Genomic DNA, 144,179 nt, shown 5'->3' with positions numbered 1-144,179 from the left:
TGCAGGCTAGGCCACGCCCCAAAATACCCTGTTTCGAGAGGACGCACCTCACGCTAGACGCCTGCTAGATGACCCTCCCTGCCTCACACAAGGCCAGAGGCAGATGAAATAGTGTTGCCTGTCTTCTTCTGAGCTCCCATGCAGGCTGCCTGCCTAGGGGCTCATGCCCACGGGCATATGCATGAAACGCTGTGGGTCTCCCATGGCATTTTACACATACACAGGCCATACGCTCTGCTGGCAGAGAACCAGCAGAGGTCATGTATGGGCTCAGTATGGCATTGTGGAATCATGGACATGCACAGTGTAAATTTTTTGTTGTAATTTACCACTCTGTTCAGTGCAGGAATGCGTATATAAATGTATCGTATGCAATGTATTGTATGGAGCATTCTCTTCCATATGGATAGGCTGTGTCCACATGCTGGTGTGCATGGAAGAATGAAAATCAATTGAGTTTCATGGCCTCCATTCACCACACATCACCCAGTGAAAAAAATGTACTTTTATCTGAGGACATTTTCTGCTACTTTTCTGTTTATGTGAACTTTACCAGGCAGTGTCCCAGACTGCACCGCATAGCTAGAATCTAGGCTGCCAGGCACTTATGGCTATTGTAGTGCTTCTGTGGGGTACAGCACCACCCCAGAGCATAAGGGCTCAAGCTCAACCCCCCATCCCCAACTGTATCAGTACTTGTACCCATATCTAAACGGCACTGCACACAGCTACAAAATAAATGTACATACAGGATATAGCCCCTTGACATAAGGTTTCCAAACGTGGCTCATTTCCTGGACTACATGACAATTTGTTTGTAGCCCCTTAAGCTGTGTTCATGGCTTTATGTTTGAACCACATTTAAAAATACATATTAAAAACTGCATGGGGCATTCAAAAACTACATACATTCTTAAAGGGGTTCACAGCCTGACCAATCAGAGGCAGCTCTCACTCACACCCATTCATGAATTCATGAATGGCTGTGAGTGAGAGCTGCCCCTGATTGGTCCCTGCGCTGAGCCAATGAGAGGCAGCAGTCACTCACCCATTCATGAATTCATGAATTGGTGTGTGAGTGAGATCTGCCTCAGATTGGTCAGGCTGTGACCAATTAGAGGCAGCTCATTCAGCAGGCGGGGATTTTAAATCCCCGCCTGCTGAATACTACTCACAGCTGTTCAGAGCAGTTCAGGAGGACTGCCGCCGGCCGCGCTGAACTCCGTCTGCCGGGACCAGGTGAGTATATATATTTTTTTTATTTTTACACATTTCTGGATGAATTGCAGGGAAGGGCTTATATATTTAACCCCTTCCCGACAATTCATCCCGCGATCGCCGGCAGCCCATTGCTTTTAATGGAGCCGGCTGTATTGCCGGCTCCATTGAATTCAATGGGCTAACATCGATCTTCTCTGCCACAGCTGTTACAGCTGTGGCAGAGGAGAACGATCTTTATGCTGACAGTGCGGGGGGGGAGGGTCTCACTCTTGCCACTATTGTGGCTTAATAGTGGGACCTGGGAACTTGAGATGCAGCCCAACATGTAGCCCCTCACCTTCCCTATCCGTTTCTGTGTCATTCCCATCACTTTCTTGAATTTCCCAGGTTTTCACAAATGAAAACCTTAGCGAGCATCGGCGATATACAAAAATGCTCGAGTCGCCCATTGAGTTCAATGGGGTTCGTTACTCGAAACGAACTCTCGAGCATCACTGAAAGTTCGACTCGAGTAACGAGCACTCGAGCATTTTGGTGTTCGCTCATCTCTAATCAGTAGATAATACATTACAGATCAATTAATTCTATAAACAACAAAGAAAACACTGACAGCTCTGTTGAAAATACCCCGGGAACAACAAAAAGGAAAAAAAGATACCATGCATACAACACTTATGTATTGTGACCAGATAATAGAGGGCAAGCAATCCAATGACGAGGGGGGTCAACTTGTTTATGGTAGGGGGGCAGGAACTCCATGTAGGAAAGTAAACTAGGGTCCCAGAGATTTGTGAATTTCTCTAGGTCCCCTTCTCATCTGACCTTGACCTTCCCAAAGGAACCTATGATGTTCACTTCCTTATACCACTCTATTGTGGAGGGAATTGTGGTGTCTCTCCAGTATCTGAGAATGAAGATTTTAGCTGCATTTGGGAAAAATGGGACAATAGCTTTATATTTAATAGCGATAAGTGAGCATGCTCATCCGAACTTGATGCTCATTTGAGCATTAGCATACTCGAAAGTACTCATTACTCGAGCGAGCACCACGCAGTGTCCAAGAAAATGGCACCCTCTTTTCGCCACATATTTAGCCGATGAACATGCAGCGAAGGCTTTGGCACCTCCTGCTATGACGTGCCAACCCTGTGCATGTCTATAGCAGTGATTGGCTGGCCAGATCAGGTGACCTAGGATCATAAAAACTCAGGTCACTTGATGCTCGCCTCACACAGAGCCTGGATTATCTGAGAGACAGAGCTGCTGTGAATGAGGGAGAGCGGTAGTGTAGGTTAGAAGGAGCATTTAGGCAGGGATCCATCTTAAATATTCAACAGTCCTTTTTAGGACTACAAGTCCACTTTTGTGCATCATCAGTTTGGCTGCCTGGGACCAGTAGTGCGCACAAAGCATTCATAAGCATCCCGGCTGTATACTGCATACTGTTACCGGTTCTATACAGTATACTGCTACTGGTGTAAGCAGACTATATAGAAACTAACAAAACTTCTCTCATTCTTCCTTTTTTTATTTGTTTTTGGCAGAAAAAAAGCATTTGCATAATAGGCCCAAGTGTGTGTCCTATCGATCCACAATATATAACAAGACTGTACAAATTTTACACTGTCTATTTTTGGCTTAAAGCATAAGCAAAATACTCTTAGTCTGTGTCCTCTCGATCCGTACTATATAACAAGCCTGCACACATTTTGCACTGTCTATTTTTGGCTTAAGGCGTACGCAAAATACCCTTAGTGTGTGTCCTGTCGATCCACACAATAAAACAAGACTGTACGCATTTTACACTGTCTATTTTTGGCTTAAAGCGTACGTAAAAACCCCTTAGTCTGTGTCCTCTCGATCTGTACTATATAACAAGACTGTACAAATTTTACACTGTATATTTTTGGTCTTAAAGCGTAGAGCCATTGTTGAATACCAGCTGCAATATGCCCATAGGAGTGGTAGTCAGCCTCCTCACTTCTTCACAGAGGAGTGGGCATGTGTTGCAGCCGTTCTGAGGCCTGCACCTTGCTTGCAGGCCAGACCAGGTTTTGGCTGTGCCCTTGCTTCTCCTGGAGCTGAGGGGTGTGGTAGCTGCAGGAGTAATGTCAGTCAGCACCTGGTGCTGAGTAGCTTGGCTCCTACTTAAACAGTGCCAGCATTACCTCCTGTGCTGGTCAATACTTCAGTTGCCTTTGGACAGCGACGGAGGAACACATCTTGACTGAAGCTCTCCATGCAAGCTAAGTTCTTTTCTGTTTTGTTTGGTTTGCTGTTTCGCCATTCTTTTGTGCTAGGGCTCCCTGATAGGGACTTGTCAGTGGCCCAGGCACGCGTGCGGGCTCGCACTTGTCAGAGCGATCGGTCCGCCTAGTAGGCAGGGGCCCCCTCTCGGGTTAGGGGACTATGGAGAGAGAATTCCCCATAGTTTTATGTTTTTCTTTGCACAGTTGTGCCTTTTGTTTGTGTTTTTGTGGTTGCACGTCCAGAGGACGCAACAGCATGGATGTCTGACATCTGTCAGGTGTTAGGAAACTTTGAAGAGTGAACACAAATGGAGAGCAGTGATGCCGCCATTATCAGCATAGTCATCCCGCTGCTTTGCCTGCTGAGAAAGTCGCTGCTAAGCATAAAGACCGACGCTTTGCAGATAGAACTTGAGATGGGGGATGAAAATATGTCGCTTGATACCCAAACCACCATCAGGTCTGTTTCTCAGCGCGTATTGAAGGAGGAGGAGGAGGGGGAAGAGACTGCTGCCCACACTACAGAGGGTACCCATGCTACTTCCTTCTCATCTGTTCAGCGCGTATGGCTGAAGAGGAGGAGGAGGAGACCTAGGAGTCATCCTCCTAGTGAGGACAGTGATGTTTTGCGTACTGGGACTCTGGTACACATGGCTGACTTCATGTTCGGCTGCCTTTCCTGTGACCCATGCGTTAGACGCATTCTGGCCAACATGGATTACTGGGTGTTCACCCTTCTCGACCCACATTAAAAGGATAACCTTTCCACTCTTGTTCCCGAAGAGGAAAGGAGTAAAAGAGGGATGCAATACCACAAGGCCCTTGTGGAAAAGCTGATACTAAACTTTCCATCGGACAATGCTAGTGGTAGAGGACGTAGTTCAGTGGGCCAACTAGCAGGGGAGACAAGGGGAAGAGGCAGCATGTCCAGCACAGGCAGGGGAACACTTTCCAAGGCCTTTGCCAGTTTTATGGCACCCCAGCCAGACTGTGTCACCACTCCCCAGTCTAGGCTGAGTAGGAGGGAACAGTGTAATAAGATTGTGAGGGAGTACATAGCCAACCATACCAACATTCTCCTCGATCCCTCTTCTCCATACCACTATTGGGTGTCAAAGCTGGAGATGTGGCATGAACTTGTGCTGTACGCCTTGGAAGTGCTGGCCTGCCCTGCCGCTAGCGTGTTATCAGAGAGGGTGTTTACTGCTGGGGGGATTATCACGGATAAGCGTACCCACCTGTAAACTAACAGCACCAACAGGCTTACCCTCATAAAGATGAACAAAGCCTGGATTTGCCCAGACTTCTTTTCTCCACCGGTGGAAAGCAGCCTAACATAAAGTGTTTTTAAGCTGGAGCTGGAGAACCATACACCCTCTATAACCCAAAAAAAGGGTAGAAGTAGCTTGGTCTACTCTTTTCTGATCCTCCTCCACCTCCTCCTCCTCCTAAACCAGCATGTCAGCACGCTAAACAGCCAATTCTTCAGAGGGCCAAAAGGTTAAAATTTTGACTGCCTTCAGGCTCTGTCAAATCAATTTTTTCTGAGGGCCGCCTCCAGGTTCTTGCCCCCAATTTTGAAGAGTTTCACCACTAGAGTTCAGCAAAAGTGCTGGTTCCAGTTTCATAAGCCCACAGAGTCCACAAATGTATCCCAGCGCAGTGTCCAGCTATCTGACACAGACAGAATAAATTATCCTGCTTTAGCCACTTTAATTTCTTCATAGTGCATGCTGTCTTTCCCTGAGGCACTGGTTAAAAAGGCCCTCGGGGAGAGGCAGGGGCTGGGACAGGCGGTAGCTTGCCTGTCGGTGGACCGCCACCTGGATTAAGCAAGTACGAGCTCTATGTTAAAAAAAATATTTCAGGGGTTCACCTGCACTCTGGGTAAACAAATCTTTCAGGGGTACACCTATACTCTTGGTACACAAATCTTTCAGGGGTTCGCCTATAGTCTTGGTAAACAAATGTTTCAGGGCTTCGCCTATACTCTTGGCAAAAAACAATCTTTCAGGTTCTAACCTGCAATTTTGGTAACAAAAAATGTCTTCTTTTTAAAATGGGTTGTTTTCTTCATTAAAATTGTAGAAGTACTGGCCTCTGAGTCCCCCCTATGCTAGTGTTTGTGGCTAATGAAATGCTGCGACGGTGGTGGCATGGGATGGCACTTACAATCATAGATTATTTTGTCTGCGGTTTGTCAACTATGAAGCACAATTTTAAAAGAGTCACACGGCTTACAGAAACGTATCCCAGTAAGGTGTCCATCTTTGGCCACTAATTTCATTACAGTTCATGCTGTCTTTCCCTGGGGCACTGGTTAACAAGCCCCTCAGGGAGAGGCAGGGGCTGGGACAGGCGGTTGGTAGCTGTCGGTGGACCGCCACCTGAGTCCCATTAAGCAAGTACGAGCTGTCGCTCAAAAAATCTTTCAGGTTTTTACCTGCACTCTTGCTAAACAAATCTTTCAAGGGTGCACCTATACTCTTGGTAAACAAATCGGTACACTGTGGACGCAAGCTCATGCCTGCGTCCTGAAGGGATTGGACAGTAATGCCAGCATGTAACACAGGAGAAGAGACAGTGGTGTCACCCGCAGGCAGTGATTGGCCTTCATTCCACCTAGTGTGGTGCTTAGCTAAGATGTGCCAGCACGTGTGCCTTGCCGATTATGGTCTGGCCCAACTAAATTGTTGTGGGAGTGACCAATTTGGCTTAATAGTGTGATCTGGGAGCCCCAGATGCATCCATGCATGCTGCCCCTGCTGTTCCCTATCTATTCTGTGGTGTTTCCATCACTTTCTGATGTTTTAAGGTGAATTATACACCCTCCCCTATGCAGAGCATGGATCACCTTGAAAAATGTTTGACTTGAGAAGGTACAGGTCCATAAAATGGAAGAATCTGTCTCAAAATGGCCGCTAGATACAAAATGGAGCATTATAAGATGTAAATAAGCTTGTGTGTAGTGAAACAATAATTAAAGCAGAAATAACTTTACAGCAGGGTATTCGTTGCAATGTCTAATGATTTGTTTGTTTTCTCTCCTTTCTATTCATCCGAGAACATTTGCCTGGTACAGTCGCTATCAAAAGAGACTCCCCCAATGTCCTGAGCTTTGGGAAAGGAGCAAATCGTGCTGATAAGACGCTGCGATCATCCAAGCACCACAAGGGAGGATGGGATAACATCCGGGAGGAGTAATCATTTGAAGGACATTTCACATATTTATTCTCACTGCGCTGATTGTTCAACAAAGCACAATTCTAATGTTTTTTCTAACCCAATGAGATTAACCCCCCGTGACTAATGATGTATTCATTTTCTGTATTAGAACTATACTCAGTCAATAAATGCTCAGAGTACGTACGCCTTAAGCAGAGCGAGCTATATACTTGCCGTGGCTCTCTCTCCGTATCTGAGGAGAACTGGAAACCGACTCTTGTGTGGTTCTTGGCCTCCGTGCTGCAGCGGATACGAATTGATTTGGAACCCAAGACTTGAAAGGTTAATGTGACCTAGCGGTCCTTAACAACTGGCGTAGTCGGCAGGATTATTGATTGACGCTGATGATAACCATTGGACTGCGACACAGACCTGGATTGATGATATCAGCCGTGCCAAAGTCAGGGGACTGATCAACCCCATACAGCGCGGTAAGTCACATATATACATATATATGATGTCTACCGTGGTCTGTTTTGGCACGTTTGATTGTAGTCTGTCCTGCGGTCAGTCGTTATTTCAATGTACAATTGTTAAGCTGTCATCAATAAATGTTGTTACCTCAGGTCTTGGGTACTCTTAAGTGACACCGAGGGACAGAATCTGTAATTTGACTATATGCATATATATGTGTTTTCATTGTGGGTCCAGTAGGACTGGCTGTTTAAATGTACAGGGCGTTTTGGCTGTTTAACTGTACATGGCATTTTGTGGGTCCATTAGGACTGGCTGTTTAACGGTGCAGGGCGTTTTGGCTGTTTAACTGTACCGGGCATTTTGGCTGTTTAACGATGCAGGGCGTTTTGGCTGTTTAACTGTATCGGGCATTTTGGCTGTTTAACTGTATCGAACGTAGAAGTCTGTGAACACTACGTCATCGAGGACAGGGCATTTGGCGTGGAAGTCTTTGAACACTACGTCTTGTTGTATTGTACGTAATAACATGTTGAAGTTCTTTAAGAAGACTACTGATCAGGGTCTCCTGGATTCTGTCCACTTGGTGTCATGTAGAGGAGAGGAGTATGTGAAGAAGGTTAAGAAGTTATGTGAGATAGTGGGTATGCCGTCTGGTGGCAGGCTACAACCTGGATTGTGGTCAGAAATGTTGATTAAGTGTAGAGGGTCACTGAATGATGCTGGTTTATTGAAAGACGCTGAAATGTGGCATAAGGTTTCTGTACAGTTGAAAGCTGAAGGTTATGAGGAAGTTGAATGGATTGAAGAACATGTAAAGTCTTACAAGTACCGTAAGCCTGTCAGACCGCCTCCATACGAGGGCTCTGATAAGACTGATGATGTTCCACATTGGATGTGCACAAGGTGTGGAATTCAAAACCCAGCATATGTGTTTATCTATGAGTCTAAATGCAGGGAATAGTTCATATTCACAGAGAGCGGACAGCCGTTTTACAAAGGTGGGGGCTGTCGGAGAAGGCTTGGAAAGTGTGTTAGCTGATAATGAAGGGATTGTAGTTAATAGACGATTGCTCAAGTTTGCAGAGAAAGATGTTTCAGTAAGTAACGTAAAGTTGAAGTAAGAAAGTTGCAGATTCAAGATGGCGATTATTCATATGCTTTGAGTTGAAGACAAAGAAAGGCAGTCCTTCTTTAACATCTGAGGGCACCGCCCCGGCCGTGTCATGGACAATGTTTTTCTCCCTTTTGTCCTGCCCCTAGATGGCCGTGTTGTTATTGGGGCCAATACCAGTCGATATATCTTGATACGTGTCTAGTATGTAGTATTCCTGGACCCTCCCGTCACCATCGCCCAGTCAGGCCACGCCTTCGGTGGCCATTTTAGTGCCAGCCATAGCCCTGCGGCCATTTTAGCTTCTGTTGTAACAATACCTTCAGCTGCCGCTCAGACGTCCTCTTAGCTCCGCAGCAGAAATGAGCTGGCCTCTGATCTCCCATCTATGTATGTTTTTACCCAGCATACCAATTCTTTGAACTGCAATGACAAGTGCCTTTTCTGAATTTTGCATAGAAACATTCAAGTCCCCTCATCGCGCCTGCAAACAGCCTCCTCCTGATTATCTGTTCTGCAGTCTGTGTTTAACACCCCCATCCCAAGTAGGTCTGTGCTTAAAATTTCCCATGAATGGAGGAGAAAGGGAATCCTCTAGTCTGTGTCCCCCTATGACATGAAGCAAGTTCATGCAGAGTCTGCAGACAATTATGTGACAATTTGTATGTCTTAAGGTCCCAACATTGTGTCATTGCTGTACGTGTTGTCCATTCCTCATAAGTCAGATACTGCTGAGAAGAAAGGTCACTATAGGTGCTAGGATCGCAGACGGCAGTAGGAAAGCTTACAGAACGAAGGAGAGGGTCAATATGTGATAATATATATAGATATATAAATATATAGGAGTACATAGAGGGTTAATGCTTGATCTATTAGAAGCCGCAGCTAGTCCGGAGCAGGTCCTCCCCCCTTCCCTTTGTTTTTCTCTTCGCTCTAATCTTTGGCCTTGAGAGTTAGAGCGGAGAACACTGGACAATTAATTAAGTTTGCTTGACTAGAATAGAACCCGTAATGAATCTTACTGTTTTTGCTGTTCTTTGTGTAAATGTCAGTTCTGTGATTGGTTGGGCGTGTGCATAATTGCCAGATGTGTGTTCCTTTTATGGGAAATATTAGTGATGAAGAGGTTGTTGTGGAATCTGTTGTACATCTCTAGTATTACAGACAGTTAAAGTTTGACTGTTTCCAGGGAGAGGTGGTAGTGATTGAATGCATTTGTTTGCAAGATGAGGACAGTTGCATCATACGCGTTACGTCCTGTGTGAACTCTTACTAACATTTGAATGAGAGAGACAGACTTGACCGCATGGATGGATGAGAGTTAATGACCCGTGTTCAGACTATGATAAATGTAAGATGTGTGATGCAGATATTGACTGGGGATACAAGTTTTTCTCCCCCCCTTCTGCATATGCAGACTGTAAATTTTCAATGTGGATAGATGTTTGTAGAATATTCATGTCTCTATTATTGGCACTGATATCTTACAGGCCTTATCTGCATCCATCAATTTCTCACCGGATGGATCGGTATGGGTTGAGACTTCAGGTGCCGGTTCAGAAGAGTTTTGTAAACTAACTGCTCCAACAAACACCCCTCTTTTTCCAGTCCAGAAAAGACGCTGAAGGGTCAGCCAGGCACCTACCGCATGTAGGCGCTGTGTGCTGTCGGCGCTGTGTGATGTAGGTGCTGTGTGCTGATGATCTGGAAGCCTGCCAACAGGCCACAATTTCACTGTTAATTTTTCTTGCAGAAATGACAAACTCCAGTCCTGCAAAATAAAGGTTGTTCTCCTGGGTCATTGTTTAGGCCAAGGAACTGGACATCTGACAGAGGAACAAAAGGCTGCTGTCCAGGCCATACCTGTACCTACATCTGTTGCCAAACCCCGCACCTTTCTGGGCCTTGTTTCATACTGCTGCCCATGAATCCCCTCAGTTTCCTCTCTCATGCAACCACTCTATGATTGTCTTTCAATTATTCTTTTCTCTCTCACCTCTGAAGCAGCTCTCTAGTCTTGGGTATTCCCAACTACTCTTTACCCTTTACTCTTTTCTGTACTGAACTTTCTAGCCATGTGACGGCAGTGTTGACACAAAAGCACGGAGGACAACCACGGCCACTTGGATACTACTCAATGAGGGTGGATCCAGTGGCTCGAGGAGCTCCCTCATGTGTTTGTGCGGTGGCAGCAGTACAGGCAATGGTTAACAAATCTTCGGAGTTGGTATTGAACTAACCCCCCCCCCTCCCCCCCATGACATCCGGAGCGTATACACGCAAGTGCAACCCAAGCACTTATTTCTGGCCCGTCAAATCCAGCTACAATGTGCTCTTGTCATTCTTCTCATTGTTGCTACTACCTTGAACTCGGTTACTCTCCCAATTAAGTACCCTAGTTCAAAGGGGGGGGGGGGGAGAAGATATAGGTGATCTAGGTATTGCAGGTCAGCTATTTTTAAATTTTTAATTTTTTCTTTTTCCTTTTTACAATAAGGTTATAATCTATTCGAAATAGAATACCAGCCTGATTGTCTAGCGGTAATCGGTGCAAGGGGTTTCAGAAGTGCCAATTCAGCTGGCAGAAACTGAACCGCTTGAGGTAATGTTTTAAGGGTCGCGATGCCTCACGCGCTTCCTTATGCTGGAAGGTCCTGAAAGCATATTGAGAATTGCGTGATGGGACCCTTGGGATGTTGTATCAAACTTCACCCGTCCGGTGAGGCTCGTATACACCCCGGGTCTGAAAGTCACCCGACCTTATGTCGGATGGCAGCAGACCAAGCGACACCTCTCCCCGTCCTCACTCTTACGTACGCAGAGGAACAAGCTCTTAGCCCCCTTGGTCCGTCAGTAGCCCCTGACACATGTTCAGGAAGATGCAATTGCAGACACTGTCTCTTCTTTATGTTAACTGAAAGCCCTTGTTAATAATGCATATTCTGAGTTGTTTTTGCAGATGGTACCAGGGTCATTGACGACTCCACGCTGGATATGCAGTGGTCACGCAACAAGATGTCCTAAAAGCAGAATGCCTCCGCATGTCCCAGGACAAGAAGCGGTACTGAAGGCCCTCACTGAGGCGTGTGGAGTGGTAGAAGGTAAGACGGCAAACATTTACACTGACTCCCGGTATGCATTTGGCATAGCTCATGACTACGGCCTAACATGGAAGGCCAGACAGCTTGTTAAGAATGGTGCAGTGGTGACAAAGTGGAAAGCTCACACCAACTCCTACACCGGAGAAACAAGAGGCAACGCCATCACAGACCACACAGCAAAGGCAGCGGCCCTCAAGCCGTGGAAGAAAAGAAGAAAAGAAGAATTTGACAATAACTTTGGACTTTGATATAAACCTTGGACTTTGACTACTTTGATATGAACTTGGACTTTGATACAAACTTGGACTTTGATATGCTAAAGACTTTACAGTTACAAGCCAGCAATGAAGAAAAAGACAAATGGACTAAATAGGGGAGCAGCAGAAATGGGACGGTGAATGGCGAACAGTCAACAGAACTTGCCCACCACGGTCCCTGTGCCCCATGATGGCCCAGCGAATGCACGGAAAGACACACCTACCGGGGGTCTAGATGTCCGCCTTGAGGTCGTGTCCTCTGGCCTGCTCCGTCGCCTCCGGTGCCGTCCGACATGGCGTGCCCACAAAGGTCTTTCTGACTTTATTCCTGGTGATGTCGCCTCCTGTGGCTAGAAACGCGCTGACGCCAAAATCTGCGATCTGCACTGAGCCGTCTTCACCCAGGGGGATGTTTCCAGCCTTAACATCCCTGTGGATCTGGCCGTTCTTATGCAGGTACTCCAGGCCTTCCAGCACCTCCTTCAGCATGGTGGCGATGCTCGCCTCATCCAACACCCCGTTCAAAGCAGCAATGATGTCAACGCTTGAGCAAGGATGGGTGGCTCCTGGGTTTTCTGTAGCTGCTGTATCATTTGTCCAATTTTGCATGATCTTTGCCGTAAGCAACAGGGCAGAAGTAAATTTGCCACATAACGCTTGCCTAGACCACTCTACCCATTTCAGGGATTGCAAATTGGCTACACTCAGCTCCCACTTGTTGGGAAGCATGAATATGTGCTTGTTGTTGATTTCTTTTCAGGTTGGAGACCTACTCTGTTACCAAAGTAAATAAGCAGGTAACCGTACAGAAGCTCATGAATGAGGTAATCCGCAGATATGGGGTACCGGAAGTGATTGAGTCTAACAAAGGTACAAATGTCACAGGTGAAATAATGCAATACATCATGTCTGCTTTGGGTATATTCCAGGCTTTTCACACGCCCTACCGTCCACGGAGTAGTGGGAAAGTAGATCCATGGGCAATGAAGGAAACGGGTAAATCTTGAATTGAGTGTCTTCCATTAGTTTTTCTTTTTCTCCGGAGGATACATGCCACAGTAGCCAAGTTTGGGAAATGATTCTCTTGTTAATTTTGTCATAGGTCTCTCCAAGGAATTGTCAATAACGCATTCTGTGGTCTCTGCTTCTCTCTCAGGTCCTACAGACGAGCGTCACAATCTGAAACCAGGTGGCAGGTTTGATCCACATGTGTATATATATATAGATGCAATCGGAGTGCCAAGGGGGGTGCCGGATGGGTTTGAGGCCAGGGATCAAGTTAAGGCCGGATTTGAGTCCCTGTTTGGAATAGTAACCATCAATAAGAATGTTTGTATATATATTACAACCAGCAGGGGTTCGTGAGCTATACAAGAGATGCACTTTAGGGGCTTGCTGATCAGTTGGGCCCCACGGCCACCATGGCTTTCCGGAACCGAGTGGCTCTGGATATGATGCTAGCCGAGAAAGGTGGTGTTTGTAAAATGATTGTTGAAAACTTGCTGTACATATATTCCAGATAATACAGGCCCCACAGGTAAAGTGACTATCGCAATAAAGAAATTGGCCACATTGTCAGAAGAGCTGAAGCGTAATTCTGGGATAACTAACCCCTGGGATGAGTGGTTTGTATGGACCGGACAATGGAAACAATTCTTGGTGCAGATAGGTATAGGGATTCTGGTTACTCTTATCATACTCCTGCTACTTTCTGTCTGTATTGTGCCCTGCATAAAACGCTCCTGTGCTAAGCTTACAGATCAGATGGTACCTGTCGCCCCCGTATACGTAGATATAGAGACCCCAGGCGATGGCTATATGCCTATAATACAACAGAGCGATTTGTCCCCTTATGGATCTGTCTCAGCAGAAGCAGGGGTGACCACTCTAGTCTCCCAGCCATTAGACTAGAGTAGCATGTGTGTTGTAGATCCCTTCTGTGTCTACTAGGTCTTCGTGTTTAGTTAGTTAGGATTAGTTGTCGGGGAAGGGATTAGCCCTTGGACAGCTGACCAACAATGATAGGTAGGGCATAGATCATAAACTAGAGATAGGGAAAGCAAACCTTACCCCGCCCAGTAGAAGTTATAAGGTATTGTTTATTTTGAGACAGTTTCTAGGGGGATTTGAGAAAGTACAGATTCATAAAAAATAAAGAATCTGTCTCAAAATGGCCGCTAGATACAAAATGGAGCATTATAAGACGTAAATAAGCTTGTGTGTAGTGAAACAATAATTCAAGCAGAAATAGCTTTAGAGCAGGAGATTCGTTGCAATGCGTAATGATGTGTCTCTCTGTTCTTTTTCATGAGAACCAAGTCTGGACACAGCTGTTATCAGGAAAAGTCCTACCACACCTGCGGAGAAACTTGGACAAGGGAATTGACTGTACTACAGCGAGCTGAATAACAAAGTGAATACAAGGGAGGACCAGGGAGGACCAGGGAGGACGAGATAACGCTGAAAAGAAACAGACGCTTGAGAATATAACAGATATATTCTCACTAAACAATGAATGATTCTAATGTTTTTTCTAACCCAATGAGATTAACCCCCGTGACTAATGACGTATTCATTTTCTGTATTAGAACGATATCAAAGTGAATAAACTTTCAGTGTGTACGCGCCTTAAGCAGAGTGGGCTGTATATACTTGCCGCGGCACATCTCTACATATCTGTGAGAGCTAATTACTATAAATCATAGTTTTTGGCCTCTCTGATGCATCCAGGTATGAACTAATTTGGAACCCAAGACTTGAAAGGTTAATGTGACCGGTCATGTGTAACGGTCCTTAACACTACGCGATGACGTCATCGCGCAGCGCGTCTTCCTATTGGATGGAGACCCGGAGTTAGAGGTACCCTCATGCACGGTAGTGTGATGACGTCATCATGCGTGGCGTCACCCCGGAGGGAGGACCTCCCTGTCTGTGTTGTCAGTACCATCGAGCCACTCATGCGCTCCAGAGCGGACCGCATAGCGTCACCGCGCAGCGCGCCTCCCTATTGGACGGGATACAGATGGTGAGCTGACACCTCGAATTGGAGGTGTCCCGTCATCACTCGAAGCGTACCCCAGGGGGCGACACTAGAGACTTAGTGGTAGGAGGGGGCGTGGTCGAACGTCACTCAGCGACCGAGAAGCCACACCCCCCATCGGGCTCAGTGCGAGATCATAATACTGTTTTCATCAGGTAAGTGAAGAAAAGAGGATCGAGAGATTGTGCAGTATTTATATTCTTTTTAGTTTTAGAGAATATATTATGTAGCGGCCGCTATAAATTCAATGTTATCAGTGTCAGAAAGGGTCAGATGTAAAGAAAAACTGACCCAAAGATGGTTCTGTCACTGTGCCTTAATTATTGCCCTTCTATACTCAGGTCAGACAAAGTTAACCCCTAATGGTTCTGTCATATCATTTTCACTCCATTCAAGGACATAGTGTCACATGTAAGTCCAGTAATATCAATAATGTTTAGATCATGAATGGAAGATGTGTCAGATAACGATTTTTAGGTGCCAAGTGGTTTCATTATGAATAGATAATACTATAGGATAATACCTCAAGTGGTCTGGTAAGTATATGAACCTTCAAGGGTCATAAAGTGTTCAAGAGGTGGATATCAGATAGAGAATTCTCAGAGTCTATAGAAAACAATTGAAATTTAGTGTTGCATTAAGGCCCTCTGGTTTCACTGTGTTCAGTCTAAAGATCCAGGTAGCCTCCTTTTGTAGAAGCTTTTTATCAATGTTTCCACGTCTTGCGTTAGTCCGTAATATTTCGATTCCTTGGAATTTCAAATCCTTTAGTTCACCATGATGAACGTTTCGGAAGTGATCAGCTAATGGGGTAGATTCCCCACGTCGGATATTGCCAACATGCCCCAGGATACGATGCCGGAATTCTTGAGTAGTCTTTCCGACGTAGTTCCTGGGGCAAGGACAGGAGGCCATGTACACAATGTTGCGTGCTTTGCAGTTGATGAAGCCACGATTGGAATAGGTTTTGTTTGTACTTGCACTAGTGAATGTATTGCTTTTTAGAATGAATGTGTATGCTGCACAGTCGTGGCAAGGAAAAGTCCCAGATGGTTTACGGCTATTCAACCAGTTCTCACTTGTGTCCGATGTTAGGTGACTTTTCATTTAGGTGACCAAATGGTCTCTGATGTTGTGTCCTCTACGAAACATTATCATAGGGGTAGGTGGTAGGATTTCCGTAAGGTCCGGGTCATTCGCGATTATGGTCCAGTAATGCTTGAGGATGTTCCTCACTTGGCGTGTACCCGTGTCAAAGGTCCCGATGATTCTTGAGATTTGGGTATTATCCCTTTGTCGGGGAATTAGGAGATCACGTCTCGGTTGTTGCTCAGCATATTTGTATGCGTTCTCGATGATATCACAAGGATAGTCTCTTTCCAGGAATCTTTGTTTCAGACCCACACTCTTTTGTTTGAAGTCATGATCATCAGAACAATTTCGCCTAACCATGAGGAATTGCCCTGTAGGGATACCTCGTTTTAGGGCAACGGGATGGTAGCTGTCCCATTTTAAAAGGCTGTTAGTGGCTGTCGTTTTTCGATGAAGTGTGGAGGATATTGTTCCATCATCTTTTTTAGATATCAATAGGTCAAGGAAAGCTACCGAGTTCTTATTGATTTCCGCTGTCAGTTTCAGGTTGAGATCGTTTGTATTCAGTGTATTAACAAAACTCTTAAAGCTCTTAAAGGATGATTCGGTACCTCTCCAAAGAATCAGAATATCATTGATAAAACGCAGCCATAATGTTATCTTGTCTGACCATTCAGAGTTTGTGTATATGTACTTTTCCTCCCACCAGCCCAGGTAGAGATTGGCATATGATGGGGCACAAGATGTCCCCATCGCCGTCCCCCTGAGCTGGTGGAGGTACTGAGTATCGAACAAAAAGTAGTTATGGGTCAAAATAAATGATAAGAATTCGAGGACGCAGTGATTATGTTGAGCGAAGTGTGATCCCCTTTGTTCCAAGAAAAAGCGGGTAGCTCTGACACCTCCCTCGTGTGGGATGGAGCTGTATAGAGACTCGACATTGAGAGTAGCGAGGAGGGTCTCCGAGTCAACCGTAATTCCTTCGATCATTTTGAGGACATCCATGGTATCTTGGACATGTGATCTTAGTGATGTCACGAAGGGTCTTAGAACTTTATCTGTATATATGCTCAGATTCTGTGTAAGGTTGTTGATGCCCGATACTATTGGCCTCCCACGGAGGGGATTGGTCCCCTTATGTACCTTTGGGAGGGCGTAGAATGTGGCCACAGCCGGATGTTTGGGGTTAATGAACTCCCATTCTTTTTGATCAATGCATTTTGTTTCAAGAGCAATTTGTAAGAGTTTATTTAGTGCTATCTGAAATTGTACCGTGGGGTCAGAGGTTAGTATTTTATATGTGGCACTGCCTCTTAATAGCTGGTGGCACATGGATACATAGTTGTCTCAATTCACGATAACGACGTTTCCCCCCTTGTCAGCAGGTTTTATTACTAGCTGATTATTGGTTTTCAGTTTCTGTAATGCAGAACTCTCTGCTTGGGATAAATTGGGGTGTCTTTTCCGAGGTTTAATTGTTTTTAGATCTTCTGTCACTAACCGCTCGAAGATGTCCAATTCGGGGCAAGGACATTTTCATATTCAAGCTGTTGTAACATATCTAGTCCTGGAAGGTCAGCGACCTCCAGTCCTAGTTCCTTTGCGCGTTCGCAGTTTTTAGTCATGAAGAATTTGCGCCACCTTAATTTACGAGTGAAGAGGGAGATGTCCTTTGCCCACACGAACGGATCAAATTTGGTCGTGGGGACGAAGGACAGCACCCTCTCCAAAACTCCTTTCTCTTCACCAGATAGATGGTAATCAGATAGATTAATGACTTGAAGTTTGTCTGTGGATGCTTCCACATTAGTAGTTGTAGAATATAGATCAGATCCTAATTGTGAGTTAAGTTCTTGTTGGGGGCCCATATTGGGGCTTAGTACTCCCTCCTCCCTCGCAGGAAGTATTGCGAGATGGGCTGCTCTAAAAACCCCGCGACCTCTTGGTTGTTAAATCCCCGGCTGCTGAATACTACAGAGAGTAGTTCAGAGAACTGCCGCCGGCCGCCGCTGAACTCCGTCTGCCGGGACCGGGTGAGTATATATATATTTTTTTATTTTTACACATTTCTGGATGAATTGCAGGGAAGGGCTTATATATTTAAGCCCTTCCCGAAAATTCATCCCGCGATCGCCCGCAGCGCATTGCTTTCAATGGAGCCGGCTGTATTGCCGGCTCCATTGAATTCAATGGGCTAACATCGTTCTTCTCTGCCACAGCTGTAACAGCTGTGGCAGAGGAGAACGATCTTTATGCTGACACTGTGCGGCGGGGGGGGGGGGTGTCTCACTCTTGCCACTATTGTGGCCTAATAGTGGGACCTGGGAACTTGAGATGCAGCCCAACATGTAGCCCCTCGCCTGCCCTATCCGTTTCTGTGTGGTTCCCATCACTTTTGTTAATTTCCCAGATTTTCACAAATGAAAACCTTAGCGAGCATCGGCGATATACAAAAATGCTCGAGTCGCCCATTGACTTTAATGGGGTTCGTTACTCAAAACGAACCCTCGAGCATCACGGGAAGTTCGACTCGAGTAACGAGCACTCGAGCATTTTGGTGCTCGCTCATCTCTAGTCTTGATGTTATGCAGTCTAATCTTTGTTGCATGTCCTTCATACAAGTGTAAAAAAAAGTTATATGCCACTCGCATCCTGTGGGGGCTTTTTAAGAATATGAGGGTTAAGGAATGCAGAAAAATGTTGCGCTGCCAGAAGCACCTGGCATATGTTTATTAACTGCAGAGAATAGTTAAACTATAGTAATTCAATTGTAATCACAACTGTGACCGTAAATTTACAACATAGTAGATATATATATATTAGATGTTAGAATCTCCCTGAATGTCAGTCAAAAGAAGAGAAGGGGGGCTGAAATGGCATCGGTACCCACGTATGCCAAAGACACCAGCGTTTAATCTAACAGTTTATTTGTATAACAGTTTCAGTAAAGAAGGAGATAGAATAATATCTCAGTCACTCAGCAAACTTTTTCACACAATGTCAAAAATAGCACTCTTCCATATTAGTTGGCACCTCAATATTATCTCAATAGAATCATGTATTTTATATTATAACACCCACCTCAATGTCTCTTAATTGATGTATGTCTGTTTATAATACAGTTACAGACATATATGTATATCCGCAGGGGGGATGGGGCAGACTGGACCCGTGTTCAGGCTGCGATGAATGTAAAATGTAAAATTTTTCCCCTCCCCTCTGCATAAGACTTTACTTGTTTGTGATGTGTACCCGAGGACTGCACACTTTGAATGAACATATAAGGAAGTAGGTATACAGCCACACTCAGAGGGGTGGAGCTAGATGATGCAAAAGTACGTAATGGGTCATCCCTCATCCCCTCCCTCTCTGTCCACAAAGGAGGGGATGAGAATCATAGACAGCCAGGAAAAGTTTTGTTTTTTGTTTTCCGGTCTCAAATTTGATGAGACATTGTAGGTAGGATTAGATTAATAATGAATTTGCTTAAAGAATATCACGTTTCAAATATGGATAGATGTTTGTGGATTATTCTGCCCTGATGTAACTAATGTCTCTGTTATTGGAGCTAACATTTTACAAGCCTTATCTGCTTCTATCAAATTCTCACCAGATGGATCGGTACAGGTGGAAACCTCAGGTGCCAGTTCAGAAATATTTTGTAAACTAACTGTTCTCTTGGTGGACCCGGCTCATGTGTTGGCCCTGACAAATTGTTGGCCACCCCCAAGACAGACATAGGGAAATTGAATGTACCCCCTATGATGATGTGTTTGAAACCAGGGTACACACCCCTGGGTTGAACAGTATCCCTTTAGTTTTCCACAAGAAATGTTGGGGACAAGTGGGAGACTTGACTCCAATGGGGGTTTTGCTATGAAATACATCCTCCAGCAAACACCCTTCTTTTTCAGTCAAGAAAAGATACAAAGAGATGTCTGTATGGACACCTACCGCATGGTCGAGGATTTCTGTGAGGGGAACAAGGTTACGGTTCTGGACTACCCCCCCCCCTATTGGTCCTCACCCCTCATGACATCCAGAGCATGTGCACACAAGTGCAACCCATGCACTTAATCTCTGGCTTGTTGGATCCAGTCTCCTCCTTCCAATGTTGTACCACTTTGAACCCGGCTACTCTTCTTCCAATTGAGTATCCTGGTTCAAAGGGGGGAGGGGAAGGCATAGGTGACCTAGGTATTGCAGATCAGCTATTTGTAAATTTTTTACAACAAGATTCTGATCTATTTGAAATAGAATATCAGCATGATTGTCTAGCATTGATGCAACAAGAAAATTCAGACCAAAAAAAAAAAAACTGTTATTGGAACCCACTGTTAACAATGCATATTTTGAGTTTTCTTTTGTAGATGGTATCAGGGTGAGGATTGATGACTCCAAACCGGATATGCAGTGGTCACACAACAAGATGTCCTAAACGCAGAAGCTCTGCCTCCGCATGTCTCAGTGCAAGAAGCGGAACTGAAGGCCCTCACTGAGGCGAATAGAGTGGTAGAAGGTAAGACGGCAAACGTTTACACTGATTCCCAGTATGCATTTGGCATAGCTCATGATAATGGCCCAATATGGAAGGCCAGACAGTTTCTTATCTCAGTAGGACAGCCAATTAGGAATGGTGCAGCGGTGCAGAGTCTCATGGAGGCCCTACTTCTACCTGACAAAGTAGAGAAGCAAGAGGCAACACCCTCGCAGACCACACAGCAAAGGCAGCGGCCCTCAAGCCGTGGAAGAAAAGAAGAATTTGACAAAAACTTTGGACATTGATACAACCTTTGGACATTGATAAAAACTTTGAACTTTGATATGCCAAGGACTTTACAGTTACAAGCCAACAAGGAAGGAAAGGACAAATGGACTAAATATGGGAGCAGCAGAAAACAGGACGGTGTATGGCGAACAGTCAACAGAACTTGCCTACAACAGTCCCTATGCCCCATGATGGCCCAGCTGACGCATGGAAAGACGCACCTCTCAAAGCAGCAATGATGTCGACGCTTGAACAAGGACAGGTGGCTCCTGGGTTCGCTGTAGCTGCTGCATCATTTGTCCAATTTTGCATGATCTTTGCCATAAGCAACAGGGCAGAAGTAAAATTTGCCACATAACACTTGCCGGGGCCACTCTACCCATTTCAGGGATTGCAAATTGGCTACATTCAGCTCCCACCTGTTGGGAAGTATGAATATGTGCTTGTTGTTGTTGATGTCTTTCCAGGTTGGAGACCTACACTGGTACCAAGATAAATGAGCAGGTAACCACACAGAAGCTCATAAATGAGGTAATCTGCAGATACGGGGCACCGGAAGTGATTAAGTCAACAAAGGTACACACTTCACAGGTGAAATAATGCAATACATCATGTCTGCTTTGGGTATATCCAAGGCCTTTCACACACTCTACCATCCACAGAGTAGTGGGAAAGTAGATCCAAAAGACAATGGAGGAAATGGGCAAATTTTGAATTGAGTGTCTTCCATTAGTTTTTCTTTTTCTCCAGAGGGTACATGCCACAGTGGCCGAGTTTGGGAAATGATTCTCTTGTTAATTTTGTCATAGGTCTCTCCAAGGAATTGTTAATAACGCATTCTGTAGTCTCTGCTTCTCTCTCAGGTCCTACAGACGAGTGTCACAATCTGAAACCAGGTGACAGGGTCTATGTGAAAAAGTTTGAGAGAAAAGCCCAGTTTAAAGGTCCCTACCAGATGTTGCTCACCACCCCAACTGCAGTCAAGCTCGAAGGAAAGCCCACTTGGATCCACACCTCGCACTGCAAAAAGGCCCTGGGTCCCGGAGCACAGAACTCTTTGTGAGGATATATATATATATTGCCAAATGTTTTTTTTAATGCTTTATACCTATATTCAAGTTATATTCAATTCCAAATGAAAAAAACTTATATGTCGCCTTAAATCAGATATTCCAAGAGGCCTTGCCAGGCTTGAACAAAATGTATTTTAAACACAGCAAAGAAGAATCGGACGAAGGCCGCGTGTACTTGGCCGTTTTCCCAGAAGCCCATATCAAGATTTTCTGAACTTTCACGGTCTCAGGCCAGAAATCCGGACTTCCCATATATGGAGAATGCATGCTTGGCCGTTTTCTTAGAATTGAGTGGGTGATTCTTTGCACTGGAGTTAATTGAATACGTGATTTTCTGTACATAAGCCAGAGGCGCCAGTATCAAGATAATGACTGTTATATGATTTTCACTGTCTCAGTCCGCAAATCCGGACTTCCCATATATGGTTATGAGCCCATCACCCCATGCTGATGATGGGACAAAGGGTATAAGATCTCATGTAATCTGTAATAAAGCACGTCGGCACAGCCGAGAGCCATGTCCCGTGTGAGAAACTATACCAGACCTCTGTGTGGTGTCTCTTCTTGCGGCCGGCAGCGGGGCAAGTGGGGTGGGCCTGATTGGTGCTGTACTTAGAATTACCCTGACAAATGGCGCCCAACGTGGGGCGGTAAAACCAGGAGCTTACAGCGCAATTCACCCGGATCCACGCCGCAGAGAAGCCGTCCTGCTGCAAACCGAGCCTGATCAACTCATAAAACTCCAGGTAAGGCCAGCATATATTTATGTTGTGTTTTACTGCGAGTCTTGCAGCAGGAGGGACTATCTGTGGTTTGTGACCGGACGGGTTGGGTTAAAAGTTCTACACGGTAACCCGTGTGGGCTGCGGGTTTGCCGTCATGGACCACTGACCGTGATATGCGCACCAATCAGTCACCCAGAAACTAGTCTGTAGTTTATTTGTACTTTGAAGTCCGTAGTGTTTTAGCGATAGTGGAGATTGTTTGATTGTTTGTTGTATCTGCAGAATTTTTTTTTTTTCTCTTACTTTTCATTTGGTCTCACAGACGAAGGAACCCTCCGTTTGAGTTTATTTAGTCGTTAATGGTTTAGCTAAGGAGAGGGAAGCACTCTGTGAGATAGGTCCCATAGACGAAGGAACCCTCCGTTTTAGTTTAGTTTAGTTGTTGATGGTTTAGCTGAGAGGGATGTACTCTTTGGGACTGGTTCCATAAGAAGAAGATGCCTTCGGTTGTATTGCCATATATAAGGGGCTGACAATTCGGGTCAGAAGGATGCACTCTATGGAGCGTGTTATTATTATTATTGTTGTTGATGTTCTAATATGCGTAAGATCTTATTAAAGAAGATAGAGCCCCTCAAGGGCTGCCGCCGTGTGGATGAATTTGTAAACTGTAAGAAAACTTATGAAAATGTGTGACACCGACCCGCACGGCAGATTACAAAATGGTGTCTGGGAGGGAGGTCTTTAGGACCGAGAGGTGCCTTGGAAGACCAAAGTTTGCTAGAAGCAGAGAGACAGTCAGAGAAAGTTGTATGTACACATTATTTGTTTAAGAAAGTATCCGTAAGTGAAATGTTGAAAAGTACAGTAAGTGATCAAGAGGGCGTCAGGAGAGTGTCTATTAAAGGTTATATTGGCAGTTAGGTAAGGGAGAGAAGTATGAGGAACAAGCAAGTCGATAAGAAAGTTACAATGCATGTGATTTTTTGGCAAAGAGAGATGAAAATGTGTATAATACAAGATAGATAATAGATATGGATATATGTGTGTATATATGTATATACTGTATGTGCAAATAGTTAACTGAGCTTGCTTTTAGGGGAGAAGAGTTTGTTGACATGTAGCTGCGAGCTTGTGTTCAGTCTGTTTAGTCTTCAAGGTCAAGAGATAACGAAGCGAGAGAAGGAATGCAATAATAACCCTGGATAATATCTCTGCTTGCGTAAATGGAATGAAGGCTTGAAATGAATTTAATTAATTATACTGTCTTAGTAGGCAGGATAATATAGCAATTTCTAAGTTATATTCTTACTTATACAGGGGTTGAAAATGAAGAACATGTTGTGCTGTATTTATGAGTTCAAATGCAGGGCTGTTCAGTCAGTGAATGCATATTCAGAGATTTATTTTGAAAAGGTGGGGGCTTTCAGACTTCACTTTTTGTTCAGGGTCAAATACAGAGAAAGAGAGACAAGGGGGGTTGAAAAATAACCCACGTATTCTAAAATACTTCAGCGTTTAATACAGCATATAATAGCTTCAGTAGATAAGAAATATAGAATATTTCAGTCACTCAGCAAACTTTTTCACATAATTTGTCAAAGATAGCGCTCATTCACAATCTCATCTCAATAGAATCATGTACTTTATAAACATTATAGCACTCACCTCGGTGTTTTTCAGCTGATGTATGTATGTTTGTCAAACTTTTTTTCTGTGCATCTGTATGTACTGGTACACCTTCAAAGGGGAGCGACGGAGCAGACTTGAGAGCATGGATGGATGAGATTTAGTGACCCGTGTGTTAGGGGCTGTGTGGAATGTGTGATGCAGGTAATGACTGGGGATAAAAGTCCTCCCCATGCATGGGACTTTGCTTGGTTGAGATGTGGACGTGTAGACGGTTACGCTGAAATGAGCTATGAAGAAAGACGCAATGTGCCAATATCGAAGGGGTGGAGCTAGATGATGTAATAGTACGTAATGTTTCATCCCTCTTCTCGACAAGGGAGGGGGTGAGGAGCTTGAGCAGCTAGTAAAAGTTTGTTTTGTTTTTTTCTCCTGTCTGAAATGTGATAAGACATTGCATGCAGGAACAGACTAATAGTGAATTTACTTAAAGGGATATCACATTTCCAATATTAATACATGTTTGTAGGTTATTCTGCCCCGATGTAACTCATGTTACTGTTATAGGTGCTAACATTTTACAGGCCTTATCTGTATCCATCAAATCTTTTTACAATGTTGTAATAACTTAAACCCGGCTACTATTCTTCCAATTGAGTATCCTGGTTTAAAGGGGGGGAGGAGAAGGCATAGGTGATCTAGGTATTGCAAGTCAGCCATTTTAGGTATTGCAAGTCAGCCATTTTTAAATTCACCCATTTTTAAATTTTTTGCAAGCCATTTTTAAATTTTTTAAATTTTTTGCAACAAGATTCTGATCTTTTTGAAATAAAATACCAGCCTGATTGTTTAGCATTGATGCAACAAGAAAATTTAAGTTTTAAAGAGTTACTGAAAGCCCTTGTTAATAATGTATATTTTGAGTTGTTTTTTATAGATGGTACCCAGGGTGATTGACGACTCCACACTGGATATACAATGGTTACACAACAAGATGTCCTAAAAAGCAGAATGTCTCCGCATGTCGCAGTACAAGAAGCGGAGTTACAGGCCCTCACTGAGGCGTGTGGAGTGGAGGAAGGTAAGACGGCAAACATTTACACTGACTCCCGGTATGCGTTTGGCATAGCTCATGATTACGGCCCAACATGGAAGGCCAGACAGTTTTTTACCTCAGCAGGACAGCCAATTAAGAATGATGCAGCAGTCTCATGGAGGCCCTACTTCTACCTGAAGGTGGAAAGCTCACACCAATTCCTACACCGGAGAAGCAAAAGGCAACGCCATCGCAGACCACACAGCAAAGGCAGCGGCCCTCAAGCCGTGGAAGAAAGAAGAAAAGAAGAATTTGATAATAACTTTGGACTTTGATACGAACTTGGACTTTGATTGAACTTGGACTTTGATTTGGACTTGGACTTTGATAAAAACTTGGACTTTGATAATAACTTTAAAAGGGACGGCGTATGGTGAACAGTCAACAGAACTTGCTTACCATAGTCCCTGTGCCCCATGATGGCCCAGCTGACGCACGGAAAGACGCACTTCTCAAAGCAGTAATGATGTCGACGCTTGAACAAGGACGAGTTGCTCCTTGGTTTTCTGTAGCTGCTGCATCATTTGTCCAGTTTTGCATGATCTTTGCCGTAAGCAACAGGGCAGAAGTAAATGTGCCACATAACACTTGCCGGGACCACTCTACCCATTTCAGGGATTGCAAATTGGCTACACTCAGCTCCTACTTGTTGGGAAGCATGAATATGTGCTTGTTGTTGATGATGTCTTTTCAGGTTGGAGACCTACTCTGTTACCAAAGTAAATAAGCAGGTAACCGCACAGAAGCTCATGAATGAGGTAATCCGCAGATACGAGGTACCGGAAGGTATTGAGTCAAACAAAGGTACACACTTCACAGGTGAAATAATGCAACACATCATGTCTGCTTTGGGTATATTCCAGGCTTTTCACACACCCTACTATCCGCGGAGTAGGGGGAAAGTAGATACAAAAGACAATAGAAGAAATGGGCAAGTCTTGAATTGAGTGTCTTTCATTAGTTTTTCTTTTTCTTAGGAGGATACATGCCAAAGTATCAGAGTTTGGGAAATGATTTTCTTGTTAATTTTGTCATGGGCCTCTCCAAGGAATTGTCAATAATGCATTCTGCAGTCTCTGCTTTTCTCCCAGGTCCTACAGATAAGTGTCACAATCTAAAACCAGGTGACAGGGTCTATGTGAAAAAGTTTGAGAGAGAAACCCTGTTTAAAGGTCCTTACCAGATGTTGTTCACCACCCCAACTGCAGTCAAGCTCGAAGGAAAGCCCACTTGGATCCACACTTCGCACTGAAAAAACTAATGATCCTGCATATCCTTTAAATGCTATAATTTGGTACAATTCGTCTAACACACACCTTTGACTACTGTACACTAGCCCCCTGTTTCAGAACAAATAAATACAATCAAATGTGCAATATGAAGAGTACACTGAGGATGAGAATCCAACACCGCATCATGCTAAGAGAGAAGTTGACGCTCCAGGTGGTAACTTTGATCCACATGTACACATAGATGTAATAGGAGTGCCAAGGGGGGTGCCAGATGAATTTAATTCTAGAGATCAGGTTAAAGCAGGTTTTGAGTCCTTATTTGCTATTGTCACTGTTAATAATAATGTAGATTGGATGAATTATATCTTTTACAATCAGCAGAGGTTTGTAAACTACACCAGAGATGCTTTACAAGGGTTAGCTGACCAGTTAGGGCCCACTGCATCCATGGCGTTCCAAAATAGAGTGGCCCTGGATATGATTTTAGCAGAAAGAGGTGGGGTATGTAATTTCCTGTTTGTGTATTATCCCTTTGATCAAAAAGAGTATGAGTAAGGGATTGGATAATGTGACACCAACATTTCCCTTGTTTAAAAAAAGATGAAGAGCCAGTTCCGATAATGCCAACCAGATACGTTACCAGAAGAATGGAGAAATGTATCAGTACTGCGCCTGCCCAGGTCTCATAAGATGGACTGTCAGTGGACTTCCCATTTGCCTAGGGACAGTGCAGAAGACCTTAGGTTCCGGCGAGGGCACACCCTGCGGGGTGTTAACTTGTACAGATAGAGGGTATGGATGCCCGGAAATAAGCCCAGGGAATCCATGGCCTCCTTCTGAGGTTAGGTAGGGATCCCTCCCTTTTAGGAGTAGGGACTTACGGGCAGTGGAGAAACCCTGACGCAAGGGAGAGACGACCGAGGAAGAGTGCAAGGTCTGATGCTTGATCTCCATATTAAGTTTTTTAGGGGGGTTTGTGAGGATATATATATATATATTGCCAAATGTTTTTTTTTTATGCTTTATACCTATATTCAAGTTATATTCAATTCCAAATGAAAAAAACTTATATGTCGCCTTAAATCAGATATTCCAAGAGGCCTTGCCAGGCTTGAACAAAATGTATTTTAAACACAGCAAAGAAGAATCGGACGAAGGCCGCGTGTACTTGGCCGTTTTCCCAGAAGCCCATATCAAGATTTTCTGAACTTTCACGGTCTCAGGCCAGAAACCCGGACTTCCCATATATGGAGAATGCATGCTTGGCTGTTTTCTTAGAATTGAGTGGGTGATTCTTTGCACTGGAGTTAATTGAATACGTGATTTTCTGTACGTAAGCCAGAGGCGCCAGTATCAAGATAATGACTGTTATATGATTTTCACTGTCTCAGTCCGCAAATCCGGACTTCCCATATATGGTTATGAGCCCATCACCCCATGCTGATGATGGGACAAAGGGTATAAGATCTCATGTAATCTGTAATAAAGCACGTCGGCACAGCCGAGAGCCATGTCCCGTGTGAGAAACTATACCAGACCTCTGTGTGGTGTCTCTTCTTGCGGCCGGCAGCGGGGCAAGTGGGGTGGGCCTGATTGGTGCTGTACTTAGAATTACCCTGACATCATGATCCTGCATATCCTTTACAGGCTATGGGCAGGGTTGGGGACCTGGGCGGAAGTGGATGTCACAGTGACATTGTGGTACAATTCCTCTAACACACACAAGTAGCCACATACACCTTTAACTACTGTACACTAGCCCCCTGTTTCAGGGACCAGGACAAACCAATACAATCAAGTGTGCAATGAGAATACACTGAGGGTGAGAATCCAACACCACATCGTGCTGAGAGAGAAATTGACGATCCAGGTGGCAGGTTTGATCCCCATGTGTACATAGATACAATAGGAGTGCCTAGGGGGGGTGCCAGACGAATTCAAGGTTAGAGATCAAGTGAAGGCAGGATTTGAATCTTTGTTCACTATCGTCACCGCTAACAAAAATGTAGTCTGGATAAATTACATCTATTACTATCAGCAAAGGTTTGTCAATTACACTAGAGATGCTCTGCAGGGATTAGCTGACCAACTAGGGCCTACTGCATCCATGACGTTCCAGAATAGAATGGCCCTGGATATGATTCTAGCAGAAAAAAGGTGGAGTATGTAAAATGATTGGTGAGACTTGTTGCACCTATATCCCTGATAACACTGGGCCTACAGGTAAAGTGACTGTTGGCATTAAGAAACTAACCGATTTGTCAGAGGAACTCTAGAGAAATTCCGGGGTCCCAGATCCCTGGGACCAGTACTTTCCGTGGTTGAAAGGATGGCAGAAAATGCTGGTACAAGTAGGTGTGGTCCTAGGTATTGTTCTGTTAGTCCTATTGATTTCCTGCACGTTTATTATCCCCCTGATCAAGAAAAGTATGAGTAAGGGACTAGACAATGTGACACCAACATTCCCCCTGGTTGAGAGAGAAGAAGAAGAGGAAGAACCGCTCCCATTGATGCCAACTACAGTACGTTATCAAAAAGATGGAGATGCCTGACATCTAAGACTGCATCTGTTCCGGTCTCCTGTTTTAAAAATGTCGGTGGATTTCCCATACGCCTAGGGATAGTGTAGAAGGCCCTAGGTTCGAGCGAGGGCACACCATGCGGGGTGTTAACTTGTACAGATAGAGGACATGGATACCTGAAAACCATAGTCCGGGGGTCCATGTCCTCCTTCTGAGGTGAGGTAGGAATCACACCACCCTAGGAGTAGGGCTTTGTGGGCGGTGGGGAAGCCCTGACGCAGGAGGGATGACCAGGAACAGGTGTGGGACGTGATGCGGGATTTTCATATTAAGTTTTTTAGGGGGGTTTGTGAGGGCACGTGTATATATTGCTATATGTTTTCTTTTTTATATCTTTATACCTGCATGCAAATTTTATGCAATGCTTTGTGACAAAAAAACTTAATATTCAAAATACGTAATATGCATTCTTAAAAAATCATATCAGATATGAAAAAGAGCTTTTGCAAGGCGAAGAAGACTGTATCTTGGAAAATTACAAAGAGGAACAAGATACAACGGTGATTAGCTTGGCAGTTTAAGGAGATTGCAACATCTTGTCTGAAGGAAAAAAGAGAAGTGTCTGCTGCGAATAAGGAACATGTGATTTATACAGCTGCCTGTCTGATTAATTTTTGCTATGGACAGTATTATGGACATATATGATGATGCTATATATCTGGACCAATGAGATGCTATATGCTTTGTGTTGCAACAGGAGGGGATAAAACCCTGTGTAAGCCAGTAAAGTCACTCGCCATTACTCCCGTACAGGGAAGCATACCAGACCTGTGTGTGGTGTTTTTCCTTACCGTCGACCACGGGATTTTAGGGTGGGCTTTGATTGATGCTGTACTGATTTATTACCCTGACAACACAAGTATAGATAATTAATTTATCATACCATGTTCAGATTGTTTTTCTTGGGCCCACCAGGTCCTAGGGTTGCCCGTGTGTCCTCGTCCTTCCAAGATCTGGTCGCGTCCGGACCCAAATCGACTATGGCCACATGTTGGGCGCCAGTTGTCGTGGATTTATTTGGGATCCACAGCGTAATCAATAGGAATGTTTGCACCCTTCCTGAGATTCAGAGATTGTGTGCACGATGGAAGAAATCACACCGAGACAGACAGTCAGTGTAGAAAGTCTTCCCTGACTCTATTCATTAGTAGGCGTGTAGCATCTTTTATAGCATTGTGAGTTAACTGCCCTTTTTGGGCATGCCGGAAAAAGGGTAAGCTATACGTCTAAGCAGGCGATTGGGTAGACCATTTAAGGTCTTCTTACATCCGGTCCTGCGTGTGCTTCTGTTGTCATCTACGTCCATCACCATGTAGTTTCAGGTAGAATGCAGGTGACATCTTGGGTGTTCGATGGAGGGGGCAGGGGCATGGTGAGCAGTGTCTCATCAAATGATCTGCTGGCTCAGATAGGGAAATAGGTATTTCACTTTATGTATTCATAGTGAAATAGACATTTCACCTTATAGAAATTCTCCATTACTATATATATAGTATACACACGCACACACATATATATATATATGTGAATATTATATGATGTTTGTCTACAAATTCTAGCTGCTGTATTGCTCAAAAGAAAATGTCTTATTGTGCAAAGTTTCACACACTGTTGTATACTTGTGATTGTTCAATTAAACTTTGTAACAGTGTGATGTGTTAATTGTTATATGTGGCTATGATAATAACAATTAAGGATGTGGGAGACAATAGAGAGGGCTTCAGCTATTCAAGAGAATGTTGGTAAGTCATAGCCTGGGGCCTTCACTACTCCAAGGATGGGATGGGTTATGAACTGTACTTAAGGGTATGGCCACTTACACTTCTACAACAAGAGGGGAGGAGATGGGTTTAAGAGATATGATAAGTCGGTGGGTCACCTGTCACTTTACCAGAAGTGGGTGGTTTGACAAGATATGTACAAGCTGTACTACACTTTATTATCAGGGGGTCATATGTTTTAAAGATTACTTCCTTTTCCCCAGCAGATCAGTTTTTCTATTAATTTCATATTTAAACATAATAATAAAACATTTTGGGAAAAACACACAACCTAAAAGTCCAGTGCTTGACGCTATCACTGCAAATATCTCCACTGCCACCATGTATTTCCCTCTGGTGCTCAGATAAGCGGGGACCATGGAGATCCAGACACTGCAGAACAGCAGCATGCTGAAGGTGATGTACTTGGCTTCATTAAAAATGTCCGGTAATGTCCTCACCATGAAAGCCAGAACAAAGCTCACCGCTGCCAGGAGCCCCATATAACCCAACATGGAGTAGAAGCAAACATCTGATCCTTCATTACACTGAATGATGATCTTTCCAGGATAAGACTGAGTGTCAAAGTCCTGGAATGGAGGAGAAATAGACAACCAGATAACACAGATGACAACTTGTATAGATGAACACAACAGCACTATGGTATAGGGCAGCTTTACATTCAGCCATTTTCTCCAGGGGCTTCCAGGTTTTGTAGACTTAAAAGCTACACAGACCATAACAGTCTTGGCAAGAAGTGAAGAGACGGCTACTGAGAAAAAAATCCCAAAACTGGTTTCCCGGAATCTACACGTTATGTCAGTGGGTCGACCAAGAAACAAGAAGATGGAGAGGAAGCTGAGGATGATGGAGACCAGGAGGAGATAACTCAGGTTCCGGTTATTAGCTTTAACAATAGGAGTGTCCCGGTGGGAAATAAATATTCTCAATATGAAGCCGGTCACAAGACATCCAAAGACCGAGACACCAGAAAATACAGAAGCGATTGTGTCATTCTGGTAGGAGATGAATTCCAGGACTTTGGGCAAGCATCGGTCTCTCTTCTCATTTGGCCATTCATCACTTTGGCATTTATTACAGTTCTCAGCATCTGTAGGAATATTTCATAATATATAAAATGTTATTAATGTTTATCTAACTATCATATTGATCAATCTAACAGGGCTAAAACTACCACTGAACAGGAGTCTAACCGTTTTGGGGTGTTGACTCTTTTGGTGAGGATGTGGACTCCATTAACACTCTCAGAACTGTCAGCTACCCATCCTTGAGTGGAAGCAGGCAGATGATCAGCAGTGACAAGCTGATTGAGCTCAGGGGCACCAACATGTTCAGGATACATACCTAGCTAAAGGCTCAAGGGCCCGGGTTCAAAAGTTTAGCTTGGGTCTCCCTCCTTCTGTACCCGTACGCATATCTAAACCGTGCTGCTTACAGCTGCAAAATGAACTTACATACATGAGCTAGACCACTTGGCATAACATGACTAATTTCCTGGACTATATGAAAATTAGTTTGACGCCCTACGCTGTTTTCAGGGTGTTTGTTGCATTTTTGAAACACATCAAAAAAACTGTATGCGGTATTCAAAAGTCACGTGTTTCTAAGAACCTGCGTACACTATTAAAAAACAGTTGTGGGGGGCAGAGCCTAACCGCTGAGCGGGATGGAGTGCTGAGAGTGAAGCTCTGTCTCAGCGGCACCTATCGGGACCCCTAGCAGCGATACAGAAGCCTGAACATGGGGAAGACAAGCAAGGAGAGAGGCAGCGATCTCCAGGGCACCCCCCGATCAAGTAAGGGACAAGTAGATATGCAGCGCTACCTGAAAGAACGGAGCGCTCTGTCCCTGCATGATTCAGCCAAGATGGCGCCCACCCAGGAGCAGAGCAGCCGGAGCAGACAGAGAGGAAGATGCAGGCTCGGAAGGAGAGGAGGGTGAGATCATTTCTAAAGCTTTCATGAGGGACCTCCTGACTTCCACTATTAAACCTGTGCTGGTAGAGCTGGGGGAAATTAAAGAAGAAATGAAACACCTAGGCAGAAGAGTTGAAGAATTAGAGTCCTCTTCCGCATCCATTTCCTCTCATGCACTAGACATGGAGAAAGTGCTAGCTGACCACCATGCTTACCTCAATAGAGCCCTTATTATGCAGGAGGACATTGAGAATAGAAATAGGCGTAACAACATACGCATAAAGGGCCTCCCGGAATCCTGGGCCGCGGAGGCTCTTCCTAAGATCGCTAAAGAAATCTTTTCTCAGACATCATTTCTATAGAGCGCATCCATAGGGCCATGAGGCCCCTCCCACCCGCATCTGAACCGCCAAGAGACATTGTGTGTAAATTGCTAAACTTCCCGGACGCAGTGGCGATTCTGACAGCTGCAAGAAACCACAAAGACCTCCTTTATGCGGATACCACTTTACAAATATTCCAGGATCTTGCACCCTCCACGCTAGCGAAACGCCGCCTATTACGCCCCCTTCTGGACGCTCTAAGGGCAAAAAATATTAAATATGCATGGCTCTTTCCGTTCGGCATTGGCTTCTCATACAAAGGGCGTAAGCTGAACATCCGCTCCCCGGAGGAGATGCGGAACTGCTGGCAGATCCTGGAAATGGAAGCCATAGAATTACCCTGCTGGCTACTGATCCCAGACCTCCCACATTTTCCTCGTCTAGACCCCCCGGAGAGATGGCAACCGGTGGCGAACGCAAAATTCCCTAGAGGGAAAAAGAAGAAGGTTCGGGAGGAGTCCACGGGATACAACACCTGAATCAGACTCTGTCCCACAGGGTGTTGCCTTCTCTGCTCCCACCTTCTCAGTTCTGAAGGACTTAAGTGCCCACACCCTCCCAACCTTGTGTGTCTCCCAGCCCCTGCCCGCCCATACTCTCTCCCCCCCACCCCTGCACTCCCCTCCCCCCCCACTAATCTACTTAAAGTGATAAACGACATCGCTGGTCATATATACTAGTCTTGGCACACTGTAATTCTATTCTTATATTTTAGCAGACTGACCTGACTTATAGATTCACCTTACTGAATTCGACCAGTCTTCCTCACGATGGACGACCTACGGATCACGTCCTTTAATTTAAGGGGCCTCAATTCCCCCATCATGAGGCACAACGTCACCCTGATGGCCAAAAGGTATGGCACGAATATTCTTCTTTTGCAGGAGACGTATTTTAAAAAAGCCAGATGTCTTTCCCTTCCGGCCAGACACTTTGAGCAAGTCTTCCACTGCGCACACCCCTCCTGGTCCTCCAAGGGGGTGTCAACCTACTTTCACAAATCCCTAAACTTCTCCTGCCTCTCCCAATACAGGGACGGGGAGGGCAGAGTCCTATTTCTAAAAGGGCTAGTCAATAATACGAAAATGACCATAGCAAATCTCTACGCCCCGAACGTAGAGCAAATCCCTTGGTTAATCAAGCAATTAACAACTCTGAGTTACTTCGCAGAGGGCCACTTGATCCTAGGTGGAGACATTAATGTAGTCCTCCACCCATTGATCGACTCCTCAGCAGGACGTTCCCTTATCTCCCAGTCAAAACTGAGAGGCTCTCCTGAGTCCTTCAAGATCTTAACTTGGTGGATGCATGGCGCCTCCTGAACCCCTCTACGAAGGACTACACCTTCTTTTCCCAAGTACATAAGTCATACCAAAGGCTGGACTATCTCTTTGTCTCCTCTGACCTCCTGACGCACTTGGGGGGAGCCAAAATTGATACAATGACTATCTCTGACCACACCCCGATCCACCTAGACCACGCTCATTACATCCTAAACCTAAAGAGTGGAGATGGCGTCTCAATGCCTCACTATTAGATTCAGGTGAGGAAAGAGACGCCTCACCAAACTCATTGAAGAATATTTTCAGCTGAACGTGGAGGGTGGATCGGAGATTCCGGTGATCTGGGAGGCCCATAAGGCCTTTACAAGAGGCTTACTGATAGCATTAGACTCCAAAACCAAAAAACTCCAACAAAAAGCTATAGACGACAAACTTAGCAAAATCTCCAAACTTGAGCTGAAGGCGAAATTGTCCCAAACCAAAACTATTATGGACAACTTGACCGAGCTGAGGAGGGACCTCAAACAAGACCTGGAATCAAGATTTAATAGAAAACACCTATACTTTAAACATGCAGTGTATGCCCAAGGCAACAGAGGGAGCAAATTTATGTTCACATTAATAAAGAAAGCACGTGCAAAAAGTTTTATTAAATCTATAAAGACTCCTACAGGCTCATTGGTGACCTCCTCGGCTGAGATAGCAAACGCCTTCCAGAATTTTTACTCCCGTCTGTATAATATCAGACAGGACAATCCCTCCCCCAGCTGGCTCTGACCGAGTCCACTTTACATAAAACACAACACCCGAAACTAAGCAACAGTCAAGCCAACTCCCTATTAGCCCCAGTAACGCAGTCAGAAGTAGAACTGCTCCTGGCCTCATGCCGCCATAACAAGAGCCCGGGGCCGGATGGCCTAAATCTCCCATATTATAACACCTTTAGCTCAATTCTAGTCCCTAGACTTACTGAACTTTTCAATGCATTGATGACAGGGGCCACCCTGCCCAAACAAGCTTTAGAAGCGCATATACCTTTAATCCATAAACAAGATAAAGATCCGGAGATATGCGGCAACTATCGCCCAATCTCCCTCATCACTTTTGACATTAAATTATGGGCTGAACTTCTGGCCAAAAGAATGGAGAATTTTACTCCCCTTCTGGTCAATAAGGAACAAACGGGATTTGTGCGGGGGAGGGAGGGCAGAGACAACTGCCGCAGACTACTCCACGCAATACGTCTAGCCCAAAAACGTCATATCCCATTAGCTCTAGTGGGCACAGACGCGGAAAAGGCGTTTGATGGGGTTGACTGGGCTTATATGAAGGACGTCCTGGACTACCTCAACTTCCCCCCGGCCTTTGTCTCTGCCATCCTCTCCCTGTACACAGCTCCATACGCCAGACTCAAAATAAATGAAATCCTATCCACTCCCTTCGACATCAAAAATGGAACCCGTCAGGGCTGCCCGCTTTTCCCCACGTTATTCATCTTAGCACTGGAACCTCTCCTTCAGCTAGTAAGGCGAGTCTCAGAGATCAAGGGACTTTCCTGGGGAAATCACACCCGCAACACAGCCGCCTTTGCAGACGACATAGTCTTTCTGGTGACAAACCCTGAGAAGGGCCTACCCAAATTAGTAGAATTCCTTAACAGTTTTGGTCTAATATCCAATTTTAAAATTAATTATGCGAAGTCGACGGTCCTCAATGTCTCCATCCCAGCGAGTGGGAGCAGACAATTAAAGGAGAGTTCTCCCTTCTCCTGGGCGGACTCCTCGTTAGACTTCCTAGGAGTCAAAATAACTAGGGAGCTACATAACCTATATGCAGCCAACTTCCCTCCTTTATTAGGACAGATTAAAAACCTTCTGAGATCTTATGACATCCCCTGCATATCCTGGTTCGGGAGAAAAAACATTTTAAAACCTATATCCTACCGATAGTGCTCTACAAAATAAGGATGCTCCCTATCCACCTCCCAATGAACTTCTTTGGGGCAATGAGAAGGGGTTTCACTGGGTTCGTTTGGAGGCAGAGGAGACCGAGACTAACCTACAGCTTAATGATTAAGAGGGGAGTGGAGGGCGGCATAGATCTTCCAAATATTCAGGATTTATATCGCGCTTCACATATAAGCTACTGGATGGACCTGGAACATCCAATAAAGGATCAACTCCTCGCCTCCTTGGCAGAGAGTGCGGGAGATGTTCGCTTGCAGAGGACCTATGGTTCCCATCAAAAATCAAATGCAGATCCAAGGACTTCAATCTACTAATTAGAGGCCCCTGCGAAACGTGGGCCGACCTGAGGGAGGAACTGGCCCCTGACCCCTCCCCTCTCACTTCACTTTGCTCCATACCGAAACTCCTAAACATCCCCTTCGATCTTGCCTCTAGGTTGGTGTGGAAGAGATTCAGCTCGCTTAACGTGGGAGACCCCCAAGCACTAGCGCATAAAAATCCCACTGACATTCTCCCAACCATATTACCACAACATAACCTTTCATTCTTACAGCAGGCCTCTGTCGAGAGGACACTCACTGAGTTCTTTAAAAGCTTTTACTCCACCAGACCCTTGACGCATTTTGAGAAAACACTAAAGGAAACCAACCCAAAACTTAGGAAATTAGCATTGGTACAGAAACAATTCATTGTAAGAGCGCCCTCATTCAAACTATCTTTCCTAATATCCTGGGGAAAAGAGCTAGACATCACTCTCTCCTTAAGCGACATACAGTCAATTCTGAACACATCATTCGGCCTCTCCCCATGTGTCCTAGCACAAGAAAGCCACTACAAGTTGCTTGTCAGGTGGTATAAAACGCCACAATGGCTCCACGCATACAAATTAGCTCCACATGGGAAGTGTTGGAGATGTGAGAGAGAGCCAGGATCATATCTCCATATCTGGTGGAGCTGCCCCGGGTTGGCACCCTTTTGGAGGGAGGTGGAGGAGGTCATGAGGAAACTTGCTCAGACTCTACATCTCTCTCCCAAGATGATATTCTTATGGTGACCCTCTCAAGTGTTTCATCCAAAGAAGAATAGACTCACTGCCTGGACCAGCTGGAACTCTCCAGCTGGTCCAGGGGAGCTCACGACAGTTTTCTACAGACGTGGGGCCCATGGAGGAAACTGAGGCGGGTGCCCTCTTGATGTGGGATGACAGGTAACCCAGAGGAGAATACTCTTCTAACAACCTTACAGGAGAGTCCCCCCCCCCTCCTCCCCTCGAGAGGGGTTCCACACTGACCCTACCTATCCCTGGTTAACTCTAACGCTGGACATAACAGGGATTGTGACCCCTATCCCCGGAGACAATTTCACATCTCTAACTTTGACTTAGACCCTGACTCTATAAGATTCTCAATAACGATTACACTTTGTGCTCTACTATCCTTTAGGGGCAGGACCCCTAAACATAGCCTTGACGCGCACCCGTCTTTTATGTATCTGCCTCCATTTATTTCACTGTTGAATTATATGTGACACCAATCAAAAACCTAAATAAAACTTGATTTAACAAAAAAAAAAAAAAAACTGTTGTGGATTTAAACAATACCATATGCAGGTTTCTGACACATTTTTTTTATTCTATATAAAGTGTGAGTTTTATTCTGCCAATCACAAGATAAAAAGCAGTGACGTTTCGATCCTTTGTTATCTTCTTTTAGCAGAGTTGGATATAGTCAGCAGACTTTTATTTTAGCCCATGATACAAGCCCAGCAGCGATGTTTCAACCCAATGGGTCTTTGTCAAGCTGGTTTTCAACAAGACAGACACGACTTAAATATACTACAAACACTGCCCACCACCAACAATAGCCAATCATCGTACAATAAAAAACAAAATTACCGGGCAGCATATAGAAGCCCCTGCTCAAAGCTGATCCCCATCCTGTCCTCTCCTCCAACCATGTCCTCTCCTCTATAGATAACACCACAGTGGCACCGAAAACTATTAGAATAGCATCCACAAACTGAATTGCGCCTGCGCGGGATAGAATAAGCTCACACAAGCATTGACAGGCACATCGGTAAATTGCGCATGCTCAGTATATCTATTAACCGGCCTATCAAAAATACTAGGCGAAGGGACTACATTGTCCATGATGCAATGGGTCATAGACACGTGAGCAAAAGATGCTGGCAGAAAGCGATGCGCAGTGCGAAAATTGGCATAATGCATCAAAAAGGAACTATGTAGCCCATAAAATCTGGCACAATAGAGCATGTAGTACTAGGACAAAAATAAAAAATCTCAATAAATACATATATTATAAAAAAGATAAAATATATATAATAGATGTTCAGACATAATCACAATAAATACTGCAATATGATTTTATTCCAAAAAATTGTAAAATGAACAATCTTATATAACCTTTATCAAAATGCAGAAAATTATTATGTCACAATATGGAGGAAAAAAAGTGTGTGTGTGTGTGTGTGGGGAAGGGGGGGGGGGGAGGGGGAAAAATAGGAAGCCATAATGTAGAGATCAGCTGGAACTGTGGATCGTCCAATATTTCCAAAATCTTCAATCACCAACCAACACTACAAGAAAACAACATAGAAACATTAAAGGGGTTGTCTCATGAAATCAAGTGGGGTTATACACTTCTGTATGGCCATATTAATGCACTTTGTAATATACATCGTGCATTAATTATGAGCCATACAGAAGTTATACACTTACCTGCTCCGTTGCTAGCGTCTCCGTCGCCATGGATCCGTCTAAAATCGCCGTCTTCTGGCGATTTTAGACGCGCTTGCGCTGTGCGGTCTTCTGTGCGGTGAATGGGGCCGCTCGCGCCGGAGAGCCAGTCCTCGTAGCTCCGCCCCATCACGTGTGCCGATTCCAGCCAATCAGGAGGCATGGGAGAAGACCCGCGGTGCATCGTGGGTGAAGATCCCGGCGGCCATCTTAGTAAGGTAAGAAAGAAGTCGCCGCAGCGCGGGGATTCGGGTAAGTACTAAACTTTTTTTAACCCGTTTCGGCGTGAGACAACCCCTTTAAGACCATAAATAGCCATAAATACCTATAATATCAATGAAAATAATTGTCAATAACACCTAAAACTAAATAATCGGTGAATCCCACTCAACGACCCTGGTCTCCCTATTGCATCAGATTAAATGGTGCCGTATTAAATTCCAGGTTTAGGCCATTCAGATGAAGGGTATCCAAATTAGAGATGAGCGAACGTACTCGTCCGAGCTTGATGCTCGTTCGAGTATTAGGGTGTTCGAGATGCTCGTTACTCGAGACGAGCACCACGCGATGTTCGAGTTGCTTTCACTTTCATCTCTGAGACGTTAGCGTGCTTTTCTGGCCAATAGAAAGACAGGGAAGGCGTTACAACTTCCTCCTGTGATGTTCCAGCCCTATATCACCCCCTGCAGTGAGTGGCTGGGGAGATCAGGTGTCACCCGAGTATTTAAATCTGCCCCACCCGCGGCTCGCCACAGATGCATTCTGACATAGATCAGGGAAAGTGCTACTGATGCTGCTGCTGCTATAGGGAGAGCGTTAGGAGTTATTTTAGGCTTGAAGAACCCCAACGGTCCTTCTTAGGGCCACATCTGACCGTGTGCAGTACTGTTAAGGCTGCTGTGAGCAGTGTTGCACATTTTTTTTTGTATATCGGGCGTGCAGAGCATTGCGTCCTCAGTCTGCAGTAATTTTATATAGTATAGGGCCAGTAGTGGTGAGGCCGGGACAGTGGGAAAGGTGAAAGAGATATACTGTCTATATAGGCAGTGGGCTTTTTCTAACAAATTTGGGAAAAATACTATCTTTGGGCTGCCTGTGACCGTCTTGAGTGTACTGCGTCTCTGCTGGGGGTAGTAGTCCTAATTAATACGCAGCTAAGTGTTACAGCAGGCTTGCGCAAAATTGTTTCCTGGCTCTGCGTTGCCCGTTACATCACCGCCGTCATCCCATCCAGAGGGAAACAGTCTGCAGTAATTTTACATAGTATAGGGCCAGTAGTGGTGAGGCAGGGACAGTGGGAAAGGTGAAAGAGATATACTGTCTATGTAAGTAAAAGAAATGAAAAAGGAGGGTGGAGCAAGGCCCAGTGAGGGTGGTGGAATATTTATGGAATACACAGAGTTTTCAATGATTGAGTATTTTGAATGGTGGAGGTGCTGCCAACCAGATGACGCTCCACCAGTGTGGGCATAAGTGTAGCGAAAAGGATGTGAAAAGAACTGGTATGGAGGCGCAACACTCAAAGCTACTAGAAGATGTAGATCAAAGTCCAATGTGTGATGGTGAAAGCACTTCTTTTTTATTATTTTTTCAGAAATTAAAAACCAGCAATGGAATGCGCGTTTCGGGGAAGAACCCCTTCGTCAGTTCGGCTGGATAGGACAACAGGATGCCTAGGGGTGACACGATTCCAAAGATGTATAGGATATGTCGGAGGTCCTGTGTGCAGGAGGACAGGGGAGAAAAAAGTGCTTTTTCAAACAAATTTGGGAAAAATACTATCTTTGGGCTGCCTGTAACGGTCTTGAGTGTACTGCGTCTCTGCTGGGGGTAGTAGTCCTAATTAATACGCAGCTAAGTGTTACAGCAGGCTTGCGCAAAATTGTTTCCTGGCTCTGCGTTGCCCGTTACATCACCGCCGTCATCCCGTCCAGAGGGAAACAGTATACATATATACGCTGCCTACAGTATCTGCCTGCTGTCTCAGCTCAGCCTTTAAAAAAATAGAAGCAAAATACTTAAGGCCTACTAGTGGCCTTTGGACACTTGACTGCTTCTGCGCTGTGAATTCCACTAGCTCAGTCATACGCACCTACGTCTCACTACAGGCTTGCGCAAAATTCTTTCCTGGCTCTGCTGTGCGTTCCGTAAGCGAAGTCAGCCTCCAACCACAGGCCAATAAGCGGCACATTTAATTACAGCGTTCTGTTTCTGCACTACTGGTAATACACCATGCTGAGGGGTAGGGGTAGGCCTAGAGGACGTGGACGCGGGCGAGGACGCGGAGGCCCAAGTCAGGGTAGGGGCACAGGCCGAGCTCCTGATCCAGGTGTATCGCAGTCGACTGTTGCGGGATTAGGAGAGAGGCACGTTTCTGGCGTCCCCAGATTAATCTCACAATTAATGGGTCCACGAGGTAGACCTTTATTAGAAAATGAGCAGTGTGAGCAGGTCCTGTCGTGGATGGCAGAAAGTGCATCCAGCAATCTATCGACCACCCAGAGTTCTACACCATCCACTGCTGCAACTCTGAATCCTCTGGCTGCTGCTCCTCCTTCCTCCCAGCCTCCTCACTCCATTACAATGACACATTCTGAGGAGCAGGCAGACTCCCAGGAACTGTTCTCGGGCCCCTGCCCAGAATGGGCAGCACTGGTTCCTCTCCCACCGGAGGAGTTTGTCGTGACCGATGCCCAACCTTTGGAAAGTTCCCGGGGTCCGGGGGATGAGGCTGGGGACTTCCGGCAACTATCTCAAGAGCTTTCAGTGGGTGAGGAGGACGACGACGATGAGACACAGTTGTCTATCACTCAGGTAGTAGTAATTGCAGTAAGTCCAAGGGAGGAGCGCACAGAGGATTCGGAGGAAGAGCAGCAGGACGATGAGGTGACTGACCCCACCTGGTTTGCTAAGCCTACTGAGGACAGGTCTTCACAGGGGGAGTCAAGTGCAGCAGCAGGGCAGGTTGGAAGAGGCAGTGCGGTGGCCAGGGGTAGAGGCAGGGCCAGACCAAATAATCCACCAACTGTTTCCCAAAGCGCCCCCTCGCGCCATGCCACCCTGCAGAGGCCGAGGTGCTCAAAGGTGTGGCAGTTTTTCACTGAGAGTGCAGACGACCGACGAACTGTGGCGTGCAAGGTTTGTCGCGCCAAGATCAGTCGTGGAGCCACCACCACCAGCCTCACCACCACCAGCATGCGCAGGCATATGATGGCCAAGCACCCCACAAGGTGGGACGAAGGCCGTTCACCGCCTCCGGTTTGCACCACTGCCTCCTCCCTGTGCCCCAACCTGCCACTGAGATCCAACCCCCCTCTCAGGACACAGGCACGACCGTCTCCCGGCCTGCACCCACACTCTCACCTCCGCTGTCCTCGGCCCCATCCAGCAATGTCTCTCAGCGCACCGTCCAGCCGTCGCTAGCGCAAGTGTTTGAGTGCAAGCGCAAGTACGCAGCCACGCACCCGCATGCTCAAGCGTTAAACGTGCACATAGCCAAATTGATCAGCCTGGAGATGCTGCCGTATAGGCTTGTGGAAGCGGAGGCTTTCAAAAACATGATGGCGGTGGCAGCCCCGTGCTACTCGGTTCCCAGTCGCCACTACTTTTCCCGATGTGCCGTCCCAGCCCTGCACGACCACGTCTCCCGCAACATTGTACGCGCCCTCACCAACGCGGTTACTGCCAAGGTCCACTTAACAACGGACACGTGGACAAGCATAGGTGGGCAGGGCCACTATATCTCCCTGATGCCACATTGGGTGAATTTAGTGGAGGCTGGGACTGAGTCAGACCCTGGGAACGCTCACGTCCTACCCACCTCCAGAATTGCGGGCCCCAGCTCGGTGCTGGTATCTGCGGCGGTGTATGCTTCCTCCACTAAACCACCCTCCTCCTCCTCCTACGCAACCTCTGTCTCGCAATCAAGATGTGTCAGCAGCAGCACGTCGCCAGCAGTCAGTGTCGCGCGGCGTGGCAGCACAGCGGTGAGCAAGCGTCAGCAGGCCGTGCTGAAACTACTCAGCTTAGGAGAGAAGAGGCGCACGGCCCACGAACTGCTGCAGGGTCTGACAGAGCAGACCGACCGCTGGCTTGCGCCGCTGAGCCTCCAACCGGGCATGGTCGTGTGTGACAACGGCCGTAACCTGGTGGAGGCTCTGCAGCTCGGCAGCCTCACGCACGTGCCATGCCTGGCCCATGTCTTTAATTTGGTGGTTCAGCGCTTTCTGAAAAGCTACCCACACTTGTCATACCTGCTCGGAAAGGTGCGCCGGGTCAGTGCACATTTCCACAACTCCAAGACGGACGCTGCCACCCTGCGGACCCTGCAACATCGGTTTAATCTGCCAGTGCACCGATTGCTGTGCGACGTGCCCACACGGTGGAACTCTACGCTCCACATGTTGGCCAGGCTCTATGAGCAGCGTAGAGCTATTGTGGAATACCAACTCCAACATGGGCGGTGTAGTGGGAGTCAGCCTCCTCAATTCTTTACAGAAGAGTGGGCCTGGTTGGCAGACATCTGCCAGGTCCTTGGAAACTTTGAGGAGTCTACCCAGATGGTGAGCGGGGATGCTGCAATCATTAGCGTCACCATTCCTCTGCTATGCCTCTTGAGAAGTTCCCTGCCAAGCATAAAGGCAGACGCTTTGCACTCGGAAACGGAGGCGTGGGAAGACAGTATGTCGCTGGATAGTCAGAGCACCCTCATGTCTATATCTCAGCGCATTGAGGAGGAGGAGGAGGAAGGGGAGGAGCAGGAGGAGGAGGGGGAAGAGACAGCTTGGCCCACTGCTGAGGGTACACATGCTGCTTGCCTGTCATCCTTTCAGCGTGTATGGCCAGAGGAGGAGGAGGAGGAGGAGGATCCTGAAAGTGATCTTCCTAGTGAGGACAGCCATGTGTTGCGTACAGGTACCCTGGCACACATGGCTGACTTCATGTTAGGATGCCTTTCTCGTGACCCTCGCGTTACATGCATTCTGGCCACTATGGATTACTGGGAGTACACACTGCTCGACCCACGGTATAAGGAGAACCTTTCCACTCTCATTCCCGAAGAGGAAAAGGGTTCCACAATGATGCTATACCACAGGGCGCTGGTGGACAAACTGATGGTAAACTTCCCATCCGATAGCACTAGTGGCAGAAGGCGCAGTTCCGAGGGCCAGGTAGCAGGGGAGGCGCAGAGATCAGGCAGCATGTGCAGCGCAGGCAGGGGAACATTCTCCAAGGCCTTTGCCAGCTTTCTGGCTCCCCAGCAAGACTGTGTCACCGTTCCCCAGTCAAGGCTGAGTTGGCGGGAGCACTGTAAAAGGATGGTAAGGGAGTACGTAGCCGATCGCACGACCGTCCTCCGTGACGCCTCTGCCCCCTACAACTACTGGGTGTCGTAGCTGGACACGTGGCCTGAACTCGCGCTCTATGCCCTGGAGGTGCTTGCTTGTCCTGCGGCTAGCGTCTTGTCAGAGAGGGTGTTTAGTGCGGCTGGGGGAATCATCACGGATAAGCGTACCCGCCTGTCAACCGACAGTGCCGACAGACTTACACTCATCAAGATGAACAAAGCCTGGATTTCCCCAGACTTCTCTTCTTCACCAGCGGACAGCAGTGATACCTAAGCAATACGTAGGATGCACCCGCGGATGGAAGCATCGTTCTCTATCACCATCAAAAACGGGGACATTTTTGCTTCATCAATCTGTGTATAATATTCCTCCTTCTCCTCCTGCTCCTCCTCCTGAAACCTCACATAATCATGCTGAACGGGCAATTTGTCTTAGGCCCACAAGGCTCAGTCATATAATTTTTGTAAACAATTTTTATACGTTTCAATGCTCATTAAAGCGTTGAAACTTTCACCTGAACCAATTTTTATTTTAACTGGGCTGCCTCCAGGCCTAGTTACCAATTAAACCACATTAACCAAAGCGATAAATGGGTTTCACCTGCCCTCTTGGTTGGGCATGGGCAATTTTTCTCAGGTACATTAGTACTGTTGGTACACCAATTTTTGGGGGCCCTCGCCTACAGTGTAATCCAATTAATTTTTAGCCCACCTGCATTACAGCTGACGTTACATCAGCTGTGCTGGGCACTACAATGGGATATATATATATGTACCGCCGGTGGGTTCCAGGGAGCCACCCATGCCGTGGGTCCACAGGGAGTTGTAACTGCATGTGTCCACTTCTAAAGAACCCCAGTCTGACTGGGGCATGCAGTGTGGGCCAAAGCCCACTTGCATTAAACATGACATTACCTCAGCTGTGATGGGCACTGCAATGGGATACATTAATGTGCAGCCGGTGGGTTCCAGGAAGCCACCCATGCTGTGGGTGCACACGGAATTCCCATTGCGGAGTTGTACCTGCCTGTGACTATTTATAAAAAACCGCAGTCTGACTGGGGCATGCAGACACCTTGACAGAATGAATAGTGTGTGGCACATAGGTTCCCCATTGCTATGCCCACATGTGCAGCTCCTGATGGCGGTGGCACAGGATTATATTTCTCATTGCTTCTGTACAGCATTGTGGGCTATCGCCATGCCCCTTTTAAAGAGGGTCGCTGCCTGGCCATGCCAACCCTCTGCAGTGTGTGCCTGCGGTTCCTCCTCATGGCAGACGCACTTATAAATAGACATGAGGGTGGTGTGGCTATGAGTGCAGCTGAAGGCTGCGCAAGGACAGTTTGGTGTGCGCTGTGGACACTGCGTCGTGCGGGGAGGGGGGGGGGGGGGGGGTTGGGCAGCATGTAACCCAGGAGAAGTGGCAGCGGAGTGTCATGCAGGCAGTGATTGTGCTTTGTTGGAGGTAGTGTGGTGCTTAGCTAAGGTATGCATTTTTAATGAGGGCTTTTCAGAAGTAAAAGTTGTTGGGAGGGGGGGGCCCACTCTTGCCGGTATTGTGGCTTAATAGTGGGACCTGGGAACTTGAGATGCAGCCCAACATGTAGCCCCTCGCCTGCCCTATCCGTTGCTGTGTCGTTCCCATCACTTTCTTGAATTGCCTAGATTTTCACAAATGAAAACCTTAGCGAGCATCGGCGAAATACAAAAATGTTCGGGTCGCCCATTGACTTCAATGGGGTTCGTTACTCGAAACGAACCCTCGAGCATCGCGATAATTTCGTCCCGAGTAACGAGCACCCGAGCATTTTGGTGCTCGCTGATCTCTACTAGGCACCAGGTGAGTGCAAAGAATTGTTTCACAGTCCTTATCACCCAAACAGTAGTGATAAGATGTAACTTCTAAATAGTACATTTTGGACAGAGTGTCTGCCTATAAGCTTACATTCAATAAGAGTAACACCAAATAATAAAACAGGTCTTAGTCCTTATGAAGTACTCTTTGGAACATCCACAAAGACAGGTCTATATTTTTCTCAATACCCACAGATGCTCTACTCAAACTTAACCTCTTATGTAGAGGCATTGTTCTATTCCAAATCCATTATGACTACTAGGTTCACATAATCTGCAGCCAGGAGATTGGGTTAAAATTCAGAAACACATGAGGAGAACCTTGGAACCAACCTCTGTGAAAGTGGAATGAAAGTGGATAAAGTGCTTCTCACGGCAAAAGATTCACAGTTCAAAAGAAGTAGATAATAGAAGGTATCTGTCCAAACTGATTGACAACAAAGGTTTGGTACCATGTTAGCCAGTAGAGTCAAATGTAAATGTTCCCAGCAAGAGAAACCATATAATCTTGTAGATATGATACCTTTTAATAGCTAACAAAAATACATGATGTTATAGCGAGCTTGCGAACCTCTCGGGTTCTTTTTCAGGCTGAATGGAATAGATAGGAAGACACATGAATATTTAAACACACTTATGACACACATACTTATGACAAGGCACAGACATGGATGTGATTGGTTGCACTTAAAACAAATACTGCAACAGAGACAAACATTTTTAACTAGGCATTGATAAAGGAGTGAAAGTTTTATGGTCCCTGAATTACTGTTGGAGGGGGTTCACCAGGCCAGCAGTCTTATCTGTGTTATAGATGTCCTATATCTTATGCCTTATATCTTCCACTCACTCATAAAACCTTGGCAATAATTTAATCCTCCATTGAACATGTCAAAAGTTGTTGGGACATGAAGACAGGTAAAATCACCCGTGTTATCAATGTGTCATCTCACAAGCCAAGTAATGTGGAGCTCAGGGGACCTCTCCAGGGGACTTTCATTCTGTCCCACTAAAACGCTTGACAAAAAAGAACTCTCTAGTGACATGAGGAATATTTCAGGAGACCAAGACTGAAAGAGTTCTTTCATGACAAAGAGGACCCAGGACTTTTAAGCACAAAAACACATATGGGGTCAAGAGGAAGTCTGACTGGACACCCCCTCCTGGACGCAACCCCACTTTGGACAAATATATATTTTATACATTATATTTATTTAATATACATCCATCATGTGAAATTCATGTAATAAAATGCATATTTTGATCAACTGATGATTTTAATATTTATAAGATTTATTTATTCGAAATCTTGGTTATTTTACTAATTTTACTAATGCATACAATTGTTATATTAATGTACTTGTCCCGATGAACTTTCTAATTTTAACTTTTAATTTTTTTAACTTCTCTTTCCCTTTCTCCTCCCTCCCTTTTACCTTGTATTATCGTGTGTATTCCTGATTTCTATGTGTTCACCATTCTTCATACCTGTTATTATATATTCACATTTAGTTATATTGTGCTTAAGAAAGGAGCCGTGAGAGCTCCGAAATGTATTGCACTACTTTGTCGCGTTCAATAAAACTCCACTTTTTCAAGTCATTACCGACAAGTCTCTTCACCTCATCTCGGAAGGTACTGCATTTGACCATACCCATGTATGACCTTTTGACAAGGTGTTCCCTCCTGAGGTTACCCTGAGCACAGGAATCTTTTCTTTCTTTCCACTTCCACTGTTATTTGCTCTGGAGGCCCACTCGGCTCCCTGGCCTTTATTCCATGCATGCACGCATCTGATGTCCCTGCATCGGGATGGTGTTTCTTCTTTCTACACCACTCTGACTGCTTCAACTATCACCATCTGTGAAGCATTTTAGGCCCACAAGTCAAGGCATATAGAGGCGATGTCCAGGCCACCCCATTTTTGCCTTATCTGATGGTTGGATGTGATCACACACTCCTGTCTCAGTTAACACAATGCCTTACTTTGCTACTCTATTGACAAAGCAAGAATTATGTACACATATATCCTATCCTTAGATGAAGGACAAAAGAAGATTTTCCATCCTGCACTGAGCAGATGACCCAGGAGGTCCCTTCCAGCTCTACCATTCTATGAGTTTTTCATATGTAGAGCATTTAGTACACCATTGTCCTCATCACCACTGATAACTCAGTCCTACTATTCGTACTACCATATACCTGTTATATTGGATATCTCCCCTTCTGAACACGGGCTGCAGTCATAGCAGCAGGAATGGATTGTTTCTCTTGTCTTCTTCCTGCTTCCAGGTGAACATTGGTCTGAGCAGCGAGATACAGGGATCTGAAGCGAAAGACAAGAACCTCTACTGGGATGTCAAAGACAAAACACACATGTATGATGAGAGAATGTAAACTATATAATGATGTTAAAGGGCGGACAAGATTTACTTAATCACCTACATACTATAACTCTTCTCACCTCCTGTGTGTGTTTCCATGTTATAGCCTGCGGATTTATGTAAAGCTTTTCACCACTGACAGCCCAGGGAGTAAAATTTCCTACTTCAACCTCATGTACGGCCTCTTCTATATGTAACCCGTTTATTATCTTATATGGGTGTACGGCTTCCCCCTGCTCATTAAAGTAATATGAAGGTCTCATTGGATCCGGTGAGGACTTCATCATTTGTATGTAGCGCTGTAACTTCCGTCTGTAGTGTATAAATCCAGTTATTGAGTTTTCTTCATATTCATCCTTTATAAATAAGAACATTTCATGTAGGGCTTTTGCCAGAACTTCTACTGCAGAATACAGTCTTGGGGCGACCCCAAATAAGAGGAGTTGTTTCAGATGTTGTGCAGTATACATTTGAGCGTACGTGTCCTCTTCATTGATGTCATCATCGAATATGAAGTAATCTATGGCACTAATATTGCCTATAACATCTAATAAGGACCAGTATTTCTCATTGTAGCTTTTTTCATCACGTTTCCTGTATATTTTTATAATATCCTCCAGACCTGGAAAAGATGATGAAAATTGCACTGCTAGAGTACCATTATATACTGAGTAATAGTACTGTTCAGAAGTGTCAGGGATCCAGGATGGTGAAAGAATGAGGGTTTTATCTAAAAACATAAATGTATAATATATTATTAATTCCACTATATAAACAGAGTTGGTCCCGCACATTATAATGATGGTGATTTGTGGATTGTTTAGAGCATGTAAAATCCTGATATAATTTTCCCCTGTAAGTGTTATGGTGAAGGCGGCACAGATCCCGCGCTCTCTCATGTACTTTATTAGTATTTGCAGCTCAATCTCTCCAGTTTCATCATCCGATACTAAAATCCCAACCCAGGTCCAGCCAAAGTGCTCCAACAGTTCGCTGATCGCCATATTGTGGATGTGGTTATTCTGGACCATTCGGAAAACATGAGGATAGAGGAGTCTATCAGATAATGAGGGGTCGGAGGCTCCATAGCTGATCTGAAAAACACAGAAGAAAACTAAAATCATTTTGTGCCGACTGTTCTCAGTCAGTTAGTTAACAGGTCATCCTCAGTAATCCAAAGCACCACATACAAAATGCATTTTGTAAGGCTTCCAACAGACGGGCAAGCATGATATTGGGCTGAGAAATCCAGCCGATATTGCACTCTTCAGCATACTTTGTACACAGGGGATGTAAGGTGTTTATACATGGGGGTGCAACCTCGGGGGCATGGCTTGGCTGATGGCAGAGTAGGACACATTTACACAGCACTCCACATGCAGTACAGAAGGAAATCAATTCAACAGAGTCCCCAGAACAGAGAGAAGGGAGAGAGAACTCACCACTAGCAGGCTCCTCTAAACATCCCCCGTGGGAGCAGGCAGGCAGGAGTCACCGGGATCTCCACAAGTGAGGGGTTTATCACACTCAGCCCAGCAGGAGACCACTGGATACAATCGCTAATTTCTATTTTCTCTAATTAGGAACAGGATTCTTTTGGACCAGGGCTCTCAAGAGGTTGGATGATTTTGCAGAAGGATCTCATATTACCCTTGGGGGTGATTTTAATATGACGTTTAATCCAGATTTAGATCCTTCGACAGGCAGATGGTCTGACTCTAGATGTGCAACCCGTAGACTGAAGAAAGCTTTGGTGAGTTAAAAATTAATTGATCTATGGTGCATTCTTCATCCCAACATTAAAGACTACAGCTTCCATTCCCTTGCATACAATTCATATATTAAACTAGACCACCTTTTTATCTCATATAGCTTATTAGACTGTGACCCCAGGTGTTCTATGGACATTTTTTTTATGGTTTGACCATGCGCCTGTAAATGGAACACCAGGGTTTTGGACACAAAATATCAAGAGCCCCAATTGGCATCTCAATGATAATTTACAAAAGGATGCTCTATGTTTGTCAGATATTAAAAACAGTAATTACAAACTTTTTAAATGATCACCAATCAGGACCTACCTCAGCTCCTTTCCAATGGGAAGCACTGAAGTGTGTCCTTAGGGGGATATTTATTTCCCTTGGCACAAGATTAAAAAAAGCTACATCCCTTAGACTCTCTAAACTTATACAAACTCAAAACACTAAGGGAGCCCACCCACTGGCGATTTTTTTTTCTTTGCGTTTTGCGTTTTTTCTCAAGAGCAATTAGAATTGAATGTACTCCTGTCCACTGGCGTTTTTTTTTGCGTTGCGTTTTTTAACATAGGAACTGTCAGTTGCATATGTGTCCTTATTTTTCTCCTAATGCACCCATGAAAGTCAATGGAAATTAATGGAAAAGCCGCGAAAACGCAGCAAAAAACGCAGCGGAAAACGCGGGAAAAACGCCGCGAAAACGCTGCGTTCTTCACGCACGAAAATCGCAAACGCCAGTGGGTGGGCGCCCTAAAGATGAAGCCAATAAATCACTTCCCTCAGACATCATTATGGCAGAAAAATCGGGCATCAGAGATGAAATCTTATCAATTCTTAAACAGAAAATATTATGCTTTAGGGATAAGATGTGGGCGAAACATTACGAATATCAGAATAGATGTGGAAATTACTGGCAAAGGCCCCTTACCCTCTCTCATCTCATCCCATATCTTCTCCATTAACTCCTCTGTAGGTGGTAAAGTATCCTCTCCTCAGGGAATCTTAGAAGAGTTCCATCCCTATTATTAAAAATTATACAGTATACCCTCGCCGACTAATGCCCCCAAGAGTCACCAAGAAAATGACACTGTCAAATTTCTAGAACTTAATTTCTCTCGATCTATTCCCATGAATGAGATACCAGCAGTTGATTGTGACTTTTACACAGATGAACTTAAACAGGACTGGAAAACCTTAGAGACTGGGAAAAGCCAGACCTGTTGGTTTCACCCTCAGATTCTATGAAGTGTTTGGGGAGCGGGTTTTTAAACCACTTACTAAAAGCATTTAATGCAGTCTCCTGGGGTGGTCTTTCCCCCCACAAGCATTGTGAGATCACGTAAATGTTATTCCTAAATTGGGGAAAGACTCATTTTTCCTGTATCAATAGACTGATCTCACTCATTAAGGCCTCGGTCACACGGGCGATTTTTCCCGCGATTTGCGCATGCGCATGCGATCTGCGATCTTTTAGAACCATTGCTTTGCAATGGTATCGGACACATGGGCGATTTTTATGCGCTTGTCCGATAAATTATAGGATACAAGAAATCGCAGATCGCGCCTATCTGCGATCTGCGATTCCTTCTGTTCTATTATATGCGCTCAATGGGGCCGGTGGCAGCAGCGCCGACCCCATTGAGAACATGTACTACAGAAATCATTCTCCTCTTCCACAGCTGTAACAGCTGTGGCAGAGAAGTATGATGTTCGCCCTTTGAATTCAATGGAGGCGGCAATACAGCCGGCTCCATTGAAAACAATGGGCTGCAAGCGAGCGCGGGATGAATTTTCGGGAAGGGCTTAAAAATATAAGCCCTTCCCTGAAAAGCATCCGAAAATGTGTAAAAATAAAAAAATATATATATACTCACCTTGTCCGTGCAGCCGGAGTTCAGCCGCTGCCGCGACCACGAGTGTCTTTAGCGTGTCCGTGGTTAGGAACAGACGTATTTTAGCAATATTTCTGAGGTGCATGTGGCATGTTTGGGCCAGAGATTTGATATGGGGGGTAAAGGAAAGGTCAGAGTCCAGTGTGACCCCAAGGCATCGGGCATGCCGTCTGGGGGTTATAATGGTGCCAGACACTGGAATGGAGATGTTGAGGGGAGGTCGGTTAGAAGGTGGAAAGACAAGAAGGTCAGTTTTAGAGACGTTTAGTTTGAGAAAAACAGAGGACATAGTGTTAAAGACAGCGGACAGACAGTCGGTGATATTTTGGAGGAATGGTCCAGAGATCTCATGAGAGGAGGTGTATAGTTGGATGTTGTCAGCGTAGAGATGGTATTGGAGGCCAAATTTGCGGATGGCTTGTCCAATTGGGGGAGTATAGATACAGAAGAGAAGGGGACCAAGGACTGAGCCCTGGGGTACCCCAACAGCAAGAGGAAGTGGAGCGGAGATAGAACCAGCAAAGGAAACACTAAAAGAGCGGTCAGAGAGGTAGGAAGAGAACCATGAGAGAGCAGTGTCCTTTAGACCAATAGAGCGGAGCAAAGTGAGAAGGAGGTCATGGTCGACAGTGTCAAATGCAGCAGACAGGTCAAGGAGGATTAGTAGGGGGTAGTCATCTCTCGACTTAGTAGTCATCAGGTCATTTGTTACTTTTGTAAGGGCAGTTTCGGTCGAGTGTAGAGAGCAGAAACCAGACTGGAGGGGGTCGAGGAGTGAGTTGTCAGACAGAAAGCGTGTAAGGCGGAAGTAGACCAGGCTTCCCAGTAATTTGAAGATGAAGGGGAGGTTTGAGACGGGTCGGTAGTTGGCAGCATCAGTTGGGTCCAGGGTTGGTTTTTTAAGCAGAGGGGATATGATGGAGTGTTTAAATGAGGAGGGGGAAGTGCCAGAGGTTAGAGAGAGGTTGCAGATTGTGGTAAGGTGAGTAATGAGAGCTGGGGAAACGGACCGGAGGAGGTGAGAGGGGAGAGGGTCGCTAGCGCAAGTGGTGGGGCGGGCAGCAAAAAGGAGCCTGGAGACTTCTTCCTCTGTCAGTTCTAACGTAGATAGTGAGTAGGTGCTGGATGCAGTGCTGATGAAACTAGGTTGGGGCTAACCATGCAGTTACCAGAGATTTCTTTACGAATGTTGTCGATTTTTTCTTTGAACTAGGCAGCTAGTTCTCCAGCAGTCAGGTCTGTCGCGGGGGCCTGTTCTTTGGGGCTGAGGAGGGAGTGAAAGGTCTCAAAGAGTTGTTTGGGGTTGTGGGATAGTGAGTAGAGATGAGCGAACGTACTCGTCCGAGCTTGATACTCGTTCGAGTATTAGCGTGTTCGAGATGCTCGTTACTCGTGACGAGTACCACGCGATGTTCGTGTTACTTTCACTTTCATCTCTGAGACGTTAGCGCGCTTTTCTGGCCAATAGAAAGACAGGGAAGGCATTACAACTTCCCCCTGCAACGTTCAAGCCCTATACCACTCCCCTGCAGTGAGTGGCTGGCGAGATCAGGTGTCACCCGAGTATAAAAATCGGCCCCTCCCGCGGCTCGCCACAGATGCATTCTGACATACTTTAGGGAAAGTGCTATCTTGGTGGAGCTGCTATAGGGAGAGTGTTAGGAGTATTTTAGGCTTCAAGAACCCCAACGGTCCTTCTTAGGGCCACATCTAACTGTGTGCAGTACTGTGGAGGCTGCTTTTTGCAGTGTTGCACATTTTTCTTTTTTGGTATATCGGTCGTGCAGAGCATTGCGCCCTGCAGTAATACTCCAGGGCCAGAAGCGCTTAGGCAGGGACAGAAGACATATTGATTGAATATAGGCAGTGGGCCTTTGCAAAAACATTTGGGGAAAAAAATCTATTTGGGCTGCCTGTGACTGTCCTCAGTGTTCTGGGTCTGTGCTGGGTGTAGTAGTTCTCCAAATTCATACGCAGCCAGCTAAGTGTTACAGCAGGCTTGTGCAAAATTATTTCCTGGCTCTGTCTGGGCTGTTAAATCACCGCTGTATTGCAGTCCACAGTGCAACACTCTGCAGTTCTTTGACATACTCCAGGGCCAGAAGCGCTTAGGCTGGGACAGAAAACATATTGATTGACTATAGGCAGTGGGCCTTTGCAAAAGCATTTGGGGAAAAAAATCTATTTGGGCTGCCTGTGAGTGTCCTCAGTGTTCTGGGTCTTTGCTGGGTGTAGTAGTTCTCCAAATTCATACGCAGCCAGCTAAGTGTTACAGCAGGCTTGCGCAAAATTATTTCCTGGCTCTGTCTGGGCTGTTAAATCACCGCTGTATTGCAGTCCACAGTGCAACACTCTGCAGTTCTTTGACATACTCCAGGGAAAGAAGTGGTGACGCAGAGAGAGAAGAGATATATTGATTGAATATAGGCAGTGGGCCTTTGCAAAAACATTTGGGGAAAAAAAATCTATTTGGGCTGCCTGTGAGTGTCCTCAGTGTTCTGGGTCTCTGCTGGGTGTAGTAGTTCTCCAAATTCATACGCAGCCAGCTAAGTGTTACAGCAGGCTTGCGCAAAATTATTTCCTGGCTCTGTCTGGGCTGTTAAATCACCGCTGTATTGCAGTCCACAGTGCAACACTCTGCAGTTCTTTGACATACTCCAGGGACAGAAGTGGTGACGCAGAGAGAGAAGAGATATATTGATTGAATATAGGCAGTGGGCCTTTGCAAAAGCATTTGGGGAAAAAAATCTATTTGGGCTGCCTGTGAGTGTCCTCAGTGTTCTGGGTCTCTGCTGGGTGTAGTAGTCCTCCAAATTCATACGCAGCCAGCTAAGTGTTACAGCAGGCTTGCGCAAAATTATTTCCTGGCGTTCCGTAAGCGAAGTCAGCCTCCAACCACAGGCCAATAAGCGGCACATTTAATTACAGCGTTCTGTTTCTGCATTACTAGTAATACAGCATGCTGAGGGGTAGGGGTAGGCCTAGAGGACGTGGACGCGGCCGAGGACGCGGAGGCCCAAGTCAGGGTGTGGGCACAGGCCGAGCTCCTGATCCAGGTGTATCACAGCCGACTGCTGCGGGATTAGGAGAGAGGCACGTTTCTGGCATCCCCACATTCATCGCACAATTAATGGGTCCACGCGGTAGACCTTTATTAGAAAATGAGCAGTGTGAGCAGGTCCTGTCGTGGATGGCAGAAAGTGCATCCAGCAATCTATCGTCCACCCACAGTTCTGCTCCGTCCACTGCTGCAACTCAGAATCCTCTGGCTGCTGCTCCTCCTTCCTCCCAGCCTCCTCACTCCATTACAATGACACATTCTGAGGAGCGGGCAGACTCCCAGGAACTGTTCTCGGGCCCCTGCTCAGATTGGTTCCTCTCCCACCAGAGGAGTTTATCGTGACTGATGCCCAACCATTGGAAAGTTCCCGGGGTCCGGGGGATGAGGCTGGGGACTTCCGGCTACTGTCTCAAGAGCTTTCAGTGGGTGAGGAGGACGATGACGATGAGACACAGTTGTCTATCAGTGAGGTAGTAGTAAGGGCAGTAAGTCCGAGGGAGGAGCGCACAGAGGATTCGGAGGAAGAGCAGCAGGACAATGAGGTGACTGACCCCACCTGGTTTGCTACGCCTACTGAGGACAGGACTTCAGAGGGGGAGGCAAGGGCAGCAGCAGGGCAGGTTGCAAGAGGCAGTGCGGTGTCCAGGGGTAGAGGCAGGGCCAGACCGAATAATCCACCAACTGTTTCCCAAAGCGCCCCCTCGCGCCATGCCACCCTGCAGAGGCCGAGGTGCTCAAAGGTCTGGCAGTTTTTCACTGAGAGTGCAGACGACCGACGAACAGTGGTGTGCCACCTTTGTTGCGCCAAGATCAGCCGGGGAGCCCCCACCACCAGCCTAACCACCACCAGCATACGCAGACATATGCTGGCCAAGCACCCCACAAGGTGGGACGAAGGCCGTTCACCGCCTCCGGTTTGCACCGCTGCCTCTCCCCCTGTGCCCCAACCTGCCACTGAGATCCAACCTCCCTCTCAGGGCACAGGCACTACCGTCTCCTGGCCTGCACCCACACCCTCACCTCCGCTGTCCTCGGCCCCATCCACCAATGTCTGTCAGCGCACCGTCCAGCTGTCGCTAGCGCAAGTGTTTGAGCGCAAGCGCAAGTACGCCGCCACGCACCCGCACGCTCAAGCGTTAAACGTGCACATAGCCAAATTTATCAGCCTGGAGATGCTGCCGTATAGGGTTGTGGAAACGGAGTCTTTCAAAAGTATGATGGCGGCGGCGGCCATGCCTGGCCCACGTCTTTAATTTGGTGGTTCAGCGCTTTCTGAAAAGCTACCCACGCTTGACAGACCTGCTCGGAAAGGTGCGCCGGCTCTGCGCACATTTCCGCAAGTCCCACACGGACGCTGCCACCCTGGGCACCCTGCAACATCGGTTTAATCTGCCAGTGCACCGACTGCTGTGCGACGTGCCCACATGGTGGAACTCTATGCTCCACATGTTGGCCAGGCTCTATGAGCAGCGTAGAGCTATAGTGGAATACCAACTCCAATATGGGCGGCGCAGTGGGAGTCAGCCTCCTCAATTCTTTTCAGAAGAGTGGGCCTTGTTGGCAGACATCTGCCAGGTCCTTGGAAAGTTTGAGGAGTCTACCCAGGTGGTGAGCGGCGATGCTGCAATCATTAGCGTCACCATTCCTCTGCTATGCCTCTTGAGAAGTTCCCTGCAAAGCATGAAGGCAGACGCTTTGCGCTCGGAAACAGAGCCGGGGAAGACAGTATGTCGCTGGATAGTCAGAGCACCCTCATGTCTATATCTCAGCGCGGTGAGGAGGAGGAGGAGGAGCATGAGGAGGAGGGGGAAGAGACAGCTTGGCCCACTGCTGAGGGTACACATGCTGCTTGCCTGTCATCCTTTCAGCATGTATGGCCTGAGTAGGAGGAGGAGGAGGATCCTGAAAGTGATCTTCCTAGTGAGGACAGCCATATGTTGCGTACAGGTACCCTGGCACACATGGCTGACTTCCTGTTAGGATGCCTTTCTCGTGACCCTCGCGTTACACGCATTCTGGCCACTACGGATTACTGGGTGTACACACTGCTTGACCCACGGTATAAGGAAAACCTTTCCACTCTCATACCCGAAGAGGAAAGGGGTTCGAGAGTGATGCTATACCACAGGACCCTGGCGGACAAACTGATGGTAAAATTCCCATCCGACAGCGCTAGTGGCCGAAGGCGCAGTTCCGAGGGCCAGGTAGCAGGGGAGGCGCGGAGATCAGGCAGCATGTACAGCACAGCAGGGGAACACTCTCTAAGGTCCTGGACAGCTTTATGGCTCCCCAGCAAGACTGTGTCACCGCTCCCCAGTCAAGGCTGAGTCGGCGGGAGCACTGTAAAAGGATGGTAAGGGAGTACGTAGCCGATCGCACGACCGTCCTCCGTGACGCCTCTGCCCCCTACAACTACTGGGTGTCAAAGCTGGACACGTGGCCTGAACTCGCGCTGTATGCCCTGGAGGTGCTTGCTTGTCCTGCGGCTAGCGTCTTGTCAGAGAGGGTCTTTAGTGCGGCTGGGGGAATCATCACGGATAAGCGTACCCGCCTGTCAACCGACAGTGCCGACAGGCTTACACTCATCAAGATGAACAAAGCCTGGATTTCCCCAGACTTCTCTTCTCCACCAGCGGACAGCAGCGATACCTAAGCAATACGTAGGCTGCACCCACGGATGGAAGCATCGTTCTCTATCACCATCCAAAACGGGGACCTTTTAGCTTCATCAATCTGTGTATAATATTCCTCCTCCTCCTCCTGATCCTCCTCCTGAAACCTCACATAATCACGCCGAACGGGCAATTTTTCTTAGGCCCACAAGGCCAAGTCATATAATTTTTGTAAACAATTTTTATACGTTTCAATGCTCATTAAAGCGTTGAAACTTTCACCTGAACCAATTTTTATTTTAACTGGGCTGCCTCCAGGCCTAGTTACCAATTAAGCCACATTAACCAAAGCGATTAATGGATTTCTCCTGCCCTCTTGGTTGGGCATGGGCAATTTTTCTGAGGTACATTAGTAATGTTGGTACACCAATTTTTGTGGGCCCTCGCCTACAGTGTAATCAAATGAATTTTTAGCCCACCTGCATTACAGCTGACGTTACATCAGCTGTGTTGGGCACTGCAATGGGATATATTTATGTACCGCCGGTGGGTTCCAGGGAGCCACCCATGCCGTGGGTCCACAGGGAGTTGTAACTGCATGTGTCCACTTTTAAAGAACCCCAGTCTGACTGGGGCATGCAGTGTGGGCCGAAGCCCACCTGCATTAAGCACGACATTACCTCAGCTGTGTTGGGCACTGCAATGGGATATATTTATGTACCGCCGGTGGCTTCCTGGCACCCATCCATGCTGTGGGTCCACAGGGAGTTGTAACTGCATGTGTCCACTTCTAAAGAACCCCAGTCTGACTGGGGCATGCACTGTGGGCCGAAGCCCACCTGCATTAAGCACGACATTACCTCAGCTGTGTTGGGCACTACAATGGGATATATTTATGTACCGCCGGTGGCTTCCTGCCACCCACCCATCCTGTGGGTCCACAGGGAGTTGTAACTGCATGTGTCCACTTCTAAAGAACCCCAGTCTGACTGGGGCATGCAGTGTGGGCCGAAGCCCACCTGCATTTAATCGGACGTTACCTCAGCTGTGATGGGCACTGCAATGGGATACATTAATGTACAGCCGGTGGGTTCCAGGGAGCCACCCATGCTGTGGGTGCACACGGAATTCCCATTGCGGAGTAGTACCTGCCTGTGACTATTTATAAAAAACCGCGGTCTGACTGGGGCATGCAGACACCTTGACAGAATGAATAGTGTGTGGCACATAGGTTCCCTATTGCTATGCCCACGTGTGCAGCTCCTGATGGAGGTGGCACAGGATTGGATTTCTCAGTGCTTCTGTACAGCATTGTGGGCTATCGCCCCGCCCCTTTTAAAGAGGGTCGCTGCCTAGCCATGCCAACCCTCTGCAGTGTGTGCCTGCGGTTCCTCCTCATGGCAGACGCACTTATAAATAGACATGAGGGTGGCGTGGCATGAGGGCAGCTGAAGGCTGGGCAGGGACAGTTTGGTGTGCGCTGTGGACACTGGGTCGTGGGGGGGGGGGTTGGGCAGCATGTAACCCAGGAGAAGTGGCAGCGGAGTGTCATGCAGGCAGTGATTGTGCTTTGTTGGAGGTAGTGTGGTGCTTAGCTAAGGTATGCATTGCTAATGAGGGCTTTTCAGAAGTAAAAGTTGTTGGGAGGGGGGGGGCACTCTTGCCGCTATTGTGGCTTAATAGTGGGACCTGGGAACTTGAGATGCAGCCCAACATGTAGCCCCTCGCCTGCCCTATGCGTTTCTGTGTCGTTCCCATCACTTTCTTGAATTGCCCAGATTTTCACAAATGAAAACCTTAGCGAGCATCGGCGATATACAAAAATGCTCGGGTCGCCCATTGACTTCAATGGGGTTCATTACTCGAAACGAACCCTCGAGCATCGCGAAAAGTTCGTCTCGAGTAACGAGCACCCGAGCATTTTGGTGCTCGCTCATCTCTAATAGTGAGGAGACAAGGGTGGTGAAATAAACTTGTTTGGCATGGTGAAGGGCTAGGTTATAAGTTTTAAGCATGAATTTGAAGTGAAGGAAGTCTGCTGACAGCTTTGACTTTCTCCACAACCGCTCGGCGCACCTAGAGCACCGACAGATGAAGCGTGTTTGGGACGTGAGTCTGCGTTTGACGGCTCGAGTAACGGGCGGTGCCGCTTCATCCAGGGCACGGCTGAGGGTGGTGTGGTAGTATTCGGCTGCCAGGTTAGGGCAGGGGAGGAGAGAGATAGGGGATAGGGAGGACTGAATAGTTTCGGCAAACTGTTTAGTGCGGACGGACTGGAGGTTCCTAGTGGTGTGATAGATAGGAGGGTCAGGGGAGATGCTAGGGTGCCTAATGAAGAAAGAGAGAAGGTTGTGATCTGAGAGTGGAAGGGGGGAGTTAGTAAAGTGAGAAGCAGAGCAGAGACGGAGGAAAACTAAATTGAGAGTGTTACCATCTCTATGAGTGGGGGAGTCAGAGATTAGTGATAAGCCAAGGGAGGAGGTAAGTGTTAACAGCCGGGAGGCAGATGAGGAACTGGGGTCGTTAGTAGGGATGTTGAAATCACAAAGGGTGAGGGTTGGGATTTCATAGGATAGGAAGAGGGGGAGCCAGGCAGCGAAGTGGTCTAGGAACAGGCGGGTGGGACCTGGGGGGCGGTAAACAACTGCGACTCGCAGGGACAGTGGACGGAAGAGTCGCAGGGTGTGGACTTCGAAGGAGTGGAAGGTAAGCGAGGGAGCTGAGGGAATGACCTGGAAGGTACAATTTGGCGAGAAGATGATGCCTACTCCTATGCCGCGTCTGTCATCCGATCTGGGGGTGTGGGAGAACTGCAGGAGATCATAGGACAATGCAGCGGGGGAGGTAGAATCGGACTGCTGTATCCAGGTTTCCGTGAGGGCGAGAAGGTTCAAGTGTTTACTGGTGAAGAGGTCATGGATAATTGGGAGTTTGTTACATGCAGATTGAGAGTTCCATAGGGTGCATTTGAATGGGGCAGAGGGGGCGTTTTGGTAGAGAGCAGTACGGGTGGGCCTGGGTTGGGGGATATGTCCCCTGCAGCTAGGAGTAGCAGGGTAGCAAGGGTGAGCACATGGTTAGGGGATTTGTGTGGGTGGTTGAGGTGTTTCTTTGCAGTATTTGGGGGTTGGAGGCGTCTTAGGAAGTTAAAAAGTGCATGGGAGCCATACGTGCGTGAGGAGAGGAGGGAGGGGCTGATGTGGATGGAGTGTGTTGGGCCTGGGCGTTGGAAGAAAGTGTTAAGGCCTGAAAAGAGGATAGTGATGGAGATCAGTGCAAAGAGGAAAGTATTTTCCTCCAGGCTTTGGACAGTTGTGGATGTTACCTGTCTCCTGCTCTGTCGAACTGTGCTGTATAACTGCATCATTCGACAGCATAAGACACTTGTTTTTAGACACTTAGTGCTAGACACATCAGGTGAGGCATGGAGGATAGAACTGGCTTAAAAGTTCTGGCTACAGGACTTCAGCTGGGAGTGGCTTGTTACATTTCACTAGTCAACCAGCTGACCCACCTTTAGATGGCTAATGAACAAGATGGGGTGGGGTGGGGGGGGGGTTATTACCCTCTTACATAAACAAACTGTGTCCAGCAACACTAAGATGAGACAGGGAGAAAGCTATTTGGGGAGGTGATGAGGAAAATACATATGATAACAAATAGAGTCAAATCAGTTTATATAAAGCAATGGGACATACCATTGCGCACAATATGACATAAATAAAAGAATTCACAGCAGATTCAGGAGAGGCAAGGCAGAGCAATCAAATTCAGATGGAGTAAAGCAATGGATGAGTTGGACGTACGATTGCGCACAATATGACATAAATGAAAGAATTCACAGCAGTGAATCATGTATCTCTGCCATAACGCATCAGCACAATTACGAGTGAATGGGCATCTGTTACCCCCCACCTCGTCAGGAATGGAACAAGACTGTCAAGACTTGAACCTTCGAGTTCCTGTGTCGCAGGCAAGGACTTTTTCTGGGGAGCTATTCCTCTGGTGGACAGATTTTCTGCTGAACTTTGTCTTGGTTCCTTGCTCCAGCTTCTGTTCCTGAGGAGACTCCACCTAGTTTTCATTAACTAGTCTAGCTTTTTAAACCTGGTCCTGGCACACCTCCCTTGCATGATTATTGAGCCTTTAGCCAAGCTCCTGTATGTTTCTGCCTGCTGCTTTTCTGTACTTGCTGCTCTGTGACTGACCCTAATTTCCCATTGACTATTAGAGATGAGCGAGCCTACTTGGTCACGCCCCTTTTTCGCCCGAGCGCCGCAATTTTCGAGTACTTCTGTACTCGGGTGAAAAGATTTGGGGGGCACCGTGGGTGAGTGGGGGGTTGCAGCGGGGAGTGCGGGGGAGAGGGAGAGAGAGAGAGGGCTCCCCCCTGTGCCCCATTGCTACCCCCTGCTCCGCCACGCCTCCCCCTGCCCCCCCGGCGCCCCCCGAATCTTTTCACCTGAGTACAGAAGTACTCGAAAATCGCGATGCTCGATCGAGTAATTACTCGAAACGAGTATACTCGCTCATCTCTATTGACTATGTATCTGCCTGCTGCCTTGCTGTACCTGCTGCTCTGTGTATGACTCGGGCTTCCCATTCACTACATTATTCCTGCTGAGTTGGCCACAACCTGAGGACTCTGATCCAGACCTTCTTCCTAACAGAGACAGTAGTGCCCCTTATCACTATATATATATATAAATATATATATATATATATATATATATATATATATATATATATATATATATATATATATATATATATATATATATATATATATATATATATATATATATATATATATATATATATATATATATATATTAGTGATAGAATCTTTAGTCAACGTCCTCAGACATGATATTTTGGTCAAAAGAGTAACTTTAGGGAAACAGAAGCAGAAACTATCCTTTTTTTTGCAGATGATCTTCAAATATATGTTCCAAATCCTACAATATGCCTTCCTGTGATTTTACAGGAATTTGCTACATACAGCAGACTTAGTAATTTTAAAGTAAACACAAAAATCAGAAAGACTAAGTATATCTAGTCCCTCCAGATGAAGCCAAACACCTCCAAGAACTATTCCCCTTTCAGTGAAAGGGGTCCTCCCAAAGATATTTAGGAACTCAGATTTCAGCATGCCCTGATCAAATTTTTGATCTAAATTCTTATACTGAGTCAGAACTTAAAGTATAGCAAAAATGTCCGCTATCCTGGGTTGGAAAAATGAATGCACTCAAAATTGATATTCTGACCAAAATCCTTTATACTCACATAGTATTTTACAAAGCTCAAGAAAGTTAACATCAAATTTAGCTGGTGAGAATCACTAACATGCCGCAGTCATAACATACTAGCCGATATACCTCGTCCGAGTTAATTTTATACAGGTGTTTACATGTTTGCATGGAAAATTTTATGAAGTCAAGGTTACCTTAGAGTATCCGAGGAATAAAATATGTATACACATACAGGAGCATAAGATTCTCCTCATGCTGCATGTATGGATGTCCCTATGCAGAATTTGCCACCCCTCCCACCCTCCTCATTTAGGACCTGAAGAATGCTTGCGCCATATTTCATGCTTGTACGACACCAAGAAGTTACATTATATAGGGGTGCACTTACTTCTGCACTTAGCATTGAATAATTGAGTTGTGACCCCTTTACTTTTCCAATTTAGAACCTAAAGAATGGTTGTGCCAAATTTAATGTTTGCTCGACACCGGGAAGTTATAGGAGTGGCAGTTCTTTTGCACATAGCATTGAATAATCAAGTCATGACCCCTTTACTTTTCCTATCTAGGACCTAAAGAAGAAGGCTTGTGCTAAATTTCATGTTTGTAGAACACCGGGAAGTTACATTACATAGGGGTGTAAATTCTTTTGCACTTAGCATTGAATAATCAAGTTGTGACCTCTTTACTTTTCCTATTTAGGACCTAAAGAATGATCATCCCAAATTTCATGTTTGTACGACATCAGAAAGTTAGAGAATTAGATTTGGTACATTGCACAGGGGCGCCAATACGTTTGCACTTAGCATTGAATTTTCAAGTTGTGACCCCTTACTTTTCCTACTTAGAGTCATCATCCTAAATTTCATGTTTGTACGACATCAGGAAGTTAGAGAATTAGATTTTGTACATTACACAGGGGCGCCAATCCTTTTGCACTTAGCATTACATTTTTTAAGTTGTGACCCCTTTACTTTTCCTACTTAGGACCTAAAGAATTCTCCTGCCAAATTTCATGTTTTTACAACATCGGGAAGTTAGGGAATTACATTTGGTCCATTGCACAGGGGCGTCAATACTTTTTCACTTAGCATTGAATTTTTGAATTGTGACCCCTTTACCTTTTCTATTTAGGACATAAAGAATGAGTATCCCAAATTTCATATTTGTACAACATGGGGAAGTAAGAGAATTAGTGGCGACTTAATCAGCGAGTCAGTGTGTGAAGGCATTCACCTTTATGCATATATAGACTAGCTGATATACCCGGCCTCGCCTGAGTTAATTTGATACTGGTGTTTACGTGTTATTTGCACTGAAAATTTTATGAGGTGAAGGTTACTTTAGAGTAACTGAGGAATAAAATTTGTATACACATAGAGGAGCATTAGATTCTCCGCAGGCTGCATGTACCGATGTCCCACTGCAGAATGTGCCACCCCTCCCACTCTCCTCATTTCGGACCAAAAAAATGCTTGCGCTAAATTTCACGATTTTACGACACCGGGAAGTTATATTATATATGGGTGCACTTACTTTTGCAATTAGCATTGAATAATTGCGTTGTGACCCCTTTACTTTTCCTATGTAGGACCTAAAGAATGCTCCAGTCAAATTTCATGCTTGTACGACATCAGCAAGTTAGAGAATTAGATTTGGTTCATTATACAGGGGTGCCAATACTTTTGCACTTAGCATTGGGTTTTCGAATTGTGACCCCTTTACTTTTCCTATTTAGGACCTAAAGAATGATCATCCCAAATTTCATGTTTGTATGACATCGGGATGTTAGAGAATTAGATTTGGTACATTACACATGGGTACCAATACTTTTTCACTGAGCATTGAATTTTCAAATTGTGACCCATTTACTTCTACTTAGGTTCTAAAGAAAGCTCCTGTTAAATTTGATGTTTGTACGACACCGGGAAATTAGATAATTATATTTGCTACATTACAAATACTTTTCACTAAGCATTGAATTTCGAGCTCTGACCCCTTTATTTTTCATATTTAGGACCTAAAAAATGATCATCCCAAATTTCATGCTTGTGCAACATCGGTAAGTTAGAGAATTCATGACGAGTTAGTCAGTGAGGGCTTTCACTATATATATATATATATATATATATATATATATATATATACACACACATAGATATATATGTATATATATATATATATATACACACACACACATATATATATATATATATATATATATATATATATATATATATATATATATATATATAACCAGACCTAAAAGGGCAAGAGGTGCAGACTAACTAATAATAAACTTTATCATAAGGTCAACATAGGTAAATTCATTCTAGATTTCTTTCACCACTCTGCAACTAAGCTATGGTAGTAGTTTTGAACAAGATCTAAATCCTTTTCAGATAGAAGGGGCTTTCTGAATTCCTCAGGGACTGGATTGGGAGAGAATGGGAGCTTCATCTCTCTTAAAAACATTACTTAGTACATGGGGCTGAATTCTTAGACAGTGCCACGTAATTTCACAGCCTCCATTAGTGGGCTGTCCCCAGTTACCAACTTGACCTCTGGCATCTTTCCCTCTTCTTACAAACGCACCATCATATACCCAGTGCTAAAGAAACCGACTCTTGGCACGACTAAAGATGAGCGAACACCAAAATGCTCGGCTGCTCGTTACGCAAGTTGAACTTTTCGTAATGCTCGAGAGCTCGTTTCAAGTAATGAACACCATTGAAGTCTATGGGAGACTCGAGCATTTTTCAAGCTGACCGATGCTCCGCATAGGGGAGGTTGTGTGAAACACCTAAAAACATCAGAAAGTCATGAAAACAACACAGAATCTGATAGGGAACGGCAGGGGCAGCATGCATAGGTGCATTTGAGGCTCCCAGGTTGCTCTATTAAGCCAAATTGTCGGCAAGAGCCTGGCGGTCACCCTCCTAACAATTTGCGTGACAGACTGTAAGAAGCAAGGCACATGCGCTGGCACATATTAGCTAAGCAACACACTAGGTGCAACGAAGGCCAATCCCCACCTGCGGGTGACACCCTTGCCTCTTCTCCTGGGTTACATGCTGGCATTGCTGTTCAATCCCCTGCACGAGCCTGCGTCCACAGCGCACACAAAATTTTCCCTGCACAGCGCTCAGCTGCCCTCATGCCACATGCTCGCTTGATAGCCACACCGACCTCATGTCTATTTATAAGTGCGTTTTGGATGAGGAGGAACTGGAGACACACACTGCAGAGGGTTGGCAGGGTCTGGCAGCAACCCTCTTTGAAATTGTGGGCGACAGCCCACAATGCTGACGAGAATTGCTGATAAATTATTGTACAATCATAATTCCAATCCTGTGCCACCTCCGTCACAAAATTGTCAGGAGCTGGGGGGTAGCAGCGGAGAACAGGGGAGAGCCCTCTCTCTCTCCCTCTCCCCCCCACTCCCCGCTGCAACCCCCCACTCACCCACGGCGCCCCCCGAATCTTTTCACCCGAGTACGGAAGTACTCGAAAATCGCGGTGCTCGATCGAGTAATTACTCAAAACGAGTACGTTCGCCCATCTCTAAACTTTTCCTTTACGGGTCCTGGCTGGAAAGGGTGCTGAAGAGGAAGTCCACCCCTCGGTTCAGGATGTGTCCGATCTGGAGGCTGCGCCTAGGAACTTTGGGACAGCCCAGTTAAGGGACCCTACTCTTATTAATGCCAAAGAATATGTCATACTGATAAATAATGTGTTTCAGGAACCGGGTTCTGACCAACAGTTCCCTCATTTTGCCATGAATGATAACTGCATCAGTATAGAATAACAAGAATAAGCAGGAAAGTGGTGGAGCAGTTGGTTGTGCCAAAGCCGTACAGGCGCAAGGTGCTAGACTTAGCACATAATCATGTATTAGGAGGGCATTTAGGAACTGATAAAACCCAGGATAGAATTCTTCAAAGGTTCTTCTGGCCAGGGGTATATAAGGATATAAAAGAGTACTGTGAGTCATGCACCACCTGTCAGATCACCACTCCTGTGTCACACTTCTGCAGTCCCTTAGTGCCTCTCCCGATTATAGAGATTCCCTTTGAAAGAATTGGGATGGATTTAGTAGGTCCCATAGTCAAGTCGGCTAGAGGACATCAATACATTTTGGTCGTGTTAGATTATGCCACTCGATACCCTGAGGCAAGACCTACTGCTAAAAACATTGCACGAGAGTTGTCCATCATGTCCTCCAGAATAGGTCTTCCCAAGGAAATCCTCACGGATCAAGGGACCCCCTTCATGTCCAAAGTAACAAAAGAATTGTGCCAACTTTTTAAAATTGATCACATATGAACCTTGGTATACCACCCTCAGACAGATTGGTTGGTGGAGAGGTTCAATAAGACCCTGAAGCAAATGCTAAAGCGGGTAGTAGAGAAAGATGGTCGGGACTGGAACCGTCTGTTACCTTATCTCATGTTCTTCATACAGGAAGTACCACAGACTTCTCGCCATTTGAGTTGCTATATGGTCGGCACCCCAGAGGGTTGTTGGATATAGCCAGAGAAACCTGGGAGACCGAGTCTACTCCCTATAGGATTGTCATAGAGCACGTGGCTCAGATGCAGGATCGCATTAATACTGTAATGCCCATTGTCAGGGAACACCTGCAGAGGGCTCAGAAAGCCCAAAGCAGAGTGTACAATCGTTCTGCCAGGGTGAGAACTTTTAGTTTCGGTGACCGAGTGATGAGCTCCTAGGACCCCCAATGGTTACATCGACAGCTATTATCCGGTTTTGACCAAACACTGGGACACACTCAGTGGCACTTAGGTGTACCTGGCACTCGTCCAGTCCAACCTCCTGGGCCCCCATCGGCCAAATTGATAGATTTTCCCCAGTTTTGACTAAACACTGGGAGACACTTAGGGGCAACTCAGGGGGACTTGGCTGTCGCCCAGACCAACCTTCTGGGTACCCAGTTGGCCACATTGATGGCTATTACCCAGTCTTGAGCAAACACTGGGAGACACTCAGGGGCAACTCAGGGGGACTTGGCTGTCGCCCAGACCAACCTTCTGGGTACCCAGTTGGCCACATTGATGGCTATTACCCAGTCTTGAGCAAACACTGGGAGACACTCAGGGGCAACTCAGGGGGACTTGGCTGTCGCCCAGACCAACCTTCTGGGTACCCAGTCGGCCACATTGATGGCTATTACCCAGTTTTGACCAAACACTTGGAGACACTCAGAGGCAAATCAGGGGGACTTGTCTCTCACCCCGGCTGACATCCTAGGACCCCCAACCTTCACATCGACAGCTATTACCCGGTTTTGATGAAACACTGGAGACACTCAGGGGGACCTGGCACTCGCCCAGGCCAATATACTGAGGACCCAGTTGTCCACATTGATGGTTGTAACCAGGTTTGGACCAAACACTGGGAAACACTCCGAGACACAGGGGGACTTGGTTCTCTCCACGGCCGACCTCTTAGGGACCCTGTTGGCCACATTGATGGCTATTATCTGGTTTTGACCAAACACTGACAGGCACTCAGGGGCGCTCAGGCCGATCAATTGGGGACCCAGGCAGCCACATTAATGTCTTTTACCCGGTTTTGACCAAACACTGGGAAACACTCAGCGGCGCTCAGGGGACTTAACTCTAGCTTAGGCTGACTTCCTTGGTACCCAGTTCACATTGACAGTTATAACTCAGCTTTGACCAAACACTGGGAGACACTCAGAGGCAACTCAGGAGGACTTGGCTCCCACCCAATCAGCCACATTGATGGCTATTACCCAGTTTTGACCAAACACTGGAAAGCACTCAGGTGGACATGGCTCTCACCCAGGCTGACCTACTGTGGACTCGGTTGGTCACAATGACGGGTATTACCCGGTTTTGACCAAACACTGGCAGACACTCAGGGGCACTCTACAGGGACTTGGCTCACACCCAGGTCAACACCATTGCATCCCAATCGGCAACGCTGACATATATTACCCTGTGAGGATCTAACACTGGGAGACACTCAGGGGCATTCTAGGGGAGTTGGCTCTTGCCCAGGCCGATCTTCTGGGTACCCATTCAGCCAAATTAACGGCTATTACCCGGTTTTGACCAAACACTGGGAGACACTTAGGGGCAACTCAGGGTGACTTGGCTCTCGCCCAGGCCAACCTTCTGGGTACTCAGTCAGCCACATTGATTGACATTACCCGGTTTTCATCAAACACTTGGAGACACTCAAAGGTAACTCAGGGAGACTTGGCTCTCGTCCGAGCTGACCTTCTAGGACACCCAACCTTCACATTGACAGCTATTACCCAGTTTTGACGAAACACTGGGAGACACTTAGGGGCACCCAGGGGGACTTGGCTATCACCCAGGCCATAGTCCCGAGGACCCAGTCGTCCAAATTGACGGCTATTACCTGGTTTTGACCAAACACTGGCAGGCACTCAGGGGCACTCAAGAGGACTTGACTCTCACCTAGGCTGACTTCCTGTGAACCCAACCACCCCCTTGACAGCTGTAGTCTGTTTTTGACCAAACACTTGCAGACACTCAGGGGTGCTATAGCGGACTTTGCGCTTGCCCAGGCCGATCTATTGGGGACCCAGACAGCCACATTAATGTCTACCACCTGGTTTTTACCAAACACTGAGAAACACTCAGCGGCACTCAGGGCTGACTTCCTTGGTACTCAGTTCGCATGAACGGTTATAACCTAGTTTTGACCAAACACTGGGAGATGCTCAAAGGCAACTCAGGAGGACTTGGCTCTCGCCCAGGCTTATCTCCTGCGGGCCCAAACAGCCACATTGATGGCTATTACCCAGTTTTGACCAAACAGGGGAAGACACTCAGGTGGACTTGGCTCTCACCCAGACCGATCTTCTGGGTAGCCACATTGACGGCTATGGCCCGGTTTTGACCAAACGATGAGAGACACTCATGGGCACTTAAGGGGAATTGGCTCTCGCCCAGGCCTACCTCCTGAGGATCAAGTCGGCCACAATGATGGCTATTACCCGGTTTTGACAAAACACTGGGAGACACTCAGGGGACTTGGCATCTGCCCAGAGGGATCTCCTAGGGACCCAGTCGGCTACATTGACGGGTATTACCCGGTTTTGACAAAACAGTGGGAGACATTCAGGGGCACTCAGGGTGAGTTGGCGCTCGCCCAGGCCGACCAGCTGAGAACCCAGTTGGCCATATTGACGTCTGTAAACCAGCTTTGACCAAAAAACTGGGAGACACCCATGGGCGCTCAGGTTGACATGGTTTTCATCCCAGCCACACTGCTGAGGCTCCAGTCAGCCACATTGACGGCTATTACCCGGTTTTAATCAAACACTGGGAGGCACTCAGGGAAACTTGGCTCTCACCCAGGCTTTCCTCCTGGGTAAATAGTGGGCCACATCAACGGCGGTAACCCGGTTTTGACCAAACACTGGAAGACGCTCAAGGGGATTTGGCTTTCTCTCAGGCCAACCTCCTGGGGACACAGTCGGTCAGGACTGTAACCCGATTTTGATTAAACACTGAGAGATATTCAGGGGCGCTCAGGGGGACATGGCTCTTGCCCAAGCCAACTTCCTGAGCACCCATTAGGCCACAGTGATGGATGTAACCTGGCTTTGACCAAATACTGGGAGACACCTGGGGCCACTCAGGAGGACTTGGATCTCTCCCAGACCAACTTCCTGGGGACGCAGTCAGCAACATTGACGGCTATCACCCGGTTTTGACCAAAAACTATCAGACACTCAGGGGCACTTTAGGGGACTTGGCTCTCACCCAGGCTAACCTACTGTGGACTCAGTTGGCCACATTGTCAGGTATTACCCGGTTTTGACCAAACACTGGCAGACACTCAAGGGCACTCTAGGGGGATTTCGTTCTCACCCAGGTCGACACCATTGGGTTCCAATCGGCAACATTGACACCTATTACCCCCTGTTGACCTAACACTGGGAGACACTCAGGAGCATTCTATGGGACTTGGCTCTCATCCCGGCCAACCTTCTGGGTACCCATTCGGCCAAATTAATGGCTATCACCTGGTTTTAACCAAACACTGGGAGACAATCTGGGGCACTTGGCGCACACACAGGCCCACCTCCTGGGGCCCCCATCGGCCACTTTGACGGCTATTACCTGTTTTTGACCATTCACTGGGAGACAATCAGGTGCACTCTCGGGGACTTGGTGCTTGTCCAGGCCGATCTCCTGGGGACCCAGTCAGCCACATTGACGTTAACTACTAGATTTTGACCAAAAACTGGGAAACACTTAGAGACACTCTGGGGGACTTGGTTCTCACCCGGGCTGACTTCCTGGGGCCCCCATCGGCCACATTGACGGCTATTACCCGGTTTTGACCAAACACTGGGAGACACTCAGGGGGACGTGGCGCTCGCCTAGGTCGAACTCCTGTTTACATAGTCAGCGACATTGATGGCTATTACCTGGTTTTGACCAAACATTGAGAGACACTTAGGGCACTCAGGGGACTTGGCTCTCGCCCAAGCTGACTTCCTGGGGACCCAGTTGGCCACATGGACGGTTGTAACATGGTTTTGACTAAACAATAGGAGACTCTCAGGGGCAGTTGGCTCTCGTCCTGGCTGACCTCTGGCCCTCATCGATCACATTGACAGCTATTACCCAGTTTTGACCAAACACTAAGAGACACTCAGGGGGACTTGGCTCTCACTCAGGCCAACCTCCTAAGGACCCAGTCGGTCGCATTGACAGCTATTACCTAGTTTTGACCAAACACTGAGATACATTAAGGGGCACACAGGGGGACATGGCTCTTGTCCAGGCGGAAGTCCTGGGGACCTAGCTGGCAACATTGATGGCTATTACCCTGTTTTGGCCTTTTATCGAGGCAATGCCCCAGCTTTAGGCAGGGACCTGTCACATTCCTGCTAGGTTAGGGCCAGGCTTCTTTTCCCTTCGCTGGAGTAGTGCTACCATTCCACATAGTGTGGTGTGCATTTTTTTTTACATTCCCTGTTCCCTGTACATTCCCTGTTGCCGTGCTGAGTGTAGTACTATTGTGACGCATGGGCTTTACATCTCGGCTACGGTTTTTAGTAGTGCTGTGCACTGCTCTTCTGTGCATTGTCTATCTACTACATAGTAGTGAACATCACCCTGCATCCATGCTGTGCATGGTGCTTGTGAGCCGCACGGACTTGACATAATAGGCAGCCATGTGTTTTGTTTCAATTAACACTAAATGCCAATAACACAAAGAAAAACAAAAAGCAGTGTTGGAGGTTTTTTTTTTTTTTTTACAAATCCTCCAAAAAAAATAATAAATGCTTTACAAAATATTATACCTACCGTAAAGTAGTGCCATTAAAAAAAGCTTGGCCCACAAAAAACAAGAATTTATCTGGCAATGTCAACCAAAAAATAAAGAGGTTATGGATCTATCAATAAAACAATGAAAAAAATAAAGAAATATATTGGTCATTAACCCCTTCCTGCTCCAGGAGGTACATTTACACCCTGCAGTGTCGAGTTATGTATGAATAGAGATCGCGGCGCAACCTCTCTTCATACAGCACAGATGTCAGCTGTTTATTACACCTGACACCTGCGGCCAATAGCTGCAATTGGCCGCATGGCCAATTGCAGCTATTAACCCTTTAAATGCCCCGATTGATGTTCAGGGGCCCCGTACGCCCCCCGTGTAGGATCGCAGGGAGCCCTACAGATGTCATGGCAGCCGAGCTCCTTCTGAAAGTCCGCAGGTCTGCCTTAGCAGACTGCCTATCAAGCCATTCCCGTGGGGTGGCTTGATAGATTGCCTGTCAAATTGCAGTATCATATAAGGCTATAGCATTATGTCATACTACAGGAGCGATCAAAGCATCGCTAGTTGTGGTCCCCCAGGGGGGGCTAAAAAAAAAGTAAAGATAAGATCAATAACGTTTTATTAATTGTAAAAAAAAAAGTATTAAAAGTTTAAATTACCCCATTTTACCATATTTATAATAAAAACATTTTAATAATAAAAGAAAAAGACATATTTGGTATCACCATGTCCATAAAAGTCTGATATATCAAAGTAGCTCATTATTTACCCCGCAGTGGAAACATTGTCTGAAAAAAAATAAAATAAAGAACACCAGAAATGCACTTTTTCAGCCACCCTGTCTGCCAGAAAAAAATGCAACACAAAGCGATCAAAAAGTCGTATGTATTCTGAATTGGTACTAACATAAACTACAGGATATCCCCCAAAAAATGAGCCCTTACGAAACTACATTGGCAGAAAAATAGGAAAGTTATTGTGTGCAAAAGATGGTGGCAGAGAATAATTTAAAACAATTATATGTTTTTGAAAAAAAAATAAAAATAGTACAGCAAAAAAAAATATATAAACAAGTTTGGTATTGTAGTAATCGTATTGACCCATAGAATAAAATTATCATGTCATTTTTGTTGCAATCTGTGTGCCGAAAAAACAAGATGTACTGAAAGATGGTGGAATGTCATTTTTTTTCCATTTTGTTCCACTTAGAATTTCTAAAAGTTTTTCAGTGCATTATATGGTACATTAAATAGCACCATTGAAAAATACAACTGGTCCCGCAAAAAGCAAGAACTCATACAGCGATGTCATAGGATAAATAAAGGAGTTATAATTTTTAAAAGGGGGGAAGGAAAAAACGAAAAGGGGGGGGGGAAAAGCGGGCCACGTCATTAAAGGGTTAAGGTGCAAAAGAGGCTAGTCACTAAGGGGTTAATAAACAAAGATCTTACAAATACACATTACGTTTCAGAGATCTCCACGGCTAATTCCACATGGGCGATCGTGATTTTGCTACGAGAAAATCCCTGCAAAATCCCGTCTTTCTTCCCGCATTTTTTGAGCATCAGTGATGCTTTTTTTGGAGAATAGTCTCGCTTCGTGCCGCCCGTGATACAATCACGCAACATTTTACGCAAAAGTCAATGGGACTTTCAAATATTAACCCCTTCCTGCTCTTGGACGTACATTTACGTCCTAGATAGAGATGAGCGAGTATACTCGCTAAAGGCAATTGCTCGAGACTGAAGGTTCGGGTGCCGGCAGCGGGCAGGGAGCTGCGGGGGAGAGCGGCGCGGAACGGAGGGGAGATCTCTCTCTCCCTCTCTCCCCCCCACTCCCTCCTGCTGACTGCCGCTACTCACCACTCCCCCGCGCCGGCAAACCTTCAGTCTAGAGCGGGGAGATACTCGCTAAAGGCAATGCTCGCTCGAGTAATTGCCTTTAGCAAATATACTCACTCATTTCTAGTCCTGGAGCGTCGGGGTATGTATGAAGAGAGGTCGCGGGGCAAGGTATCACTCAGCAACATCATGTGATGTCCTCTGATGTAATTAGTGGGGAGGGGCTCCATTCTGTCTACCGTGGAAAATCACATGACCTTGTTTTGACCGCAAACTTGTGTCCAAATTATTTAACCAACTGTATCACTACTCTCCAGTCGGACAAAGAGAAACATACATTTTACTATCGTTTTTTATGAATGGATATAGATCATTCATCAATCATATGTATAACTTATTCATAAAGTGTTCCCCACATATACAACCAATTGTATGAAGGACCCCAGCTGTATTTCTATATGGCTCTTCCCCTACCGCCCCACAAGCTGTGTTCACATGTGTGTCAAATCCCAGAAGTGATGGAATCTGAGACCTACGGCATCGATGAACTGCCATATAGTCCAGCTAGAATTCCCACCATCTTCTTGCTTGGTGTAATAATTATGACGACCTCTAGCGCTAAGCCCTGCCCACTTTAGGAAAAATCTACCTTTAAACATAAATAAGAATTATTGGCACTAAAGTGCAACTTATTGACACCACAATTCTACCCAATCCAGATGATAAATGAGTCCCAATGCCTAGAGGATAACAGCCGCTGTTGGATAGAAAAATTACAAGCAATTGTATATGTGGGGAACACTTTATGAATAAGTTATACATATGATTGATGAATGATCTATATCCATTCATAAAAAACAATAGTAAAATGTATGTTTCTCTTTGTCCGTCTGGAGAGTAGTGATACAGTTGGTTAAATAATTGGAACACACGTTTGTGGTCCAAACAAGGTCATGTGATTTCCCACGCTATAGGGGATGGAGCCCCTCCCCACTAATTACGTCAGAGGACATCACATGATGTCGCTGAGTGATCCCTCGTTGTGAGTAACGTATGTATATAAGTTTGTTTGTTTTCCTTGTATTTTAAAGGGGTTGTCCCGTGAAACAAAGTTGGGTTATACACTTCTGTATGGCCATATTAATGCACTTTGTAATGTACATTGTGCATTAATTATGAGCCATACAGAAGTTATTAACTTACCTGTTCCGTTGCTAGCGTCCTCGTCTCCATGGTGCCGTCTAATTTTCAGCGTCTAATCGCCCGATTAGACGCGCTTGCGCAGTCCGGTCTTTTCCGTGTTGAATAGGGCTGCTCGTGCTGCAGAGCTGCTCCTCGTAGCTCCGCCCCATCACGTGTGCCGATTCCAGCCAATCAGGAGGCTGGAATCGGCAATGGACCGCACAGAAGACATGTGGTCCACCGAGGGTGAAGATCCCGGTGGCCATCTTCGCAAGGTAAGTAAGAAGTCACCGGAGCGCGGGGATTCGGGTAAGTACTATCCGTTTTTTTTTTTCAACACATGCATCGGGTTTGTCTTGCGCCGAACAGGGGGGGCTATTGAAAAAAAAAAAACCCGTTTCGGCGCGGGACAACCCCTTTAAGCTTGAACAAAGCACGCTTGTGTGCTGAAACGCATAGCTGCAATAAACCTGGATTCTTTTATGTACTGAAGAATCTGCTCACTCGTAGTCCTCTGTAGCGTGGGGTAATTTTTCTATCAGACATCGGCTGTTATTTCAAGACGAGCTCCTGGTTACCCAGAGAAGCTAGTATACTCTGGAGGTCTCTCCTCCAACAGGCGGATTTAGCATAAAAGAGTGATTTCTACACACTAACCTGGATAAAAGGTGCTGAAGGGTTGTCCATAGGCAGGGTTAACCCTTCGAGCACCAGGTGAGTTATCATTCACCTTCCATACTTCATTCTACGTATTGAAGACTTAATTGTTTCATACAATTTCATAGATTTTCTTTCATGCCTAGAGGATATAATACCTGAGGATATCCATAGAGGCCAAAGACTTGGGCTGCTGGAATAGTGGTAGATGAGTATCGATCTCCGATGATCCCGGCCAGCTGGCCATGGCCGGTACACGAATAATTAGGTATCATCTTATCAGGGCCGGACAGAAGATGTAAAACATAGAGTATTGCCAGTTTTTCATACATGAATGTGTCATAAAAATAGTATCCCAGTGTAAAATTGGGTAAGATGTCAGGATTCTGGTTAATATTATAAATGGCAAAGAGAAAAATGATTTCTTGTAAGTGTCCTTCAAAAAGGCTACTGTAAATAGATAAAATGTAAAGATGAGTAAGGCTGGTATTATACACAATCTTAGGTAATAATAATAATCTTTATTGACATAGCGCCAACATATTCTGCAGCGCTTTCAATACAGGGGAAATAAAACAAGACCACAGTTACATGAAGTAATCAATTGATGGAAACAGTAGGGGTGAGGGTCCTGCTCCAACGAGCTTACATGCTACAAATAGTGCGGTGATACTGAAGGTAAAGGGGCTGGAGATATGCACGGTATGGTGGGGTGGAGATGTGCAAGGTATGGCGGGGTGGAGAGTGAGGGATGCTATACACACAGACAATAGTCAGGCCGTATAGTGCCGGATTACAGCTAGCAGGAACTGCAGTCGGTAGGACAGGGAGCGTGTTATCAGGCAGAGTACAGAGGGGTTTGGTTTAGGGGATATGGTATGCCTCCCTGAAGAGGGGTGTTTTTAGAGCACGCTGAAGTTTAGTGTGTCAGTGATTGCCTGGATATTTTTGGTAGCATGTTCCAGAGGACAGGTGCTGCTCTGGAGAAGTCTTGGAGGTGGCAATGAGAGGTTCGAATTAGAGGGGCACTTTGTCCGATTTCGTTAGCAGAGGAGAGGGTGCAGGCTGGGTGGTGGATTTAGATGAGGGAAGCAATGTAGGACGATGCGGTGCTATGGAGGGCTTTGTGGATGAGAGTAGTGAGCTTAAATTGTAGTCTGTATTTGACGGGCAGCCAGTGCAGTGACTGGCACAAGGCAGAGGTGTCCGAGTAACTGCTGTACAGGAAGATGAGCCTGGCTGCCACATTCAGGATGGATTGGGGGGGATAGAGTCTGGAGCAGGTGAGGCTGACCAGCAACGAGTTGCAATAATCGAGCCGAGAGTGGATGAGGTATAATAGGTATAATCATTCCTAGAGTAATAAGTGACATCATAGAGTGAATCATTGACCTGCTGGAGTGTAGAGCACTGATGCTCCAGAAGATGCAATGATGAACATATCAAGCACCAGCATCATGTGACCCAGAAGTTTGAAGCTGATATAACCTAGTTTGTGTGAATTATTCATCCATTAATAGTAACAAGCTGAACATTAATGTATACTTGTTAATGTAAAAAATATCTCACTTTCTACGGGCTTCTACCATCAGTCTATACAAGCTTCTAAATAATCATTGGATGGTGAAGTGGCTTCTGGCGGCTACATCTGTGCTGCTTCTCCATCCATTTTAATGTAGCACAACTATCTGTCCAGGATAATCAGGCTCAGAGCTGTTGCACGGGGCTGTCATTTTGATGCTTTGCTTTAAAAACTGCTTTTGGTTCGAGCACAACTGGATGCTCCGAGTATGCTCCATGGAGTGTGCTCCAGTAATGATGAACAGTCAAAGCGTGTGCTCCAAAGATGTTCCTGGCATGGAGTTCAATGATGAATATGCCTCTGCGGATAAAAGATGAGCCAACTATGTGAGGAGAAGCATGGCTCTGTATGGCTGAAGATCGTCAGGTGTGTGGGGGAGGTAACTAAAGAATCCTAAAAGTGACATGTGGCCTGTCAGTCAGGGCTTGTTTGGACAAGCACTGGTTTTGCACTGTTAGCAGCACACAGAACGCTCTTCTAATAGGAACCAGTAAGTTCCTATAGAAATGATCACATGACAGAATGTTAGGTGGACTGAACCAGCACACCTAACGAAGGATAGGACACGCGAGTGCAAACACGCATGTCGGCCCCGTGGTGTACACAAAGGTAAAACATGTCCTGTCTTTGCTATGTTCTTTCCATACACTCCTATGGGAGCCTTGAAAGCACGCAGTACGCATCTCCGATCGTGTGAATGGGCTACTTCAAGTAGCCTAAAGTAGCCATTCACATAATCTATATGGCACGACAGGCGCAATCTTTTCTCGTGGCTTTAGTGCACAAAAACAGCGGTTCTCTGAATGAGCCCTAAATGTCAGTGCAGATCTCATTTTAAGTTTCAAGTTGTCAAAATTCCAAGATGCATAGCGTTCTAATTTCTCCATCAGTGTAGCTGAACGAGATCTTGTATTTTGTGGGCCGAGTTCTAATTTTTATAGGAACCAATTTTGGGTACATGTAATGTAATGAATAAATTTCATTAATATCTTTTGCTGCAGCGTAACAGGAAAGAAAGCTATTGATGTATAGATTTGGGGAATTCTTTTACATTCTATTTTATTCAGCGGGTCATTACGACTATGACAACACAAATCTTTATAGGGTTTGTTATGCTTTATTATTATTACTTTCCCTTAATATAAACAGATTTCTTATTAGTCTGCGGTCACACAGGATGTATTCCCGACGGAAATCTCGCGGTTTTGTCGCAGTTAAAAAACGTGAGATTTCCACTGGGAACGCGCTGCTTCAAAACCCGTGGCACTTAGCCTCAGGTTTTGAAGCAGCGTGGCTCCACGCATTTCTGCTGTGGCCAGTGCTCCCATAGAGGAGAGCGTGGTCGCAGTGAAAAAAAGAAAGAATGGACATGCTGCGGCCGGTGAATCTGCACCCCAACGCCGGCTTCTGCAGGCTTTGCTGCAATGGATTCACCGTCCTGTGTGCACAAGATTTCTGAGAAATCTCATCCACATGGCTGGCTAAACCCAGGATTAGCAGCCGCAGGTGGATTTGCCACGGCGTAATTCCGGACGGAAATTCCACGGCAAATTCGCCCTGTGTGAACCCATTCTAAAAAGACTTTTTGTGTCAACACATTCCACATTTATTTCTCAGTTAGTAGAGCTGCATAAGGGATTGTTCTTTGCAGGATGATTTGCAGGTTTTAGGTATAAACAATTTTTTTTTTTAATTTCTGTTTTGAAAAGCAAAATGTACAGAAAATGGCTATTTAGGTATCTTCTTTATTAGTGCTGGTAAATAATGTAATTCAGGTTCGACCACAGAAAAGTACCCCATCTCCAATTCCAGCACCACACTCTTAGGGCTCAGTCAGACAGGTGTTTGTTTGCTGCGCGTGTTTTCTGCGTTTGCAATTTGCATCTATTAGAACCAATGCTTTTCAATGGCAGCGGTCACATGTCCGAATTTTACATGTGCAAAAAAGTCTGCAAAGCAAACTATAGGACAGCAGAGTTTAGAATGTGGCTATCTGCGTTCTGCATTTGCAAATAATTTTCTCAAAAACGCTGGAATTCCCATTGCCTGCTATTGTGTTCTTTAGAACTCGCTGCACTGTACTCCGATCATCTGAACGGGTGCATAGGCTTCTATGTGAAAGTGAAATCAATTGCAAATGCTGATGATGTGTTCCTGTTATGGGGCTACTGTGTAACTTCTGGGCAAAGGGGTCATGTAAATGGAGGCATTTAAAGAAGCTTTGCATTGCCCGTGCCCCTCCTAGCGAAGGCTCATAGACGCATGCATTTTTGCAGCGGTTTTGTTTGTTGTTTAATTTAAGTCAGCTGCTCTCGTGTAAAATCTAGTCGGCCTCTGTTTATGACAAAAATATAATATTACACATTTTACATACTTGATAGAATTTCCATTTTCTGCACCTGAATATTGCAATCGTCTGTAATTATGTTGGACCTAGATTCATGTAATTCCACACCTGCTGAGTATGCTCCCCTTTGTTAAAGCATATGTAAATCTGGCCACTTCCATTCGCCAAAAGCTCTGCTGTTCGAATTGTTCACAACTGTTATCGATTAATTATGGGTGTATGTTACTCGCCTCTAAGTGCGTCCACTATAAAAAGTTTCCTTGTAGTGTAGTTTAAGTATGGCAGACATTTACAAAAACAAACATGGATAAGAGAGAGAGATGCTCCGCGCTGTCGAGAGTCGCCCCATGTCGTGGGATATGCACACCAGTGTGAGGGGTTAATTCTGGTTTTAAGGATAGTCAAGGGCTAAATAGAGAAAAATAAGTTGTATTTCACTGAATCATTATGTTTTGCGCTCCGCGCCCTGCTCTGGGGAGACAGTCAAGGTCCTGCTCTTAGTGTCGTTCCTTCGGGCCTTTGGGCTAACAGTAAGATGGACCTCGGCAGACTGTCAGTCCCACCAGTAATGATTTACCTAAAAGAAGGGGAAAAAGTCCCCATGGTCCGTCAGTACACCCTGGCACATGCCCAGGAAGATGCAATTGCAGACACCGTCTCTTCTTTATGTCAACTTAAAGCCCTCAAGGAATGTGTCTCCCCAGCCAATACCCCTTTGTTCCCCGTTAAGAAAAAGGGTATAAAGGGCCAGCCAGACACATATAGAATGGTTCATGACCTACGAGAGATTAACAAGGTCACAGTACTAGAAACTCCGATCGTGCCCAATCCCCATACTTTGTTGTCTACGATCCCCTCGGACACCAAATGCTATACAGTGATAGATCTTGCAAACGCATTCTTTTCAGTCCCTCTGCACCCAGACTGTTAGTATTTGTTTGCATTTACTTTCAGAGGAAAGCAGTACTGCTGGACAGTGCTGCCACAAGGGGCACAGAATAGCCCAAACCAGTTCACCAGATGCTAAAGCTGGTATTGGACGCCTGGCCAATCCCGGAGGGCACTGCCCTGTTGCAGTATGTTGATGACTTACTTTTGTGTGCTCCTGACCCAAATAGTTGCCTCAATGCATCACTAAGCCTTTTGTGTTTCCTCCATCAGAGTGGCTGCAAAGCCAGCAAAGAGAAACTTCAGTTCTGCAAGTTCCACGTAGTGTTCCTGGGCCACTGCCTAGGTCCAGGTACCAAACACCTGATGCCGGAACGCACGAAGGTGGTAAGTGACATGCAACTTCCCACCTCCCATGCCCAGTTGCTTACCTTCTTGGGACTGGTCTCATACTGTCAGCCATGGATACGCTCTGCCTCCATGACCATGCAGTCTCTGTACGACTGTTTGGGTTCACAGCCATTTGCCCTGATCTCACAGGCCGAATCAGCCTTCCATCAGCTGAAAATACAGATAACCAGTGCACCCGCACTGGGGCTGCCAGACTATGACAAACCCTTCCAGCGGTACGTAACTGAGATGGCGGGACACGCCACCGCTGTACTGACACAAATGCATGGTGACAAAAAGCGCCCTGTAGAATACTACAGTGCCCATTTGGACGCGATGGCCAGAGGATGCCCATCATGCGTCCTAGCGGTTCTGGCAGTTCAGGCACTACTGGACCAAAGTTCTGACGTTGTATTAGATCACACTATGGTGGTCTATACCCCACATGACATACATGGTATCCTGACTCAGGTAGGCCGTCGTCATCTGTCCCTTGCAAGACAGATAAAAATGGAACTAGCAGTCCATTCCTCCTCGAACATCTCATTCCAAAGGTGCACTACCTTGAATCCAGCCACCTTACTTCCATTAGGTGACGAAGATTCAAATGGGGGAGTAAGTACAGGAGATCAGTTGTTTTACAACTCTCTGACTGACGAGCAGGAGGCATTTGACGCCGAACACCAGCATGACTGTGTGGCCCTTATGGCCCAGGAAACAGCTGGGTTCGCGCATGTCACAGATAAGCCCCTGCAGAACCCCCAGTTTGAGCTGTTTGTGGACGGATCTAGATACCTGAATGATGAAGTAAAATTTGTAACAGGATTTGCAGTAGTCACACTGAATGAGATACTGGTACAACAACCACTGCCGCCACACATGTCAGCTCAGGAGGCTGAGCTCTGTGCTCTGACTGAGGCCTGTTCGATTGCAAAAGGTACCACTGCCAACATCTACACTGATTCTAGGTACGCGTTCGGCATCGCACATGATTATGGACCCATCTGGCGGTCCAGGAGCTTCCTCCCGGCACAAGGTAAACCTATTAAGAATGGTGTTGCGGTAGGTAGACTAATGCAGGCCATACTGTTGCCAGAACAGGTGGCCATCATAAAGGTAAAAGCACACACGCAGGGGCAGTCGCCAGAGAACAAGGGCAATGACAGAGCAGACAAGGCAGCCAAGGCTGCTGCCCTCCTGGCAAAGACACAAGACCCCATGTGCTACAAGGTAGATTCTGGTCTCACTGTTCCATCAGAACTGGGGCTCACAGCCACGGGAAGTGAGGTAGAGCAGTGGACCAAGGCAGGTGCTAAGTATGTTGATGGAATGTGGAGAATGGGAAATAGAATGTGTTTGCCTGCAGTCGCCTTCCAGCAGGTGGCGGACTTAGCTCATGGTAAGGTGCATGCCTCCAGGAATGCTATGGTTTCGGTGATAGACAAGGTATGGTATGCTCCAGGGTTCGACAGGATGTCGAAGGCATATGTGAAGGCATGTGAAGTGTGCGCCCTGCACAACCCAGGTCAAGTGGTGAAGACCCCTCGGAAGTGCACCCTCAGACCACTGTATCCTTTTCAGAGATTGCAGATCGATTACATTCAACTTCCCAAATCAGGCAGGTATGAGTACGTCCTCGTGTGCGTGGACCTGTTCTCCGGGTGGCCTGAGGCCTACCCTGTGGTCAAAGCCACCGCACAATGCACGGCAAAGAAGCTCCTGTCAGAACTTGTATGTAGATTTGGGGTGCCAGAGACAATCGAGAGTGACAGAGGTACACATTTTCCAGGTGAGGTGATGCAAGAGGTGATGTCAGCCCTTGGGGTGGAACAAGTGTTTCACACTCCATACCACCCGCAGAGTTCAGGCAAATTGGAAAGACTAAATGGTACACTCAAGTTAAAAATCCAGAAAGCCATGGCTGAGACAAAGAAACCATGGCCAGAGTGCTTGCCCATAGCACTGTATTTAGTCCGTACCACATCCAACAGAAAGACAGGTCTGTCCCCTTATGAAGTTTTGTTTGGCTCTGTGCCAAGATTGGGGCTGTATCATCCACAGGCCCTACAGCAGGGCTATGACACAGTAGCCGGATACATAAAGCACCTGTGTGACCAACTGAAAGTAACACATAATCTAGTGTTTTCTTCCATTCCAGATCCAGACAACCTAGAGGGATCACACTCTGGGATCACGCAACCTGGAGACTGGGTGGTCGTAAAGAGGCATGTCCGGAAATCCCTAGAGCCCAGATTCGAGGGGCCCTATCAAGTCCTGCTGACCACACCTACCTTGGTGAAAGTAGAAGGAAAAGGCACCTGGATCCACGCTTCACACTGCAAGAAGGTCCAGGCACCTGAGGAGACAAAATGAAGGAACTGTTGCTTGTTTGGGACTAATGGGGCTTTTCACGCCCTGCTTCGCCCCCTATGAGAGGGTGCAAAAAGACAATGCCCAGAACCACTTTGTTAGACATCACCAAATACTGGAAGATGGACTGAACACTTCACAGGTGAAGGACTGTTGGATTTGCACACACGCACCCGTAACTGCCACTAGTCTTCCTTTCCTGGCTGTTCCTGTACCACCGGAAGAATTGCTTGCATGGACAAATGAAACAAAGGGCGTCTCTACCGCCAAGGAGACCAGGGAGTGGTGGAACACCACAGTTAGACTACCTATCGCGGGGTGGGCTAATCTGCCATGGTAGCAAGCAAATCTGACTGGTAATAACCCGCTGGTAAGGGATCTGATTTATAGGGAAAACACATGGCACGTCCAGAATAGAACTAAGAGTATAGTTTTAGGAAAACTACCCGACGAAGGATTAAAGGTTAGCTTTAACGAAACACAAACCTCTAGTTCTACATAAATGCTCAAGGCCCAGGTACACGACCCTATATGGGCCCACGCTCCACTATTTGGTAAAAGCCCAAATGTGTCATGTTCACTGGTTACAAACAAGACCACTTGTAACAAGACTGGAGCGGCATTTGTATCCTTCGCACATCGATTAATAGCCGAATTCTCAGTTTATTATGAGTTACCTACTGGAATGTATTGGGCTTGTGGGGAAGGAGCATACAAATGGCTCCCCAGTGGAATCAATGCTACCTGCACTCTAGTAAGACTAACACCAGCCACCTTCATCTTGGACAGGTTAGACATGAGAGCTATCCCAAAACACACTATGTACAGGAGGAAGGCGGACAACACACCAAGGAAAAGCGGTAGACCCCATGTAGTACAAATGGGAAAAATGAATGCTTTCTTTAGTGTTCTGTTTGTGTACCCGATGTTAATGCAAACCTACGGCAAGCTAGTGGAGACTACAGACTACTTGGATGACCAAATATGGGACATCCTGGGAGTCTTGAACACCACAGTAGCAGTTCAAAACCAGTTAATAATAGTGACTAACCAACACACTGTAGTGTTAGACTATCTGACTGCCTCCCAGGGGGGCATGTGTCAAATAGTCGGCCCTACCTGTTGTCATTATATAGACGACCAAGGGGTGATGCAGATTAGAAAGAAGTTAGAAGATATTCATAAGATGAGAGCACAATACGACAAAGAAAACTCAGAAACCAGGGATAGCTGGTGGGGTAACACATTTAGTTTTTTGAACCTTGACAGTTGGTTCTCCGGTCTGGGAGGATGGTTCATGGGGATCCTGCAAAGTATACTTCAAGTGTTAATGATTTTACTCGTCATATACGTTGCTTTAAAGGTAATCATGTCTTGTGTTACACGCTGTAGCGAAGGAGCTTTTGCTAAACTTTAACCCGTATGGACTTCGGGACTACCATATGGCACCGGGAATCTGGCAGGAGCCGGCACCACTCGGGTGAAGTACCTAGCATGATGGTGGACCCTATGTCCAAATGGGGGAAATGTGAGGGGTTAATTCTGTTTTTTTGGATAGTCAAGGGCTAAATAGAGAAAAATAAGTTGTATTTCACTGAATCATTATGTTTTGCGCTCCGCGCCCTGCTCTGGGAAGACAGTCAAGGTCCTGTTCCCAGATAAGCTTAACCACAATACGTGGGAGCATGTCTTTGTAACTTGTCGAAGCACACATTGTTTAATAATAAGTTGTTTTTCTTAAAATGTTCTGTTGACCTCGGCAATGTGCTGAAACATTGTTTTGTTTAAGGAAATGTTACTTCTCGTACCCTGCGTGAGCGAGTTCCTATATAATCTCTGAGCTTGTTTAATAAACTAGGCATTCACTTGGTTTACTACATACGGTGTGGTTGTCCATTGAATCCTCCGAGAGCTCGCATCCAGACTAATTGGGAAGCAGACAGCATCAGCTGAAGGGTCCCCTTGAGACACCCAACACCATCACATATAAGAATCGAGGCAAGAAAAGCCAGTTGTGGGAGGAGGTACAACAAGCGACGTTTAAATGACAATGGCGCTCTTTCAACGTCAATACCTGGCAACAAAAGCGTGAATACAATTTAATGTTAACTTTTTCACCCTGCTCACACTATGCTATTGCTTTTGCAAAACCACGTTATCTCCAAATGATTGCTCTCTCAGCCCCAAATTGTTCATAAATATCTGTAATGCGTCTGTGTTTGTCACCGTGTCTGTGAACTATGGTCGCCGTGTATGTGCCTTTAAGTTATCTTTATGTAGATGCTGGCCTTACCATTTCCTTATGCGTTGCCCCATTTGGTCTGACTTTATTTAGTGTCCTGATATTGTACACGTTCTTGGATGTATGTTTTTTCCCTTTCTTATGTTTGTGCTGCGTTGACATTTGTTAGATTACTGTGTTTTCTGTTGTATTATCTGTTTTTAGTCACAAAAGTCATGACATCGTGGTCCTCCAGCCGTGATGCGTTTCACAAATCTATCCATCAAGGTTGAGAGCATGGCTCTTCATGACGGCATGCTTCAAATTTTCGTAACAAATGTATTTTCTGCGGCCCATTATGGAGCTTCCCCCTTAAGTATAAATGCATATTGCAGTAGGGGCCACCAGTAGGTGGGTGATGTTTGTATGCTGTAAAAGCCACTATCATTGTATAAATAACTCCTGTAAAGACACTTAAAAGCAACTCACATTGTTTGCGTAACTATTTAAATGCATGGTTTGTCCTCCCACTGTGTCTGCAGTCACAGACTAGACTTCCCACCCTGATGGGCTTTCGTGGGCCTTAAAAATTGTTCACACCAATAGTTACTTTAGTGGCAGTCTGCTTTAAGTCCTTCAGAAAGGATAATCATTTAGTGTTTCAGCCACATGGCTGTATACTCTCCCCCCATATTTAAGGGTCATGCACTGTCTGGTTAATAGCCCTTTTGATAAAGTTATCTCATTCAGCAGCATATGTTAGCATTTTATTAAGAATTGGCTTGTTTTGGGAAGCATAAGACCACATGACCCACATAGGCAAAATAAACCTGCCTCTAGCAATGCTTCTTTTTGCCTAATGCACAATGGAGGCTACAAATGAGACTGGGTTAATTAGTGTCACTAGTTAAGGCCTGTTTATTAATTGATCTTTCAAAATGTTGAGGCTATGTTCATACTAATTTGTTTTCTCCCACCTTCATGTCCTCGGTAGATACAGCAATGTGGGTCAAGAGGAATCATGGCAGGAGGATCTAAGCTAATTATCCAAAAAGATGGATTTACCCACATTTTGTTCTAAACCGGAAGAAGCGACTAGCATAATGTCTTCCTGTATACGCATATTATAGGCCACGTCTGCAGTCTCGTCTAGGCGTCCTAGAACCCACGAGAAAAACCCTATGTCTGATGATCTAGGTCACTGAATATAAATAATGGTGTCCAAGAAGGACTTTCTGATATTTCAGTTGTAGTTTTCAAACAAGTGGACTTTGCCAACCCCCAAGTACAAGCCCAATTTATGTTCTACGGACTTGTGTGATTTTTCCCACCCCCTATGTACAAGCCCTATTTCATGCTTTACGAGCTTGTTGCTCTGATTTGTTCTAAATGTCTATGATTCTTTGGAAAGAATCTAAGGCTGTATTTACAGTAATGTTTGCCTTATCTGGTATTAGAAGACATCCGACCAATTCCACATTATCTTATAGCATTATTCCGCACAGATAAGATTTCTGAACAAAACTATTAAGAAACTGCGGAGGCATGAAAAAGGCAGATTAATAATTTGTGGAGATATTAATCTCCTTCCGGATAGAGCTATGGATTCTTCATGTCATCTCCCTGGGAACTGTAGAACTGGCTCCGGAAAGAAGCATTTTATGATATATTCCGATGCTTAAATGCTTCATCTAGAGAATATACTTTCTACTCCCCTCAACATAAAACCTTCTATCAAATAGACCTAGTATTGGTGGATAGATGGTCATTACCTTGTGTTACAGAGGCGAAAATTGGTACTGCCACCTGGTCTGATTATGCACTGATATTAACTACCTTCTTGTGGGGACACAATGGAGGAGGGGCCAAGACCTGGAGGAGCAACCTCTGCTTGATGGGGCTCCCACAATATCTTAAAAATACTTCTGAGGCTTTAACAGAATATTTTACTATTAACACCACTCCGGAGGTTTCAGCTCTTATGGTCTGGAATGCACATGAAGCCTTTATCAGAGGAGTCCTCATTAAGATGAGTGCCAAATTTAAAAAAGAAAAGGAATTACGGGTATCTGAAGTGCTCCTTCAAATATCAAACACGGAACGAATTCTTCAATCCTCCCCCTCAGAAGCAGAACATAATAATTTTTTTAAGCTATGCCAGAAGCTGCGCAATATCTTACTAGAAAATGTTAACAAGTCCAAGAAATTTTCTAGAGCAAATTATTACATATCAAACAACACTCCTCCCGGATGATGGCAGGATTAATTAAAAAGAAGAATCTAAAAGCAAACGTACCTTATATTTTATTTCCAGACACTCCAGGGAAAAAAATATTCCATCCAAAACAAATAGCTGACTGCTTCAGTAAATTTTGTTTAAAAAATTATACAATTTAAAAGAGGATACCTCCATTCCCCAGCCGACATGACAAGAGATCTTATCATTTCTATCTAATGTTAACCTCCCGTCCGTCAGAGTAGTTTTCTGAACCAACCCATCTCACATAAGGAAATTTTAAAAATTCTACCAGACATTATTCATTCAGATCAAGTAGGTTTTACAAAAGGGAGATAGGCACCTGATGGAACAAGAAGAATTTTGAATCTTATGTCAAAGCTAGATTCCTCACGTACGTTTGCCATTTTTCTTGCTCTAGATGCTGAAAAGGCCTTTGACAGGCTACATTGGGGCTATGCCTTCTTAGTTCTGGAAAAATTTGGCTTTGATGGAAATATTCAGTATTTCAATGGCAAACAAAAAATATACCCTATCTAGGTATTAACCTATTGTTAAGAAAATTGTAGATCAATGTATCAGTTAATTATTCTATATTGCCTTGTAGAGCATGATACTGGTATGAGTAGTGAAAGGGTTAAAATATAACCCTTCTTTAGGCCTCCATGTCTTCTCAGGAAAGATGATAGTCTACTAGACCCCCCATGTATGCATATCTATAGACAGGAAGCTACACACTACAGGGGGTAAGTCTGTAAAGTATTACATGCATTCCTTTCTCCTGAATTCATAGTGGTCTCATTGTATGTAATAGATACACCCTAGAAGGTGTAACTTATGTTAATCATTTTTTATCTTAACCTATCATATATTCTATCCATTTTTGGAGGTATAATCTTTACTGTGATGTCATTTAGGATATAAATACTTTGTCCACCTCAGAATAAAGTAGAAATTATTTGATACCACATAAAGTTGGTTTGATTTGAATTTCTCCTGGATCCAGACTTCTGCACGGGATCTGGGATCGTCTTCTCTTTGATAAACACATAAATTCTCCTTACATTTTTGGTCCTTCGAACCGGAATCACTCACTGCAGAGGGAGAGGACAGCCTGGCTGTGAAAAGGTGGGTCTGAAGTACTCTCCGATCATTAAAAGACCTCCGTCTTGCTTAGACGTAATTAGAGGCCAGTCGGGCATCCTGTCTGAAACAGTGACGTTTTTCCGAACTAGCCGGAGAATTTGGAAGCCTCCCAGATAACGTGTAGTAAGTATAACAATGGTTAAACTTCTCTTCTCTCTTCTTCTTCTTCTGTATACTTTAGTGTTAGTAGAATTTACAATGTGTATTGTAAATGAGAGGCAATCATAGACGAAGGGACAATAGCAGTAGTCTATGTGAAATGTGTAAGGTAAATGAGAAGTATAGACGAATGGGTTGCCAAAGGGGCAATAGCAGTAGTCTATGTGAGACCATAGCCATTGTGAGAAGGCTACAGGAAAGAATTAACTCCGTGCGACACGTAAAAAGTGGTTAGATGACGTCATGGGACACAGGGGTGTCCAGGAACTTTACTTCTTATCTTTCTATTACTTTCTCTTTGATATTGTGTTATAGAGTAACTAAGAATATGAAGAGGGCGGCCGCCTACTAATATAATGTACTATTTGTATTGCTGTCTTATATTGCATGAAGCGAATGTGTGAGTGATTGAGATGAGTGGAATAAATAAATAAATTAAGAGTTCCTAGTTGTAAAGAATTATGTGATAAAATACGGACAAAATCAGCTAAAAGATCAGCAGAAATACGGATTATCCGCTGCTGAAGTCTGGTTAAAAGAAGCCCCAAACTGTCACGCCCATATAAAAATAGACGCCCGACAGTTTGATGAACAATTCAAAGGGTTAATGAGGAGTGCCAATTGAATGAAAAATAGAGAGAGCAGATAGAAGAATTCTATGGCCAGATTGGAGTTCTGTAGAAGGAAATTAGAATGGGAGGGGAGGAGATGGTGGACCCCTTCCATAGTATAATCAGAAGGGAATAGGAGGTTATATAGTGAGATACATGGTTACCCTGAGGATGAGATCGTTGCAGGATGTTTTGCAATATGCAAAACATGCAGAAAAGTGTTACAAAGAGAAGGGAAAGAAGGGTGAGAGAGTGAGGGTTTTTATACAGGGGGAAGAATGTGATGCGATGGTTCAGGAAAGTCAGAGAGGTCATTGGACAGCGAGAGGACGTGGAAGTAGAGGTAGAGGGAGAAGCAGAGGTCGGGTGCCGTTCAGGGACTCAATTGTGTGTTGGAATTGTGGGAAATCTGGTCATATTGCCCGAGGATGTCCAGAGAACGAATACTCTCGGACACCTTGGGAAAAATGACTAGAAGAGGTGGATGTACAACACTTGGAGGATCTCATGGCAATCTCCACTGCCTGAGATAGATCTCCAGGTGAATGGGCGGATGATTACTTTCCTGGTGGGCTCAGGAGCGACCAGGGCATTAATACATCCCAATATGTAGCCAATGTAAAATGTATTAATAGTCATATCCTGGTAAGAGGGGTTAATGGCCGGACCCACAGGGAATCCCTCTCTGAACCAGTTATAACAGACCTAGAGACAAATAAGCCTGTGAAATGTCAGATTATGTAGTCTTGAATATGTCCAGTAAATGTGTTGTGATGAGATATTATGATAAAATTAGGTATACCTTCACCAGAGTACCTCAGGGCTGCTGTGAATCTCCAACAATTGTCTCCCAGGCTATGTCAGTACACTTAGCCCAGTTCCAGCCTCTTAGAGGTAGTCAGCGACTACTGCATGTTGGTAGTCAGCAGCAGACAGTGGAGAGAATTGTGGGGGGGACACAGTCGCACTCTTGAGGTTTATTTATGAGCAAGGCCATAAAAGTAAACAGGTAGAAACTCCAATACGGTCAGCAAACGGTTAAATATTTGGGGCATAACCTGTCAGATGAAGGTAGGCAAGCAATTCTGGAGGTCCCAAAACTATGAGCAAATGATGTCCTCTTTGGGAATGACAATGTTACGTGTGCTGCTGGGATATGTTGTTCTATTGTGTTTCCAGCAGCACAGCACTCACAGGGTTAATGATTGAGCAGGCTGGGTGTGGTACTGTCTGCTAGCCAATCCCCTGGTCAGTCTATATGGCCCCTCAGGTGGGCCGTCATGAATGCTTGTCTGGTGAGGTTTGCAGTGTGATCAGGTTCATGTCCGTTTGTACGTTTATATTCTGTCAGTTTTGTGTTAGCTTGCTGTGTGTCCTGCTAGCTGTGTCCTGTCCTGTTGCAGCGGTCTGTGTGAATGCTGTCTGGTTCTGCTAGACTCCTGGTTAGTGTAGGGACTAGCAGTATAACCAGGAGCCGTGAAGTGGCCTGCTAGCTTTCAACATCTTGTACAACATGTCAACTAATACCTGGTATTTATATTCAGCTTCCAATCTGGTACTAGTGGTTGCATGTTGTATGCAGTGTATTCTGGGTCTGTCATGTGGCATGTGAATGCATCCTGTTCTGGTGTGTGGCTCCTAGGATCAGCTAGGGCCCAGATCCGAAGACCGCTGGGCTGCCCTTATTAGGGCAATGTCCCCGCTTAGGTAGGGCCACTGTCATCCTCCCTTGTAGCACAGGGTCAGTTGCCTGAAACCGGTGTGAGTCCCGTGTGACCCTGGTGATACCCGTGTGCGTCCCCTTTGGTCATGATCATGTGGGTTCCGTGCTTTGCCTGCCCACACGATCGTAACAGACAAACTTCTACAGCTCCTGGATCTCAAATTCTGCATCTCTGACAGCGCTTCTTACCAGAATCATCTATGATGACCCTCTGGCTGCAGCCGGCAGGATCCAGTGAGATGGGCCTCTGAGGAAGCCTTTGTCAGGTTAAAACAGACTCTGGTGGGCACATCAGTCTGGGGGGCTGCTGAACTAGAGCAAGCCCTTTGTGCTAACTGTTGACTCAGGAGAAGGATATATCACCTCTGTATTAACTCAGGAACACGGTGGGAAGCAGACTAGATCCAGTGGCCGAGCACTCCCAGCCTGTATACAAGTGGTAGTCAGACCTTCTGCCACTATAGTGCTGTCCCCCCACACACTGAGTACCGCACACAGTTAGTTATACTCATATCTTAGTCCTTCTAAACATCCCCCTGCAGGACACTACTACTCACAGCCACACCTGACAACCTAGGGATGTACTACGCTCCATCCATTTACCTTACTGCCTATTTCTTCAGACGGTCCCCCATACAACTGTCTAGGAGAGATGGCACATGAGGTGTTATCCAGACCAGATCTGCAGGAGGTATCTCCTGTAGATGCTGAATACACCCTTTGTAGATGGGCTGTACATCTCCGTTAAAAAAAAAAAAAAAAAAAAAGCTATCTTACCTAAATTGTTCTTCAGATGTGCAGCAGTTTTGAGCCATGGGCTGTGTCATGTCTCAACAGGGGGGATGGTAGCACTCATATGGACAGTGTTCACAGCCTAGGGGTTTACAAACTACTCTAAAAAAAAAAAAAATTTTGTCTTGTATTATTTGTGCTAAACAATGCAGAAGGGAGTATAAGACCAGGAGGGGGCGCCGTCCTACACATGGGGGATGCTGGGAGAGCGCGGGGTGTAACTTCTATAGAAGGAGTGACGAGTGCCATACTGTGCACATCTCCACCCCGCCATACCGTGCACATCCCTACCTCGCCATACCGTGCACATCTCCATCCCTTTACCTTCTGTATCCCCCCATTACTTGTAGTATGTAAGCTCGTTGGAGCAGGACCCTCACCCCTATTGTTTCCATCAGCTGATTACTATGTAACCGTGGTTCTGTAATGTTTGTACTTCTGTCTTTCTGTATCCCCTGTCTATGTAAGCGCTGCGGGATATGTTGGCGCTATACACAAAGATTATTATAGATGTGTGTCAGATGAGGGACTTGTTGGCATTGCACACAAAGGGGTAAGGCGTGGCTAGATGCTTGCCTGGCTTGATTGTACTCCTAGTCAGGCCACGTTCCTGACTGCCATCTTAGTGCTAGTCATGGCCTGCGGCCATTTTAGTACCTGCTGTAATACCTTCGGCCGCCGCCCAGACGCCATCTTGGCTCCTTACATCCCATAGCTGTACCTTCTACCTGGCATCCCAATGTTTGCACTTGTAGTATACAACACCAGTGATTAGTGCCTTCTCTGAACTGCATAGGAATAGTCAGCAGCCTCCATCACTGTCCTCTGTGTGTTGATGATATGTTGTCTATCTTATTAAGTGTGTGCTATAAGATGGGGTCAGCTCACAAATGGTTAAATCGTCTGTTACATGGGAATGCTTCTTTCACCCTCACCCCCACTTTTTAGCTTTAGAGTTCAGTGAGAAAAAGGGAGGGGGGGGAGTGTGACTGACTCTAGCCATGCTCTGCTTGCTTGATATGAATAGACCTGTAATGAAGATGATCAGGAATGAAGTTTAGTATAAACCTGTGTGAACAGGGAACGTCCATTCTTGCTGTTATTTGTGTACATGTCCGTTCTGTGATTGGTTTGCAGTGATTTTGATTGTTAAATGGTGTTTTCAATGTGATAATGTCATGTAAGATATAATAATAATGAAGTTGTTGATAATGTGAGAGCTGAGTGTCCCTATTAAGGGGAGGATATCCCAAGGATGCTGCAGTTAGCTGTAGGAGGCAGACACAGCTAAAGCTCTGTTCATCTTACTCCATCACCTCTCCTTGATAAGAGAAATTCCTGAGGGGGGTTGTTAACGTTGGAGGATCAAGCGACTGCAGATGATTGGAGTAGTAGTAGTTGTGTGAATCTTAATGTTATGCAGTAAATATTGTGTATAGAGAATGTTATTAATAATTATATAAGATAGAAAGACTTGACCCCACGATAGATAAAAGTTAATGACAAGTCCTCACGCTGTGATGAACGTAAAATGTGTGATTAAGCTTCTTCACTGTACCTACCCCCCACAGATAAGTGATCCATGTTATACATTGAGTTTGCTGTTTCCACCTGTGAGCGGGGACCAAATACCTGCTGTTGCCTCTGATCCTGGGGTCATGCTTGCTTCGCGCTACCTGGTAATGGGACCAAGGCAGACTACGGGAGACTGCCTGAGGGATACTGTGCGGAGAGGAGAACCGTAAGGGCACGCTGTCTCTGGGATATGGCCTGAGCTACAGAGAGCACGCACAGACGTGTGATGGTTGTGTGGTGACCGGGCCTAGAACAGGTGCCAGGTACAGCCCCTAACGGGATTGTGCTTGGTACAACTGATAATGCCTGTGTACCTCATGACCTCCGAGGGCAACAGCAAGGGCCGTGTCCGGAGAACTAGGAACACCTCTTCCAAAGGTTCCTCTGACCCATCGGGGTCCCAAGGGGGGTACCGGACGAGTATGGGGCGAGAAATCGGATGGCTGCAGGGGGTTTGAGTCTCTTCTCGTATGGTGGGTAACAGTGAATAAAGATGTAGACTGGATTAATTACACATACTATAACCAACAGAGATTTGTTAATTATACAAGAGATGCAATCAGGGGCCTAGAGGAACAACTAGGACACACCTTACACATTGCATGGCAACATAGAAATGGCTCTTGATATGTTACTAGCAGAAAAAGGAGGAGTTTGTAAAATGATTGGAGGATATTGTTGTACTTTCATTCCTAATAACACAGCACCTGATGGTAGTGTTACTCGAGCACTGGAAGGGTTAAATGCATTATCAAATGAACTAGCTGATAACTCTGGAATAGACGATCCATTCACAGACTGGTTGGAAAACTTGTTCGGACACTGGTCACAAGTCATATACTCCACATTAGTCTCTATGTCAGTATTTGCCTCCATTCTAGTACTCTGTGGTTGTTGTTGTATTCCATGTATCCAGGACTGTTACAAAACCTTATTAACACTTCCATCACCAAAACTATGTTCCAAAATATACAAGATGACGAAGAACAGGATGATTTACTGGGTCAGGTGACCACCTTTTATGACAAGTGATGGTTAAAAGTTCTATGAAGAAAGCGCCATTTTTCTTTGATGATTTTGAAGTGTGACATTTTGATTCCAGTGTGTCCTGATTGTACCGGAGGATTGCTCTAATAACTGGGTGACATTTCAATAAGTAAGATTTTATATCATGATGGACAATCATTTATATATGAAGAAAGAAACATCAATCTCATAATAAATCAAGGCCAAGCTTCTCTTGGAGGCGGGCCTAATTGTGGGTACAATTGGTGGAATGACTTTATATATATATATATATATATATATATATATATATATATATATCAATGTAATGCTTTTATATGAAATAATTATATACTTAGTCTTGAAGTGTGAACCCAGGCGTCCTGGTAATAAAGCTTCGGGCCGTAGCCAGGGGGTCTGTGGTAGAGTCATTATATATGTGTATTTACTATTATACTGTGTTGATGTATTGATCTAAAGTGGGGAATGTTAAGAAAATTGTAGATCAATGTATCAGTTAATTATTCTATATTGCCTTGTAGAGCATGATACTGGTATGAGTAGTGAAAGGGTTAAAATATAACCCTTCTTTAGGCCTCCATGTCTTCTCAGGAAAGATGATAGTCTACTAGACCCCCCATGTATGCATATCTATAGACAGGAAGCTACACACTACAGGGGGTAAGTCTGTAAAGTATTACATGCATTCCTTTCTCCTGAATTCATAGTGGTCTCATTGTATGTAATAGATACACCCTAGAAGGTGTAACTTATGTTAATCATTTTTTATCTTAACCTATCATATATTCTATCCATTTTTGGAGGTATAATCTTTACTGTGATGTCATTTAGGATATAAATACTTTGTCCACCTCAGAATAAAGTAGAAATTATTTGATACCACATAAAGTTGGTTTGATTTGAATTTCTCCTGGATCCAGACTTCTGCACGGGATCTGGGATCGTCTTCTCTTTGATAAACACATAAATTCTCCTTACACCTATGCTTTCCTCTATCAAAGTTGGTATCTGATGACTTTCTCCCTCTATTAGAAGAGATCCAAGAAGAACTGGATGCTTTCAAGAGACAATATACTACTTGGATTGGACGTATGGTACTTTATAAGATGCTAAATCTCCCCCAAATAATATACTATTTTCGCAATCTACCAATACCAATCCCACAAACAATTATGTCAAATTTCCAAAAACAATTGGCAAATTATGTCTGGCTGGGGAAGCCACCTAGAGTACCCCTCTCTATTTTATCTCTTCATAGAACCCAGGGTGGAATTGATTTGCCAAATTTAGAAGTGTATAACAATGCCCTGCTTCTAAAACAGTCTGTCCCCTGGTTAACACAATCCTCAACGATCAGCTGGCCTAATATGGAGGCGGAAATGGCGGGTTCAATACCTTTATCTTCATTGGCATATGCGAAACTCATAAAAGCTACATCTTCTCTCATATTAAACGTACAGATGCCCCCCTTTCTCTTCCTACGAAGGCGACTTTAGAAGCCTGGGATAAATTTCTAAAAATCTTGAATACCACGTTTACCTGCCAATTAAAACAGATCCCTATAAGAACTCTGGAAATTTTTATTCAAGATCTACAATTAAGCTCTTGGATCAAGAAAGGGGTAACATTTATGGCAATTAGAAATTGATGGGCATGACCAGAGGTATAAAGAGGTTTATATGATATTAAATAAATTAACAGAAAGTCCGGTCCCAAAGAACCCAGCTGTGGCCTTGCTTTTTTTTAGAGGAAATTAACCCAAAAAATAGACGTTTGATCAGTCATTTATTGTTTGGAGCAAAATCATTACTAGCTAGGAAATAGAGAACGAGTGAACCCCCTTCAGTGAAAGACCTTATACAAATTATGTCTGAACATGGCATGTGTGAAATAATCTTTGACCTTATAAATAATGCTATAACTAAATATGAAGCTATGTGGAAACAAATTGTTCCCGTTGTGATGTCTAAAATTTTGTTTGATCTCTGTTGGCGAATTTTCTATGCCTTTCCATCACCTCACCCGCCCCCTCTTCTCTCTTTCCACTTCCCGGTATTTCTTTATTATCCCTTACTCAACCCAATCAATCCCCCATGCCCCCCCCCCCTTTTTCTTATGGAAAACATATCTTATTGAAATACATTTGTCTAAAATTCTAGACTTGATAATCACATTTTAATTTTGTTTGTGCAGCACTTACAACTGCTATTTGCCTCGATTTTTTGATATTTGATACAATAAAAATGTATTAATGAAAAAAAACTTCCTAATCACCTCATGTTAGCAATTCATACCCTTTAAAAAAATAAAAACACAAGTAGAAGGAAACCAATGTGACTGGACAAGACTGTAGGGGAAGGCAATAAACCAAAAAAAAGAAAGTGCTTAGACTATTAAAACAAGAAGGGAGCGAAGAAGCGCTAAAATCATACAAGATAAAAAACTAAATATAAAAAGAAAAGATTCAAATTGCTAAGGAGGGGGGAAGAAAGATTGATTGCCAAAGAGAGCAAAAATAACCCTAAACTATTCTTCAACTGTATTACCAGTAAACGAATTTGCACTGAGAGCACTGTCCCTTTAACAAATAATGCAGGAAAAATCATAGAAGATGATGGGGAAGGCAAATCTATTAAATGGTTTCTTTTCAAGGGTATTAACAAACAAAAAGGAAATGTCACATGAGATGCAGGGGAATAAAATGAACCCCCACTACATATTGCATACCTAACACGAGAGGAAGTGCAGAGCCGGTTACAGAGGATTAAAATCGATAAATCTCCGGGTCCAGATGGAATACACCCAAGGGTTCTAAGGTAACTAAGTGATGTGATAGTTGGACCATTATTTCTTATATTTTTAAACGCTATCAAGACTGGGGTTGTATCATTTGATTGGTGCATTGCCAATGTGGTTCCAATTTACAAAAGGGGGCCAAAAGAGAGCCTGGTAACTACAGACCAGTAAGTCTCACTTCAGTAACTGGAAAAATATTTGAGGGGTTTTTGAGAGATGCTATTCTAGAATACCTCAAGGAGAACAACGGAATAACTCCCCATCAGCACGGTTTCATGAGGGGTCGATCATGTCAGACCAATCTGATCAGCTTCTACGAAGAAGTAATTCTAGGCTGGACCTAGAAGAGTCTATTGATCTCATATATATGAATTTCTCTAAAGCATTTGACACTGTGCCGCATAATAGGTTGATATATAAAATTATAAGCTCAGTCTGGGCGAAAACCTGTGTATCTGGGTAAAGAACTGGTTCAGAGATGGAAATCAGAGGGTGGTAATAAATGGTTCGTACTCTGATTGGGCCACCGTTACTAGTGGGGGGCCACAGGGCTTAGTACTAGACCCCATTCTGTTTAATATATTTATCAAAGACCTGATAGAGGGACTGCACAGTAAAATATCAATATTTGCAGATGATACAAAATTAATACAATGGAGGACAATGTACAGCTACAAAAGGACTTATATAAGCTGGTGGCTTGGGCAGAAAAATGACAAATGAAGTTCAATGTGGATAAATGTAAAGTTATGCATATGGGCTGGAAAAGCGGATGTCACCAATATACATTAAATGGGTACTGCTAGGGAAAAGTGAGATGGGAAAAGACCTGGGGGTACTAGTGGATTGTAGATTTAACTGGAGCAACCAATGCCAGTCAGTTGCTGCAAAAGCTAATAGAGTCTTGGGGTGCATTAACCCCTTCCAGCTCCGAGATATACATTTACATCCTGGAGTGTTAGGGTATGTATAAAGAGAGGTCGTGGAGTGACGACTCTTCATACAGCACGGGCGTCAGCTGTTTACTACAGCTGACACCCGCGGGCAATAGCTCCAATCGGCCGTTCGGTCGATCATGGTTATTAACCCTTTAAATACCACTGTCAATTCTGATAGCGCCATTTAAATCCCCCTATTGATGTTCAGGGAAGCCGTGCAGGTGTCATGGCAGCCAGGGGCCTTCTGAAAGGCCCCAGGGCTGCCTTGCGAGACTGCCTATCATGCCATCCCTGTGGGGAGGCTTGATAGGCTGCCTGTCAGAATGCAGTATGACGTAATGCTATAGCATTACGTCATACTGCAGAGGCGATCAAAGCATCACATGTTGTAGTCCCCCAGGGGGACTTAACAGTAAAGGAAAAAAAGATCAATAAACTTTTTTTAATTGTAAAAAAAGTAATAACAGTTTAAATCACCCCCCATATGCCATATCTGTAATTAAAAAATCTAAATCATAAAAGAAAAATACATATTTGGTATGACCACGTTCGTAAAAGTCCTATCTATCAAAGTAGCACTTTATTTAGCCCACACGGTGAACCTTGTCAGAAATTTTTTTTTAAAAAAGGCCAGAAATGCGCTTTTTCAGTCACCCTGTCTCACATAAAAAACGCAATAAAAAGCGATCAAAAAGTCATATGTATTCCAAATTGGTACTAGTGGAAACTACAGGACATCCTGCAAAAAATGAGCCCTTGCTCAACTATGTCGATGGAAAAATCAAAAACAAGACGACCATATAAAATAATTGAAAAAAATTAAATGTCTTTGAAAATAAAGAGTAGTATAGGGAAAAAAAAACTATACAGGTTTGGTATCGTAGGAATCATACTGACCCAAAGAATCAAGTTATCATGTCGTTTTTTTTTTGCAGTTGGTGCGCCATAGAAACAAGATGCACAGAAAGATGGCGAAATGTAGTTTCTTTTTTCATTTTACTCCACTTAGAATTTTTTAAAAGTTTTTCAGTACATTATATAGTACTTTAAATAGCACTAGAGATGAGTGAGCACACTCGTCCGAGCTTGATGTTCGATCGAGTATTAGACTACTCAAGATGCTCGCTACTCGAGTCAAGCACCACGCGGTACTCGAGTAAAATTCATTTCCCTTCCCCGCATGTTTAGTGCCATTTTTTAGCCAATAAACATGTGGGGGAGGCATTACCACTTCCTGCTGTGACGTGCCAACCCTCTGCACATCTACCGCAGTGAGTGGCTGGTGGGATCAGGTGACTGCCGAGTGCTTAAACTCGGGCCACCCGCGGCTTGCCTCAGACACATGCTGGCAGAGGTCAGGGAAAGAGTTGCTCAGATAGGGAATGTGTTAGTGTAGGGATCCTGACTTCAAGAACCCAACAGTACTTCTTAGGGCTACTCCTCATTGTGTGCATTACTGTTGTGGCTGGCTGGGAGCAGTAGTGCACCAATGTTTTTTTTTTTTCAAGCATCCCGGCTATATTCTATTTACCATTGATAATTTTTTCTGTGCCTGTGCAGAGTATCTCACATCTACCATTCTCTGTGTGGGGTGAATTAGCTGCAGTTATCAGCACTATCCACTGGGTTAATTTTTTCTGCCTCTGTGCAGAGTATCTCACATCTACCATTCTCTGTGTGCGTTGAATTAGCCCCAGTTCACAGCACTATACAGTTGATTAATTTTTTCTGCCCCTGTGCAGAGTCTATAAAAGCTACCAGTATCTGTGTGCGGTGAATTAGGCCTACTTCTCAGCACTATACAGTGGGTTAATTTTTTCTGGCCCTGCTCTTGCCCTTATCAAAAGTGATGAAGACTAGGGGTAATGGTCGAGGTCGAGAACGTGGATGCGGGCGTCCCAATGATGGTGTGGGCAGAGGCCGTGGTCCTGGGCGGGGTGAAACTGTGCCTGCTGCTGAGGGATTAGTAGAGCGCCGCGTATCTCCCCTCCCCAGCTTCATCTCACATTTTGAAGGTCCACATGGCAGACCATTATTACAATCACAACAGTGCGATCAGGTGCTGATGTGGATAGAGGATAATGCCTCAAGTGCTTTATTCAACACCCACCCTTCCACGCAGTCCACTCACGCTAGCCCAGGCACTGCACATCTGAATCCTCAGGCTGCTCCTCCTTCCTCCCAGCCTCCTCACTCCAGGGAAAGGAGAGATTCTGAACAGGCATTCACCCAAGAACTCTTCTTGGGTCCCTGCCCTGAGTCTGAAAAACAGGTTCCACAGCAACATGAGCAGTTTGTCGTGACCGATGCCAAAACATTGGAACTTTCACAGACTCAGGGTGATAAGGGTGGGGACTTTGAATTACTGTCTCAGGAGCTATTTGTGGATGATAAGGACGAGACACAGTTGTCTGTCAGTGAGGTTGTTGTTAGGGCAGTAAGTCAGAGGGAGGAGCAGACTGAGGAGTCAGAGGAAGAGTTAGTGGATGATGAGGTGACTGACCCCATCTGACTTGCAAAGCCTACTGAAGACAGGGCTTCAGAGGGGGTGGCAACACCCACAGCAGAACAGGTTGGAAGAGGCAGTGGGGTGGCCAGGGAGAGAAGCAGAACAAAAAATACACCGTGTTTCGTGTTACTTCAGTTATCAGATGTACTGGATTGGAGCTTTCAGAGGAAGCATGACTGATTTAATGAGACTTTTACAAGCTCTTGCCCCCATTTTGGCTTAATAGTGGGACCTGGGAGCCTCAGATCCATCTATGCATGCTGCCCCTGGCGTTCCCTATCAGTTTCTGTGGTGTTCCATGACTTCTGATGTTTTCAGGTTATTCACACAACCTCCCCTATGCAAAGCATCAGTCAGCTTGAAAAACGCTCGAGTCTCCCATTGACTCTCGAGCATTATGAAAAGTTTGACTTGAGCACTGGAGCACTTGAGCATTTTGGTACCCGCTCATCTCTAAATAGCATCATTGAAAATTGCAACTTGTCTCACAAAAACAAGCCTTGCTACAGTGATGTTGCTGTAAAAATAAAGGAGTTATGATTTTTTTAAAAGGGTGAGGAAAAAAACGAAAATGGAAAAAAAGGGCGGCGTCATTAAGGGGTTAGAAGAGGTATAGGGGCAAAGGATGAGAACATTATCATCCCACTATAAGGCACTTGTCAGGCCTCACATTAAATACTGTGTACAGTTCTGGACACCGCTGCTCAGGAAGGATGTTGCAGTGCTTGAGGAGGTTCAAAGAAGGGCAACTAAGTTAGTAAATAGAATGAGAGGACTGGAATACCCAGAGAGGCTATCAAAATTGGGACTTTTCACCCTAGAAAAAAGACGACTAAGGGGCGATCAAATAACTATTAGAGATGAGCGAACGTACTCGTCCGAGCTTGATACTCGTTCGAGTATTAGCGTGTTCGAGATGCTCGTTACTTGAGGCGAGTACCACGCGATGTTTGAGTTACTTTCACTTTCATCTCTGAGACGTTAGCGCGCTTTTCTGGCCTATAGGAAGACAGGGAAGGCATTACAACTTCCCCCTGCGACGTTCAAGCCCTATACCACCCCCCTGCAGTGAGTGGCTGGCGAGATCAGGTGTCACCCGAGTATATAAATCGGCCCCTCCCACGGCTCGCCACAGATGCATTCTGACAGAGATCAGGGAAAGTGCTGCTGGTGCCGGAGCTGCTATAGGGAGAGCGTTAGGAGTTATTTTAGGCTTCAAGAACCCCAACGGTCCTTCTTAGGGCCACATCTGACCATGTGCAGTACTGTTGAGGCTGCTTTTAGCAGTGTTGCGCAATTTTTTTTTTTTTGTATATCGGCCGTGCAGAGCATTGCGTCCGCAGTCTGCAGTCATTGTACAGAGTATAGGGCCAGTACTGGTGAGGCAGGGAAAGAGATATTCAGGCTATATAGGCAGTGGCCTTTTTCCAAAAAATTGATCGCCGTCATCCCGCCAGAGGGAAACAGTATACATAATATTATACGCTGCCTACAGTATCTATCTGCTGGGGGGTAGTGGTCGTAATTAATACGCAGCTAAGCGTTACAGCAGGCTTGCGCAAAATTGTTTCCTGGATCTGCTGTCTCTGTTACATGATCGCCGTCATCCCGCCAGAGGGAAAGAGTATACATAATATTATACGCTGCCTACAGTATCTATCTGCTGGGGGTAGTAGTCGTAATTAATACGCAGCTAAGCGTTACAGCAGGCTTGCGCAAAATTGTTTCCTGGATCTGCTGTCTCTGTTACATGATCGCCGTCATCCCGCCAGAGGGAAACAGTATACATAATATTATACGCTGCCTACAGTATCTGTCTGCTGTATCAGCTCAGCATTTAAAAAAAAAATAGAAGCAAAATACTTAAGGCCTACTACTGGCCTTTGGCCACTTGACTGGTTCTGCGCTGTGAATTCCACTAGCTCAGTCATACGCACCTACGTCTCACTACAGGCGTGCGCAAAATTGTTTCCTGGCTCTGCTGTGCGTTCCGTAAGGGAAGTCAGCCTCCAACCACAGGCCAATAAGCGGCACATTTAATTACAGCATTCTGTTTCTGCACTACTGGTAATACACCATGCTGAGGGGTAGGGGTAGGCCTAGAGGACGTGGACGCGGCCGAGGACGCGGAGGCCCAAGTCAGGGTGTGGGCACAGGCCGAGCTCCTGATCCAGGTATATCGCAGCTGACTGCTGCGGGATTAGGAGAGAGGCACGTTTCTGGCGTCCCCACATTCATCTCACAATTAATGGGTCCAAGCGGTAGACCTTTATTAGAAAATGAGCAGTGTGAGCAGGTCCTGTCGTGGATGGCAGAAAGTGCATCCAGCAATCTATCGACCACCCAGAGTTCTGCGCCGTCCACTGCTGCAACTCTGAATCCTCTGGCTGCTGCTCCTCCTTCCTCCCAGCCTCCTCACTCCATTACAATGACACATTCTGAGGAGCAGGCAGACTCCCACGAACTGTTCCCGGGCCCCTGCCCAGAATGGGCAGCAATGGTTCCTCTCCCACCGGAGGAGTTTGTCGTGACCGATGCCCAACCTTTGGAAAGTTCCCGGGGTCCGGGGGATGAGGCTGGGGACTTCCGGCAACTGTCTCAAGAGCTTTCAGTGGGTGAGGAGGACGATGACGATGAGACACAGTTGTCTATCACTCAGGTAGTAGTAATTGGAGTAAGTCCGAGGGAGGAGCGCACAGAGGATTCGGAGGAAGAGCAGCAGGACGATGAGGTGACTGACCCCACCTGGTTTGCTACGCCTACTGAGGACAGGTCTTCAGAGGGGGAGGCAAGTGCAGCAGCAGGGCAGGTTGGAAGAGGCAGTGCGGTGGCCAGGGGTAGAGGCAGGGCCAGACTGAATAATCCACCAACTGTTTCCCAAAGCTCCCCCTCGCGCCATGCTACCCTGCAGAGGCCGAGGTGCTCAAAGGTCTGGCAGTTTTTCACTGAGAGTGCAGACGACCGCCGAACAGTGGTGTGCAACCTTTGTCGCGCCAAGATCAGCCGGGGAGCCACCACCACCAGCCTCACCACCACCAGCATGCGCAGACATATGATGGCCAAACACCCCACAAGGTGGGACGAAGGCCGTTCACCGCCTCCGGTTTGCACCGCTGCCTCTCCCCCTGTGCCCCAACCTGCCACTGAGATCCAACCCCCCTCTCAGGACACAGGCACTACCGTCTCCTGGCCTGCACCCACACCCTCACCTCCGCTGTGCTCTGCCCCATCCACCAATGTCTCTCAGCGTAGCGTCCAGACGTCGCTAGCGCAAGTGTTGGAGCGCAAGCGCAAGTACGCCGCCACGCACCCGCACGCTCAAGCGTTAAACGTGCACATAGCCAAATTGATCAGCCTGGAGATGCTGCCGTATAGGGTTGTGGAAATGGAGGCTTTCAAAGGTATGATGGCGGCGGCGGCCCCGCGCTACTCAGTTCCCAGTCGCCACTACTTTTCCCAATGTGCCGTCCCAGCCCTGCACGACCACGTCTCCCGCAACATTGTATGCGCCCTCACCAACGCGGTTACTGCCAAGGTCCACTTAACAATGGACACGTGGACAAGCACAGGCGGGCAGGGCCACTATATCTCCCTGACGGCACATTGGGAGAATTTAGTGGAGGCTGGGACAGAGTCAGAGCCTGGGACCGCTCACGTCCTACCCACCCCCAGAATTGCGGGCCCCAGCTCGGTGGTGGTATCTGCGGCGGTGTGTGCTTCCTCCACTAAATCACCCTCCTCCTCCTCCTCCTTCTCCTCCTACGCAACCCCTGTCTCGCAATCAAGATGTGTCAGCAGCACGTCGCCAGCAGTCGGTGTCGCACGGCGTGGCAGCACAGCGGTGGGCAAGCGTCAGCAGGCCGTGCTGAAACTACTCAGCTTAGGAGAGAAGAGGCACACGGCCCATGAACTGCTGCAGGGTCTGACAGAGCAGACCGACCACTGGCTTGCGCCGCTGAGCCTCCAACCGGGCATGGTCGTGTGTGACAACGGCCGTAACCTGGTGGCGGCTCTGCAGCTCGGCAGCCTCGCGCACGTGCCATGCCGCACATTTCCGCAAGTCCCACACGGACGCTGCCACCCTGCGCACCCTGCAACATCGGTTTCATCTGCCAGTGCACCGACTGCTGTGCGACGTGCCCACACGGTGGAACTCTACGCTCAACATGTTGGCCAGGCTCTATGAGCAGCGTAGAGCTATAGTGGAATACCAACTCCAACATGGGTGGCGCAGTGGGAGTCAGCCTCCTCAATTCTTTACAGAAGAGTGGGCCTGGTTGGCAGACATCTGCCAGGTCCTTGGAAACTTTGAGGAGTCTACCCAGATGGTGAGCAGCGATGCTGCAATCATTAGCGTCACCATTCCTCTGCTATGCCTCTTGAGAAGTTCCCTGCAAAGCATAAAGGCAGATGCTTTGCGCTCGGAAACGGAGCGGGGGAAGACAGTATGTCGCTGGATAGTCAGAGCACCCTCCTGTCTATATCTCAGCGCGTTGAGGAGGAGGAGGAGCATGAGGAGGATGAGGAGGAGGGGGAAGAGACAGCTTGGCCCAATGCTGAGGGTACCCATGCTGCTTGCCTGTCATCCTTTCAGCGTGTATGGCCTGAGGAGGAGGAGGATCCTGAAAGTGATCTTCCTAGTGCGGACAGCCATGTGTTGCGTACAGGTATCCTGGCACACATGGCTGACTTCATGTTAGGATGCCTTTCTCGAGACCCTCACGTTACACGCATTCTGGCCACTACGGATTACTGGGTGTACACACTGCTCGACCCACGGTATAAGGAGAACCTTTCCACTCTCATACCCGAAGAGGAAAGGGGTTCGAGAGTGATGCTATACCACAGGACCCTGGCGGACAAACTGATGGTAAAATTCCCATCCGACAGCGCTAGTGGCCGAAGGCGCAGTTCCGAGGGCCAGGTAGCAGGGGAGGCGCAGAGATCAGGCAGCATGTACAGCACAGGCAGGGGAACACTCTCTAAGGCCTTTGACAGCTTTCTGGCTCCCTAGCAAGACTGTGTCACCGCTCCCCAGTCAAGTCTGAGTCGGGAGCACTGTAAAAGGATGGTGAGGGGGTACGTAGCCGATCGCACTACCGTCCTCCGTGACGCCTCTGCCCCCTACAACTACTGGGTGTCGAAGCTGGACACATGGCCTGAACTCGCGCTGTATGCCCTGGAGGTGCTTGCTTGTCCTGCGGCTAGCGTCTTGTCAGAGAGGGTGTTTAGTGCGGCTGGGGGAATCATCACAGATAAGCGTACCCGCCTGTCAACCGACAGTGCCGACAGGCTTACACTCATCAAGATGAACAAAGCCTGGATTTCCCCAGACTTCTCTTCTCCACCAGCGGACAGCAGCGATACCTAAACAATACGTAGGCTGCACCCGCGGATGGAAGCATTGTTCTCTATCACCATCAAAAACGGGGACCTTTTAGCTTCATCAATCTGTGTATAATATTCATCCTCCTCCTCCTGCTCCTCCTCCTGAAACCTCACATAATCACGCCGAACGGGCAATTTTTCTTAGGCCCACAAGGCTCAGTCATATAATTTTTGTAAACAATTTTTATACGTTTCAATGCTCATTAAAGCGTTGAAACTTGCACCTGAACCAATTTTTATTTTAACTGGGCTGCCTCCAGGCCTAGTTACAAATTAAGCCACATTAACCAAAGCGATTAATGGGTTTCACCTGCCCTCTTGGTTGGGCATGGGCAATTTTTCTGAGGTACATTAGTACTGTTGGTACACCAATTTTTTGGGGCCCTCGCCTACAGTGTAATCCAATTAATTTTTTGCCCACCTGCATTAAAGCTGACGTTACATCAGCTGTGATGGGCACTGCAATGGGATATATTTATGTACCGCCGGTGGCTTTCTGGCACCCACCCATGCTGTGGGTCCACAGGGAGTTGTAACTGCATGTGTCCACTTCTAAAGAACCCCAGTCTGACTGGGGCATGCAGTGTGGGCCGAAGCCCACCTGCATTTAATCGGACGTTACCTCAGCTGTGATGGGCAATGCAATGGGATATATTTATGTACCGCCGGTGGGTTCCAGGGAGCCACCCAAGCTGTGGGTGCACACGGAATTCCCATTGCGGAGTTGTACCTGCCTGTGACTATTTATTAAAAAAACGCGGTCTGACTGGGGCATGCAGACACCTTGACAGAATGAATAGTGTGTGGCACATAGGTTCCCCATTGCTATGCCCACGTGTGCAGCTCCTGATGGCGGTGGCACAGGATTATATTTCTCATTGCTTCTGTACAGCATTGTGGGGTATCGCCCCGCCCCTTTTAAAGAGGGTCGCTGCCTAGCCGTGCCAACCCTCTGCAGTGTGTGCCTGCGGTTCCTCCTCATGGCAGACGCACTTATAAATAGACATGAGGGTGGTGTGGCATGAGTGCAGCTGAAGGCTGCGCAGGGACACTTTGGTGTGCGCTGTGAACACTGCGTCGTGCGGGGGGTTTGGCAGCATGTAACCCAGGAAAAGTGGCAGCGGAGTGTCATGCAGGCAGTGATTGTGCTTTGTTGGAGGTAGTGTGGTGCTTAACTAAGGTATGCATTGCTAATGAGGGCTTTTCAGAAGTAAAAGTTGTTGGGAGGGGGGGGGCACTCTTGCCGCTATTGGGGCTTAATAGTGGGACCTGGGAACTTGAGATGCAGCCCAACATGTAGCCCCTCGCCTGCCCTATCCGTTGCTGTGTCGTTCCCATCACTTTCTTGAATTGCCCAGATTTTCACAAATGGAAACCTTAGCGAGCATCAGCGATATACAAAAATGCTCGGGTCGCCCATTGACTTCAATGGGGTTCGTTATTCGAAACGAACCCTCGAGCATCGCGATAATTTCGTCCCGAGTAACGAGCACCCGAGCATTTTGGTGCTCGCTCATCTCTAATAACTATGTATAAATGTATTGGGGACAATACAAGGATCTCTCCCGTGATCTGTTTATACCCAGGACTGTGATGGTAACAAGAGGGCATCTTCTACGTCTAGAAGAAAGCAGGTTTGATCACCAATATAGAAGGGGATTCTTTACTGTAAGAGCAGTGAGACTATGGAACTCTCTGCCTAAGGATGTGGTGATGGCAAAATTCATAGAGGAGTTTAAGAGGGGACTAGACATCCTTCTCGAGCAGAAGGATATTACAGCATATAGACATTAGGTGACCAGCGGGTTTGTATTATATTGAGGTTGGCTTCACACGAGTGTGTGATTGTGTGTACATAGGTGCACCCCTCTATGCTCAAAAACATGCGTATATGCAGGTTCATGCATTACCTTGAAAGGAGTCGTGGCTGCTGCCAACGGCTCCATTGAAGGCAATGGTCTGCCGACAGCCATGAAGTGATTTTCAGGGAAGAGCCTTAAGTATAATTCCTTTTAAGTGTTAAGATATAAGCAAATTAATTTATATATATATATATATATATATATATATATATATATATATATATATTTAGCTGTCCGCCGCTGCTGTGTCCCTCACGGGGATGAAGAATACATCTGCCACATGTGGCTTATGTTTTATTCATCCCCATGGGGAATAAATAACTCCATGCAGCAAAGGAATTCTTCATCCCTGTAGGGAATAAACAATTCTATAGCGTAGCTGTCACAGATGACAGCTGCGGTAGAGGATCCAGCTGCCAACACCCCTTAATTGTTTTTCAAGGAAGGGCTTTAAATATAAAAAAAAAATACTTTTCTTCTGTTGCCGGGGCTCATCTGCGTCCTGTCTGAGCTGTCACTGGCTCTGTAATGAAGTTCTTTGAGCAGACGTGAAATTAAAATCTCCGCCTACTGAAAGAGTTGCTTCTGATTGGCTGAGGCGCTCAGCCAATCACAGGCAGCTCTCGATGGTCATTCATTCAGGTTAACATTACTATGTTAAAAATTGGCAGCTCTTGTCATTTTCGTTATAGCCTGCATTTTAGAACATGGGTGACAAACCTAGGAAACATTACATCCACCAAATTAACTAACATCTTCAAAATGATGACAAGGATGAAATTTTAAGGAAATTTGGTCAGCAAGCGCTAACAAAATTACCCACTGCATGAACAAAACGTCACTGAAATAAGCTGATCTGAGCTCTGCCGTCAGCTCATTTGTCTTCTCACGTGCGGAGAACGAATACACATTATTATGAGCAGGTCAGCTATCCGAAAAGTGCCTCATAGCCAAAAAAAACGCTGCCAGCGTCCTGGGCTCATCAAATCAGAGTCCATAAAGACGTTATACAACCATATAGGTACAATAAAAAACAATGAACATTGGGCTACACCATTTTCGCAAAAATGAGTGCTTTGGCGCTAATTTGGTGCATACACTTTGCCGCGTCAAAGACCACGGTGTTGCAAAAAACATACTTTTGGGCTGCATGAAGCATTTTGGTGCTCGCTCATCTCTAATCATTATCATATTAGAGGTCATAGTAAATGCTGCTGATATATTCATGTCACTATTCTGAGCCATAGACACATATTACTTTTACTCTTTACTTCTCTTTATGGTTTATCAGTTTGCCCATAATAAAGTTGGGGGTTTCTGATTTTTGTTCATTTTGAGCAGAATAAACTAAATAATTCTGGCTGACACCCAGATGAGTCTGATCTCAGAAAAGGTTTAACCCCTTCAGTGGCGGATTTCTTACCCCCCTGTCAGACCCACCAGGGCAGGATTTTTAAATGGGCCAATCATTTAATTTTAACTAACTTTCCAATCGCGTTACAAAAGCCATAACTTTTTCATTTTTCTATTGTCACAGCCATGAGGGACAAATTGTATTTTTTGATGGCATAACTTTTGGGTATATATAATGTATTGCATAAGTTTTGCAAAAAAAATTGAAGGGAGATTAGAGGAAAAAAAGAAATTTGGCCATTTGTGTTTGGATTTCATTTTTTAGCGTGCAGTCAACACAATTCCAGTGATACCAAGTTTATACAGTTTTTTAATGTTTTGCTCTTTTTGTACATTTAAAACATTATTTTTTCTTAAAGGTTTGCTTTTGTGTTGCCACATTCCAAGAGCCGTATTAATTTTATTTTTCCCTTACCACAGCACTATAAGGCCTTGTTTTTTTTTGCGGGATGAACTATAGTCCCATTTATCTACCGTAGACCAAAATTACAAGTTATGGGGGTCATGTGTCTCCATTCCTCCTTACTGTAGGGTTATTGCACCCCCTCAGTAAGGAGGAGACAGAATGTAGTGTTACTAGTGCTTCATTTGCATTCAAGGGGACTATTGAGATACCCGAGCAGCAGCCAGTAAAGCTTCTTGGATCTTGATTATCACTGTTTCATCCATAGTATATTCCCAGTGTCAAAGCTAAACTCTTCTGTCTACATTAACCCCTTGAGTGGCACACCCGGACGAGCTCCACTGCCCATAATGATATAGCCCGGAAGATTTCTGGGCTATGTTTCACTATGGGACCTGCAGAGCACAATGCCATAAGCTGTGGCATTGTGCTCTGCCTGCACAGACCCACACAGAGCAGTGCAGGACTTTAAAAAAAAAGGAAGAAGAAAGATATTAGCGATCCACCAGCAACTTCCCGCTTCTATTTTCAAACTCCTGCACTGCTTTATTTACACGTTGCCACAAAGACAATCGGCTTGTCAGAAGCCAGACAATAGTCTCTATGGCAGGGAGAGCTGGTGCTTGGCTGTCAGAGGATAGCTGGGCGCCAATGGAGAAAACCTCTGATCTCTGCTGTGTTAATAATCTAAATGCCACGGTCTATGCGACTGCATCATGTAAAGGGCTGTCACCATCGGACCGCTGGAATGTGATCTGGTGGTCCTGATGGGTCTCTGAGGAAATCCTCTAAAGGAACAAAAATTTTAAAAATGTTAAAAAAGTTTAAAAAAATGAAAAAAATTTAATAAAAACACCTTTCTCCCTTCACTTTGTAAAAAATTAAATACAAAATTACACATGTGGTATCCCTGCATCGTAATGACCCAGAGAAGGAAGGTAGTACATTATTTAACCCCTTAATGATGCGGCCAGCTTCCCCCCCCCCCCTCCCCTTTTCGTTTTTTGCTCCCCCTGTTTAAAAATCATAACTCTTTTATATATTTATTGACGTCGCTGCATGAGATCTTGTTTTTCACGGAATGAGCCGTAATTTTCTGTGCTATTTAAAGTACCATATGATGTACTGAAAAACGTTTACAAAATTCTAAGTGGAGTAAAATGAAAACAAAAATGACATTCCACCATCTTTCAGTGCGTTTTGTTTCTACGGCACACAAACTACCAAAAAAATACAAGATAACTTTACTTTATGGGTCAATACAATTACTACGATACCAAACTTGTATAGTTTTTTCTTTTACTGTAGTAGTTGTATTTTTTTAAAAAGACATTTAATTTTTATAAATTATTTTCTGTTGCATATTCTGTGCGCAATAACTTTTTTAAATTTTTCCATTGACGTAGTTGAGCAAGGTCTCACTTTTTATGGGATGACCTGTAGTTTACGCTAGTACTAATTCGGAATACATACGACTTTTTGATTGCTTTTTATTGCATTTTTTCTGGGAGACAGGGAGACTAAAAAAGTGCATTTCTGGCGTTCTTTTTTTTTTTTGGACTAAATTCACCCTGTGGTGTAAATAATGCACTACTTTGATAGAACAGACTTTTATGGACGCGGCAATACCAAAGATTTTTTTTTAATTATAGATATGGCAAATGGAGGGTGATTTAAACTTTTATTACTTTTTTTGTGAAAGCAAAACATTACAATTTGGTATTGGCATAATTGCACTGGCCTGTAGAATTACTTTAATATATGATTTATACTGCTCAGAGTATGTGAAAAATAAAAATAAAAAACATGCCAGAATTACAGATTTTGTTAATCTTGCTCCTAGAAAAAGTGGAATAAAAAGAGATTAAAATTTTATTTGATCCTAAAAATTAGATAAATGAAGACTAGAGTTCATCCTGCAAAAAACACGGCCTTCTAGAGCTCTAGTAATTGGAAAAAAATGATTACGGCTCTTGGAATGTGGCGACATAAAAGCAAACCTTTAAGAAAAAAAATGTTTTAAATGTACAAAAATAGCAAAACATAAAAAAACTGTATAAACTTTTATTGTCGGAATCGTGTGTACCTAGAGAATAATGTTGTCACATTATTTATTTTGCACGTTGAACGTCGTAAAAATGAAATCCAGAAAACAAATGGCAGAATTTTATTTTTTTTACTCAATCTCACTACAATTTTTTTTTAAAAAGTTATGCAATACATTATATATACCCAAAAATGATGCCATCAAAAAATACAACTTGTCTCGCAAAAACAAGCCCTCATAAGGCTGTGTCAGTGGAAAAATGAAAAGGTTAGGGCTCTTGGAACGCGACTGGAAAATTAGTTGAAATTAAATAATTGGCCCATTTAAAAAACCTTCCCTGGTAGGTCTGACAGGGCAGTGAGAAACCCGCCACTGAAGGGGTTAAACCTTCTCTGAGATCAGACCCATCTGGGTGTCAGCCAGAATTTTTTAGTTTATTCTGCTCAAAATGAACAAAAATCAGAAACCCTCAACTTTGTTATGGGCAAACTGATAAACCATAAAGAGAAGTAAAGAGTATAAGTAATATGTGTCTATGGCTCAGAATAGTGACATGAATACATCAGCAGCCTTTACTATGACCTCTAATATGACAATAATTGGAGATGAGCGAGCACCAAAATGCTCAGGTGCTCGTGTCGAACTTTTCGTAATGCGCGAGAGCTCGTTTCGAGTAACGAACCACATTAAAATCAATGGGGGACTCGAGCATTTTTGTATGGGACCGATGCTCCGCATAGGTGATGACTTGACAAACACCAGAAAACATCAGAAAGTCATGGAAACACCACAGAAACGGATAGGGAAGGGCATGGGCAGCATGCATGGCTGCATCTGAGGCTCCCAGGTCCCACTTTTAAGCCAAGATGGGGGAAAGAGCCTTGTGGTCACCCCCCTAACAATTTACTTCGGACAAACCCTCATTAGCAAGGCACACGCACTGGCACATCTTAGCTAAGCACCACACTACCTACAACGAAGGACAATCACTGCCTACGGGTGACACCACAGCCTCTTCTCCTGGATTACATGCTGGCATTGCTGTTCAACTCCCCACACGACCCTGCGACCACAGCGCACCCAAAATTTTCCCTGCGCGGCGTTCAGCTGGCCTGATGCCACCATGATCGCTTCATAGCCACACCACCCTCATGTCTATTTATAAGTGCGTACTGGATGAGAAGGAACCAGAGGCACACACTGCAGAGGGTTGCCAGGGCTAGGCAGCGACCCTCTTTCAAACAGGGGGCGATAGCTCACAATGCTGTTGAGAATCGATGAGAAATTGACGTACGATCATCATTCCAATCCCGTGCCACCTCCGTCGCAAAATAGTCAGGAGCTGCAAACGTGGGTATAAAGGGGACTCAGGTGCCAGCACTTCTACACATCTCCACAATGCAGCAATACTCGGTGTAGGAAGCACATGAGAGGGCCCAGGGTCCAGCTCGGTCCCAGCCTACCCCTTGTGTGACCTAAGGTGCCGCAAGTTACGAAGCAATGGGAAATCCATGTGTCCCCACACAATTCATTCTGTGTAGGTGTCAGGTAGCTCAACACCGCAATGGGAAGTTTTTGAGTTCCTTGGGCTCACCTATGCTGTCGGTGCACACAGATGGTATTACACAGGAAGAAATTAAGAGTGTTCAAACATGGCTGAGCTTCACCGCGCCCAGGACTTCAGTCTCGGCCCACATTTCTTCCCTAGTCAGTCAGTGTATTTGTGCCAGACAGGTAAAACACAGCAAAGGGAAGTTTTTGTGCAACCACAGCATAAGCGAGCCCAAGGAACTCAAACATGGTATTACACATGAGGAAATCAGAGTTTCACCCTGCCAAGGGCCTCGTCCTCGGCCCACATTTCTGACCTAGTCAGTCAGAGTATTTGTGCCAGACAGGTAAAAAAACGCAATGAAAAGTCTTTGTGCACCCACAGCATAGGTAAGTACCAGGAACCCAAGGAAAGTATTACACATAAAGAAATCAGAGAGCCCAAACAATGCAGTTTAACCCCACCAAGGACCTCAGCCTCGGCTCACACCCTCAGTAATCGTGGGCATAATGCGGACTCGGATGCTAGTGCAGCTGTGAGCGTCTCATTAATGCAGTAATGCTGCTTTTGTTGGCCCAAACCACTGTCTCAGATAACTGTGGTAACAAGGGAGAAAATACATGTTGCCCAGCGCTGATCCCCAGACCCCAAGTAGGAGGAGGAGGTGGCATAATAAGGCCGAGAAACCATGGCCGAGGTAGGACCCGCAATACTCTGTGTGGGAAGTACGTGAGCGGGCCCTGGGTCAGGCTCTGTCCCAGCCTCCCCCTTGTGTGACCCAAAGTGCCGTGAGTTAGATAGCTATGGGAAATCCACGTGTCCCCAACACTTCATTCTGTGTGTCAGATAGCTCAACACCACAATGGGAAGTCTTTGAGTTCCTTGGGCTCGCCTATGCTGTGGGTGCACAGAGATGGTATTACACAGGAAGATATCAGAGTGCCCAAACATGGCAGAGTTTCACCCCGCCAAGGACCTCGGCCTTGGCCCACATTTCTGCCCTAGTCAGTCAGTGTATTTGTGCCATATAGATAAAACATTGCGATGGGAAGTCTTTGTGCACCGACAGCATAGGCAGACCCCAGTAACATTTCTATAGCAAGAGTATAGGCGGACCCCAGTAACATTTCTATAGCAAGAGTACAGGCAGATCTCAGTAACATTTCAGTAGCAAAAGTATAAGCGAACCCCTGTAACACTTCTGTAGCAAGAGTATAGGCGAACCCCCCAAACCATTCAGTAAAAACTGTATAGGCAGACCCCAGTAACATTTCTGTAGCAAGAGTATAGGAGGACCCCAGTAACATTTCTGTAGCAAGAGTATAGGTGGATGCCAGTAACATTTCTGTGGCAAAATTATAGGCGAACCCCTCAAACCATTCAGTAGAAACTGTAGAGGCAGAACCTAGTAACATTTCTGTAGCAAGAGTGTAGTTGGACACCAGTAACATTTCTGTACCAAGAGTATAGGCGGACCCCAGTAATATTTCTGTAGCAAAAGTATAGGCGGACCCCAGTAATATTTCTGTAGCAAAAGTATAGGCGGACCCCAGTAACATTTCTGTAGCAAAAGTATTGCAAACCCCTGTAACATTTCTGTAGCAAGAGTATAGGCGAACCCCTCAAACCATTCAGTAGCAACGCATAGGCAGACCCCAGTAACATTTCTGTAGCCATAGTATAGGCGGACCCCAGTAACAAATCTGCAGCAAAAGGATAAGCGAACGCCTGTAAAATTTCTGTAGCAAGAGTATAGGCAAACCCCTCAAACAATTCAGTAGCAACTGCATAGGCGGAACCCAGTAACATTTCTGTAGCTGAAGTATAGGCGGACCCCAGTAACATTTCTGCAGCAAGAGTATAGGCAGACCCCAGTAACATTTCTGTAGCAAAAGTATAGGCAGACCCCAGTAACATTTCTGTAGCAAGAGTATAGGCGAACCTCTCAAACCATTCAGTAGCAACTGCATAGGCGGAATCCAGTAAATTTCTGTAGCAAGAGCATAGGCGGACCCCCAGTAACATTTCTGTGGCCAAAGTATAGGCGAACCCCTCAAACCATTCAGTAGAAACTGTATAGGCGGACCCCAGTAACATTTCTGTAGCAAAAGTATAGGCAAATCCCATTTACATTTCTGTAGCAAGAGTATAGGTGAACCCCACAAACCATTCAGTAGCAACTGCATAGGTGGACCCCAGTAACATTTCTGTAGCAAGAGTATAGGTGAACCCCACAAACCATACAGTAGCAACTGCACAGGTGGACCACAGTAACATTTCTATAATAAGAGTATAGGCGGACCCCAGTAACATTTCTGTAGCAAGAGTATAGGCAAACCCCTGTAACATTTCTGCAGCAAGAGTATAGGCGAACCACTGTAACATTTCTGTAACAAGAGTATAGGCGAACCCCTCAAATCATTCAGTAGCAACCACATGGGCGGACTCCAGTAACATTTCTGTAGCAAGAGTATAGGCGAACCCCTCAAACTAGGTAGACCTTTGTAACATTTCTGTAGCAAGAGTATAGGCAGACTCCAGTAACATTTCTGTAGCAAAAGTATAGGCAAACCCCTCAAGCTATTTAGTAGAAACTGTATAGGCGGACCACAGTAACATTTCTGTAGTAAGAGTATAGGCTGACCCCAGTAACATTGGTGTACCAATAGTATAGGCGAACACCTGTACAAATTGCTTCACCAAGAGTATAGACGAAGCCTGGAAAAATTAGTTTGCTAACTGTATTTGCAATGGCCTGAAAAATTGGTGAACTAAGAGTACAAGTGTACCCGTGAAATTTTGCTGAACGCCGAGGGCAGGTGAAACGGACAAACATTTTTTGATGATACAGCTCGTTATTGGTTAATTTGTAACAGAGCCTGGAGGCAGCCCTCTCTAAAATTTGGTTTAAGTTTAACTTTTAAAACTTCAAAAACTGATAAAACTTTTAAACAGAGCATTTTGGGCTGCATATAAATTGGCAGTTCAGCGTGATGACATGCTGTTTTAGGAGGAGGAGGAATAATAATATTCGAGAGTAGAGATGAGCGAACACCAAAATGTTCGGGTGTTCGTTATTCGTAACGAACTTCCCGTGATGCTCGAGGGTTCGTTTCGAACAACGAACCCCATTGAAGTCAATGGGCGACCAGAACATTTTTGTATTTCGCCGATGCTCGCTAAGGTTTTCATGTGTGAAAATCTGGGCAATTCAGGAAAGTGATGGGAATGACACAGTGACGGATAGGGCAGGCGAGGGGCTACATGTTGGGCTGCATCTCAAGTTCCCAGGTCCCACTATTAAGCCACAATACCGGCAAGAGTGGGCCCCCCCCCTCCCAACAACTTTTACTTCTGAAAAGCCCTCATTAGCATGGCATACCTTTGCTAAGCACCACACTACCTCCAACAAAGCACAATCACTGCCTGCATGACACTCCACTGACACTTCTCCTGGGTTACATGCTGCCCAACCGCCCCCCCTCCCCCCCACAGCGCACACCAAAGTGTCCCTGCGCAGCCTTCAGCTGCCCTCATGCCACACCACGCTCATGTCTATTTAGAATTGCGTCTGCCATGACGAGGGACCGCAGGCACACACTGCAGAGGTTGGCACGGCTAGGCAGCGACCCTCTTTAAAAGTGGCGGAGCGATAGCCCACAATGCTGTACAGAAGCAATGAGAAATAGAATCCTGTGCCACCGCCATCAGGAGCTGCACACGTGGGCATAGCAATGGGGAACCTATGTGCCACACACTATTCATTCTGTCAAGGTGTCTGCATGCCCCAGTCAGACCGGGCTTTTTAATTCATAGACACAGGCAGGTACAACTCCCTATTGTGAAGTCCCTGTCGACCCACAGCATGGGTGGCTCCCTGGAACCCACTGGCGGTACACAGAAATATCCCATTGCATTGCCCAACACAGCTGAGGTAGTAATGTCGTGCTTAATGCAGGTGGGCTTCGGCCCACACTGCATGCCCCAGTCTGACTGGGGTTCTTTATAAGTGTACAGATGTAGTAAAAACTCCGTGTGCACCTACAGCATGGGTGGGTGCCAGGAAGCCACCGGCGGTACATAGAAATATCCCATTGCATTGCCCAACACAGCTGAGGTAGTAATGTTGTGCTTAACCCTTTCCAATCCAATTTGTATATGGTTTTCCTAGGGGGCTTACTCTTTTTCTGCTGTTATACAACGGCGCTATATGCTGGCTAAAGCCAGTACTGCATGAGCTGACACGTAGGATAGGCTCCGACAGCAGAGAGGCTGGCAATATACAGTAAGAGAACCCCGACGGACGTCTACCAACAACGGAGCTGTACAGCCTTAAACCCTAATGTCTTCACAGGTCACACAGTGGACTGGAAAGGGTTAATGCAGGTGGGCTTCGGCCCACACTGCATGCCCCAGTCAGACTGGGGTTCTTTACAAGTGGACACATGTAGGTTTAACTCCCTGTGGACCCACTGCCTGGGTGGGTGCCAGGAAGCCACCGGCGGTACATAGAAATATCCCATTGCATTGCCCAACACAGCTGAGGTAGTAATGTCGTGCGTAATACAGGTGGGCTTCGGCCCACACTGCATGCCCCAGTCAGACGGGTTCTTTAGAAGTGTACAGAAGTATTAAAAACTCAGTGTGCACCTACAGCATGGGTGGCTCCCTGGAACCCACCGGCGGTACACAAAAATATCCCATTGCATTGCCCAACACAGCTGAGGTAGTAATGTCGTGCGTAATGCAGGTGGGCTTCGGCCCACACTGCATGCCCCAGTCAGACTGGGGTTCTTTACAAGTGGACACATGTAGGTTTAACTCCCTGTGGACCCACTGCCTGGGTGGGTGCCAGGAAGCCACCGGCGGTACATAGAAATATCCCATTGCATTGCCCAACACAGCTGAGGTAGTAATGTCGTGCGTAATACAGGTGGGCTTCGGCCCACACTGCATGCCCCAGTCAGACGGGTTCTTTAGAAGTGTACAGAAGTATTAAAAACTCAGTGTGCACCTACAGCATGGGTGGCTCCCTGGAACCCACCGGCGGTACACAAAAATATCCCATTGCATTGCCCAACACAGCTGAGGTAGTAATGTCGTGCGTAATGCAGGTGGGCTTCGGCCCACACTGCATGCCCCAGTCAGACTGGGGTTCTTTACAAGTGGACACATGTAGGTTTAACTCCCTGTGGACCCACTGCCTGGGTGGGTGCCAGGAAGCCACCGGCGGTACATAGAAATATCCCATTGCATTGCCCAACACAGCTGAGGTAGTAATGTCGTGCGTAATACAGGTGGGCTTCGGCCCACACTGCATGCCCCAGTCAGACGGGTTCTTTAGAAGTGTACAGAAGTATTAAAAACTCAGTGTGCACCTACAGCATGGGTGGCTCCCTGGAACCCACCGGCGGTACACAAAAATATCCCATTGCATTGCCCAACACAGCTGAGGTAGTAATGTCGTGCGTAATGCAGGTGGGCTTCGGCCCACACTGCATGCCCCAGTCAGACTGGGGTTCTTTACAAGTGGACACATGTAGGTTTAACTCCCTGTGGACCCACTGCCTGGGTGGGTGCCAGGAAGCCACCGGCGGTACATAGAAATATCCCATTGCATTGCCCAACACAGCTGAGGTAGTAATGTCGTGCGTAATACAGGTGGGCTTCGGCCCACACTGCATGCCCCAGTCAGACGGGTTCTTTAGAAGTGTACAGAAGTATTAAAAACTCAGTGTGCACCTACAGCATGGGTGGCTCCCTGGAACCCACCGGCGGTACACAAAAATATCCCATTGCATTGCCCAACACAGCTGAGGTAACGTCAGCTGTAATGCAGGTGGGCTAAAAATTAATTTGATTACACTGTAGGCGAGGGCCCACAAAAATTGCTGTATCAACAGTACTAATGTACATCCCAAAAATTGGCCATGGCCAGCCAAGAGGGCAGGTGAAACCCATTAATCGCTTTGGTTAATGTGGCTTAAGTGGTAACTAGGCCTGGAGGCAGCCCAGTGTAACGAAAAATTGGTTCAAGTTAAAGTTCCAATGCTTTTAAGCGCATTGAAACTTATAAAAATTGTTCAGAAAAATTATTTGAGTGAGCCTTGTGGCCCTAAGAAAAATTGCCCGTTCAGCGTGATTACGTGAGGTTTCAGGAGGAGGAGCAGGAGGAGGAGGAGGAGGAATATTAGACACAGATTGATGAAGCAGAAATGTCCCCGTTTTGGATGGTGAGAGAGAACGTAGCTTCCATCCGCGGGTGCAGCCTACGTATTGCTTACGTATCGCTGCTGTCCGCTGGTGGAGAACAGAAGTCTGGCGAAATCCAGCCTTTGTTCATCTTGATGAGTGTTAGCCTGTCGGCACTGTCGGTTGACAAGCGGCTACGCTTATCTGTGATGATTCCCCCAGCCGCACTAAACACCCTCTCCGACAACACGCTAGCCGCAGGACAAGCAAGCACCTCAAGGGCATACAGGGCTAGTTCAGGCCACGTGTCCAGCTTCGACACCCAGTAGTTGTAGGGGGCAGAGGCGTCACCAAGGATGGTCGTGCGATCCGCTACGTACTCCCTCACCATCCTTTTGCAGTGCTCCCGCCGACTCAGCCGTGACTGGGGAGCGGTGACACAGTCTTGGTGGGGAGCCATAAAGCTGGCCAGGCCCTTAAAGACTGTTGCACTGCCTGGGATGTACATGCTGCTCGATCTACGCACATCCCCTGCAACATGGCCCTCGGAACTGCGCCTTCTGCCACTAGCGCTGTCGGCTGGGAATTTTACCATCAGCTTGTCCGCAAGGGTCCTGTGGTATAGCAACACTCTCGAACCCCTTTCCTCTTCGGGAATGAGAGTGGGCAGGTTCTCCTTATACCGTGGATCGAGCAGTGTGTACACCCAGTAATCCGTAGTGGCCAGAATGCGTGCAACGCGAGGGTCACGAGAAAGGCATCCTAACATGAAGTCAGCCATGTGTGCCAGGGTACCTGTACGCAACACATGGCTGTCTTCACTAGGAAGATCACTTTCAGGATCCTCCTCCTCCTCCTCCTCCTCAGGCCATACACGCTGAAAGGATGACAGGCAATCAGCCGGTGTACCGTCAGCAGCGGGCCAAGCTGTCTCTTCCCCCTCCTCCTCATGCTCCTCCTCCTCCTCCTGTACGCGCTGAGAAATAGACAGGAGGGTGCCCTGACTATCCAGCGGCATACTGTCTTCCCCCGCCCCCGTTTCCGAGCGCAAAGCAGCTGCCTTTATGGTTTGCAGGGAATTTCTCAAGATGCATAGCAGAGGAATGGTGACGCTAATGATTGTAGCATCGCCGCTCACCACCTGGGTAGACTCCTCAAAATTACCAAGGACATGGCAGATGTCTGCCAACCAGGCCCACTCTTCTGAAAGGAATTGAGGAGGCTGACTCCCACTGCGCCGCCCATGTTGGAGTTGGTATTCGACTATAGCTCTCCGTTGTTCATAGAGCCTGGCCAACATGTGGAGCGTAGAGTTCCACCGTGTGGGCACGTCGCACAGCAGTCGGTGCACTGGCAGCTTAAAGTGATGTTGCAGGGTGCGCAGGGTGGCAGCGTCCGTGTGGGACTTGCGGAAATGTGCGCAGAGCCGGCGCGCCTTTACGAGCAGGTCTGACAAGCGTGGGTAGCTTTTCAGAAACCGCTGAACCACCAAATTAAAGACGTGGGCCAGGCATGGCACGTGCGTGAGGCTGCCAAGCTGCAGAGCCGCCACCAGGTTACGGCCGTTGTCACACACGACCATGCCCGGTTGGAGGCTCAGCGGCGCAAGCCAGCGGTCGGTCTGCTGTGTCAGACCCTGCAGCAGTTCGTGGGCCGTGTGCCTCTTATCGCCTAAGCTGAGTAGTTTCAGCACGGCCTGCTGACGCTTGCCCACCGCTGTGCTGCCACACCGCGCGACACCGACTGCTGGCGACATGCTGCTGCTAACACATCTTGATTGTGAGACAGAGGAGGAGGAGGAGGAGGAGGGTGCTTTAGTGGAGGAAGCATACACCTCCGCAGATACCAGCACCGAGCTGGGGCCCGCAATTCTGGGGGTGGGTAGGACGTGAGCGGTCCCAGGCTCTGACTCTGTCCCAGCCTCCACTAAATTCACCCAATGTGCCGTCAGGGAGATGTAGTGGCCCTGCCCGCCTGTGCTTGTCCACGTGTCCGTAGTTAAGTGGACCGTGGCAGTAACCGCGTTGGTGAGGGCGCGCACAATGTTGCGGGAGACGTGGTCGTGCAGGGCTGGGACGGCACATCGGGAAAAGTAGTGGCGACTGGGAACTGAGTAGCGCGGGGCCGCCGCCTCCATGATACTTTTGAAGGACTCCGTTTCCACAACCCTATACGGCAGCATCTCAAGGCTGATGAATTTTGCGATGCGGACGGTTAACGTTTGAGCGTGCGGGTGCGTGGCGGCGTACTTGCGCTTGCGCTCGAACACTTGCGCAAGCGACGGCTGAACGGTGCGCTGAACTACACTGCTGGATGGGGCCGAGGACAGCGGAGATGAGGGTGTGGGTGCAGGCCATGAGGCGGTAGTGCCTGTGTCCTGAGAGGGGGGTTGCATCTCAGTGGCAGGTTGGGGCACAGGGGGAGAGGCAGGGGTGCAAACCGGAGACGGTGAACGGCCTTTGTCCCACCTTGCGGGGTGCTTGGCCATCATATGTCTGCGCATGGTGGTGGTGGTGAGGCTGTTGGTGTTGGCTCCCCGGCTGAGCTTTGCGCGACAAAGGTTGCACACCACTGTTCGTCGGTCGTCAGGCGTCTCTGTGAAAAACTGCCAGACCTTAGAGCACCTCGGCCTACGCAGGGTGGCATGGCGCGAGGGGGCGCTTTGGGAAACACTTGGTGGATTATTCGGTCTGGCCCTGCCTCTACCCCTGGCCACCGCACTGCCTCTTGCAACCTGCCCTGCTGATGCCCTTGACTCCCCCTCTGAAGACCTGTCCTCCTGAGTAAGCGTTGCACACCAGGTGGGGTCAGTCACCTCATCGTCCTGCTGCTCTTCCTCCGAATCCTCTGTGCGCTGCTCCCTGGGACTTACTGCCCTTACTACTACCTCACTGCAAGACAACTGTGTCTGATCGTCATCGTCCTCCTCACCCACAGAAAGTTGTTGAGACAGTTGGCGGAAGTCCCCAGCCTCTTCCCCCGGACCCCGGGAACTTTCGAATGGTTGGGCATCAGTGACGATAAACTCCTCTGGTGGGAGAGGAACCGCTGCTGCCCAATCTAAGCAGGGGCCCGAGAACAGTTCCTGGGAGTGTTCCCGCTCCTGAGCAGGTGTCATTGTAGTGGACTGAGGAGGCTGGGAGGAAGGAGGAGCAGCAGACAGAGGATTCGGATTGGCAGCAGTGGACGGCGCAGAACTGCGGGTAGACGATAGGTTGCTCGAAGCACTTTCTGCCATCCAGGACAGGACCTGCTCACACTGCTCATTTTCTAATAACCGTCTCCCGCGTGGACCCATTAATTGGGCGATGAATGTGGGGACGCCAGAAACGTGCCTCTCTCCTAATCGCGCAGCAGACAGCTGCGACACACCTGGATCAGGAGCTTGGCCTGTGCCCACACCCTCACTTGGCCCTCCGCGTCCTCGGCCACGTCCACGTCCACGTCCTCTAGGCTTACCCCTACCCCTCAGCATGCTGTATTACCAGTGATTAGATTTCCCAGGCAGGAAATAAATTGGCGCAAGACTGCAGGCCAAATATAATTTTTGCCCTTTTTGGAAAACGAAAGGCCCCACTGCCTCTAGTGAATGAATTATCTAAGTTTAATAACTGTGCTGTGTCCCTGCTTATGTGTCACAGAACGTGAGGGTAGCAGAGTTATTATAACTCTTGGAGAGCAGGTATTTTTTTTTCCCAATTAAGGAAAGCAAATGGCGAACCCAGCAGTAAAGCGTAGCTGGCTGCGTATGATTTAGCAATGTTTTTCACGCAGCTCACACGTCTACACAGGCGTAAGGACGGACACAGGCTGGACAAATAGATTTCTTTTCAGTTTTTTCCCACCAACAGGCAGCACTGCGTATATTCAATGAACCTGCGAAGTTTAATAACTGCGCTGTGTCCCTGCTTATGTGTCACAGAACGTGAGGGTAGCAGAGTTATTATAACTCTTGGAGAGCAGGTATTTTTTTTCCCAATTAAGGAAAGCAAATGGCGAACCCAGCAGTAAAGCGTAGCTGGCTGCGTATGATTTAGCAATGTTTTTCACGCAGCTCACACGTCTACACAGGCGTAAGGACGGACACAGGCTGGACAAATAGATTTGTTTTCAGTTTTTTCCCACCAACAGGCAGCACTGCATATATTCAATGAACCTGCGAAGTTTAATAACTGCGCTGTGTCCCTGCTTATGTGTCACAGAACGTGAGGGTAGCAGAGTTATTATAACTCTTGGAGAGCAGGTATTTTTTTTCCCAATTAAGGAAAGCAAATGGCGAACCCAGCAGTAAAGCGTAGCTGGCTGCGTATGATTTAGCAATGTTTTTCACGCAGCTCACACGTCTACACAGGCGTAAGGACGGACACAGGCTGGACAAATAGATTTCTTTTCAGTTTTTTCCCACCAACAGGCAGCACTGCGTATATTCAATGAACCTGCGAAGTTTAATAACTGCGCTGTGTCCCTGCTTATGTGTCACAGAACGTGAGGGTAGCAGAGTTATTATAACTCTTGGAGAGCAGGTATTTTTTTTCCCAATTAAGGAAAGCAAATGGCGAACCCAGCAGTAAAGCGTAGCTGGCTGCGTATGATTTAGCAATGTTTTTCACGCAGCTCACACGTCTACACAGGCGTAAGGACGGACACAGGCTGGACAAATAGATTTGTTTTCAGTTTTTTCCCACCAACAGGCAGCACTGCGTATATTCAATGAACCTGCGAAGTTTAATAACTGCGCTGTGTCCCTGCTTATGTGTCACAGAACGTGAGGGTAGCAGAGTTATTATAACTCTTGGAGAGCAGGTATTTTTTTTCCCAATTAAGGAAAGCAAATGGCGAACCCAGCAGTAAAGCGTAGCTGGCTGCGTATGATTTAGCAATGTTTTTCACGCAGCTCACACGTCTACACAGGCGTAAGGACGGACACAGGCTGGACAAATAGATTTGTTTTCAGTTTTTTCCCACCAACAGGCAGCACTGCGTATATTCAATGAACCTGCGAAGTTTAATAACTGCGCTGTGTCCCTGCTTATGTGTCACAGAACGTGAGGGTAGCAGAGTTATTATAACTCTTGGAGAGCAGGTATTTTTTTCCCCAATTAAGGAAAGCAAATGGCGAACCCAGCAGTAAAGCGTAGCTGGCTGCGTATGATTTAGCAATGTTTTTCACGCAGCTCACACGTCTACACAGGCGTAAGGACGGACACAGGCTGGACAAATAGATTTCTTTTCAGTTTTTTCCCACCAACAGGCAGCACTGCGTATATTCAATGAACCTGCGAAGTTTAATAACTGCGCTGTGTCCCTGCTTATGTGTCACAGAACGTGAGGGTAGCAGAGTTATTATAACTCTTGGAGAGCAGGTATTTTTTTTCCCAATTAAGGAAAGCAAATGGCGAACCCAGCAGTAAAGCGTAGCTGGCTGCGTATGATTTAGCAATGTTTTTCACGCAGCTCACACGTCTCCACAGGCGTAAGGACGGACACAGGCTGGACAAATAGATTTGTTTTCAGTTTTTTCCCACCAACAGGCAGCACTGCGTATATTCAATGAACCTGCGAAGTTTAATAACTGCGCTGTGTCCCTGCTTATGTGTCACAGAACGTGAGGGTAGCAGAGTTATTATAACTCTTGGAGAGCAGGTATTTTTTTCCCCAATTAAGGAAAGCAAATGGCGAACCCAGCAGTAAAGCGTAGCTGGCTGCGTATGATTTAGCAATGTTTTTCACGCAGCTCACACGTCTCCACAGGCGTAAGGACGGACACAGGCTGGACAAATAGATTTCTTTTCAGTTTTTTCCCACCAACAGGCAGCACTGCGTATATTCTATGAATAATAACTGTGTTGTGGCCCTGCCTATACAATTCTTTCCCTGCAGTATCAATGGAGGGTGCAATGCTCTGCAGAGGCGATTTTGAGAAGCCCAAAAAAAATGCAGCACAGCCAACAGCAGCCTGGACAGTACTGCACACGGATAAATATGGCCCTAGAAAGGACCGTTGAGGTTCTTGAAGGCTACACTCACTCCTAACACTCTCCCTGCCTATGCAGCACTTCTGTCCCTAATGCCAGGTGCAACGGTCTGCAGAGGCGATTTTGAGAAAGAAAAAAAAATCCCACTGCTAACAGCAGCCAACACACAGCTATCAGTGGCCCTAATAAGGACCTTTGGGGGGTCTTGAAGCCTACACTAACTACCAATTCTTTCCCTACAGCAGCTCCGGTATAAACAGCACTGTCCCTCATCTAACTCACACCGCATCTGAGGCGAGCCGCGGGAGGGGCCGACTTTTATATTAGGCGAACACCTGATCTCGCCAGCCACTCACAGCAGGGGGGTGGTATAGGGCTTAAACGTTGCAGGGGGAAGTTGTAATGCCTTCCCTGTCTTTCAATTGGCCAGAAAAGCGCGCTAACGTCTCAGGGAAGGAAGTGAAAGTAACCAGAACACCGCATGGTGTTCGTCACGAATAACGAACATCCCGAACACCCTAATATTCGCACGAATATCAAGCTCGGACGAACGCGTTCGCTCATCTCTATTCGAGAGGGATACACAAAGCTAATTCTCCCTTTTTTGGGGGTGATAGAGGATACATTTTTCTCCTGTTGCAGGGAAAAGATTCTTTAGGATCCGCTGTTTTCCACCGGTGGAGAAGGGAAGTCTGGGGAAATCCAGCCTTTGTTCATCTTTATGAGAGTAAGCATGTTGGCGCTGTCAGTTGACAGACGGGTACGCTTATCCGTGATGATTCCCACAGCATTAAACACCCTCTCTGACAAGACGCTAGCCACAGGCAGGCCAGCACCTCCAGGGCATACAGCGCAAGTTCGTGCCACGTGTCCAGCTTTTACACCCAATAGTTGTATGGAGCAGAGGCATCACGGAGGACAGTGGTACGGTCGGCTATGTACTCCCTCACCATCTTTTTACAGTGCTCCCTTCGACTCAGTCTTGACTGAGGAGTGGCGACACAGTCTTGCTGGGGAGCCATAAAACTGAAAAGCCCTTGGAGAGTGTTCCCCTGCTTGTGCTTGACATGCTGCCTGATCCCCGTGCCTCCCCTGCTGGTTGGCCCTCTGAACTGTGTCTTCTACCACCAGCGCTCTCAGATGGGAAGTTTAGCATCACTTTTTCCACCAGGGCCCTGTGGTATTGCATCACTCTCGTACCCCTTTCCTCTTCGGGAATGAGAGGGGAAAGGTTCTCCTTATACTGTGGGTCGAGAAGGGTGTACACCCAGTAATCCGTGTTGGCAAGAATGGGTCTAACGGATGTATCACGGGAAAGGCAGCCTAACATGAAGTCAGCCATGTGTGCCAGAATCCCAGTACGCAACACATCACTGTCCTCACTAGGAGGATGCTCCTCCTCCTCTTCAGCTCATACACGCTGAACAAACGACAGGCAAGCAGCATGGGTACCCTCTGCAGTGTGGCCAGCTGTCTCTTCCCCCTCCTCCTCTTCCTCCTCCTCCAAAACCCACTGAGATATAGACGTGAGGGTGGTCTGGCTATCAAGCGACATGCTGTTATCCCCCATCTCCTCTTCTAACCACAAAGCGTCGGCCTTTATGCTAAGCAGTGAACTTCTCAGCAAGCAAAGCAGTGGGATGGGAACGCTAATGATGGCCGCATCGACGCTCACCATTTGGGTTGACTACTCAAAGTTTTCGAGGACCTGCCAGATGTCAGCCATCCATGCCCACTTCTCTGTAAAAAACTGCGGAGGCTGACTACCATTCCACCGCCCATGTTGCAGCTGGTATTCCACAATTGCTCTACGCTGCTCATACCGCCTGGACAGCATAGGCAGCGTAGAATTCCAGCGCGTGGGACGTCGCACAGCAGTCGGTGCTCTGTCAGCTGAAACGACAGCGATGATGCAGGGTCCTGTGGGTGGCAGCATCCGTGGTGGACTCGCGGAAATGTGTGCACACGTGGTGCACCTTGTCAAACAGGTCAGACGAGTGGGATTAATTTTTCAGAGACCGCTGAATCACCAGATTAAAGACGTGCTCCAGGCATGGCACGTGCATGAGGCTGCCGAGCTGCAGAGCCGCCACCAGGTTACGGCCTTTGTCACACAAGACCATGCCAGGTTCGAGGCTCAGCGGCGAAAGCCAGAGGTCAGCTTGCTCCGTCAGACCCTGTAACAGCTCAGGGGCTGTGTGCCTCTTGTCACTTAAGCTCAGTAGTTTCAGCACAGCCTGCTGATGCTTTCCCACCGCTGTGCTGCCGCGCCGTGCGATACTGATTGCTGCCAACGTGCTTACACTTTGTAATTGAGAGTTGGAGGTAGCGGAGGAGGAGGGGGGGGGGGCTTTGGAGGAGGTGGCATAATACGCCGCAGATACCAGCACCGAGGTACGGCCTGCTATTCTTGGTGTGGGTAGCTTGTGAGCAGTCCCAGGCTCTGACTCGGTCCCAGCCTCCACCAAGTTCACCCAATGTGCTGTCAAGGAGACATAGTGGCCCTGCCCGCCAATACTTATCCACGTGTCCATCATTAAGTAGGCCTTCCCAGTAACTGCGTTGTTGAGGGCACGGGTAATGTTGTCTGGGACATGCTGGTGTAGCACACCAGGAAAAATAGTGGCGACTGGGGACCGAGAAGGGTGGGACCGCTGCCACATCATGTTTTTTTTTAAAAGCCTCCGTTTTCACAAGCTTGAAAAAGAGTGACTGCGTTAATTTGAAACATTGCTTTTGTATGCAAGGTCGTGGCAATAAAGAATGAATCTGGTAAGAAGAGTTTGCTTCCTTTTAGAATTCTTTGTACCCTTTATGCTGCTCCAATTTCATCTTATATTCCACAAGCTTGTACAGCAGCATCTCCAGGCTCATTAATTTGGCAATGTACACTTTTAAAACTTGTGCATGTGGGGGGGGGGGGGGGGGTGCGGCGTATTTGCACTTTCGCTCCAACGCTTGTGTTAGCGAAAGTTGAACGCTGCACTGGGAGACATTGCTAGATGCCGTGGAGGACTGTGGAGGACCGTGGAGGACCGTGGAGGCGAGGATGTGGGTGCAGGCCGGGAGACGCTAGTGCCTGTGTCCTGGGAGGGGGATTGGATCTGTGGCATAGGTTGTGGTGCAGGGGAAGAGGCAGTGGTGTGACCTAGAGGTGGTTAATGGCCTTTGTCCCACCTTGTGGGGTGCTTGGCCATCATATGCCTGCGCATGCTGGTGGTGGTGTGGCTGGTAGTGGTGACTCCCCAGCTGATCTTAGTGCAGCACAGGTTGCACACCACTGTTCGTCGGTCGTCCGCACTCTCACTGAAAAACATCCACACCTTTGAACATCTAGCCCTCTGCACGGAGGCTTGCCGCGAGGGAGTGCTGTGGGAAACAGTTGGGGGATCCTTTGTTCTGGCCCTGCCTCTCCCCCTGGCCACCCCACTGCCTCTTACTACCTGTCCTGCTGCTCCCCCCTGTTCCTCCCCGCTCTCCCCCGCCACTCCCCGCCCCCCGCCGGCAGCCGAATCTTTAGAGATGAGCGGGCAGGTACTTGCTTGAGTAGTCTGCCTGATCGAGTATGCTCGCTCAACTAGTATTGTGCAAAGCTTTGCCCAGGGGCAGAAAGCTATATAGCCAGTAAACAGTGCTAACAACAGGGGCAACTTCACCGCACCCAAGGAAAGGGTATTGTGCAACTCTCTGCCCAGGGGCAGAAAGCTATACAGGCAGTGAACAGTGCTAATAACTGGGTCAACTTCACCACACCCAAGTAAAGGGTATTGTGCGATGCTCTGCCCAGGGGCAGAAAGCTATACAGCCAGTGGATAGTGCTGATAACTGTGGATACTTCACCCAACATATAGAATGGTATCTGTGAAATGCTGTTCTGGAGGGGGCCAGGAAATATTTGCCTACTATTTAGTGATGAGAGTGAGCCCTCTGCCTAAGGCACTGCACACATAGAACGGTATAGCTGCAATGATCTGGAGTGGCCCAGGAAATATTTGCGTACTATTTAGCGATGAGAGTGAGCTGCTCTAGCTGTAATGCTCTGCAGAGGAATAGATGTTAAAAAAAAAACTGGTGCACTACTGCTCCCAGCCAGCCACAACTGTAATGCACACAATGAGGAGTAGCCCTAAGAAGGACCATTGGGGTTCTTGAAGACAGGATCCTACTCTAACACTTCCCCTATATAAGCAGCTCTTTCCCTCAACTCTGCCTACGACACTGCACACACAGAACAGTATAGGTGTAATGGCCTGCAAAGGCCTAGATGCTTAAAAAAAATGGTGCACTACTGCAGCCAGCCACAACAGTAATGCACACGATGAGAGGTAGCCGTAAGAAGGACTGTTGGGGTTCTTGAAGACAGGATCCTACTCTAACACTTTCCCTGTATAAGCCTCAGCACTTTCCCTAACTTCTGCCAGCATGTGTCTGAGGCGAGCTGCGGGCGGGACCAGTTTAAGTAATCGGCGGTCACCTGATCTCGCCAGCCACTCAGTACTGGGGGGGTGGGGGTGAGATAGGGCTGGCACGTCACAGTAGGAAGTGGTAATGCCTTCCCCGCATGTCTATTGGCTAGAAAATGGCGCTAAACATGCGGGGAAGGAAATGCAATTGACTCGAGTACCGCGTGGTGCTGGTCTCGATTAACGAGCATCTTGAGTACCGTAATGCTCGAACGAGCATCAGACTCGGACAAGTGTGCTCGCTCATCTCCAATAATAATCACAAGAACCAAGTTCCTCCAACTTCAAATATATCATAGATACATCACTCTTTATGGACACTGGAAAACTCCCCTATTTTCATGTATTTTTTCGGAATTTACGAATATTTGGCAGTTCTGCACCCCCATAACCCTTATCATTCGTTACTGGGCATAGCATACATAGAAGCTTGTACTGTATCAGTAGATCGGTGAAGTGACATCTGCAGCCGTCACACTATTCTCACCCCTTTTCTCATGTATAATATGTAGATGAAACTGTGACTTACGCTGTAGAGTATATATTCATGGAATTGTCCACTGGATCTTGTTCATGCTTTGCCGTTGTGGTTAGTGTCAACAAGCCACCAATGATGAGGTCTCCATCCCTGTATTGTTTTATGTTTGGGTCATTAAATACTCTTATCTTGAGATCACAGAATAATTGTGCTACAGGAAGCCATAGAAGAACCAATATAGTAATGAGACTAAACATCTCCTTGTAGGAATGGGATGATGATGATGATGAAGAAGAAGTATATAGTACTATAAGTCATTCATGATAAATGGAAGCAGCAAGAACAGCAGTGACAGAGAGCTGACAGGATCAGTGACATTATGCTGACTGCTATCATCTCCCCTCTTTTTATACAGTATGATGGGATATATTTTACATGGCCCGCTCTCATCACACATCATTCTGGATCCGCTCCCCGATGATTGTGGCCTGAACCAGCTTTACAACAGATAAATGCAGAAGAAGGTGAAGACACAGAAATAACCATTGTCAGCCGTCCTTGTGTTATACAGACCATTTCTTTCTAAGCATATTCCACAGCGCTGTACCAGGATTGTCATCACTCACATTAACCCCTATCACCGGCGATTTCACTGAGGCAGAAGAATCAACTGGATGGCCACTAATGTTTTTGACTGTCAGGATTCTTTTCAACTCTAAAACGTAACGTTTACTCAATTTCAATCTAAAAAGACTTCACACAAAGCCTGACATACCACACACAAACAAAGTTTTTTCACACAAGACTGCTCCTTCCCAGTGTTCCATCAGTAGATATGGAGCATGAGAAAAGGGGACTAAACAACTGACCCCCTAATTATACCAGAGGGACCCTCTAGTGTCAATACTCCAGGAATATAATTTCTGGATAGATTGACAAGTCAGCTAAATTAAGAGCTGACACAGGTCCTTGATCTTATATCCTATAGTTCCTGTGATCCAACGTCTATAAGTGGGTGGGGTTACAGGTCTATAATTTAGGTAAATCGTCCCAGTGTAGAGTTTAGACCTCTTGAGTATAATTATAGCTCTGAGCCTGTTCTAAATTAATTAAAGTTGGTTCGGGAATCAAGTTTCTCTCAGTTTCTAGTTTTATCAAGTATAAACGGTTCTTAAAGGTTCAAAGGTTCAACGCGTTTCTACTATGAATAGCTAGTTTCATCAGGAATAGAGATGAGCGAGCACCAAAATGCTCGGTTGCTCATTACTCAGGACAAAATTATCGCGATGCTCGAGGGTTCGTTTCGAGTAACAAACCCCATTGAAGTCAATGGGCGACCCGAGCATTTTTGTATATTAGCTATGCTCCGCTAAGGTTTTCATTTGTGAAAATCTGGGCAATTCAAGAAAGTGATGGGAACGACACAGCAACGGATAGGGCAGGCGAGGAGCTACATGTTGGGCTGCATCTCAAGTTCCCAGGTCCCACTATTAAGCCACAATAGCGGCAAGAGTGGGCCCACCCCCTCCCAACAACTTTTACTTCTGAAAAGCCCTCATTAGCAAGGCATACCTTAGCTAAGCACCACACTACCTCCAACAAAGCACAATCACTGCCTGCATGACACTCCGCTGCCACTTCTCCTGGGTTACATGCTGCCAAACCCCCCCGGCACGACGCAATGTCCACAGCGCACACCAAAGTGTCCCTGCACAGCCTTCAGCTGCACTCATGCCACACCACCCTCATGTCTATTTATAAGTGCGTCTGCCATGAGGAGGAACCGCAGGCACACACTGCAGAGGGTTGGCACGGCTAGGCAGCGACCCTCTTTAAAAGGGGCGGGGCGATAGCCCACAATGCTGTACAGAAGCAATGAGAAATATAATCCTGTGCCACCGCCATCAGGAGCTGCACACGTGGGCATAGCAATGGGGAACCTATGTGCCACACACTATTCATTCTGTCAAGGTGTCTGCATGCCCCAGTCAGACCGCGTTTTTTTAAAAATAGTCACAGGCAGGTACAACTCCACAATGGGAATTCCGTGTGCACCCACAGCATGGGTGGCTCCCTGGAGCCCACCGGCTGTACATAAATGTATCCCATTGCAGTGCCCATCACAGCTGAGGTAACATCCGATTAAATGCAGGTGGGCTTCAGCCCACACTGCATGCCCCAGTCAGACTGGGGTTCTTTAGAAGTGGACACATGCAGTTACAACTCCCTGTGGACCCACAGCATGGGTGGGTGCCAGGAAGCCACTGGCGGTACATAAATATATCCCATTGCATTGCCCATCACAGCTGAGGTAATGTCATGTTAAATGCAGGTGGGCTTCGGCCCACACTGCATGCCCCAGTCAGACTGGGGTTCTTTAGAAGTAGTCACATGCAGTTACAACTCCCTGTGGACCCACAGCATGGGTGGCTCCCTGGAACCCACCGGCGGTACATAAATATATCCCATTGCAGTGCCCAGCACAGCTGATGTAACGTGAGCTTTAATGCAGGTGGGCAAAAAATTAATTGGATTACACTGTAGGCGAGGGCCCCAAAAAATTGGTGTACCAACAGTACTAATGTACCTGAGAAAAATTGCCCATGCCCAACCAAGAGGGCAGGTGAAACCCATTAACCGCTTTGGTTAATGTGGCTTAATTTGCAACTAGGCCTGGAGGCAGCCCAGTTAAAATAAAAATTGGTTCAGGTAAAAGTTTCAACGCTTTAGTGAGCATTGAAACGTATAAAAATTGTTTACAAAAATTATATGACCGAGCCTTGTGGGCCTAAGAAAAATTGCCCGTTCGGCGTGATTACGTCAGGTTTCAGGAGGAGGAGCAGGAGGAGGAGGATGAATATTATACACAGATTGATGAAGCTAAAAGGTCCACGTTTTTGATGGTGATAGAGAACAATGCTTCCATCCGCGGGTGCAGCCTACGTATTGTTTAGGTATCGCTGCTGTCCGCTGGTGGAGAAGAGAAGTCTGGGGAAATCCAGGCTTTGTTCATCTTGATGAGTGTAAGCCTGTCGGCACTGTCGGTTGACAGGCGGGTACGCTTATCCGTGATGATTCCCCCAGCCGCACTAAACACCCTCTCTGACAAGACGCTAGCCGCAGGACAAGCAAGCACCTCCAGGGCATACAGCGCGAGTTCAGGCCACGTGTCCAGCTTCGACACCCAGTAGTTGTAGGGGGCAGAGGCGTCACGGAGGACGGTTGTGCGATCGGCTACGTACTCCCTCACCATCCTTTTACAGTGCTCCCGCCGACTCAGCCTTGACAGTGGAGCGGTGACACAGTCTTGCTGGGGAGCCAGAAAGCTGGCAAAGGCCTTAGAGAGTGTTCCCCTGCCTGTGCTGTACATGCTGCCTGATCTCTGCGCCTCCCCTGCTACCTGGCCCTCGGAACTGCGCCTTCGGCCACTAGCGCTGTCGGATGGGAATTTTACCATCAGCTTGTCCGCCAGGGTCCTGTGGTATAGCATCACTCTCGAACCCTTTTCCTCTTTGGGTATGAGAGTGGAAAGGTTCTTCTTATACCGTGGGTCGAGCAGTGTGTACACCCAGTAATCCGTAGTGGCCACAATGCGTGTAACGCGAGGGTCACGAGAAAGGCATCCTAACATGAAGTCAGCCATGTGTGCCAGGGTACCTGTACGCAACACATGGCTGTCCGCACTAGGAAGATCACTTTCAGGATCTTCCTACTCCTCCTCCTCAGGCCATACACGCTGAAAGGATGACAGGCAAGCAGCATGGGTACCCTCAGCATTGGGCCAAGCTGTCTCTTCCCCCTCCTCCTCATCCTCCTCATGCTCCTCCTCCTCCTCCTCAATGCGCTGAGATATAGACAGGAGGGTGCTCTGACTATCCAGCGACATACTGTCTTCCCCCGGCTCTGTTTCTGAGCGCAAAGCGCCTGCCTTTATGATTTGCAGGGAACTTCTCAAGAGGCATAGCAGAGGAATGGTGACACTAATGATTGCAGCATCGCCGCTCACCATCTGGGTAGACTCCTCAAAGTGTCCAAGGACCTGACAGATGTCTGCCAACCAGGCCCACTCTTCTGTAAAGAATTGAGGAGGCTGACTCCCACTGCGCCACCCATGTTGGAGTTGGTATTCCACTATAGCTTTACGCTGCTCATAGAGCCTGGCCAACATGTGGAGCATAGAGTTCCACCGTGTGGGCATGTCGCACAGCAGTCGGTGCACTGGCAGATTAAACCGATGTTGCAGGGTCCGCAGGGTGGCAGCGTCCGTCTTGGACTTGCGGAAATGTGCGCTGAGCCAGCGCACCTTTCCGAGCAGGTCTGACAAGCGTGGGTAGCTTTTCAGAAAGCGCTGAACCACCAAATTAAAGACCTGGGCCAGGCATGGCACGTGCGTGAGGCTGCCAAGCTGCAGAGCCGCCACCAGGTTACGGCCATTGTCACACATGACCATGCCCAGTTGGAGGCTCAGCGGCGAAAGCCAGCGGTCGGTCTGCTCTGTCAGACCCTGCAGCAGTTCGTGGGCCGTGTGCTTCTTCTCTCCTAAGCTGAGTAGTTTCAGCACGGCCAGCACGATAGTAAAGAAGGTACAGGGGTGGGGGGGGGGCACTCGAGGGGGGGTGGGGTCTGGGAGTATTCTATTATATTTCCGCCAAAGTATCTGGTTTTGTTGGTGTTTTGGGCTGTGTTTCGTATGTTAATATAATAATGTGTGTGTGTTCTCAAAACATTAGTTCTCACGTCCCTTCTTAAAGTGTGGTTGTTTCCTCACGTCTCCTTTTCCCAGGGGGTGGGAGTAGAATATAAGGGGGACTTGTGGATTGTAGGGTCTTATCTCTGTGTATGTAGGTATCTGATGTTGTACTCCGGTTGTGGTCTATCCATGGGGTCCAAACTTCAAGGAATGGGATGTATGACAAGTTTGCCCAGCTGAGGATTTCTTCAAATTGATGAATTTGGTTTAATTTTTCTTTCCATGTCTTTATAGATGGGGTTCTTTTTCCAAGAATCCTCCTCTGGAAGTGGGGGGGCGGTTAGGTCATACTGTGTAGGCAACCAGGAGGGTATCTCAATAGGTTCAATGTCCAGATGTTTCCACACCAAGTCAGGATCTTCGGGTGTTCTAACTGTAATCCTTCTCTCTGACTTGTTTATTGCTAGGCCAAAAGGGAAAAGCCAGGAGTATTGGATATTCTTTGTTCTCAGGACTTCCAAAAGAGGTCTTAGTAACCGTATTTTCGCCAGAGTGGAAGGTGCTATGTCTTGGAAGAGTTGGATTTGAGAGTCGCTGTACTTTAACGGTTGGTGTGATCTTGAGGCGATTAGAATTGCGTTAGTGTCAGTGTAAGAGAGTAGACCACAGATTACATCTCTAGGCGGGTCTTCTGTCTTAGGTTTGGGTCTGATCGCTCTATGAATATGTTCTATTTGGATTCGTGAGGCTCTCTCCTCACCCAGCAGATCCGTGAACAATTCGCTTGCGACTTTCTGTAGAGATTGCGCTGCCCAGGATTCAGGGAGGCCTTTGATCCGTATATTGCATCGCCGGCTTCTGTTCTCTTGATCTTCTATTAGAGTGAGAGCATGGTCTAAGTATGAGCGGTGGACTTCTATAACTTGGGAGGTGGTTTTTGCATGTTTAATGATAGCAGAGCACGATCCTTCAAGGTCTTCTACTCTGTGACCGATGTGTTGTAGTTTAGATTTTATGTCGGCTAATTCTGTCATTATTGGTTGGGTGACCTTAAGAAGTGCTTTCTGAAGGAATGATTTAGAAATTTGGGCTCCCAGATCGCTCGCCTCCTCAATATCGCTCTCTAATTCTGAATCCTGGGGTGCATGTTCTGTTATGTTTTGTGATGATTGTGATTTTGACATGGAGCCTGGTGATTGCGTGCTCTTTTTTTTAAAGAATTTTTGCATATCCACTTTTTTTTTGCCTTCTCGGTGTGTCTGGTGGGTCACTACTACGCTCTCTGATGCCCTTCACCATTTTGTTCTTCTAACAAATATGGGCAAGGTATGAATATAATGTTCGCTGGGTCTTAGTATGCAAGAGCCCAGGATCTTTATCCTGTTTTGTGCTGTGGGGTGCTCTCCTCCACACGGACTTTCCTCAGTCAGCCATCATTCAATTCGGCTCACCATCTTTGGGTGGGTGGTAGCGCCTATAAAAAATTGTGGTAAGGTCAGACTCTCAGTGTGTGAATCCTAAAAAATTGTTTTAAGCTAGAGCTGGGTAATTCAGTTCTGTAAAAATTAGAGCAGCGCTCTTTTAGTGTCCTCTGCACAGCTGTAGAGCTGACTGAGATGTTAATATATTCAAGTATCCTGATATACTGATAGTATAATTATAGCTGTGCTCTTCCAATCTCTTCCACTTAGTAATAGACTGGACTGATTGTACTTTACGTCAGGTCAGACACTCGGCAAGAGAGTCCTAAAAAATTGTTTTAAGTTAGAGCCTGGTAATCCAGTTCTGGGAGAATTAGGACAGTGCTCTTTTAATGTCCTCAGCACAACCATAGAACTGACTGGGGATATTAGACTGTTCAGGTATCTTGGTCTGGTATACTTTTGGCTGTGCTCTTGAAAACCCTTCCTCTCAGCAATAAGCTGGGCCGATTGGGCTGCACAGCAGGGAGTCCACTTTAATGAGCTTTTTCTCTGACTCTGTTCATCCAGGCAGGCAAACAGTATGGTGGTATGAGGGCATGAAGGTGAGGGCGATTTTTTTTCCTGCCATGTTTTGCGTTTTTTCTCAAGAGCAATTAGTATAGAATGTGTTCTTGTGTATCTGGGTTTTTTTTTCCGTTTCGTGGGGTTTTTTCACATAGGAACTGTCAGTTGCATATGTGTCCTTATTTTTCTCTTAATGCACCCATGATTGTCAATGGAGGGCTGCAAAAAACGTGCAGAAAACGCCGCGAAAAACAGAGGGCTCTGCTGATATTTCCGAAAGCAGTATAGACCTCACCTCTGTCAGTCCTCACCGCCGCTCCGATCAATCTCCCACTTCAGAGCAGCTGCACTCAGTACCGGCTCTCCTCTGATTCCTCCTCCGTGCCGCCAAGCTCCCGCGGATTCACCTCTGGCCTCCCTGCGTTGCGGCCGCCGTCCGGGCGCTGTCCGAGGTAAGATCACTCCTATCTCTGGTCTTTAAATGTGTGATCGGGGCTCTTCCGCCCGGCGCCCCTCTCCTCCGCTCGTAAATCTAGTCTGCAGCTTTGCTTTGCCGTTAGGCCCGGGTCTCCAAGTGCGGCCAAATCGGTCTTGGGACCACTCGATCCACTCTTCAGCCTGCAGGTAAGGTGTACCATTTGCTGTACAGGACGTCTGAGGGTTAGAAAATGCCAAAAGATGCACGGAATCCTCTATGGCTCAGGAGTCCAAGTTCAGTGCGTCCGCACACTCTGCAGGCTAGGCCACGCCCCAAAATACCCTGTTTCGAGAGGACGCACCTCACGCTAGACGCCTGCTAGATGACCCTCCCTGCCTCACACAAGGCCAGAGGCAGATGAAATAGTGTTGCCTGTCTTCTTCTGAGCTCCCATGCAGGCTGCCTGCCTAGGGGCTCATGCCCACGGGCATATGCATGAAACGCTGTGGGTCTCCCATGGCATTTTACACATACACAGGCCATACGCTCTGCTGGCAGAGAACCAGCAGAGGTCATGTATGGGCTCAGTATGGCATTGTGGAATCATGGACATGCACAGTGTAAATTTTTTGTTGTAATTCACCACTCTGTTTAGAGCAGGAATGCGTATATAAATGTATCGTATGCAATGTATTGTATGGAGCATTCTCTTCCATATGGATAGGCTGTGTCCACATGCTGGTGTGCATGGAAGAATGAAAATCAATTGAGTTTCATGGCCTCCATTCACCACACATCACCCAGTGAAAAAAATGTACTTTTATCTGAGGACATTTTCTGCTACTTTTCTGTTTATGTGAACTTTACCAGGCAATGTCCCAGACTGCACCGCATAGCTAGAATCTAGGCTGCCAGGCACTTATGGCTATTGTAGTGCTTCTGTGGGGTACAGCACCACCCCAGAGCATAAGGGCTCAAGCTCAACCCCCCATCCCCAACTGTATCAGTACTTGTACCCATATCTAAACGGCACTGCACACAGCTACAAAATAAATGTACATACAGGATATAGCCCCTTGGCATAAGGTTTCCAAACGTGGCTCATTTCCTGGACTACATGACAATTTGTTTGTAGCCCCTTAAGCTGTGTTCATGGCTTTATGTTTGAACCACATTTAAAAATACATATTAAAAACTGCATGGGGCATTCAAAAACTACATACATTCTTAAAGGGGTTCACAGCCTGACCAATCAGAGGCAGCTCTCACTCACACCCATTCATGAATTCATGAATGGCTGTGAGTGAGAGCTGCCCCTGATTGGTCCCTGCGCTGAGCCAATGAGAGGCAGCAGTCACTCACCCATTCATGAATTCATGAATTGGTGTGTGAGTGAGATCTGCCTCAGATTGGTCAGGCTGTGACCAATTAGAGGCAGCTCATTCAGCAGGCGGGGATTTTAAATCCCTGGCTGCTGAATACTACTCACAGCTGTTCAGAGCAGTTCAGGAGGACTGCCGCCGGCCGCGCTGAACTCCGTCTGCCGGGACCAGGTGAGTATATATATTTTTTTTATTTTTACACATTTCTGGATGAATTGCAGGGAAGGGCTTATATATTTAAGCCCTTCCCGACAATTCATCCCGCGATCGCCGGCAGCCCATTGCTTTTAATGGAGCCGGCTCTATTGCCGGCTCCATTGAATTCAATGGGCTAACATCGTTCTGCCGGGACAAGGTGAGTATAAATTTTTTATTTTTTTTTTTACACATTTCTGGATGAGTTGCAGGGAAGGGCTTATATATTTAAGCCCTTACCGACAATTCATCCCGCGATCGCCGGCAGCCCATTGCTTTCAATGGAGCCGGCTGTATTGCCGGCTCCATTGAATTCAATGGGCTAACATCGATCTTCTCTGCCACAGCTGTTACAGCTGTGGCAGAGGAGAACGATCTTTATGCTGACAGTGCAGGGGGCCGGTCTCACTCTTGCCACTATTGTGGCTTAATAGTGGGACCTGGGAACTTGAGATGCAGCCCAACATGTAGCCCCTCGCCTGCTCTATCCGTTTCTGTGTCGTTCCCATCACTTTCTTGAATTTCCCAGGTTTTCACAAATGAAAACCTTAGCGAGCATCGGCGATATACAAAAATGCTCGGGTCGCCCATGGAGTTCAATGGGGTTCATTACTCGAAACGAACTCTCGAGCATCACTGAAAGTTCGACTCGAGTAACGAGCACTCGAGCATTTTGGTGTTCGCTCATCTCTAATCAGTAGATAATACATTACAGATCAATCGATTCTATAAACAACAAAGAAAACACTGACAGCTTTGTTGAAAATACCCCGGGAACAACAAAAAGGAAAAAAAGATACCATGCATACAACACTTATGTATTGTGACCAGATAATAGAGGGCAAGCAATCCAATGATGAGGGGGGTAACTTGTTTATGGTAGGAGGGCAGGAACTCCATGTAGGAAAGTAAACTAGGGTCCCAGAGATTTGTGAATTTCTCTAGGTCCCCTTCTCATCTGACTTTGACCTTCCCAAAGGAACCTATGATGTTCACTTCCTTATACCACTCTATTGTGGAGGGAATTGTGGTGTCTCTCCAGTATCTGAGAATGAAGATTTTAGCTGCATTTGGGAAAAAATGGGACAATAGCTTTATATTTAATAGCGATAAGTGAGCATGCTGTTCCGAACTTGATGCTCATTTGAGCATTAGCATACTCGAAAGTACTCATTACTCGAGCGAACACCACGCAGTGTCCAAGAAAATGGCACCCTCTTTTCGCCACATATTTAGCCGATGAACATGCAGCGAAGGCTTTGGCACCTCCTGCTATGACGTGCCAACCCTGTGCATGTCTATAGCAGTGATTGGCTGGCCGGATCAGGTGACCTAGGATCATAAAAACTCAGGTCACTTGATGCTCGCCTCACACAGAGCCTGGATTATCTGAAAGACAGAGCTGCTGTGAATGAGGGAGAGCGGTAGTGTAGGTTAGAAGGAGCATTTAGGCAGGGATCCATCTTAAATATTCAACAGTCCTTTTTAGGACTACAAGTCCACTTTTGTGCATCATCAGTTTGGCTGCCTGGGACCAGTAGTGCGCACAAAGCATTCATAAGCATCCCGGCTGTATACTGCATACTGTTACCGGTTCTATACAGTATACTGCTACTGGTGTAAGCAGACTATATAGAAACTAACAAAACTTCTCTCATTCTTCCTTTTTTTATTTGTTTTTGGCAGAAAAAAAGCATTTGCATAATAGGCCCAAGTGTGTGTCCTATCGATCCACAATATATAACAAGACTGTACAAATTTTACACTGTCTATTTTTGGCTTAAAGCATAAGCAAAATACTCTTAGTCTGTGTCCTCTCGATCCGTACTATATAACAAGCTTGCACACATTTTGCACTGTCTATTTTTGGCTTAAGGCGTACGCAAAATACCCTTAGTGTGTGTCCTGTCGATCCACACAATAAAACAAGACTGTACGCATTTTACACTGTCTATTTTTGGCTTAAAGCGTACGTAAAAACCCCTTAGTCTGTGTCCTCTCGATCTGTACTATATAACAAGACTGTACAAATTTTACACTGTATATTTTTGGCTTAAAGCGTAGAGCCATTGTTGAATACCAGCTGCAATATGCCCATAGGAGTGGTAGTCAGCCTCCTCACTTCTTCACAGAGGAGTGGGCATGTGTTGCAGCCGTTCTGAGGCCTGCACCTTGCTTGCAGGCCAGACCAGGTTTTGGCTGTGCCCTTGCTTCTCCTGGAGCTGAGGGGTGTGGTAGCTGCAGGAGTAATGTCAGTCAGCACCTGGTGCTGAGTAGCTTGGCTCCTACTCAAACAGTGCCAGCATTACCTCCTGTGCTGGTCAATACTTCAGTTGCCTTTGGACAGCGACGGAGGAACACATCTTGACTGAAGCTCTCCATGCAAGCTAAGTTCTTTTCTGCTTTGTTTGGTTTGCTGTTTCGCCATTCTTTTGTGCTAGGGCTCCCTGATAGGGACTTGTCAGTGGCCCAGGCACGCGGGCGGGCTCGCACTTGTCAGAGCAATCGGTCCGCCTAGTAGGCAGGGGCCCCTCTCGGGTTAGGGGACTATAGGGAGAGAATTCCCCATAGTTTTATGTTTTTCTTTGCACAGTTGTGCGTTTTGTTTGTGTTTTTGTGGTTTCACGTCCAGAGGACGCAACAGCATGGATGTCTGACATCTGTCAGGTGTTAGGAAACTTTGAAGAGTGAACACAAATGGAGAGCAGTGATGCCGCCATTATCAGCATAGTCATCCCGCTGCTTTGCCTGCTGAGAAAGTCGCTGCTAAGCATAAAGACTGACGCTTTGCAGATAGAACTTGAGATGGGGGATGAAAATACGTCGCTTGATACCCAAACCACCCTCAGGTCTGTTTCTCAGCGCGTATTGAAGGAGGAGGAGGAGGGGGAAGAGACTGCTGCCCACACTACAGAGGGTACCCATGCTACTTCCTTCTCATCTGTTCAGCGCGTATGGCTGAAGAGGAGGAGGAGGAGACCTAGGAGTCATCCTCCTAGTGAGGACAGTGATGTTTTGCGTACTGGGACTCTGGTACACATGGCTGACTTCATGTTCGGCTGCCTTTCCTGTGACCCATGCGTTAGACGCATTCTGGCCATCACGGATTACTGGGTGTTCACCCTTCTCGACCCACATTAAAAGGATAACCTTTCCACTCTTGTTCCCGAAGAGGAAAGGAGTAAAAGAGGGATGCAATACCACAAGGCCCTTGTGGAAAAGCTGATACTAAACTTTCCATCGGACAATGCTAGTGGTAGAGGACATAGTTCAGTGGGCCAACTAGCAGGGGAGACAAGGGGAAGAGGCAGCATGTCCAGCACAGGCAGGGGAACACTTTCCAAGGCCTTTGCCAGTTTTATGGCACCCCAGCCAGACTGTGTCACCACTCCCCAGTCTAGGCTGAGTAGGAGGGAACAGTGTAATAAGATTGTGAGGGAGTACATAGCCAACCGTACCAACATCCTCCTTGATCCCTCTTCTCCATACCACTATTGGGTGTCAAAGCTGGAGATGTGGCATGAACTTGTGCTGTACGCCTTGGAAGTGCTGGCCTGCCCTGCCGCTAGCGTGTTATCAGAGAGAGTGTTTACTGCTGGGGGGATTATCACGGATAAGCGTACCCACCTGTAAACTAACAGCACCAACAGGCTTACCCTCGTAAAGATGAACAAAGCCTGGATTTGCCCAGACTTCTTTTCTCCACCGGTGGAAAGCAGCCTAACATAAAGTGTTTTTAAGCTGGAGCTGGAGAACCATACACCCTCTATAACCCCAAAAAAGGGTAGAAGTAGCTTGGTCTACTCTTTTCTGATCCTCCTCCACCTCCTTCTCCTCCTAAATCAGCATGTCAGCACGCTAAACAGCCAATTCTTCAGAGGGCCAAAAGGTTAAAATTTCGGAGGACTGCCTTCAGGCTCTGTCAAATCAATTTTTTCTGAGGGCCGCCTCCAGGTTCTTGCCCCCAATTTTGAAGAGTTTCACCACTAGAGTTCAGCAAACGTGCTGGTTCCAGCTTCATACGCCCACAGAGTCCACAAATGTATGTCCAGCTATCTGACACAGACAGAATAAATTATCCTGCTTTGGCCACTTAAATTTCTTCATAGTGCATGCTGTCTTTCCCTGAGGCACTGGTTAAAAAGGCCCTCGGGGAGAGGCAGGGGCTGGGACAGGCGGTAGCTTGCCTGTCGGTGGACCGCCACCTGGATTAAGCAAGTACGAGCTCTATGTTAAAAAAAATATTTCAGGGGTTCCCCTGCACTCTGGGTAAACAAATCTTTCAGGGGTACACCTATACTCTTGGTACACAAATCTTTCAGTGGTTCGCCTATAGTCTTGGTAAACAAATGTTTCAGGGC

General features: G+C 46.4%; 1 protein-coding gene across 1 annotated transcript; it reads right to left on the bottom strand.

Moving 5' to 3' along the window:
* Positions 1–30,784: 30,784 nt before the first annotated feature.
* On the bottom strand, positions 30,785–81,343 carry LOC136573593 (vomeronasal type-2 receptor 26-like). Its single transcript, XM_066574865.1, has 6 exons — positions 81,312–81,343; positions 76,222–76,513; positions 49,372–49,585; positions 48,572–49,113; positions 48,310–48,463; positions 30,785–31,689 (listed from the first exon to the last, which is right to left on the bottom strand). Exons 1-6 carry the CDS (start codon positions 81,341–81,343, stop codon positions 30,785–30,787), a joined length of 2,139 nt encoding a protein of 712 aa, XP_066430962.1.
* Positions 81,344–144,179: the final 62,836 nt, after the last annotated feature.

This window comes from Eleutherodactylus coqui, chromosome 7 (assembly GCF_035609145.1).
Source record: "Eleutherodactylus coqui strain aEleCoq1 chromosome 7, aEleCoq1.hap1, whole genome shotgun sequence".
Lineage (NCBI taxonomy): Eukaryota > Metazoa > Chordata > Amphibia > Anura > Eleutherodactylidae > Eleutherodactylus > Eleutherodactylus coqui.
The sequence above is the reverse complement of the archived record's forward strand: the minus strand, read 5'-3'. Positions and strand labels throughout refer to the sequence as shown.

Excerpts from the sequence above, each read along its gene's own strand:
- LOC136573593 (XM_066574865.1), bottom strand. The coding sequence starts at position 81,343 with ATGGCTGACAGTATGAGACCAGTCCCAAGAAG. Across the intron at positions 49,114-49,371 it reads CATGAGAGAGCGCGGGATCT|GTCTGGAGGATATTATAAAA; the intron begins GTGCCGCCTTCA and ends CATCTTTTCCAG. Across the intron at positions 48,464-48,571 it reads CATGGAAACACACACAGGAG|CCCAGTAGAGGTTCTTGTCT; the intron begins GTGAGAAGAGTT and ends TGTCTTTGACAT.